The 111,520-nt window shown below is 38.9% G+C and overlaps 1 long non-coding RNA gene across 1 annotated transcript; it reads right to left on the bottom strand.

The window, feature by feature from the left end:
- Positions 1 to 35,584: 35,584 nt before the first annotated feature.
- On the bottom strand, positions 35,585 to 90,519 carry LOC139078159 (uncharacterized). The gene is made up of 3 exons (XR_011530971.1): positions 90,390 to 90,519; positions 81,430 to 81,551; positions 35,585 to 36,635 (listed from the first exon to the last, which is right to left on the bottom strand). It is a non-coding gene; the product is annotated as an uncharacterized lncRNA (long non-coding RNA).
- Between the last annotated feature and the right edge of the window lie 21,001 nt (positions 90,520 to 111,520).

Raw genomic sequence — 111,520 nt, 5'->3', positions numbered from 1 at the left:
ATTTTTATTTTAATGCTTATATATTCATTTTAATAGCTATGAATCATTTTTACTATGCTCTAAAAAAGCGACTAGTCTATCAAAGTTATGGTTGCTTAGATAGCATTACTGAGAAAGGAGCTTAAGTAAGAAGCAATGCTAGTTGTGATCAGTTTAAAGGAAAATATTAAATTACTAATATAAGGGTAAAAAAATGTGCAAAAATTGGGAAAGTGATGTGAAAAATGACTGAAGTTTAATAAGTGGTGTAGCCATGACTGTGTGGGAGATAAAAGGGAAAAACGGGAGATAAATCTAGAAAGAAAAATTGAGACATATCTTGGCTGGGGGTGGAGTACTTTTACATCAGACTGATTTTAGTCTGTTTCCTCCTCAATAGATATACATCACGAGCTCATGGCCAAAAGGGGTAAATGTAACAATCAGTTTTTGCTGATTAATAAATAGCCCCAAAAGGTAGTGTCTTAAAAAACAAACAGACAATTATTATTTCACTCACTCTCGATTCTGAGGGTCAGTAGTTTGGGCAGGGCTCAGCTGGGTGGTTCTTCTGGTCTTGGCTGGGCTGCTCATCTATCTGTGATCAGCTTCTGGGTTGCCGGGGTCGGGGGGGTGGGGCAGAGTGTCTAGGAATGACATGAGTTGGGGAAGCTTGCCTCTACTCTCCATGATATCTTATCTTTGAGCAGGGCAGTGTGGGCTTATTCACATGGTGAATAGAGTTTCAAAGAAGGGGGTGGAAGCGAGTAATGACTCCTAATTTCCAGGCTTAGAATTCACACACTGATGTTTTTGCCACATTTTTTTTTGGCGAAAGCAAGTCACAGGCCAGTGAATATTTAAAGGATGGCAAAACAGCCTTTCTCTCTTTTGTTTTCCTCCCAGCTTTATTGGGGGTATAATTGACAAATAAAACTGTATATATTAAAGTGCACAACGTGATGATTTAATATACGTATAAGTTGTGAAATGATTACACAATCAGGTTAATTAATACATCCGACATCCATCACTTCACATAATTATCTTTTGGGGGCATGGCGATGAGAATGCTTAAGATTTACTTTCCTAGTAAATTTTAAGTATACAGTACAGCATTACTAACTATAGTCACTGTGCTTTACATTAGATCCCCAGAACTTATTCATCTTATAAGTGAAGGCTTGTCCTCTTTGACCAACACCTTTCCATTTCCCCCACTCCCCAGCCTCTCTGTTTCTATGGGTTCAACTTTTGTTTGTTTTAGATTCCACATATAAATGAGATCATAGAGTATCTGTTTTTCTGTCTGGCTTATTTCACTTAGGTTAATAACCTTCAGATTTATCCATGTTGTTGCCAAAGACAAGGATTCCTTCTTTTGCATGGTTGAATAATATTCCATTGTGCATGCATGTGTGTGTGTGTGTGTATATATATATATATACACACACCACATTTTCTTCAACTATTCATCCATTTACAGACATTTATGTTGTTTCCATATCCTGGCTATTGTGAATAATGCTGCAATGAACATGGGAGTTTGGCTATCTCTTTGATATACTGATTTCATTTTCTTAGGATAAATATCCAGAAGGCGAATGGCTGGATTACATTGTAGTCCTATTTTTAATTTTTGAGGAACCTGCATACTGTTTTCCGTAGTGGCTGGACCAATTTACATTCACACCAACAGCATACAAAGGTTGCCTTTTCTCCACATCTTCACCAGCATTTGTTATCTTTTGTCTTTTTGATAAACGCCATCCTAATAAGTATGAGGTGATATCTCATTGTAGTTTGATTTGCATTTCCCTAATGATTAGTGATGTCAAGCACCTTTTCATATATCTATTGGTCTTTTATATGTCCTCTTTGGAAAAATGTCTGTTCAGGTCCTTTGCCCATTTTTTAATCAAGTTTCTTTTTTCATTGAGTTGCATGAGTTCCTTATATATTTTGGATATTAACCCCTTATCAGGTTATGGTTTACAAATATTTTCTCCCATTCTGTAGGTTGCCTTTTCGTTTTGTTGATTGTTTCCTTTGCTGTGCAGAACTTTTTGTTTAATGTTATCCCACTTGTTTATTCTTGCTAGCTTTTACTGCTTGATGGAGAAGCTGCAAAGTCACACTTTAAAGGGTATAGATATAAGGAAGAGTGAAGGATTGGGTTAAAACACAACACACAACAAGTTTTATATTTTAGGATAATTCATTCATTACAAACCGTTAAATGCCAAAAACACTATAAAATTAATTGGGAGGAAGTGAGATTGGAGGCATATTGACCATTGAGAAGGCTAATATAATAGGTCAGGGGAAAATATTGTGGGACTGAACTAGGGCAGTGGGGGTACAAAGGATGTTTGAGGTATTGTAAAAGGAGAGCCCCAGGATTTGCCATGGCAGCATGATAAAGGGGTGTATGGTGTGTTGAAAGGTGAGGATAGAAGTTGAGCTCCTGAGCAAACAGTGGGATGATGATGCCACTAGTCAAGACGAGAATTAGGAGGAAAGTAGACTTGGCGGGGATTGGTCATAGGTGCAAGAGGTGAGATGTTAATGTGTTGTCTATATGTCTGTCTCCAGGAGGAAATTTGACATTTGGATCCAGAGCTCAGTAGGGAAATCAAGAATAGAGATGTAATATCGTTCATATTTTGATAACTTGCATGTGTGGGAGTGGATATGGTGCAGAAAGAGCATGTTTCTTATATCCCCAGCCATGCTTGGCTTTGTGGGCCATAGATGCCAAACTGAGAATTGTGTAGCCAGTAGCCAATAGAAATGCAGTCTACTCAGCACCTTCAACATTCAAGGTCAGGCCATTCCATTTCTTGATGAGCTGATTTTAATATAGGAAATTATAATAAAAGTCAATCAGGAGAAGAGTCCAATGTATTGAAAAAATTTTTTTGAACATCAACTGTGTGTAGTTGAGCTAGGCAGTTTCCCTCAAGAATCCTAACTGTTGCCCTCTGAGTAGGGTACTCTTATCCCACTTTACAGATGGAGTGTTCAAGGTTTAGAGGTTATCAGTGCTTCTGAGAATTTTCCAGGTCATGGAACATGATACTGGTCATCCTGACCACTGGGAGAAATGAAGGAAACTACTATTGTCTTGAGCTAATGGGAACAAGGCCCACCAATCTGACTCTATGGCTGAGGACATCAATTTCTTAGCAAACCTGTAACCAATATGTGGAATGACAGTGTGCCTCAGCCTACTAGTTGGGAAATTATGGGTTAAATAAACTCTCCAGAGTAACAGAGCTAATACGTAGCAAAATTATGATAAGAATTCAGTTCTCTTTGACTCTGAAGTTCAGATTCTTTCCATTACTTCATGCAGTGACTCTGCCTGGGTTTTAGGATTATTAGACTATGGGGATAGGCATCATTTGAAAGATATTCTGATACTGTAGGCTAAGATATATGATGTCTTTTGTTTTTTAATTCCTAAACTTGGTTCAGTATTATGCGATAAGCAATAAAGATGCTTTCCTTTCTTCTATTTTATATAAATATTCTAAAGGGATATTAACTAAGATGACACCATTTTAAGGAAATGAGACATTCATTTTCACTATGCAGTATATGGACTTACAGAGATATCTCATCAGCCAGCTTATATGATGTTTTATTTCTGAAATATACTTTCCATTTCAAAATGTCTGTTAGTTAAATTGTAATAAACAAAGCTTGGCTTAAAGAAATGAAGAGACATATTAACTATTATAAAACCAGAGATTTTTGATAGCTGGGTGACAGATTTGCCTCGTCTCCAGGAATAACTCATATTGACAAGCCTGCCTTAGGTACAGACTGAGTCTGTACTGGGCATAGGAAGGGGATGGCCACCCGTGGGCAACATACTTAGATCTCTGCTCTTAGCACTTACTGCATTCTGTTGTACTCTTACAGACATGTGGAGGACGTGTACTTATTCTGTTCATAGTCACTTTTTTCTTTTCTTAGAGAACAGTCCACAATTCAAGAGAACATAGAAGCATGGAATTAGATACACCTGGAGTAAAAACACAGATTTATTTTTTTGTATTTGTGTGATTTGGAGCAGGTGGCATAACTTCTCTGACTTTCATCTGTAAAATTGGAATAAGAATACCCACCTCATAGAGTTTCTGTGAGAATTAAATAAAGGCAATGGTTACAAAATACTTAACTTAGCTCCTGGCTTATAGATACACTAGTGTGGTAGCAGTGGTGATGTGGTGGTAGAGGTGGTGACAATGGTAGTGGAGGTGATGGGTGTAGTGGAGGTGGTTCTTTGCTGGTGCATGGTAGAGTTAGTAGTGGTCATGATGATGGAAGAGGTGATGACAGTAGTGTTGGAGGCAGTGGTAGAGGTGGAGGTGGAGATAGTGATGGAGAAGCTGGTGGAGGAAGTAGTAGTGGAGGTTGTGGTATTGGTAGTGGAAGTGGAGGTGTTGCTAGAGTTGATGGAGGTTGTAATGGAGATAATGGGGAGGTGGTGATAGTGGTGGTGAAGGTGGTGATAGAGAAGGTGGTCGTCGAGGTAGTAGAGTTGGTTTGGGATAAAATGATGGAGGTGGAGGAGGTGACAAAAGTAGTGGAGTTTGTGGAAGTGGAGGTGGTGGTGGTGAAAGTGGAGGTGGACATATTGGTGGGGGAGGTGAAAGGGGAGGAGGAAGTGGTGGTGGTGGGTAGTTGAGGTAGTAGTGGTAACGGTAGTGGTGGTAGTGGTGGAGATGGAGATGCGGTGGTAGTGAGTGGTATTTGTGGAGATAGAGGGGAGATGGAGGTGGTGATGATAGTGGTGGTGGTTATGGTGGAAATGGAAATGGGGGTGGTAGTAGTGGAGGAGTTAGAGCTGCTGCTGGTAGTAGTAGAGGTTCAAGTGAAGGTGGTGGTGACTGAAGACGGAGGTGGTGGCAGAAGTGGAGGTGATAGTAGGAGAGATAGTGACAATGATGTTGGAGGTGGTGGTGGAAGAGGTGTTAGTGTAGAGAAGGTAGAGGTGGCAAAGCAGTATGGCAATGTCTATAGGGAGCAGGGTAGCTGGAAGGTATCAACTATTGGTTGGATTATTTTGTGCATGTTTGTGAACTCATGCTCATAGGTCATGATAAACTCAAATACCTCTTGTAGCCACTTGTCTGCTTACCTGGCTCCTAAGGCATGAATTCCTGTGGTAAGATGATTAATTAACTGGGTGAATATGGTCCTTCTCTGGACCTTCTATCATTGCTATGGTGTGCCAGCTTTACTGACCCTGTGAAGATGTGGACAACACAGTGTGTCCTGTCATTGTCCTTACCCTGTATATAAACCCACAGGAAAACCAGCCTTATAACTCTGAGTCCTTGCCTCTCAGTTCTCATATTTAGTTTCTCTCGTTTGCTCTTGAAAGTTTTTCTTCCTTGGCTGCGTGAGGCCCTGATTTCTAGGTCAGTGATAAATTCCACCCAGTTAAGCCACATGTATCATTTCCTCCACCACTGTCAAGACAGCATTTCCTGGACTGCGCCAGCCAGCCATGGGCTGCATCGCTGGCATCAGAGAAGCCCACTCCTTTCTGGCACTCCACTTCCTTTGCCAGTTCAGAAGGCCATGGCCCCACAGCGCAGCTCCACAATCTTGCGTTAATCCTGGGGACCTGCCAGGTTTCCCAGCATTTCACACACGCAGTGTCTGTGCTTACCTTATACGTTGGCAGGTTTGCGAATTTCCACCCTATTGATCCATCTTGCATAGCCACAAAACAGACTGAGACCTGTGGTGTCTCTTCAGTGTGTGGGTGACTCTGGAAACATTTCTGGTACCAAATTGTGGGAAGTGTGCCCTGCCAGGACTTAGGACCTTTGGAGAAGTGCCTGCTTTGTCCCAATTAAAAGTATTTTATTGTTCGCAAACTGGCTACTTGCTGAAGCTCTTTTTTCATCAGCCCAACTTTGTTAAGCATTATTGAGCTCACTAATCTTCTCTCTCCGACAGCTCCTGGCCAACGGAATTACGAGTTCAAACTATGGAAACAAAATGTATTTTATTTATTATACTCCAAAGATGTTTTCAATAAAGCAGCAGCGTCTACTTTGCCAAGTGGGCGTTGTGACTTTCCAGAGGTTTGCCTAGCTAGCAGCCCGCCAATGAAAAGACACGCTGTCCTCCAGCCCTCTGGTGCACATCCTTTACCTCGGATGGAGCCCCTCCCTTATCATGTTTGGCCTTCAGAGGAGACAGACCGAAACGTTTTGGATGGAGGCGAGCAGCTCCGTATATTAATAGTGTCTGAGATGGTTTGGCTCTTCCATGCTTTGACTACTTCCATCTTTCCCTTGAGAATAATCATTGCAGCTGATATTCACTGAGCATGCATGACGTGCCAGGCACCAGGCTAAATACTTTACCCAAGTTGTCATATTTAGCACGTAAATCATGGCATGGGGTAGGTACTGGTCTTATTATTCCTGTTTTATAGATGACAAACTAAGGCACAGAGAAGTTAAGTGACTTTCCCAAGGTCACATAGCTGGTGAGTGGTGAATTTGGGATTCCAATGTCCTTAACCATTACTTGAGACTGTCTCCTGTGGTTGGTGACTAAACACGAGAAAACAGGCAAATACAATACTGTTAACTGGAAGTGAAGGTTTGATTATATGAGTGGAGGGACATCTCTTGGCCTTTCAGCCAAGGAAACACATTTTTTGAGCAACAGGGAAAAAAAAAGAGGAGATTCCCTCTGCCTCCAACCTTAAGGAGACTCGTGAAAGATCTTTTTTGGCTCCAATGCCTGTCACTGCCCAGATGCAGGCCTGCAGCCATCCAGATGCCACTCCTCTCTGCTTAGAGGAAGGCCTCTTGGTTGCCTGATTCTGCTATGCTCGTCCTCCCCCTTAAAGATTTAGTCTGTTTCCTTGAGGCTTTCCCCCCTTCTCTCTTCCATGCCTTGTGTGTTTGGACTTGTCCAGTTTGGGGGGGACATCAGAGAAGTCAGTTTCTTGAATCACTTTAAAGATGCCTCTTGGTGAGATCCAAGGGAAAGGATGATTGCTAAAATCCTTAACTCAGGTTGGCTGGCCTTAAATTGTTTATTTGCAAACACAAGCATGTGTCTTCATATCAGGCAGCAATAGCAAGAAGTTTCATGTTGCCATCTCAACCGGGCAAAGGGAAGGGAAAAGAAAGTTCGTGTGGGACAGAGAGGCATTCCTGTACCAAACCTCTTGTTGGATAGATTTGAAACAGAAAATTTCCACTGCTATCCAGGGAATGTATCTGAAATTGATTAGCATTTCTGGCAGCACCTATGACAAACTAGGCAACTGTGTTCAGTTCGGAGACCCTTTAGATCTTGCAACAGGATCCCTGGGAAACATCTCAGAGAACACTGATGCCTTTTAGAGACATTATCAGGCTGCCTGCGATGCTGAAATCACCACTGGTATTCATGGCAGAAAGAGTGCAGCATTGTCATTGGTCCAGATCGCCTTACAGAAGAGCATTATTCCTCCTCCCATAGGCGTCCCCTAGACACTCACACAGGGGAGAACGGCATCATTTGAGCCAGGGAGAGGAACTTTGAAGTTGGGTGACCTCAATAAGCTTGCACGAACCAGGAAAAGGTGGAGCTGTTCTCAAGATAAGAGAGAACATTAAAAGTTTGTGAAAAATCAAGACACAAAGGAGCCACGTGAGAACTAGGTTTTATAATCATTGAAAAATATAGCGTGTCTCTCCAGAAGGAGGCTAGAGAAAATGTGCAGTTGGAAACAGCATCTATCCTGTTTTTTTCCAAAACAGGTGGAAAAAGGAAAAATAAAAAGAAATAAATCTCAAACAGTAGCAGGTTTGAGGCCGCCTGAACTGGATACATGTTTGTGGGATGTGACTCAGGCGGGAAGCTACAGTGGGAAGCAATAATTTGATAGAAATATGGCTGCGTTTCCATAGCTTCAACCCTCACAACAATGTCTATCTTTACTTTCTCTTCCTTGAGAGGCAGGGAAGGGAAGAGGATGGCCCCCATGCTGTTTCTAAGGTCTTAGGACTTTCATGGTCATCTCTCTCATTAGGGAAATGTATGTCTCTGATTGACAAGGACGTTAGAGTGATTTAGCTCCATCTTCTCCACTGCACAGGAACGTTGGTGCTTTGAATGAGAATTATAGAATAACTCAAATTGAAGTCCTAACTTCCTGGCGTTCCCAAATCTGTGCCACCTGGGCAAGAGAGGCAATATAACCGTTTTTCCCTAATGTTCAAATCACACCTCCTAAGTGACACCAGCCTGAGGTCGATGCTATAAGAAAATCAGAACGCACTAGCTTTCTGCTTTATGATTCTCCACGACGTCTAATATCCACCATTGCCTTTCCTAGGACCTTGCCCATAGTAGGTACTCAATACATATCGCTTGTTATGTTAATTAGAGGACACATGATACTTGGTCTCAGAGATTTCTGGTCATGCTTTTGTGATGTTCTTACTACCTAAAAATTCAAAGTGTCCACGAGATTGTGAGATAATATACTGGAAAAGTACATATAACTATAGAGGAAAAAATATCCCTGGAAAAGTTATTTTTAGCTTTTAGGGTTGGAAGAAAAGAGCAATGGGTAAAAGGCTTTACGAAACTTAGATGTGGGACTCAGGTAAAAATCTGTTTCCCCTTCATGTGACTCTGCTAAAAGAAATTCAGGTGAGAAAATGGAGTGTCTCTATATTAGAACAAAGCATTAGAGCACATCTGTCTTCAGTTCTTGCTGAGGGTGAGATTTCATGTTTTGATTGTAAATGTTAGCGGATAAAACTGTGGCCTCTGCCCAGACCCTTGCTACTAAAATGTCAGAGAGGGAAACTTAAAAATATTTGGTGAAAATCAAACTTATTATCACTTAGCGTTCTGACAGGCAGTAATGAAGGGGGAAGGTGATTAGATTTGACAGTCAAAAGGGAAGGGGAAGCTAATGAAGGCCTTTAGGATTATTTTTTCTTTCCCTACAGAGATTAGTGTCATTGGTACTCATTCTTTATGTATGGGAGATTGAGCAAATGACAAAAGTGCATGGAGGGTACAGTCTTAAAAGTGAGATTGGAGTCACCCCATGGAGGCTGACAAGATATGCATTGAGAGAGTTTAGCAAAAATCAAGTGCTTTTGTGTTTACTGTTTTTGTTTATTATCAGAGAGGTTCATTCTCATGGGGGACCCATGAATTTAGATGTTTATTTCCAGTGATTTGCAAATGGTTTTCCAATTTAAATAGAAACTCCAATTGTCAAATTAGAGTTGAACACATTATGGATCCTCTAAAATTCTGAAAAAGCATGTTGAGTAGACTGGTCATAAATATTGCCAACTATTCCAGTAAGAAGCTAAAATGAGCCACTAAATAAGCAGTCACAAGGACCAAAATGTTATCCTTCAGCAAACTCATTGTTAGAAAATTGTATTTAAATCCATGATTTCTTGTTTATTAGCTGTCTTTAGCAGTGTTGTTTTCAAATAGTTTATTCAATTTGCTGTAAGTAGAAATAAACATTTATTCTTTAGAATTATGATGATTATTCAACCTGTATTCCCTTGGCAGTTCCAAATTTAACTATGGTGTTATGGTTTTCCCACTGACCATGAAAATGTCCCAGATAATCTGATATTTTTTCATTCATGCTGTCTAACACATGTGGAAGAGTCTGAATCTCACATCTGGAAGCAACAGGGTAGTAATTTCCCAGACCACACATCTCATCGGGATTATGGGTACCACTCTTAGACTACTTAACTAGGGAGGCAGGAAGGAGGTAAATGTGTAGTGAAGAATCAAGCACAGATGCTAGCTCAGGTGTCAATCTTTATTAAAAAAAATAAAGAATCAAGCAAATTGTGGGGTGAGCTCAAAATTTGTATGAGCCATAGAGCTAAAGAGCTCTTCAATTGTCATGTATTTCCTACTACATAAAGCTGGAGGCTAGCTACATACAGCATGGGAGAACAGCTCCAATTTGAGACTCATTCTCAGATGCCACAGATTCAATGCGTTTAGAAGTGAGTGCACCAATCACTAAGTAATTTAGCAAGTATTTACTGAGCATCCTCTATATGCCAGCCACTGTTCAAGGCATTTGGAGATATAAGAACAATGTAGACAAAGCCCCTTTGTCATGGAGTCTATATTCTGGTTGGGTGAAACGCTCCATAAGTCAATAAACAAACGTAATATGTCATATGGTGATGAGTATAACGAAAAAACTCAATCAGGATAAAGGATTGTGATTGAGGGAACAGCTACTTTAGACAGGATGGTTAGGAAAGACTTTTTCTAACAAAGTGACATTTGAGTTGAGTCCTAATGTAGTGAAGGAGGAAGCCATATGATTCTGTGAGAGAAGGGAGAAAAGGAAGAACCAAAGATATAAGATGGAGATGTTGACATATTCCAGGAACAACAGAGATGCTACTATGGCTGGGCTGGACTAATCAAGGAACAGATGGATAGAGGTTATTATCACTGAGGTCATGGGGTACAGCTCATGCAGGGCCTTGGAACATTCTATAGTAAGTGTCATGGGAAACCACTGGAGTAACTGGATGATTAGAACTGCCATTTACCAAGGAGTAGGCTGCGGGGGGAGGGATCCTGAACTCACTCCTAGATTGGGTGAGTCTGAAGTGTCTGTTACACTTCCAACTGAAGGATTGAAGAGGCAATTTATTATGTAAGTTTGGAATTCAAGGAAGAAGTATGGGCTAGAAATAGATGTTTGTGAGTCAGCAATGTGAAAATAGCAACTAAAACCAAGGCATTGGATGCAATCAAGTACATAATGAAGTAATTAAACAACGGAGAATTTGCTAGTTCTTGATATGAGTTCTGGATTAATCGTGGATTAACCATGAATGGATTGACATAGCTTTATATCGTGGACTCAACAGTCTAAAATGTAGGGATGGTCCGCCCTCATTCCTTGTATAAGGTCCAACTCTCTCATCCCCTTACTATGTCCTTTCTGAGGAAGGAAGGGTAGTAAAGGTGGTTTTCATGTCCCAGATATTGATTGGAGTACTTTTTACTGTGGGGCAGGGTTACTATGCTTTAAAAGGCATGCATTCATAGTTCAATTTCCTGTTCCACGGCCTCTTTTCCAAATGGTTGATTTCGAAAGATGGTCTTACTCTTTGGAGCTGACTAACCATATTTCCAGTTCTTCTATACTCTTTTCCCATGTGGCAGCCTGGCCTATGCAAAGAGACTGATTTAATCTCCAGAAAGGTGTTGTAGGTCAGTCTGGTCATATTTCTTTTTCTAGCTTTCCACCCTAGGTAGTGGAGGCATTCAGCCACCCTAGTCCCACAACTGGTTGGGTAGCTGGCTTGGTGCTTCCTTTGCCAAATCAGTATTTCTGCATATAAAGAAATAGAATAGGAACTCTCACGTAGACCAAGAATCTAGGTCCTTGAATCCATTTTTCACCAGAGAACCCTGCACTGGGTAGCACTTGCTGCAAGCTCGTAATACTATTTTCCCATTTTAGCAATTGTTTATTGTGTGTTTCTCCCTGGGGGTACCTCAGAGGGGAGGAGGGATGAGGGATAGGGTTCAGGGTCCAAAATCTGGACAGAATCCTTTTTTCTTTAAAGTCCCTGCTAGCAAAAGTGTGGTTTCCTGGACGTGATGAAACACCTTAAATTAATATGCATTTTGTGGGTACCTTTGACTTTTCCTCCCTGACTAGACTAGTTGCACCAGGGCAGGGATTGTGTTTTGTTCCCAGATGTATGCCTGGTGACTAACATGATCCTTGGCATATGGGAAGCACTCAATAAGGTTTGTTGAATGAGGAAAGGAAATAGTGCCCCAGGCATTATCTATTTTCTCTGAAAGAGGGCGGTATCATGTTTTCGCAATGAGCCATTCCTTCCTCTTTTTCCCCATAGCAGAATCCACCTCTCCACCAACGATTTTGTTTTCAACTCTCTGGAGGTCACTGGGGTTCTGAACTGGGGGATCGTTTGCTGCTTCACCCTAGAAGCTGGAACAGTTCCATCATGCAGCTTCTCATTTCTTCTTGAAACTCTAGAAATTTTGCAGCAGGCTGTGAGCCAGTGTGGAATTATGGCTCTCTATTTCTCTGCATAAATCACCCGTAGCCTCTAGGGTAGTCACTTCACTGCCCCAGGACCACCTGTGCATTCTGACCCCTATGCACACTTGATCACATACTTCTTCTGGCTGGGAGAATTGGAGGTCTAGCTCCTCTTTGCACACTCAGATTTTACCCCTCCTCTGTGGCCTAACTCCTGTGAACTCCCTAGCATGACTTTCTGGAACACGGAACACGTATGGGGCTTGGAATCTGTATCACTCATTTGGCACTAATTACTTCCTTACATTGTTAGTGTAAGCTAATGCAGATGTTCTCAAACTTTAGCATTTACCAGAATCACCTGAAGGACTTGTCAAAACAGATTGCTGGGCTGTTTCCGCCACCGAGTTTCTGATTCAATAGGTCGGGAGAGGAGCCTAAAAACTGGCATTTTTAACAAGCTCTCAGGTGATGTTGATGACACTGATTCTGGGACAATACTTTGAAAATGACTGGGCTAGTACTTCTTAACCCCGGCAGCACATTAGAACCACCTGGGGCAACTTCTAATCTATGCACTGCCTAGGTCCCAATTTAGTCGGAATCACAGGATGTGGGGCCCAAACATTGGTAGGTGTAGGAGAAACCATCCTTTTCTACTCTTGGAATTACTACAGGTATATAAAATAGGAACCTCTGCCTTCTTGGCAGTATTGGGGACAAACATGTCTCTGAGATGCTGTATTTTAAAATGCCAGTGGATCACACTTCTTTACAATAGTGATTCTCAAAGTGTGGTCCCTGGACTAGCATCTTCAGCATCACCTGGGCTCCACGCCAGACAGATCTACTGAGTCAGAAACTTGGGTTGCAGAGCCCAGCAATCTGCATTTAACAAGATTTCTAGGTGATTCTAACACACCCTTAGTTTTGAGAATCACAGCTCTATTAGATGGGTAGGTGGTTTGACAGTTCAATCAATCATTCTCAACTATAGCTGTGCAGTAGAATCACCTGGGGAGCTTTTAAATATGTCTAGGCCCCAGTCTCAGATATTCTAATTTATTTGTCCCTGGTGGGCATCCATAGTTTTCAAAGCACCACATTTGACTCTATTGTGCAGTCAGAATTGTGCAATGACTGGGACTGCTTCATAACCAGTTAACCTGACCATTTACAGTAGCTGTGGCTCTATTTCCACATGAAAGAATAGACCTTCTGGGTGACCAGATATGTTATAAAATAATATGATGGTCAGTTACTGCTATAGACTGAATGTTTGTGTCCCTCAAAATTCAAAGATTGAAATCCTAACCCCTAACATGGTGGTATTAGGAGGTGGGGCCTTTGGTGGGTGATTGGGACATGAGGGCAGAGCCTTCATGAGTAGGATTAATGCCCTTATAAAAGAGACCCCAGAGAGTTCCTTTGCCTCTTTCACCATGTGAGGTCACAGAGAGATGAGGGCTTCTGTGAATCAGGAAGGGGGCTCTCACCAGACACTGAATCTGCCAGCAGCTTGATCTTGGACTTCCCAGACTCCAGAACTGTGAGAAATAAATTTCTGTTACTTATGATCCACCCAGTCTGTGGTTCTGTTATAACAACCCGAGTGGACTAAGACAGTCACTGTCACCAAGTCCTGTGGAGGACTTAGGGTGAAGGATGTGGGCAGTATGCTATGTGGGAAGTACACCGATAAACACTGAGGATACAAGTAACGTGACAGAGTTCTTAAAGATCTAAAGTGTAGAAAGGGAAAGAGAATGTGGTAGATTAATTGCAAAAATGATCATAATTATTCCCCTCCGTGTATCCACACCCCTTTGCAATGTGCCTCTGCTGCTCCGAACATCAAGAGGTAAAGTTTATTTCCTGATCCTTGTATCTGAGCTGGCCGTGTGCATGGCTTGAATGGATCAAGAGAATGTGGCAGAAGCAGCATTTTGCCAGTCCTCAGACCAGGCCTCCAGAAGCCTTGTGCACAGCTATGTTCTCTCTTGGACTCCCAATGCCATTGTGTTTTCAGCTGGGCTCCTGGACTGCTCAATCTAGACTGCCAGAGAATGAAAGACCACATGGAACAGAGCTGAGACCCAACTGAGGCCACCCAACATCAGCAGCCCTTAACCACTCCAACAGCTGACCTGGGCACATGAGGGTGCTTGGCTGAAAACAAGAGAACCAACCAGCCCAAATTGCTGACTGAGAGAACCATGGGCTAAATAAATGATTATTGTTTGAAGTCACTAAATTTCGAGTAGTTTGTAAAGCACCAAAGCCTGAATGATCCAGATAGTATAAAGTTGATTCAGGTTTTCTTAACCTGAACCAATGAGTATTAACATAAAACGGAGTGGTTTACTAATAACTGCATACAAGGAGAAGAGAGAGTAAGCCCAGTGCCAAAAATTACACAGCATTAACTCCTTTGACATCTTAGCATATCAAAATCAAAGCCTTTTTAAAAATACACATTCAACTGAGATTATTCATAAAAATTATTTCTGTCAGCAAGGAAGGAGAAGCCCCGTGATTTATAGAATGGGGATCTGGGTCACATAGGTGTCAGAAGACTTGTAGCTCTGAGCAGGAGAGAAGAGACTACAGCATTACATGAGCAAGCTTCAGCATTATGTGAAAAGGGCCACTAACCTTTTCGAAGAGGTGGTAATATTTGCTGGGGATGAATGTCAAATGAAAGAGTTTCATCAGTTTGTCCAGTCTGTTAATCTTCTCTTGAACTATGGGACATCCGTCCTTGTGTATCATGCACAGCTGTGTTTTTCATCAATGCGTATGGGACATATTTGCTTTTTTTTTCTGATAGAATCTGTAGCTCTCTTTTGGTTCTCGAAGGGATTGTTGGAGGCCAATCCCTCCCAAGTTAAAAGAATCCATAATTCTGAAAGATTAACAACAAAATTCAAAATGTCTATGCAGAAGGATAAATATGCAGAGTGCAGACAAGTGCTTGAAGGATTTAGAAATGTGAGGACCTCTTTTGGGCCACTGATAGGAAAAGGGCTACCATGTGCCAAATGTTTTATGTGTGTCATTTCTTTTACTCCTCAAAAGTGCTCTAAAGGTAGTTGCTGATATCTTCATTCTACAGATGAGGATACTAAAGCTGAAGAGTGAATCAACAAAGGTACTGTGACTATAAGCAACAGGAAGCCCAACTCCAACTGTCTTAAACGCAAGTGATCAGCTCATATAATTGAAAAGTGGTGAAGTATGTCAAGTTCAGGTATGGTTTGATCTGGCCTTCAGCTCCTTTCCTCTGAGATTCTTTAAACTCAACCTTTCTTCCTGTGTTGGCTTTATCTTCCAGGTGCTTTATCTTATTGTAGCTGCAGCAGCTCCAAGCCTCTGAACTGTACACTACACCATCCTTAAGAAGAAGAAACAATTAATGTGTGAAAGATTTAAACTTTACTAGGTTAGAACAAATTTAGGTCACATGTCCACTTCTGAATCCATCATTATGGCTATAAGAAAGCTATGTGCTAATTCGCTTAGGCTGGGTTATCTCCACAGCTAAAAGACATGATAGCCAGTCCTGGTGGTCTAGTGGTTGAGATTTGGTGCCCTCACCACCATGTCCCAGTTCATATCCTGGTCAGGGGACCATACTACCTATCTGTTGGTTGTCATACTGTGGCGACTGTGTGTTGCTATGATACCGAAAGCTATGCCATCAGTATTTCAAATACCAGCAGAGTCAACCCTGGTGGACAGGTTTCAGTGAGCTTCCAGACCAAGACAGACTAGGAAGAAGGACCTGGTCACCCACTTCTGGAAAAAATGACCATGAAAACCCTGTGAACAGCAGTGAAGCACTGTCTGATATAGTGCTGGAAGGTGAGAGGATGGTGCCGAAAGATCAGGCAGGGTTTACCTCTGCTGTACACGGGGTCACTAGGAGTCAGAATTGACTGGACGACACCGACAAACAAAAGACATGATGGCTACAGACTTATACTGACTGGTTTAAATGATCCCCGGAACAATCATCAAGGCCATTCCTATCCAAAACCCTCAGCTCCCACTCAAATGTCAGAGGGAAGAAACAGAGGCCAGCAATATCCACCTTGAGTAGTAAGTGGCGGAGACAGCATTTGAACCATTTTTTTCTCCAAGTCCAATCCATCTTCTTTCCCTCGGCCTACCCTGTCTTTCTCCAGGAAGTCAGACTTGAACTGGGCCTTCAGGGTTGAGCATCAGGAGGTGATCTTAAAATGTTCACTAACTTGTAAGAGCTTTTGAGATCTGAGAATGAAAAGCACGATTGTGTGTGAACTCTGAAAATTAGTAGTAAGGGCTGTGCCTTCCTCCGTTAGCGGAGTTATTAGAAGACTAGCAGCCATTTGTTCTTCTATCCTGACAATTCAGGGAATTTTCATAGGCAGCGATTTTTGTAAAGGAGGGGTTAAAATGACTTCTTAGACGTTGACGGTCCATCTCTAATAATGTGTGTTAGCAAAAAGAAGACAAAGCTACGATTCATCTGCTAGGTCTTGGTGATGTCATAAACACTTATGACAGCAGTAGAACTTTAAGATTGAATTACCTTCTTTGTACCCACTGAAGGAGCAGGCTTTGCTGTATGTAACACATTGTGTAAGCTAAGCAGTGTTTGGCAGTTTTCACATGGTGCATGACAAGAAGAGAACTTGATCTGTGAACCCAGAAGATCATGAATCTGATATGTGGAAAGTCAATTTAACCCCACAAATTGCTTTGGTTTCTGATACGTAATTCTAAAATTAAATAAATTGATATGTGCTGACATTTCCCTAAGCTAATCTTAAGGCACCGCAGTTTGATTAATCTAATGAGGAGTCCCAAATTGAGCACTTTGCTATGTAACTAATAACGCTATAGTCCAAGATAATAAAATCAGTTAATGATCCAAATCCATTAAAAATTATTGGTTGAAATGCATATAGTAGGGAGGAGATTGAAGCAATTCTGTGTATTTTCTCTTAGCTATGGAACATTTTGTAGGAATATTACCAATGTAGTATTCCAGGAGTAGAAAACATGGACAGTTTTGCAGGAATTCAATTTACAAGGCAAAAATACCAGGTTTGCAAATCAGAAGGGCTATGGATAATAGAGAATGGATAATGCTTCCAAAGCTGGGGAGAAAATGGAGTTAAAAGAACAGATTATTGGGAAATATTCTTAAAATAAATTTTTTAAAATGTCTTTTATATGGTTACTTTTTGAAATTCTCATTTGTAGTTAAGATGGAAGTACATCTTACTTTAAAAGTAAGATGTTTTTTCTCCTTACACGTTTTTTCCAGACAATTCAGGGTGACTAAGAAATTATGAGTCATGTTTTGCCTTAATGCGTATACAGTGGCTGAGAAGGCACCTCCATCATGAAAAAAAGATCAAAATCCTTTTGAGTTATAGTTTTATAAATTTTTAATGAAAAATTTAAAAAAAGACTCATAAACGCCCTTTGGCACGTCTGTGGTTGTTTATAGTAGGGTTGAATGTGAAATTAAACCCCAGTGGGGGACAATCCAAAGAGTCACCGAGGGAACACCCGGATTACTGCTAAAAAAAATGCTGTTAGGTGTTCACTACTGTCAGATGTGCTCAAGATTGAAAAAATTTAAATGCTTCATTAATTTAAATCACATAAACATAAGGAAATCTTATAATAAATAAAAGACATTCCTTCATTGAAGATTGATTTGTTGTGTTTCTTAACACGGGTAGATTACCCAAGGGCTTGATGCAGTCAAAAATAAGAAAGACCCTTTCTTTCATTAATTATCCTTTCTTTTTATGATTTTGCCTGATTACTTCTTATATAATATAAATAAAGTGCATTTAACCCAATCAGACGTGTACTGGGATCTTGTTCCCCTAACAACTTCCAGACATTAAAAGAAAAAAATCATTTCATCAATTCTTACACCACTTTTGAATAGTGATATTCTAATATACTCATTATAGAGATGGGTGAACAGAGCAAATATGCCCCAAATATGAAGACAGTGAAAGGCTTTTTACTCACAGGTTCCTTCAGTGTTCACTTTCACCTCTGCAGGAGTACTACTTGTGGCTTCCTCATATGTGACATCTCCCCTCATGTTTACTTCTTCAAAAATTTTTGCCCAAAGGTAGACTCGTGGCTTGGAATGAATTGAACTGGCTAGCCTAAGCTTGGCTGAACAGTGGTGCCAACCCAAATAGATAAAACCGGTGAGTTTCCCCCAGCCCAGGAGGCCTTATCTAGTGTAAATGGAATGCAGAGGTTACTAACGCTGTACTTTGAAGCTTACTGCCCTGAGGGCACTGATTCAAATCCTGCCTGTACCTACGGGCTAAGTCCTGGAAAAATATTGCCGTAGACTAAGGGCTGTGCAGTCAATTATGTGAAATGAGTTGGTGGTTTGAGTCAAGAACTCAGTTGACCAGAGTCCAACTCACAAAAACCACTAACACAATTTATACCCTTGTTGGCAGTATCTTCAAGAGAGTGACTTAATGCCAAGAGACTGAGTGGTCATCCTCTACTCTGATATTTCTTGTGGAACTCACGTAAGAAAACTTGCTTTGTGGCTGACTCTGAGGTCCCTGCTCAGTAGAAATGAAAATGCTCACTTCCACGATGTCAACTGAGAAGACCTTAATTCAACCGAAGATGCTTTATAAAGAAACTCTGTGGCCCATGGAGATTTGTACCAGTAGACTTTAGACAGGGCTCAGTTTTACACAATTATATAATGCTTTGGTTTTTATAGATTATCAGACATTAGGGGTGGGGTGGGGTTGGGTAAATAAAACTATAGTTTTCCAGATAAGCAGAAATCTCGCATTGAAGCAACAATGAGAAAGAATTAACCTGTATTTTAAAAGGTCATTTTGAATTTTAGAATTGGAAGGATATTTGAAATGAAAAGAAAACAACATTTAATACTCACAACAAGCCTATAAGGGAGTCATTATTTTATTTTACAGAGAAGAGTCTAGATACATCTGACCAACATCACATAGCAAACAGAACCAAGTCTAGAATTCAGTTTTTAAAATGCTCCTATAAAGCATGCTTCCTCCCTCACAATCACCTTCCTTCCCCAATTAAAAATAAAGACAATTTTCACAGACTAAAAAAAACCCCAAATGGTTTCAACAATTAAACCATTTAGATCAGAACTCGTTTGGCCAAGACTTCTTGGGCATCAGCCCAAAGGCATTCTGCCTGTAAAAGGAGACTGTACTGGGCCTGAAACTGGCCACCAGGAGCTTCCAGTTAGGTCCTGAGATCCGACCTCCTTTTACTCCTGGAAGGAGGACAGAGGAAGAAGCTCACATTAAACCATTGTTTCAGGACAAAGACAACAGGTTTCTACAATCTGAAAAACTCTGTCTTGGAGCTAGCCTGGTGGCATAGTGTTTAGGTTCATGGGCTCTGCTTCGGCCGCCCAGGGTTCATGGGTTTAGATCCCAGGTGTGGACCTACACATTGCTCATCAAGCCATGCTGTGGAGGTATCCCACATACAAAATAGAGGAAGACTGGCATAGATGTTAGCTTAGGGACAATCTTCCTCAAGCAAAAAGAGGAAGACTGGCAATAGATGTTGGCTCAGGGCCAGTCTTCCTCACAAAAAACAAAAACAAAAACAAAAACAAACCTCTGTCTTTTCCCCCAGGGCCTGTCCCTTTGAAGGTAGAGGAACCATGGAGGCCTCAAGTAGGCTCACTGGGTGTATGCACATCAGTGACACAGAAACGGCAGTGTCTGTGTGGTAGGCTGGAGTGGGGATGACTTAGAGTGTATACAGTGGAGTCAACTCTGGCACAGAATGGTAACTGCTTGGCTTAAGCCTTTACATCTTTAAAAACTTTTCTTTCTTTCAAATAATAACATCTCATACACACACACACAGGGGATAACTACTTTTGGTTTGTTTCCCTCTCACGTCACCCTCTTCCATTCTAAACTCCTAGTATTTTTCTGTAGCCACTTGACTCCCTAGTACCTTACACCTAAGACAGGAGCAATCTGCGTGCTTCCTTCTTTGTTGTAAATAATCCCATTTTCCCCAGGAAATATAACACATGTATTAACATAATCAGTGGATCCTAATGGGTTAATATGCACCTCTTTCACACTTCGCCTTCTTCCTCCCAGGATTATTGCCTTAATCCAGGGGCATAATTCAAAAGATGACATTAATAAAATAAAGAATCATTTAAAGAGGAACAAGAAGGGTGTATATCAGTCAGAGTCCCAGTGGGAAATAGAAGGCGCACTCGAATGAGCAATAATTTGAGGAAGGTTTATTTACAAAGGGACTGTTTACAAAGGTGGGGTGGAGGATAACCACAAGAGTGGTATAGTGAAGTAACCTGGGGTTAGTATCTGTTACTGGCTCATAACTACCCTTATTCTTGAAGGCATGAGGAGAATGAGCTGCAACCAGAGGCCACAAGGAGTGGGCCATATAGAGGAGGCTGCTCTGACAAGGGCAGTGACCTTCAGCCTATGGGAACAGCCATCCGATGTGACCTTTCAAGGAGGGAGCCAGGAGACTCAATACCTCCCCTCACCCTCCCTCTTGCCCCCATTTTCCTCTGGGGCTCCTCATTGTGGGAACTCAACTGGTGGACAAGGGACTATACGTAGTACATAGTGGGGAAGGACAGAACTTGGACCTGGAGGGACAAACAGAAGATAGCTGGCACTTGGGCACTTGCCAACAGGTAGGAATTCTCACAGAACCCTTCAAATGATGCGGTGTAGGCTCATGTCTATTTTTCTTCTGTCCTGGAAGCTTACCCCAATGTCACAGATATGGAAAGTGAAGTTGTGCCTATAAAACTTGGTGCCATCTTTGAAGTTCTTAATGCACAAAAAGCTATTGACAATTTGTAGCTGACCTGAGCCTCTTTTTTTTTTTCTCTCTCTCTCTCTCTTTTAGCTTCTCCTCATTCCCTGCTGTTCCTTTGAAGAACTGGTTAAATAAAGTAGAAAATGACCCTAAATTAGTTTCGCTAATATAGCCGGTCGTTAAAAACTCCTTTAAGAAAACCGTAGTGAAAAAAGATAGAGGGGGAAAAAAGAAGAAGAAGAAGAAAAAGTTTGTACATAGTACAAAAAGTTAACCAATTGACTTCATTTCTCTCTGTAACAAGCATTTACTGAGCATCTACCATCTGCAAGAAGCTGTTCTAGGGGTTGTATTACGTGTAAAGAATTGGTGGCCAGAGTCCTTGGTCTCAAAGAGCTTATAGTTTGATTATGTGGAGGTGTGTGAGGACAGGCAAGTGGAGACATAATTCAAAGGGGTGAAATGATTGTCATACGGTTTTAACTGCAAAGAGCAGATGAAAATGCTGGAGGGTAAGCAGCAGGGGCTCTGGAGGTTCCATTTCTTCACACTGGGGCCAAGTGAGGGGAGCTTTCTAAAAGGGATGTCTGAGATGAATGTCTCAGGGAAAATAGAATTAATTAGGTGAAGGAGCTTAAGAACATTTAAAGAAGATGAAACACCATATGTGACAGGGAAGAGGTGAGAGAATAGATTATGAAATCAAAGATGGGTAGGGTTAGAATGGAGGCTGTAAAGGATTGGATGGGGGCATGGGACTGTTGACAGATCAGAGTGGGGAGGCAGGTAAGAACCAATTCATCGAGTTTTCTGTGCCATACCTAAGAGCTTAGTTTTTATGATGATGGCAACAGGAAGCCACTAAAGGATCCACAGAGGAAGTGAAGTATACACAGCACCACATTAATAGTTTGCTCCGGCAGCTGTGGAGAGATTAACTGGAACTCAGCAGAGATGAGGACGGCCTGAACTGAGAAGCTCTAGCAAGAGGGATAGAGACGAAGGAAGATAGTTAAGGGATTTTATACAGTTATAATCAATTGGGAATTATTGTCGATTGAATGTCAGAAGACATGGATGATTCCTTCCTATTTTCATCCAATGCAACTGATAGCTGGTGGTGCCACTCACTGAGGTGTGGGAAACAGAAAGTGACACAAGTGTGCCAAGGATATGAGGGCTCAGTTAGACATTTAGGTTTGAGATGCCATCGGGACATCCAGGTGGAGATAGCCAGGTTGTTCGTTGGCTGGGTCTGGAGATGAGACTGGGAATATAGATTGCATAGTGGATTTCGTTTTTCATTGCTACCCCTGAATGGCTGAAAGTTAACAGTATCGTAAACCTCAAGTACATGAGGCATCTTTTGGTGGTGGCAGGATCCAAGCCAAGTGCAATGTTTTGTATTATAATTGTCTTTCACCAAAAATAGAAAGCCTTCCTGTTGCATTTGTAAGAAGTGTAGATGAGGGGCCAGAGAACGTGCTGGAGAAAAATGCAAATTGCATCTTCCTGGCAGTTGGGACCAGGAATGAAAATGAAAATCTAGAATATCATATGACCTTAAAATTTTGAAATTAGGGCAATGTTCTAATGAGCAAAGCACAAATATAAGATGATGAATAATTGGATTTCTTTTGAGCAGGTAAAGAAATAATATAGATAATAATAATCATCAAAGACCAAATATTGAATGTGAGTCAGCACAAACGAGCAGCTGTTACCACAGAGAGCAGAGGGCAGAAAGTGAATTTTGGAATATGTATGAAGGAATGTATGTCATGGCTAAAACCCACATTTAAGTACTAGGTAAAGTTCAGAGAACTTGGCAAGCATCCAAATGTGAAATGCTCTGCTTTAGAAATTATGGGATGCCATAATATACCAACGGTAATATTTGGGGTTGAATTTTGGGTATCACATTATATCAGCTAATAGATGCTGCTGATTCTAGTTACCTGCTTAGTAGCCAGCCTGTGAAATAAACTAATTCTGGAAGTTTTACCAGAGAAGCAGAGCAAATTTTACAGGCTAAAGCTATGTCTCTTTCCACATACTTCCACCATGCATTTTAATTCTAGGTGCCTTCCATTTATGAACTTTACTTGACTCATTTTAATACTTATTTTGAGTTAATGAGTGGTCAATTTGGCATCTAAAATTAAGGATGTATTGGATATAAATCAGCTAATACAAATTCTTACTAAAAAAAAAACCAGTTGCTTTTATTTTGCAAATATCCCTCACATTAACCCAATAGACCAGGCAGGCTTTAAGAGCCATCATAATCTATCACATAAAATGTCTATTATTATTTTGAAAGTCTTTAAAATGTATTTTTAACCTAAAAAGTTGTACTGGGCGCCACTGAAACACTTTATACCGTCTCATCAAAATCTCTATATAGTAAAAACTGTGATTTGCTTTCAGCTTAATGCCAGAAGTTTGTAGACATGCCAACTGGAAAACATTATTCTTTACCAACACCACTATGGGGATGGGGGTGGGGAAACTCTTCAACGCTCTTGGTACTAACTGAACAAAGCACGATGGGAACTTCCCAAGTTCTGTCATAGCTTTTCATGGGTAACCCTATGACTAGGGTTTTCCATATGTGCAAACCAGTTTCAAGAATTATTAGTTATAAAAGAGAAAGAAAAGATTGACGTCACCCTCTAATAATGTTAAATAGTTGGTTTAATGGATTTTCAGCCAGATGTTGGGGCAGTTTATGGACATAATACCTGAAAAATTGTCTGTTGTATACCCATATCCATACTCACATGTTTCACAGAAATGTCTCCATCTCTTCACTCTGTTGAAGCTATGTCCTATCAAATGTTGCCACGCTGAGATTTTAAAACCCATGTGCTACACAGAAATTTCCATGATGATGACACTTCCATATTTCACTTATTTTTAACAATTATTCATTGAAAATGAATGATGTGTTTAGCATTATTTACCATAGCTCTAAGCCTGACTGGCATATATAACTACTGTGGTGATAATGAGTTTAGAGCCAAGAGAATAAAGAGAGTTATGAAAAATTCATGTAAAGATAACATCTTGGTAGAGGAGAAGAAAAATGGCATAAAAGATCATTTAGCTAAGTGATAAGATACAGCATACTCATTTTTTCCTTCCAAGCCTTACCTAATTTCTGGCTTTTAAAATACCAGAAGTTTTAGTGTTTAGACTGCCATTCAAAAGATCTCTAAAACTTATCTTCCTATAAGGACACTGGTTATATCATAGCCCTTCTCTATGCTAAAACACCATCAGTAGTGTATGTGATAATAACGGTGAGTGCTTTTGATTTCTGAAGATGACTGATACTGATTTACATATTTCTATGTAAGCTTCTAAATACAGGCTTTGTGTACCTGCTCGTGATTTTGCAGGGCTTAGCTCTTCTCTTTCCCTACCCTTTCCTCTTTCAAAATTTACCTTGTTCTTTCTCTCAACCTCCCTCTTTCTCTCTCTCTGTCTCCTTCTCCTTTTCTCCCTTTCTCCCTTTTTCTCCTTCTCACTTAGGTATTATTGTCATTTTTTTAATCAGATTTGTTCCAAATCTTTATCCATGCTTAAGAACAAAGCAGATAATGTCCCACTGAAAATGAGCAGGGGAAAACATACATGACTTGATCTTGTATATATTAAATAATGCCAGTTACTTATTGCTGTGGTTTCCTGAATGTGAGGCTTATAGTTAATAATTACAGATTGCAGAGTGGTGGGATGTGGCCAATGCATGCACAGCCTGCTGTGAATCCTGCCATATGGTCTCTGTGGTCCCCCAGCTGGATCTCCCAGATCTAGGCATTTCAGGAGATGCCTGGCTGGCTCATCTAGAGTAACTGATTCAGGTCCAGTCAGGCACCTAATTGGTTGTACACAGAGGGGTATGAAGAGTTACCTAGTTGGGTAACCCCTCGAGGCAAACTCATGAGGATAAACAACAGTCTACAACAACAAGAAGTAACATTCCTATAGCATGATACAATTGGCAAAACACTTTTATTTTGATGATCCTTATCATCGTCTTTTGAGAAGATTATTATTACCGTCTTCATTTTGTAGATGAGTGAGAATGAGCCTCTGAGATACTAGGCAGTCTTACCAAGGTCATTCAACTGCATGACTTCAGCCACTCAACCATCATCTATATTGTCCATGGATTTTTAAGGAAATAAAGACTTGCCCTTAGGTGAAAAAATACTTTTATCAGAATTAAGATCTAAGACTAACCAGTAACATTTAACTAAAAAACAAAGCAACCTTAGCATTTGCCTGGAACATCACTTGACTGAGCTATAAGGAAAGCAACTACACAAAAGCTGTCTCCTTCACGGGCAGTCCAATTCAAGAAGGCATCATTGCTCCCCGACCCCAAGTCTCCCAGAGCACAGGTCTATTTGCTAAATTTTACAGTACTGAGGACAGCATTTCATGAGGTTTTTATAAATGATTTGTCATTCCACATACATTCTACATATGTATATCCTTTAGAGTAACATTAGGCATATGCTGGCAGTCACAGTAGTATTTTTAATATCTTTGGCTTGCATAATTCATTTTCTTTCTACATATGTTCGCATGACATAAAAAATATCCAAGTAGACAGTGAAAAATTAAGCCAGACACTTGGATATTCTTAAATATACAGATGTTTGGAATGATATGTACCTGTGTTGAGCAGGTCTGCATGTAGCTGATGCTTGAAACCTTGTGTTACCACCCGTGGTCCAATTTCAAGTTATAGAATTAGAAAGTTGTTACTTCTCAACTATACTCAAATATTAACTTTATCCTAGAGGTAAAGCAGTGTCAGTTTCCTCATCAACATTCTTATACTCGGTAAAGTAGATAATTTACTTTGAATGAAATATATGTTTTTCCCCAGGAGACTTAATAAGGCTATTTTAATTTAAATTGAAAAAAATCCCAGTATTAAATATCTTTGCATTTCCTGAATTGGTCTTTATAAGCAAAATGTTGCTCATTATTGATATAGACAAAACATTAATGAATGATGGAATTTTTGCTCTCCATTTAAATATCTTATGAATACCTAGACACAAAACATCATTGTTCTGTTTCATAGAGAAACTGCAGGTTTATTTTGTTTGAAAAATGGGGAAATAAACTCCTGTTTCAACCTTCTCTTTGTTGTTCTAGCTGTGTGTCATTGACACTGGCGTGACTTGTCATGGGAAGGTGTAATGAGGCAAGACTGGGATTGTAACAATTATTAACCTGCACATATGCTATGGCAAAGTAAATGTAAGCTAGAGTGACACTTCTAAGTATCTCAGGAAATAGTACTCTCATTTGAACTACTCATTTTATTAATTTGATCTGATAAATATGGGAGAAATTAATAACTTTTAAATATAAAGAGGGACCAAAGAGGGACCACGAGGGTCATTAATTGGGCATTTCACATGGGCTGATAGATTGAACTCCCCCCACTGCTGTCTCTTTGGTGGTAATTTATTTAGCTGGGAAAGCTAGGGTTCGGTGCAGCATCTGGTTTTCAGTGATATCCTGCTGGTCTTATCCAATTTTCCAGCTGGGAGCATGAGGCACAGGGAGGTCGAATGACTTGCCTAAAGGTCACCTGGTAGCTCAACTGGGATTATAACTCAGAATCTTTCTGATTTTCCCATCCTTTGCTCACTGGACCACAAAACTCCCTTGATCCCATCTTCTCAAGCTTGCCTGAGCAGGAAGTAATGTTTAGGCCTAGAAAAAAAAAATCCCAAATTAAATACTGGCCACTGTCATCTTCTTAAAATAATGTGTTAAATTTCCACTGATGTGACTGTAAGGGAATATCTTGTTTTAATTCTAACACCTGAGAACATTTCTATTCATCGGAGTGTTGTGTCTTTCCAGGTAGTCACCTTGAGAAGGTTCATACCTATTGCTCAGATGCTGCTTTTGGTCAAAATGTTTTGAGAATGCCAATGACATGATGCTGGTGGCAGAAGACTACAACTGCTTGGATGTATGATGGGTCTTGCTCATTATACCCAGGCACATGATATTTGACTACTAAGTTCAAAGAAACCGTGGGGAGCTGGCCTGGTGGCGTAGTGGTTAAGTTTACACACTCCACTTTGGTGGCCGGGGGTATGCGCATCTACACATTGCTTATCAAGCCACGCTGTGGCAGCGTCCCACATACAAAAGAGAGGAAGATTGGCATAGATATTAGCTGAGGGACAATCTCCCTCAAGCAAAAAGGGAAAGATTGGCAACAGATGTTAGCTCAGGGCTTCTCTTCCTTGCCCAAAAGGGAAACCACCTGGCTCATGCTACCTTAGAACTTCTAGGCTTACCATCCCTCAGCCTAGAAATCCTTTCCATGATTTCTTATGGCTGGCACCTTTTCATCATTCAGGTCTTAGTGGAAATGCTGCCTTCTCAGAGCGAGGCCTGCTCTAATTTCCTAATGTAATGGCTTTCTTTATCTGATTTCCCCATATTTTTCTTCATTGCATTTATTGCCGTTTAAAATTTTTGTTGATTTTGTTTTCTATTTATTCCCTGTGTTCTTACCCTGAGGACAGGAGTCTAATCTGTCTTGTTCACCAGCATATCCTAGACAATGTTTGATATATAGAAGCAGCTCAATAAACATTTGTTGAAAGAATCAATAGCCGTTCCTTATGAAAGAAGGGCTCTCTATTCCCTTTTTTTATTATCATTCAAGGAGTTTCAAAAGGGACGCCCACGGGGTGGTGAGGGCGAGTGGAGATGACCCTTAGTCAGCCAGCCAGATCAGGTGAATTAACCCCGAAGGTCAACGGGATGACGGATGACAGCTGTCCCTGTCAGATCACCCTCTCATCCATAGCTTCAGCCTTGGAATTGCCCTCAGGCTTGGCTTGTGATTGGCAGAGGACAATCAGTCTTGTTAGATTAATAGTCACACTTCATTTTTTATCTAAATTTGCACTGCCCACTTTCATCTCCCTCCCTATTTACACGATTGATACTTAATGATGTTTGGTCACTTCCAAAAGCCAAATCCATATTTGAAGACTGACTAATGTGAAGAATATTGAAAAGAATATGTGATACCTGAAATGGAGTTCCCCAGGTTTCCGTATCAACTGACATATTATGCTGGAATCTCCCAGGGTGATGAGTTTAAATAAATAAGTCTTGAAAAAATGTTTAAGGTAGTCAAAGTTCTTAAAAATTCAGCCAGATTATTTTCCAGATTTTCTTGATATATACTTATTCATGACTTTTGAGAGGAAATGAAGTAGTATGGTACGCAAATTTCTGTTGCTGATGACTTTATACATAAGCTACTCTGCATTTATAAACTAATGGTCTGGCCATCATTTCATAGATGAGAGACAGAACTACAGAATGACTTTCCCACGCGGGGCTTTTGAGTTATTCTGGCATCCCAGTGGAGCCTAGCTGCAGGTATTCTGGAAGAAGGGCCCAGGCACCTGATTACCTTGTCCTCCTTGTTGTGAGTTCCCTTCAGAGGTCATTTCTGTAGGATCTGGCCATTTTGCTAGCCACCATGTAAAACTCCAGAAAGCCACAGCGTTATGCTTTGTGTGGCTGTGTTGGAGAACTGGATGACAGTGAGCTCAGGCAGTGAGCAGTTGTCCTATCACTTGACAAAAGGGTGCTCTGGGGATATTTTGAGGTCAATGTGATGGGTTGCTTTGCAGGGTAACATGAGGCACCTATGTTACCCTCCTTTAGGACCCTTTGTTGCACTTATAAAACTGTTGCTACATTCTTTCATTCATTCAATATCAACCTCTGGCCATCTTGGCTAAGAGATGTCTGATTTAGAAACATGGACAGGCAGTTGTTATTATCACACCAACTTCTGAACTCCCGGTGACAATGTATAACTACCTGGATGAGTGAAGTCGAGCCTCAAATTCATGTTATTAGTAAAAGGAAGCATTAGCAAACATCTAGAACTAAAATAAACATTGAATGGCCGTTTTCCTTGATATGCATATTTCAGGACAGGCACCTTAAAGGTTCTCAAATTATTTCACATGGTTCCCCAGACAGACTGTACCCCTTTGTTCTCAAAAATGTGGTGAAGAATTCATTGGCTTCTTAAAGGGTCCAGTAATTATCTTGGCTTCCAACAATCATTTTGTTTTTATCATTGGGAAAGAATTAGATTGTACTCATACTTTTTCTGGAAAAGTCAAAAGTCTCTCATTGGTAGGGTTGGTACTGAGAAAACAGGATATGCCATTAAGGCATTTCTTTGTTTTGAGCCAACAGAAATGTGATCTTTTCTTCTTTTTCACAGCTGATATTAAAGGACTCCCAAATTTCCAGGCCCCTAGAGAGTCATAAAATTTGGGTTATTAAACTGATGATGGGAAACCTATCAGGGGGTTGTTTCAAAACAGATGCAAATGACTAGAGTCAGAAACCCAACTCCAAACAATTCAAACAGAACACACTGATGAGTGTAGTTTAGCTGCAAAAAAAGGAAATAGTTTTCTTGAGACTCTTTTTCCAGCGTCATCACTTGAATTTTATACTTTGTAATTTCTTTCTAAGAGATGGGCTCATGTAATCCTTCAATCTTTCCATAAAAATTACTTTTGGAGAAAGAATTGATAACTTCTCATATAGTTGACAACTATCTTTTCCATTCAGATCAATGATTGCCTGGACCAGTTTCTCATTATTGATCATGCTGACATTAGGAGGACTCACAAAATTAAAGAGTTTGTGATCAGAGCTACTGAATGACGCCAAGCTGAACCATCAAATCCATGCACTTGGTCAGCTCCTGACTGATGATATTTTGAAACACATTGTCTGTGTGACATCACGAGAAAATTTTCTTTTTCATTGCTTCTAGGAGTAAACAACCTGATTCTTAGGAGGTGTTTTACACTATCTTTTCCTCTAAAGAATTAAACTCCTTTTTCTTCCCAGGAAGAAATATTTTAGAGTTACTTGATTTATAACAAATAATCAGGGGGTAAGACTGAAAAAAAAAAAGGAAAAGTAAAATTCCTGTTGGTCTGATTGCTCATTCATTCAACAATATTTATGGATTATCTACTATGTGCAATAGTACAATACAGGATGTTATATTACTTAGATGCCAAGTGAGGGATACATATATGATTTGGGGATGTCATTCCTTTTTGAGAGCAGAACTTGCAACATGCATGGCATAGTTATATCTAGGATTTAAAAATGTAATGTGCCACACTTCTAGCCCCAAACTTAGCATCTCATGAAATAGAGTGGCCCCAAATAACAATAATCTCTTCCATGGGGGTGAAAGGTACATATTTTTAAGTGCCAAAAAGACTATTCTAACCGATACTTCTTCTTGCCCCAAATTCCTATGTAGAAAGAGTGCGGGGGAAAATGAATTGACCACACCATTTTATCCAAGTTTATCTCCTATGGAGACAGGAAAAAAAAAATTTCTGGACAGAGGTCCTTTACTTTTTTGATATCTTGAAATGTCAAGAGAGAGAGAGACATCTGAAGGGGGTAGAAAAAGGGGGTGAGTAGGAGAGAAACTCAAACATTAATGGGGAATAGAATTTCTCTTGCACTGGCCACAATACACATGTTTGTTAAAAAGCAAGAGGCGGGGAAGACATGCATGCCTGATGTTGAAGAAAAGCCTGTTTGTGTCTCACACACTGGAGAAATTGTTCAGGAATAGTTCATCCATGTGAAAATATGACCCATGTCATTTTGCCAGGGTTGTTAAGACCCTGAGCTGCTGAGTAAGGCCTGATTGGGTAAATTCAAGATTCTGGGGGTGTACACACTTCCTAGTGCCCAGTTTTTCTAAGATGCAAAAAAAAAAAGTCAGTGGAAATAAGGTTATGCAGTGCCACTTGCGTGGGCGAGACAGGGTCTCCATAGGGTGGGAACCAGCCGGATCTCAGACATGGTCCATTCTTTTAGATTCTTCTCCATTTTCTTAGTGAACAAAATGAGAAATAGAGAGTAAATGCCCAGTACTAGTAGCCAGAAGAAAACAGTGGTTTTTAGAGATGGGGAAGAGGGAAAGGTTACAAACCATTTTTGAAATGAATTTCCCATTCTCTTTTGACTATTGTCATATTCATGTTTCAAAAACTCCTAAAATGTCTGGAGATAAAATTCAGGTCATTTGTTGTGAAAAGAAATGGTTTCATTGAGGAACTTGGAGAACTTGAAAGCTATATTTGAATGAATAAATATTCAAAAGCAGGCAGGAAATAAGAAATAATGGACAAGATCGTTTCCTTTAATATATTGGGAGAATTGTGGGAAGTTTGAGGGCATCCTACATGAAACAAAAGTAACTAATCAGAAGACAAAAGCAAAAATAATTCCTCACCATTTAGCTCTTTTGATTAACTGGGTTAGGGCAAGTAACCAATTCAATCTCAATGTTAATCTTTAAAAAATTGCATTGACAATTCTGATTACGCTGGCTTATTTCCAGTGTCCCAGTTCTCTCTTATTCAAAAGAGTGATAGAGCAATCACGCAATTCATTCAACAAATAGCAAAATCTTATTAATTTATAGTGGACCAGACCTTTAATCTTTCTGGACCTTAGTTGCCTTATCTATAAATTGAAGGATTGAGATTAGTTGATTTTCAAATTTTGTTCTTTGAATTGTATGCTTATTTTCCACTTTTAACATCTCGGTAAAGAGATTTTATAATTTGCATATAGGTCTTGAAACTATCTATATTTCTAGAAAAACAAAATATAAGCCTCATTATGGTCTTTTTTGCAATACCACCTGAATGTGCGAGAGAAAGAAAATCCTTGGGTTTCTCCTCATGAGCAGCTGGGAACTGTGTGTGTGTGTGTGTGTGTGTGTGTTCCGGGGGGTTGGGGTGCGGGGGCAGCCAGCATTCTAATTTAATAAGCACTTGTTTTTTTATCAAAACTTTATTAAACTTTTCTGTGGAGCTTGCATTGAACCTAAGTGGGCCATTCAGCTTTAGTGTGACAGATTTCAAAATTTTCCCCAAATTCAGGGCAGAGAATTTATTTTAAAAGATCTCTCTGAAAGGGATGTATCTTTCTGCCTTTTTGCTTTAAGGGTCTGCCAGCATGTTTCAAGCTCCTTAGATTAAACAGCTTGAGAACTGCTAGTTATAAATGTGGTTTGGAGTTTTTTTCTTTTCAAGAAGGAAGATGTGGTTTTCAAATCAAATTGGCAGGTACTTACAGAACCATGGGCTCTGAGCGAAGGAGTGGAAATATGAGACTCTTGTAAAGATTTCACTGCCATTAAGAAGTTTCTTTTGAGACACTTGTAGCAGGCCACTGACAAAATGTCATAAAATAACTGCCATCCCCACCTTTTATAAGGGCAACCCTTGGATCAGTCAGAGCTGCTGGACTGTAATAAGGAAATGTGTGTTAAAAAAATGAACTAAAGGAAAAGATGACCCTCAGGTTACAGTGGTCTGTGGATGGGGTCAGGGGAAGGAAGGTTCAAATCCTAGTAGGAGAGGGGTCAGACTGATGCTGGATGCGAAAGTTCACAAGTCTGCATTATAAATAATATACGTAGGAAATGAGTGTTTACTCCTCTCTAATGTTAGCAAACTGGAAGGATAAGATGGCTTCCTTTTGACGCTAAAAAGATCTAAATGTGAGATGCTATTTTAAACAATGAACAGCTGTTTCATCTTGAACTAAAAAGAACAAAGAAAACACCCTCAGGTCCACATAGGATATATTGTGGTTTCCCTTGTGTGTGTGTGTGTTTTCTCTCTTCTCTTTTTACTTAGGATAACTGAAATGTCATTGTATCTTGGGATTTTTTTTTTTTTGCCAACCAGCGATGTGAAAAGTTAAAATATTGGAGAATTTCCTTTTCATCATTTGAACAACTTTTCATTGCTTTAATATGAAGTGTTTTCTTTGTTAATCCAACATAAATTAGTGCCTAGAGTGCTAAATTGTATACTTCAGGGAAAAATCATGATGGTCCATGGGTAATATACTTTAGGCAAGACTAAAGCAATAGGATGGCATTATATCATAGTCTGAGAACCTTTCCCTTCTCTGGAGAACAGTTGGAGACATAAAGGGTAGCCTAAGTCATCAATTTAAGAGATTTCAATTATCCAATTAATGCCTGGGAATCCTGGAATCACATCCACAAAAAAGTTCAAGCATTTATGTTTGGACAATTCAGAAAATGAATTTCTGACTTTCAGAGCAAGCTTCTTGGGAATGTAACTCAAAACACCTCTTCGGTTATTATGCAAATATCTATGTCTTTAAAAATGTGCATTAATACATAAAAGCATTGATCTTGTTTTGGATTTGGACTGGAAATTGCTGAGGCTGAATGCATAGGATAAAATTTTACATATACAATGAGTAGCAGATTTATTTACTTCTTAATTCTCCATAGATATTTATATCTGCCCTCTCAATTCTAATCTTTGGGAAAATGAAAAGGCATTACAATAAATTCTATTCTCCCAGATAAGAAACACACATGCACTTAGTTCATTTTACCTAGAAAATTATTCCATGAAGCAAGCAAAAGTTTAATTATTTACGTATCTGTGTCTAAAAGGCTGGCACATAAGATTGCAGTTTTTTCTCTCTCTTTTTTAATTTGCAAGAACTACTTCATTTAGCTCTTTCTGGTTATACAGTTGCAGAAAGTATGTCTGATGTTTTATACTCTTTCTAGCTCTCTTTCTTTTTAACTTATGAGGTATAATTTTAGTTAACTTTTCCTGGGGCTTAATTCCTTCTAATTTTGTTTTTGAAATAAAACATAAATTTCTTTAAATTAAGAACAGGATATTCTATGCCAAAACTGCTATTTCTCTTCCTTCAGATATAGATCTCAAGGATACTAACATCTTGTAAAACTTAAATAAGAAAAAAAAAGGAGGAAGAAAAAAAATCTGTGCAAGATCTTTTCCAATCCAGACTTGGTTATAGAGCACATTAATAAATTGTCCTGTCAACCTCTAGGACATGGGTTCAACTCCAATTGGTTTAATGGCCACAAATGTTTCCTTAGAAGAATTCCGGATTTCTGGATGGAGGAAGGAATGTCAGGGATTCTCAGGGCAGCCTTGAGAACCCCCTCCCCAGAAGGTGGTCCTGGGAGGTAATCACACCCTGCTGATAGGATTTGGCAGTTAAAATAGATGGAGATCAGCCTGTCATTTTGTCTATTTAAATAAGTCACTTGCGATTAAGGATAAGCAGCAAGTTTTCTTTTCTTTCTCTCCCACTTTTGGGTCTTGGCAAGCTCTCATCTATTTCTCTGATGTTTCTCCCCTTCTTGAGGGTTTCTCTCTTTCATTCTCTCTTGTCTTTTATGTGGAAAATGTTCATGTTTCCTCTTTCATCCTTACAGACATGGACTGGGGGACAATTTATCATTTTATTCCATTCAAATTACAAAAATTGATATTCCAATCAAAACTCTTACTCATATCAGAAGTTTTGTGACATCTAGAGAAAGTCTAAACTTAAGACAGAAGTCTCTGCTATTTTTCTCTTTGCTACGAGAGGTCACTATAATCTGTGTTATGTAATTGAGTTCATGGTAATTTCTCCATCTGCTCAGGGACTTGGGTAGGTAAACTTATTTTTCTGCCTTTTGAAAAAATTAATTGATGACTATAATTTTATGCAGTTGTCCATGAGGACTGCATTTCCTTTTAGGAGCTTTCTTGGCTATAAAAGAGCAGGTCTTTATTAAGATCATAGGCTTTTTGGAAAAGTCAATTGGCTGTTAAACAAAAGGGAATCAATAATATATAAGTGTTTGCACCCACCAACTTGAAGGCTGAAATTGTTTGCCAAACGTCATTCTGAAATACTGTTTCCCTTTCTCAGAGGCTGTCATCCCAGGCTCTTCTACCTCTCCACGACCAGCTAAGACTCTTCCTGCTGCCCATGCCATTATGGAGGCAGGCCTTGAGAAGGGGCAACACTTTGCTGAGTGAAAGTGCACCAGACACAAACCCAGCCACCTCTTGGGCCTTCTCTTGTCCCCTCTGCCCATCTTTTTCTCTGATCATTTCTGAAGCATTTGCCTTTGTGCAGATTTCATCTGAATGGTGTCCACCTCAGCTGCGTCACGTGTTTCTTGCTTTCTGCCCTGTGGCAAGAACCTCAGGGCACTGAAAACATAAATTACCTGGAAGTGCCAGTGGGTTGCACCCCATGGCGCAACCCTTAGCCAATGGCAGACAAGAGCTAGTGCCTCCCTAGGGCAGATAATCCTGAAGCTCATTCTACAGGCTCTTCGATGTTTCCCAGGGGAGTTGAGTCCTACTTGGTCAGAGCAGTGATCAATGAGCTGTGTATCAAAATTTCCTAGTCTTCTGCTCTATTCTGGGTATCATTTCCTCAAATATATTACTTGCTCACAAGCTCTTGTCTCAGGATCTGCTTTCTAGGGGAACCCAGCCTAAAACAACACAATGCCACACAAAGGAAAAACCTGAGAGCTTCCATCTAAATATGACTTGCTACCTCATATCATGCTTATTTAGGTATAGTTCTATCTTTCCTAAGAACAAGATTTGCTTTTTAAAGTTGGGGTAGATATGGTCAGCCCCTCTTTCATGGCAAGCTCTCTGCCGGAGCCTGGGGATCCAATGTTGGAAGAGAAGATACCACTCCTAGGAAGGGCTCTGCCCTCTTTGGGTATTTCTTTATAGAGGCACAGCAAATTGTTTTAAAAAATAGCCGAGTGATATTTCTTAAATTCAGATGGAACGACTTTGGTTAAAGATGCTTACACCTGCATTAGTCACAGGATACATAATATAATCTTTTACAGAAAAAATCTGGGTGCTGTGGGAATCATATGGGAAGCCAAGAGGTAAAGAACATTGGGGATCTCCAGGGGATCTTCTGAGTGAGACTGAACAAGAGGAGAAGGGCCTGGGTTGATAGAGAAGAGAGAAAGGCATTTCATGGACGGAGAATGGAGAGAGAGAGAGCGCTCAGGTTCAAGGGCACGAAGAGGTAAGTGTGGCCACACCGAGCAGTTTTTACCTGACTGTGATAGTGCAGAAATTAACACCCTGTGAAAGGTCAATAGGGATTCCACCACACACAAAGCTTGGGGATTAAATAAATTGGAGAAATTTGCATATTACTTCCAGAATTCAGAGGTTCATGGCACATGCTGTATTCAGGATCCCTGAGAAGGACTGCTACCTATAACAAAAACAATAATAAAATAGCCCAAAAAACCAAGTTTGTGAAACTGAGCATTTTCTAAACTTCTGTGACTACGAAATCTTTTGCCACTAGAACACTGTTCAATTATCTTCAGGGGCACTGATGTTCCATAGAGTGGATCTTGGGAAATTTCTGAAGGAAGCAGTGCTGAGATATAAAGCTGATAGGATGGTTGGGGGTGGGGGTGGTTGTGTGGCAGCAAATCTCCTATACTAGGTAGATGTGTTTGGGTTTGATATGTCAAGCAATTAGATGCTACTGTGTCACCCTGGAGAAAGGAAAGATGGTTTCTTGTAACATAATTTAGCACACCAAAATCACACCTCCAACTTCATATTGGTGTTATCATCATGCTTTCAGATTTATCACGTCATTGTTGGAAAGGCAGTGTAACAGAGGGTTTCACAGCCAGACGCCTGTGTTCAAATCCTGACTTCCTTCTTCCTGTGTGACCTTGGTCCACGTCTCCATGCTTCTGTCTCATCACCTATAATAAATACGGACGTGATGACAATGGGATAATGGTGCTTAACTCACAGGGTTGTTGGAAGGATTAGATGAGATACAATAATCAAAGCACTTAGTAGAGTGTCTAATATAAAGCATGTGACCAATAAAACATAACACATTTATTTTTACAGAAACAGTATTGTGTAATGGAAAAGGCACAGACTTGAGGACAGACAGTCTGAAGTTCAAACCCTGTCACTGTCCTTTACTGGGTTATCAAATCCTATGCATTAATGTTATTGCTGTAAAAAAGGAAAGGTTATTGTTGTAAAAAAGTGAGGCTGGCCCAGTGGCATAATGGTTCGGTTCGTGCACTCCATTTCAGTGGCCCAGGGTTTGCGGGTTTGGATCCCAGGCTTGGACCTGGCACCACTCATGGAGCCACATTGTTCCGGCATCCTACATAAAATAGAGGAGATTGGCACAGATGTTAGCTCAGCGACAGTCTTCCTCAAGCAAAAAGAGGACGATTGGCAGCAGATGTTAGCTCAGGGCCAATCTTCCTCACACACACAAAAAGAAAATATTAATACATATCTTACAGGATTATTGTGAGCATTAGAGATCTCAATAAAATATGAAGAACATAGAAGCTGCTCAAGCAGTGGTTGCCAGTATAACTATTGTGATTCTACTGTATTCCTCCATCTCTTATTAGGAGCAATACATTGCTCCAGAAGCTTCCCTACTCTTTTTCTGAAATTGCCTGAATTTCTCCAATGATTCCTGCTAGGCTAAAGGAAACACTTGTGCTGATTATTGGATTATGAAACATTACTAAACATTTGCTAAATAAATGGATGTATAAATTAATATCCCTCTAACTGAGGATTTCACACAGTGGGACACTGGTAGAAAATATAAGACAGCAAAGCTTATTAGCACAAGAAATCATGGTCTGTGCAGTTAAAATGAACATGGGTCCATTTTATCCTTGTTGTATAGACAGAGAAGCTAAAATGTAAGAAAGCTAAGAGTCATGTTTATGCATTTTGTTCTTACAGACTAGGTTTAGACCTAAACCCACTGTTTCTCACGTTGCTAGTTTCTTTTTCTTTTAAAGATTTTATTTTTTCCTTTTTCTCCCCAAAGCCCCCCAGTACGTAGTTGTATATTCTTCGTTGTGGGCCCTTCTAGTTGTGGCATGTGGGACGCTGCCTCAGCGTGAGTTTGATGAGCAGCGCCATGTCCGCGCCCAGGATTCAAACCAACGAAACACTGGGCCGCCTGCAGCGGAGCGCGCGAACTTAACCACTCGGCCACGGGGCCAGCCCCTCATGTTGCTAGTTTTTAATAAACAGATAGGATGGGAATACGATAATAAACCTTTCTCCTTGGTATCTGTATCATCTCCTAAGGATTTTGTCAAGAGTATATTTAAATTTTGATTTTTAATAAAACATTTTATCCTAAAACATTTCTCACTGGAACTCTTAAATTTACAAAAGGAGGACTGTTTTTTCCCATTTCAATTTCAAACCACAAAGAGAATTCCCAGCTTCTCCTTTATTTTTCTCCTTTTCTTTTGAATTGATGCCTGATCAGGTTTTAATTCAGATCAGTCCTGGAAAGATTGTTTTGCCAGATGACATGTAACTTGTGATCCTGTTGCCGGTTATATGCTCTTTCACGTGAAAACTTGTATGGGGAATGTTTTTTAAAAAACGCAAGATTTATATTGTGGTCCACACCATCTGAAGTGTGCTACATAAGGCACATAAGATCATGTGATAACTCAATATCTTTCCTAAAGGGGTATCCTCCCATGGGATAAATATGTTATAAATAAAAAGGACCCGGAGACATATGATAATTTTGTTGCATTGAAGAACATTTCTCTAAAAGGCCAAGGATGAACTAGCCAAATGCAGAAGCAAACACATTCTTGTTTCAAATCTGGCCATGAATATGTCCTTAGGTTTAAATATCCTTTGTGAATGTACTGAAATTTGGAATTCTTATAGCCCTAAAGGGACTGAAAGTAATTCCTCCTGTTTGTGAATTCTTTTTGAGTTTATGAAGCCTTTTCATACACTTCATCCTTAATGAGGAGCCAGGTAAATTACCTCTGCATTTCAGGACATATGGTATTTAGCTAAAAACATCCAGTGCAATGACAAAAACAGTCAACACAAGTGTTTTATAAACCTCGGTGGTGCCTAATTCCCCGCTTTCACAGTTTTTCCTCGATGCTTACCCCCACCCCACCATCCCACAAACAGAGCAAATGGCACTCTAGATAGACAGAATCAGCTTTGACGAGAGAGATTTAAGGTTGCAAAGTGACATATAGTGGGTTTAGGGCAGAGCCCATTCCTTGCTGTTTTCCTCGCTGGGTATAGACTAATTTCCAAAAATTACTGGATTAGGATACGGAATGATTTCTCGAACAAGATTTTGGTGTCTTTTAATTTACTATATGTAATGGGCACATGAAAGAAGAAATTCTGGAATTCATAAATGTGAAGTCAACATTTTTCTTTAAACACATACACGTATATACACACTCGCATAAGCAGCAAGAAAGGGAAAGAAAACAACCTGACAATTTCATATGATGAAGAACGGATTAAAGTTCACCAATCTGGGATGTTATTATACTTGGGAATTTTCAAAGACAAGAGCCACAGTCTCTGGAGACCGAAATTGGAGCATCTTATTGATCTTCAATGTAACTCTTAGCACATTTATATTCTAAAATAAGAAAAATCTGTCTACAGCAAGGAATGAGATCCCTAAATAGGTTATTTTACATGTGCAAAACTTGATTTTTAACCCAAATTTCACAAAGTATTGTAACAGGCGGTTTTACTGTTCTCCAGCTTAATGGGAGCCACGTGGACAAAATCCCTTTGAAAATGTGTATCTTGTTTGATATTTACCTAAAATATTATATAAGTTAGAGCTCTTTGACAAATATATTGAATCATATTGTCCTGACTGATTTGTTGGGAGAAAAATAAAAGTGGAAGAGATTGGTTTTGGGAGGGAAAGACTGGTATTCAGTGACAGAATTGGCCTCTAATCTGGCAGAAAAACAACATAATTAAAATTTGAGAAGGCACTTTAGGTCTTACAGTAATCAGCAATCAAAAGAAAGAAGAGTTTCTAAAAATAGGGACGGATAATTAACAATCTAAAAATAGACTTGGCCAGCCATATGGAAGTCATTACGGTCTAGAGGTTAAAGGGGCTGAGGAGAATAAAAAACCAAATCAAATATTATTGCATATTAAACGCATTACCTATAAACATAGTTCGTAATGCTTTACAGAGTTCGGCTTCATCTAAGACCATTTGATACAAGAAAAATATAGAAGCACAAATTATCATTTCCTAATTGATCAAGAGTTTTTCTCAGGAAGGTGCTTTTGGCTCTAATCCAAAAGCCTCCTTTTGGGTTAAGATACGCATGTCATGCTATTGGTGTGAGAGCGATTCTGTCTTTCACAAGGGGAAATATGGTGATTTTTAGATAGCTTCTATTTAGAATAAGCAGTCGTACTTCCAATATAAATAGAATAGCCCTAAGGCAAATAATTAGACAAAACAAGAGACTGTCAACAGAGGTGTACCTACTTGATGGATTTAGTAAGCGCTAAAGGGTTCTAAATTTTTTTTAGATTAAAGCTGTCAGTGTGTGTAATTTCCTCTGTTTTTATTGTTATTATGGGAAGATGCAGGAAATGTTATTACCAGGGAATTACTGTCAGGGTTGTAGAGTTTCTAGGCTTTTTATGCGTTTGACATCTTCTATGCTGCGTGTTAACACCATTGCCTGGAAGGCTATGGGAGCAATCTTAAATTTGCTTACTTTGGTTTTGAACTTTTGGCTTAAAAAAAAGGTGGATTGTAGAGGAGTGATTGGATTGACTTCAATAGAAAGCAGCTCCTAAAGTGGAAAGAACACAGGTGTGTGAGGCTGCGACCCAAACTGGAAATTAGGCTCCGTCTTATATCATGTGTATGATCTTTGCCAAGAAATTTATGTCTGAGCTTCATGTGTCTTACATGCAAAATAAGAGTAATAGTTTCTTGGCATTTATGTTGGGGATTGTAAGTATCTTATGCAGAAACACAGGTGAAATCTTTAGGCACACAGGGCCTTGGTGCGTAACAGTGGCTTAATAGATGATAATAGCTATTAATATTGTCCATCAATTTTATCTAGTCACAGTTAAGATATTCTTAGGTTGTTGACAAGACAGAAATGGCAAAATTCACCAAAATAGCTTGAAGCTTCATGGATAAGGAATTATGTTCTTTCTAATTTGCAGCCCTGCCATTCAAATTTCAGGAATCTTTCTTGCTTTTCCCTATTGGAGTTAAATGATTTTTGCTTTCTTAAATATGGTCATTCAGTCAAGATCTATTTTTTCATTCTTTTAATATCAGAGTACCCTTTATGCCCACCAAAGAATTCTCACTGTTTGATTTTATTTTCCATCTTTGTACGCATATGATTGCTTCTGATTAGTAAATAAAATAAATGATAAAGCCTAAAGAATTGTGAAAATGGATACAGAAATGAGTCTTCATAAAAGATCTTGCATATTTCTTTTTAAGTATTTTTCTCCTAGCTAACTTACCTTTTCTGTTGCTATTGTCCATAGGATCTTTCCATTCAATTCCTAAGTGGTTACTATTTCTGAATATGAAAGTATTGATTTCCATAAAATGACTCTACCTTACTCAATTACCTTTTTAGTTGAATCTTTGAGTTTCATCTGTTTTTTAGTCAAATCGTCTGAAAATTTGATGATCCTCCCCTTTTTTTCAATTTTATGTTGCTAATTTTTTTCTTGTCTAATTATGTTGGCTAGTACCTCCAGTAGAATGTTAAACACTAGTGGTGATAATGGACATCATTGTATTTTTCCTGACATTTCTAGTGATTCTCTGTTAAGTATGATTCTAGCTTCTGTACTGAGATAATATATTTTATTAGGTTAGAAAAGTGTCCATCTATTGCTATTTTATTGAATGTGTTTATCAGAAGGGATTTTGAATTTTGATAAATTTTCAGTGTTTTTAATTTTTATAACTATTAATATGATGAATTATATTAATTAAAAATTTATTAAAATTAGTGACTTCTTTTTAAAAACCTGAACTTGGTGTATAACCATATATATTCACTCACACTGTTTGATTTTTGAAAAAGTTTGTCTGTGTTTGAAGATCTGTACCAAATCATTTTCGATGACATTCTTATTATGTTGTAACAAAGTCCTTTTTTTAACTCTATTTTATGAACAGGAACAAAAAATAGATTTTTTACTATAGAAAATATATGTAGCTTATTAAAATATATTATTGCTCTTTTGTATTTTTGTCTTTTTATGTTGTTTTTTAATATCAGTAATACATTTATGATATTCAAAAAGAAAAAAATTAAAGATGTGCAGTGAAAGTCTTATACCATCTTCTCACCCATCTCCTCAGCTCTCACTCTTCACCTTTTCACAGGTAACCATTGCTTTTAGTTTTTGCATGTCTTTCCAGAGTGTCCCTGCATGTACAGATAAATACAAATAAAATTCTTATCTTTCTCTCTGCTGTTTATACAATAAATAGAATAGTACACACATTTTCTGCACTTTGCTTTTTCATTAGCGATAAATCTTAAAGCTTGTTATATCTCAATAGATAAATATTTTTCATTCTTTTTTATAGTAGCATTTTATTTCATTATATCATATATTATAATTTTTAACATTCTCCTATTATGGACATTTAGAATGCTTCCAATATTTTCCAATTACAATTTTGAAATGAATAGCTTCCAAAAATTCAAAATCTATACTGATAAAGCTGATAAACAAGCATTTTTTGCCTTTCAAGAGGGATTGTAAATTGGTGCAATCCTTCTGGAGAGACATTTGGCAATGGTTATAAAAATTGCAAATGCCTGTTCCCCTTACCCAACAAATCCACTTCTGGGAAATGATTCTCTTTTTCACTTAGGTTTCAATGGTGCTTGTTTTAAAAATAGAGAAGACATTCCTGATTTAAAAGGTTTTGCACCCTATTTACAAGGTGATCTGTTTTGAAGGCTTTAAAGAATAGGCTAGGTGCTTATTAGGAGATCTATGTAGTTATCTGCCAATCTTCTGAGACCACTTCAAGCATCATGTTTTGAGATTTTATTCATGTGCTGTCATCAGAAATATATTTGTGTCTTAGACTAAATCATTTCAAACCTTGCAATTTCAAGTGCTTTCTCTCAGATTCATACTCAGATTATTTCCGTATACTTCTCCCTGACACCACCTCACTTCTTTATCTCACTCTGATTTCTTTTCCCTTGGTAGAAAAGGCCATCCATTCCACTGGCAGAAAATTATCTGGCCTTTTTGTGTTTCTTTCCTCTACTCCTTTCCCAAATGATCCCCAGTGCTTTGAAAGCTGAATAGATATTTTTCTCTCTTTGGAGTTCCCTTCCTTCATCCCTCTTCTTTCTGTATTTTTTAAATGTTATTTGTACTGATTTATAACTTGTTTTCATATTACACAGTAACACTCAAATAGAATAGGAGGGTTATCATGAAAAGAAACTACCTCTACCTCTGTAAGTAACTTCTCTTCTAGTTCTATTTCCCAGAGGCAATCTCTTTTAACATTTCTGCTCAAATATTCCTAGTGGTTACCTCCATAATTTTAAAAATGTAGTCGTACCTCTATTTCTTGCATTGTGAGCTTTAGTCTCTCCATTCCTTTTCTTATATTAAAAATAAGGGTATAGCTCCTATATGTCATCCCACTCTCCCCAACCCACTTCTTTCTGATTTTGATAGTTATTTAATCCTTTATTTAATTCCTTTGACTACCTACATATATCTTTAATTTATATACTTAAACTTTTTCTTTTTTCTATCATTACGAATATTTCTTTGATTCTCTCTATGTCAGAAATGCTACTTTTTTCCCTTACTCTTTCTACCACCTCATTCCACCACTTCTACTTCCTGTCTCCTGAGAGATAATTGTCAAATTTGATAACATTTATATTCTAATCTGTAACTATAATCAGATTTTCTTTGCTTTTTATGTATGCTGAATTGCACAGGTGAAAACAAATAACGCATAATTATAATGTAATTCTTGTGCACTATAGAGCCAAGTAGTGGGTTATAATTACAATTGCTCCTCTACCCATTGCTTCATTTGGTATTGCTATTTGGAGAATGTTTCTAGTGCCAAGAGGTAATACAGTCCCTCCTTTTTATGCTAATTTGGGTACTCCAACCTATGCCACTTCATGAAAACATTTTAGTTTGCTTTCATATTTAGACCAATACTTTCTTGCTCTTTGTCTGTAGTTATTGCTTGCCTTTATTTTCTCATCAAGAGAATTACATGCCCTATCACCCAGCCTTTTTGAAGACTAAAATTAAAACCTGCCTTTTCCATGGAATGTGCTCAGTGTGACACCGAGGCCATCTATCTCTGTACGAGGTAAATTTCTCCATGGTTAGTATCATAAACTTGTATATTGATTATGATTAACTGTAGATATTTTTACTAGGACATATCACTAGTTTTTCAGAATTATATTTTACATTTCCTCAGGTAAGTCACTGTATGATAATGCTCTTGAGTAACTTTGTTTTTCCACCTCTTGTGCTACCTATTCTTTCTTCCACTCTAATGCTTACAACAGTTCAGAGCTTCCTATGGATGGCAATTTACATTTGTTGATAACGCAGATTCTAAATGAGACCTACATCTTAGATTGTTCTGTAGTCATTTTCTATGTACAAGGAAATGGCCTACTAAGAGTAGGTTCAAGGATTCCACATGTATTTTCTGGGTTAATCTCAGATATCTCCCCCACTAACTGTATAATCTTGCTTATGTCCTTTAACATCTCTTGGACTCCTTTTTCTTGTATGTATCTTTCTGGTATTTATTCCTTTCCATTCCTAATACCACCTTAGCTCAAGTTCTTCTTTCCTGCTTAGGCTCAGGGTTAGGTCAGCTCCTAACTGACCACCTGTTTTCAGAAGTCCCACCCAGACCCACTCTGGCACAACATTTCCTGGCTCTAAGATTTTCAATGACTCTTTATGACCTAGCAACTAGACTTCAAACTCCTTACTGTAGCACTTAAATTCCTCCATGATCTAAACACGTTTCCAAATTTCCCTAGTGAGTAATAAGCCTAAACTTATCTCTCAATAATAATAGTTTTAAGTTCTTTAAATACACATTGCCTCTTCCCCTCACCAACCTTGCTTATTCTAATCTCTCTTCTTGGAATGCCCATTTCCAATCTCTGTCTGAGGAAGTTCTCCTATTTTCAAAGGCTTTTTCAAATTTAATTACCTCCAATATTTCTCTTGATGCCTCAAAGCTGAAATTGCATCTCCTTTCCCATGCCTTCTTCTAGCACTTTCTTAAGATCAGTTCTTAACTTTTAAGAATCTCTTGCATTGCATACATCTCTGTGTGTTGTGCTCCAAAATAGATGTGTCTTCCTTGAGAAAAGGGGTATCCTGTGTGTATTTTATGTCCCTCAGTGAACACATCATTGTAGGAACTCCAGAAATATGTTGACTATAAGACTATATAAGAATCCATAAAATGAAATTGGTCATTCTCACCCATGCTAACCTCACAGGGGCATGAGCCTGTCTTATTCAGAGGAAGAGTTTGCACAAATATATGGACGTATTCTAAGATGCAATTTGGTTTTATTTTTTCTTGAGCAGATGAGTGACTATGCACATAATATACAGGATATATTTGAAAAAAGAAATAGATGGAGCTGAAGCTTAATTGAACTTCCCAGTTTTTAGTGGAACATGATGTGGGATGTTTCATTTTTGCCTTGGGAAATTAAGACAAATGAAAGGGCTGACTAAAAAAAAAAAGTCAAAATATATTTTATAGCCATATATAAATTCAAACATGAAAGCATTTAGTCATTCATATTACAGGCTGAAAAGTCTTCCTGGCCTGGCATTAGAAGAAGAAATTGTATGTCTTAATTATCTGTGGGCCTTATTAAAATTGCAAGCTTGTTCCTCTCTGCTATGTCTACCGAGAACCACTTCTCACAGCTCAATAAATAATACTGGCATAATCATCAAGAGATGGGCACTTAGAAGTTTCAGGAGAAAACATCCTATGGGAGGGGGTATTTATATATGGGAATGGAATTTTCCCTTACCTGCCAACTTGGCTTGGCTATATGAGCAGATAGCATTTCACTTCTTTCAGGAAGTTAGGAAGTTCAAAAGTTGGCATGGCAGTTAGAAACTTGCATTAATTCAAATGTGACCAGGAATATCAGTAATGATTTTATACAATGTCAAGTTGTATTGGAATGTAAGGGGGACACTAAGGTGGCTCAATAAGCAGTCTTGTGGTGTAGGGGTGATAGGAATGGGTGAATAGTTTCCTCAGAGTCTCAATTTCAGATTAGTACTGATTTAAGGTGAGCATATCAGATGAGGATCATCCATTTCTTATTTTGTAGATAATGGAATGAAGATGGGAGGACATTAAGTCTCTCCCTGTGCTATTGTATCACCCTATTTCCACTTTACATTTGTGAAAAGCAGGCTTTGTGTACCCGATACCCCCTAACCTTGAATAACAGAAGGATTCTATTGGTGAAAACTTCATTAAATATTTTTCTCTTCCCAATAACTTTGTAAAACAAACAAACAAATGGTTCTGCCCTTTCTTTTAATCTCAGGGATGGTGAGAAGGAGATGGCACCATTAAGCATTGTGTGGTCGATGTCTTTTAGAAGCTACTACAAAATCAGTTGCCTTCAACTGAGTAAACACAGGACCCCTCCCCCAGAGGGTCTATGGGTCGAATTCAGGGGGTCTGTGAATTGGGATAGGGAAAAATTACATTTTTATTCTCACTAAGTTCTGTCCAAAATAGATCATTTCTTTCAGTAATGAATGTGAGCAACAAACCACGGTACCGGGATATATACTTTTTCACGTTTCATGACAGTTGTTACAATATCTTAAAGTCTCATATGTGTTCCTCACTACTTTGAAATGCAGTAGCTAATTTAAATTTAATAGTCATATTAATTTATTAAAAAAACTGTTTTACTATATCACTAATCTGTTTTTTTAAAATTGTAATCATAGAATTGGTTTTGTTGGTATTCTTATGTATTTTATCTCATGCTTTTAAAAACATTATTTTGAGAAGAGACTGCAGGCCTCCCCAGACTGCCAAAAAACTCAGGACACAAAACGAGTGAACCCCTGTGCTAAATAATACCTTCAAGTGTTTAGGTTTTATTCAAAATTAATTTTCATTTCTTTCCAGCCATGTAGCTTAGAAACTAGTTTTAACAATGTTTTCTTCATAATTCAAGCTACTACTCTCACTAATGTTGGTTTTTGAAGGCAGCCTCATTAGGAAGAAATTAAGCTCAAGTTTCTTGTAGAAATTTTTATCGCCACTTCTAAAATGATTAGAATGTTGTATTGTCCAGTGGAAAGTCATTATTTTTTAAAGAATAAATTTAATATGTTATCAAAATGGACTTTAAAATGGGATTCAAAGGCTTCTAATTTACTACTGGAGTTATTCCAATGCTTCATCAATTATTGAGACAAGAACTGAGGAAGCAAAGAGGTCAAACAACACTACTCTTAAATCTGGAAGAAATCGTGCAAAAACATACACATTTTTTTTCACTTTATCTCCAAGTAGATTAAGTAATTTGTGATTATTGGAGAATTATGCATAAATTACCCATATATGGCAAAGCTCCTTAAAATTACATGCTGTTGTTTGGACATAGAATGTTTCTTTTCTTTATTTAAAACTAAATGAGGGGCCCAGCCTGGTGGTGTAGCAGTTAAAGTTCGTGGACTTAGCTTCGACCACAGGGAGTTCACAGGTTCGGATCCTGGACACGGACCTACATGCCACTCGTCAGGACACTCTGTGGCGGCTTCCCACATAAAATGGAGGAAGACGGGCACAGATGTTAGCTCAGTGACAATCTTCCTCGAGCAAAAAGAGGAAGATTGGCAACAGATGTTAGTTCAGGGCCAAACTTCCTCACACACACACACACACACACACACACACACAACTAAATGAGACTGAGGAATGGTTGCTAAAGGAAATTAGGATTTAATCTTAGCAAATAATACCTAGGATGCTATGAATTCAACATGTGAAATGATTTAAAATTTAAGAATAATCTCTCAAATATCAATTCTGCATTAGGCTGAATTTTTAACAACTTGTGTAGTTTTATCTATACTTGTCTAGAGATCAAATGTCAGGGCCTGGGAAATAGAGGCCAGATGGCACGAGCCAAATTGAAATGTGCAAATCAAGCAACACTTCACACGCTACTCACTTTTTACTTCCATTTTGAATGCAGGTTGGGGGGGTCTTATAAAATTTTCCTAAGGCAATCCTCTGGAAAGACAAGGTGTAGTTGTCAGGGTTTGGTTCTTTACAAGTAAACTTAAGTGCTATTTTTCTTCTGAAGTCACTGCTGATGGTCTAAATATGTGGTAGCTGTGACACAGTAGCGGCAAAGTGATCACACATCATTACATAGTGCACACGTGATTATTTATGCCTTCTCAACCACAGTGTAAGTTACTAGCAATTACTTTTCCTTCTCCCCAATGTAATTACACTGTAATCTACTGGGACATGTAATTGCATGGACGGCTTCTGCACTGAATTATGCAGCTCTCAGGGACGACGTGAGACCCTGGGAGCCTTTTACCAGCTAGCAGCTGGGCGGTCTCTTTGTGTAAACCTGGTGGCCTGAATATAAGGGCTATGCTGGAGGGAGATTTGAAACCCAGTTGTGATGTGGGGTCACCAAGTAAACTGCCTAAGGGTTGGAGAGCTTGCTTGTTTGGTACCCAACCTCATCAAATGGCCCCTCAATTTCCCATCCTCAGATTATGAAATGTCTGTAGGAGAAAAGGAAGCTCCTGTGAAAGCAAAATTTTTATTCATGGAGAATTTCTTTAGGATTTAGGAATCTTTTAATCACCATTGTCAGACTCCATATACCTAATAAAAGCATGATGCTTTAAAATTTGCACAGCTTTATAGTAATGTGTGTGCTCAAAAAAAAAAAAGATAAATTACTTTAGCATGACAAAATACAAAATAAATATTACGTGTCTCGTCCAAGAGAAAGAGGAAATAAAGGCTTGCTTTCTTTTTCTTTTCTTTCCTTTTTGTTTTACCAGACACAAATGTAAAAGCAACACGTTAAGTAAATAATCTAAGGATGTGGTAATTTACCACTATTTCTAGTGTGTTCATCTAGGAAGGAGCAATTTTTAATTGTTCAGCTGTTTATTTATCTGGGTGACTTCTAAAACAGGCTCTCAGAGGCCAGAGTTTATCCAAATTGGAGTCAGGAAGATTCCCAAAGAGGCAGGTGTAGAGCCTGGATGATCTGATCCTGTGGGAAGGACACAAGGACTATATGGGCAAGAATTGTTTTCTCCTTGTCTTACTGGCTGATCCCCTCATAAGAAAGTTGAAATTTTCCTTGGCTTTACCCCTTGGCTTGATGATCTGTCCAAGTTCATGTGCAATGTGTGCAAATGCATGTTGCGTGTTTCTTGTGGGTGCATGTATTTCTCTTCATGCCAGAATTCTTGTAAAATGAATCTTTTGGAACAAGAACGTCTTCAACTAGGTAAAAGCTTTGTGGGAGAAGTCTGGACTAAAGCAACAATGTTGGATTGAATCCTGTGGGCCAAAAGGCAAAATCCTTGCTTGATTGGCCTCCAACGTGAAATTTCAAGTGTGTAGTTACATCGTTCATGACTAGACCTTCCAAATAGATGTGAATTTGGGGGCTATTTTTCTTGAAGTGTTTTGAATAAAAGGAGTGTTTGAAGAATTTATGAAAAGAAGCCTTCTTGCCCCAAAGAAGGCTATTTTGAAAACTTGTCTCTTGAATGGATCTTTCCCCTCCAGCTTTATTGAGATAAATTGACATAGAACATTTTGTAAGTTTAACATGTACAACATGATAATTTGATACACAAATATATTGCTAAATGATTACCACAATAAGGTTAGTTAACACATAATTACCATTTGTTTTTGTTCTCATGGTGATAACGTTTAAGATCTACTCTCTTAGCAACTTTCAAGTATACAACACAGTGTTGTTAATTATAGTCACCTCAGAACTTATTCATCTCTAAACTGGAAGTTCGTACCCTATGACCAACATCTACCTATTTCCCCACTCCCCAGTCCCTGGCAACCACCAGTCTACTCTCTCTTTCTGTGAGCTCGCTTTTTAACAATCCACATATAAGAAAGATCATGCTGTATTTGTCTTTCTCTGTCTGACTTAATTCACCTAGCATAATGCCGTCAAGGTTCATCGACCTTGTTGCAAATGGCAGGATTTCCTTCTTTTTTATTGGTAATTAATATCTCTATCCATCTTCCACATTTTCTTTATCCATTGAACCAGTCTTTATTCAGCAAATGGGGCACTTTTTTTCTGTTTTACTTACGTACATTAATATTTTTCTAATCTATTCATCTGTCTTCTAGTATAGTTTTATCATTTATTTCTTTGGAAACGAACATACATACATATGTAGACGGATGAATGGGTAGATAGACATACAAATACAGTGAAATTCCTTTATTGGTTTTCACTATTGAACACTGATAGGAGCAAACTTTCTAAACAGTCTACTTCAAAATATTCTCTTAAATAACTGAACATTCAGTGTATATCCTAGTTTTTAGATACTTTGATGGTTAGCCATCACAAATAGTTCTAACCCTGTGATTGACATTACCTTATAAGCCTTTAATATTGTGTAATGGTTTCCTTAACCCTGGAGTCACTCGCTAATGAGACATGTGTTTTTGATGATTGTGAACTTGATTAGTTTCACTTTAGGCTATCATTCATCATAGTCACACACATTTGCGGCATACAGGCTGTATAGTTACATTTTTTGCCTGTGGAAATGTTGCATTGTCTACCTTCGACCCAGATGCTAAGCTTTCCTTAGGTTGTCATGGATTTTTGACTTCGTGAAATATTTTGAGATTTCGGTCACTTTGTTTGATGTCGCCACCAAATTCAGGCACCTCCCGTGACATAAATGAGAGATTCAGATGAATCTGCTTGTGGTTTTGTGTGGTATATAAAGGTCAGTGTTCAAAGGGCAGCCTCCCACCATGGAGAATGCAAGTATGCTTTTATTAGGACAAGAGGCGAAGCTCTCCCTGACTGTGGATACCATTAAGGACTGAGCTAAACTGAGGTTATTTTTTCCCCTAAAATCATACTATTCAGCAATTGTATCACTATTATAATTTGTAGAATTTACTAAATTGTCAACATAAAAAAGTGTTTTAAATATTTTCCTGTTAACTGATGCCAAAACTCATAGCGTCACACCTCTTATGCAACAATAATCAACTTATTTGCTTGCCCATCACGGTCTCATTCCTAATTTTATTAAAGTCTTTCAACTATAGGAACTGGAATTCAGTATACATTATATCCTCTTTCTAAATCTGAGGGAGTTTTCCCTCCTTCTTCTGCTAGAGTTGGACTTCATGTTACTTTCCAAGAGCCTTAATTCATGTCTCTAATTTGGTTAAATTAGCCCAAACCAAAGTGACAGGAAAGCAAAGTTGAAGGCATCCCAAACAGTTGACAAAAGGCAGGGCATGTTGTGGTTAAACTGTCTAGTGGGAGGAAGTATGGCCTTATAGAGAAGAACCCATTGCCTAGGTCTCTGCTGTCCATTATGAGAGCCACTAGCCACCCATGGCTATCAGACACTCAAGATGTGGTGAGTCCAAATTGAGATGTGCACTATGTGTCAAATACACATCTATTTTGAAGATTTAATATGAAAGCAAGAATATAAATTACCTTATTCATAATTTTTAAAACCTTACTCATTGGAATGATAATATCTTGGACATATTGGCTAAATAAGCTACAATATTAAAAACAATTTCACCTTTCTCATGTTACTTTTTTTTTTTAATATGGCTACTGGAAATTTTTAAATCACATGCGTTGCTCACATTATATTTCCATTGGACAGTGCTCGTCTAGAGGTTAAATAAATGGCTTTATTGGAAGTCCTTGATTCTCTTGCCAGCACAGTTTGGCTCTGGATGAGACATGTAATCATAAAAGCTCTCAGTTTCTTCATCTGCAAAATGGGGATAATAACTCTTCCCACTTACCGATGTCATAGAGAAGTAACTATAAGGATTAATGAGCCAGAGCTTGTAAAATGCTGAGTTCTTTGGATCTTCTAGAGAGAAACTAACTTTTCTTTTAATTTCCCTGGGGACTAGACTATGTGAATAAACAAATAGTATGCATGGGAAAACACCCACACACTCACATGGCTTTGGCCCATTTTTTCCTTTGGTGGATTTATAGTGGCTACAAACAACAGGGGAAGAAAAAAAGAATCAAACACTAAAAAATGCCAAATACACCACTGTCAGGCTTGGCTAAGCTTTGTATGGATATATATCTATAAATCTAACTATATATATATAACTATATATATAGTTATAGTTATAACTATACAACTCTAAAAATATCCATATAGGGCTGATAATTGTTGAACGTGTGGGGACATGGGGCATGGTGGTTCGTTATGTGTTTTTTTTCTTGTTGTTGTATATCTGAAATTTTCATAATAAAAATGTTTTAAATAAATAACTTATGATCATTTTGCCCTATCTCATCCCCTTTTTTATTTTCTTTAAGCTGTATGTGAGTTGTATGCTAATGGTCTCCTTCATAATAAATCCTACACATGTACACATTCTGCCAAATGAATATTTTTGCCCTGAGCTCAAGGTTAGGTCAAGCCTTTCTTTTCCCCATAATTTCAGAGCAAAAGGATCCCAAAACTGGGATGAGTAAATGATCCAGGATGAGTAAATGAAAAACTCATCCTAATTCCTGCTCCTTAATTTTTTAATGTTTAATAGTTAATGATTTAATTCTCTTGATGTCTCCTTCTCCCAATGGAATTCAAAGCTTTTTCCCCCTCCCCCAATTTCAGGACTAATAATGTGGCTATGAGGCATGCTTGTTTTTAAGCGCCATGGAGCTTTATGTTGCCAAGATGGACACAGATTCTTCCTGAAACACAGGAAGCACAGAGTATTTTCATCCTCTGAAGAAGCAGCCTCCTGACCCGCTGGAGCCAGCGCAGTCATGCTGAGTGGTCTACGCTTTCCTGTTCCTTTGCTTTGTACAACGGGGAAGTCTTGTTTGATGTCTAAATATGAGGATGCTGTAACTCTGGCATGCCAAAGCCTGAATTTATATCCGTAATTGTCACATCCTTTATTGAGAGCTACATACTTGCACCATTGTGATAGGCTTTTTTGGGAATAAATCGATGTCAGCAATTATATTTATGCATCCATTTCAGGTGCATAGCTGAAATATCCTTCAAAGAATGACAGCATATCAGTCAAGGGTTGGAGGAAGATATGGTGAGTGAGTGCGTGTGTGTTTGATGTGAAACTAGAATAATAGCTTGAAATCATATAGTCAGGTGGTGATAATCATAAACCCTTGCTTAGAGCGCTAAAAAACTCAAGAGACAGTCTCATGTGTCCATTTTCTTTCAGAAGGCAAGTAACTATTACTCCCATTTTACAAATGAAAACTCTAAAGCCTGGAGAAATTACATAACTTGATTAAACCACACAGATTATTGGGGGTAGGAGTTGGGAAAGAATACTGAATTTATCTCAGTGAGAAAGTATTAGTCGTTTAAGGAGGTTAAGGAGAGCAGTAATTTTAAATGAAGAGTGGTAACTATTGATGGAACCATCCTTGCCTAACCTTTTAAATGAATGAGAGTGTCTTAGAGAAATTAAAATTGAACAACTGTTTCACTGAATAGGAAAAACATTGGGGCTTAAGCAATCCCCCACAGGTACTTTGGAGCTGTGGCAGCCTGGGGGCCCAAGGTATGAGCAGGGGTGCTTGAAGAACGAACCATGGGTACCAGCCTAGTGGAGCAATGTGAAGGAGAGCTGAGTTTGGCCATGGTAGCTGTACCTGGGGCAGCAGACTTGGGCCAAAGTTAATGTCAGGGGAAACCACAGTGCCCATGAAGCACAATGACATCAAGGACCCCAGACTGCCACATTAGATGAGCAGCAGAGAAGCTGGGGTGAACAGACACATATGAGGACATGTGACATCCTACCTCATTGAATGAGCCCTTGGCAGGAGGCTAGAGGAGGGGCCTAAGAATATCTATGATAACCAACAATTGTGTCTGTAGTGAATGAAGCAGCCAGGATATATACAAGGCTGGAGAGTAGCAAAGAGAGCAGAAAAACCTCCATATACTTGTAGAGGAAGGATTCTTCAGGGTTCCGGGGATGGATTTTACAGAAAAAAGTGTCTCAGCTCATTTTCCACTGAGAGCAGAATCTGAGACAAGGATTGGGCACAACTTGGTTGATTTTCTAGCAGGTCCCAGGAAGCGTTAGTGAGGGCAGGCAAGACAGGGAAGACGGAAAGCCTCTGTAAGGGTGTCTTGTCAAGGGTTCCCCTGTGGGCAGTGGGGCTTGGTTCCACCAGGACTTCCTGAGAAACAAACATAATGCCTTCCAAAATTGTCCACTTGAAAGACAGGAAACTAGAGCTCTTATCCATTGGCTTCTGTCCGCATCGGCAGAGAGTTTCCTCCAGGGACTGTGTATGCTCATAGGAGCCAGAACAGGGAAGTCCTTGGGGCAGGGAACTAAAAGGCGCCTGCTGGCATGCTTGAAGTGGGACCATGCGGAGTGAGGTAGGTCTGAACTTACTTGGAAGTCTCCAATGCAAATTCAACTGCCATTGGTGGTGAGCCAAGAGGTGGAGTCATGAATTATCAGAGATATTTGCTACAGAAGGTGGTGGATACTATGACTCTTTAGGTTGATAAAAGAATGAAAAGCCAAACAGACAAAAAGAAGAACATTTACAAAGCCTCAATGATATAAAAGAGCAAGATTGATTTTAGAAATTTAAGAAAGTCTGTGATGTTGGAGCACAGAAGATGAAGTGGCAACTCAAGATGAAGTTGAATATAGTAAGCAGAAGACAAATCATGATGAGCCAAGTCACTCTATGGAGTTTTATCTTTCTAGAGCCCAGAGGTCAATATAGTCCAAAGTAGAGTATCTTAATTAAAGACTTTTGATCTTAAAAAGGAGAGAAATTGAACTTGACAACTATTTAATATATGGCTGGATTACAACACCCAAATTCAGTCTGCGTAACACAGAATCAGTCGCCATGCATGATCTGGGAGGAAGCTTGTGGAAAGGATGAGAACCCCATAGAGCAGTGTGGTGGACACTGGCACCCTCTCTTGTTTGTTCTCTTAGCCTACTGCAATGTGTTGTTACTTAAGTGTGCCTAGTTACATGGAATCATGGATTAAATTATTGGGTTTTCATTGAACTTCTTACAAAATGGACAAGTGTATTAAAAATAATTCCTGAAAGGAAGCACCACTTTCAAGATAATATGAGTTAAGCAATGATAAGAAAACAGCAACACTAGCAGCATTGACTTTTATCCTAGTCTTGCTTCATCAATCCTATCATGAGATTGTAAACAATAAAATAATTAAGTATGGTGAGAAGCAGGTCCAAAAAAAAAAAAGCAAACCCAGAAAAATAGAAGTGATCAAGAAGGCAGTTTGAAGTATGGACTTAAAGTCACTGTTACTAGAAACATAGCTCTGGTTATACCTAAGGACGCTGTCTCTTGAGATGCTTGATATTCATCGTGTGAAACTATTTTAGAAAGCAAGCTGTTTTGAAATAGCTTACTATTTCATATTTCCTTTCATTTTTCTATTTCTTAACTTATTTTTTTTTACCATACATATGATGTATTAGTACAGTAGTATATAATTTATAAACAAATACATATACATAAGTATAGATATCCATACACACTTATACACACACATAAATATCCATGTGTTCTTGATACATGCTAAGGCCTCACCCCCATCAGACTCTGAGACAAGGACCAGGGCAGGTAGTTTTCTTGGGAGGTGATTTTAGGAAGAACACATGAGAAAGTGAGGAAGTAAAACAGGGAAGAGAGAAATGTCAATAAAGAGTGTGGCCATGGTGGGCAGCTAGCTCAGTCCTGTTGGGGACCCCAAGAACACACCCAAGAGTTGCTCAGTGAGAGCTAGGACTGTTGGGCTCCTTTTCACTGACTCACATCCCTCATTTCTTGAAATTTACCCATGGAGGCCTTTAATCACAGTCTTTTCCAAGCTGCCCCTACATGCAGCTGTTCAAGATCCCTCTGTCCGAGGATAGATGGACTCGAGGAAAGCCCTCAGGCAGTGAGCAGAGGACACAGTGTCTGTTGTAGGAAGTTGTGTCATCCTGCTGGGTACGATCTCTCAAGTCATGGGTGAAAACAGAGCTGGGCTGGGTGGATGTGAGGCAGGGCATCCATAGCATGAGTTATAATCTCCATCAAAAATATTTGAAGATCAATGTTTTAGGTGAAGGGTATACTGTGAAAGAGACATATGATAGACAGAGGTGTTCAGAATTGGAGTGTAGAAAGATCTCTTAGACAGTAATGTGATGATGGGTGTTTTGGAGGAATAGGAGATAGCAGACAGAAAGATCAGTTAGAAAAATGTGATAATCCAAGTGAACAGTGGAGATGGATCAGAGGGGTAAAATCTAGAGGTACATATGGGTCAAGGTATAAAGGTCTTGGTGGCTGATTTGAAGTCGGAGGGTGAAACAATAAACCATAGGATGATCCTCTGATTTTGACTTGGGTTACTTGGTTGATAATGGAAGGAAGAATGAAAAGGAGAGGAGGTAGGACTGTATAGTGGGCTCAGTCTGAACAGGTTTAGTGTGACATGTCAGAGGGATAGCTAAGAATAGATGACTATTAAAAAGTTAGAAGGATCTGGAATCTGAGCGAGAAGTCCCACAATTTTAGAATGAAGGATCTGTTTTTTTATGACTTAAGATCATTTTCAAATCTAATAATTTAAAATCCTAACTCTAAATCACCATTGCCTTTCATTATAGACTCAGTCAGTCTAGGAGCTAGGCCTAGAAAAAGCACCCATCAGGATGATTATTATCATTTCTCAAATGCAAATATTTTCTCTGAATATTTCACCATATTTAAAGGATGTTTCAACCTGCTGAATTGAAAGATAGCAGCTTCAGCTACAGCGTATCAAAGATAAGTGTATTTCCTTCCAAATATTGGTGCCTGATACAAATGAAAAATATTTACCCTTGTTTAATTTTGTTCATGGGGCCACAAATAGGTGATTTAACTTTTCTGCTAATCTTGATAGTACTATAAGCAGTATAAATCCTTTTCATACTTTAATATGTGTAAAAATCAAGTGGGGATCTTATTAAAATTCAGGCTCTGATTCAGTGGATCTGGAGTGGTTCCTAATATTCGGCATTTCTAACAAGCTCCCAGGTGATGCTGATGCTCCTAGTCCATAGGTTTACAGGATATAAAAGAGACAAAATGAGGGCCGGCCCGGTGGCGCAGCGGTTAAGTTCGCACGTTCCGCTTCTCGGTGGCCCGGGGTTCGCTGGCCCGGATCCCGGGTGCGGACGTGGCACTGCTTGGCAGCCATGCTGTGGTAGGCGTCCCACGTATAAACTAGAGGAAGATGGGCACGGATATTAGCTCAGAGCCAGGCTTCCTCAGCAAAAAGAGGAGGACTGGCAGTAGTTAGCTCAGGGCTAATCTTCCTCAAAAAAAAAAAAAAAAAAGAGACAAAATGAGATCTTCATGCGGTCAGAGTTTGTTTGGATAAAAGCCCAATTGCCTGGTTTCAGGCAATTTATTTTCCTGAATCTATTTTCTCTTGCTATAGAATGAGGCGATCACCACCAGCTGCCGTAGACCTTACTGAGTAAAAGTTTGGGCCACGTGCACCTGGAAGATCAGAGAGAAATTTACAGGAAACGGAGAGGAGAAAGTGGATACATGAATGTATGGAATCGAGTGATAAAAGAAAAGTTGGGAATTACAAGAGAGAAGTAGCAACAGATGGGTGACGCATTGAAGAAAATGAGCAAAGTGTGGAATTTTTAATTTATTTCAATTTGGAAAATACTTATAAGTTTTGTTTCCTGTGAGTATGAAGGAGAAAAGTAAAAGGATGGAAGAATCAGGGAGCAAGAGAATAACAACTGCCCAAGGAAGGCAATTCCTGATATTCTGTCTATGGATTTCCTGAAGGCTGTTTTTAGCAAACATTAACATATATAAGATTCACCTGCCCCGTCTGTTAAAATGCAGCCTCCTTGGCCTTATCTTTAGTGATTCTAAATGCAGCTCACTGGGGTGGCCCAGGGTCTATGCACTTTAAATAAGCTCCTTAAATACGTGTTAATTTGGGACCATAGTATGAGGAGCACTGCTAAGAAGTCAGGTGAAAGGGAAGACCTTGCGGAAGAAGTGAAAGCCAAGATGCAGCAAAATCTGTGAAAAAAACCGCTTTGAGAAGTACACGTTTATAGGTGCTTCCAGAAAAGGAGCTAGGCACCATTATTGGATTTAACCCAAAAAGGCATTCCTACGGAAGTTTAGGGCAGTGTCTCTCAAATTTACTATGCACCCAGATCACCTGGTGGTCTTACTAAAATGAGGATTCTGACTCAGAAAGTCTAGGGTGGGGCCTGAGAGTCTGCATTTCTCACAAGCTCTGAGGTAATATTGATGTCGCTGGCCTTTGGGCCACACTGTGGGTAGCAGGGATTTAGAGGATGGGGTGAAAAAAGGTTATTAAGCTCTAGAAGTCTGGCTATTTAAAATTTACTTCGAGAAAATAAAGTAATGATGGCTGGAATTTGCACTCATAACATTCAACAGACAATGATATGGGATGTTTGTTTGTTGATTTACTATGGAATTTTTGCCAAGAATGACAAGAGTCAGGGCTAAAGAGTGACTCGGTGATTAAAGTCAGTGCAGATGGTTCTGGAGTGTAGACAGGGCAACATGTGTGTAGCCAAGGCTGGGCAAGGGAAGGTGCAGGGGGTTAATTATTGACAGCTGAGCAGAGTTATTGTAAAGACACTGGACAAACACATCTTCCATGCCTTCTCCTCTAGTAATCCCTATTTCTGGTTTAGCTGCCACAGATCAATAAAACGTGGTCACGATGGGGCAAGAGGCAAACATATGTCCCCAATGACTCTTAGCTGACATGGAGAGGAAGGGGTCCCAGAGGTCTGTGGAGTCATAAGAGAGTGAGCAGTTAATTAGGAACTAAGTACCTGAGAGGACCAATGGAAACGTCATTCAATTTCTTGCTTAGCAAAGGAGGAGCCAATGGAAAGAGTTGGTTTACACTAAGTACCTTAAGAGATAGCCGGCAAAGAAATGAAAGCGAGAGAATTCGGTTTTCTTTCTTGATGGATTGGTCCTTTGTGAGATGCTAACCAAATAAATACTCAGAGGGGATGTAGGGGGAATGTAGAGATGATAGAGAGGGAAGGATGGTGTATTAGCAAGAACAATGAGAGCCACTGATAAAGACAACCAATAAACAAAACTGAAGAGGGGCTGGCCCAGTGGCGCAGTGGTTAAGTTCTCACGTTCCGCTTCAGTGGCCCAGAGTTCGCCTGTTCGGATCCTGGGTGCAGACATGGCACTGCTTGGCAAGCCATGCTGTGGTAGGCATCCCACATATAAAGTAGAGGAAGATGGGCATGGATGTTAGCTCAGGGCCAGTCTTCCTCAGCAAAAGGAGGAGGACTGCTAGCAGATGTTAGCTCAGGGCTAATCTTCCTCAAAAAAAAAAAAAAACAAAACAACTTAAAACACTGAAGAAAAAAATAGAGGGGAGCAAAGTCAACACTAAATAAAGAATTTAAGTACCTTAATTCTGCTGATGGTATCAACAGTGTTTGCATATGTCAAAACTCATCAAAGTGTATACATTAAATAAGTACAGTTTTTATGTGTATCAGTTTCCCCTCAATAAAGCTTTAAAATAAAAGAATTAAAGAACCAAAGCAAAAACTGGGGTTATGGTGTCCAAGTGACACCTGGATCCGCAAAAATGGCGAAACAGTAGGGAAATGCGCTTCGGTTAGCTACATGCTGGAAGACATCTGAGAAAAGGTGAGAAGACTGTTTTGTCAAGAAGTTCATTAAGATTGTCAAAGTAGAAATAAAAAATTTAGGACAGGAACAGAAGATTTCCCCATTTACATCCAAGTAACCACAGCAAACTATTTCATACAAAGTATGAGAAGTCGATGTGGGCTTGCTACTCAAAATATTTGAAAGAAAAGTTGAAGATCTCTCCCTATTAGGAACGTAAATAGTTATGACCATTATGTCCCTGGGCAGGGTGTGAGAATCTTTAGTTTGTTCTCTGATGGATTTCTTTCAAATCCTAGTTCTGTATCCAGGAATATGCTTCTGTGAAAATATAAACAGCTGAAGCTCCCCAAGCAAATTGCCCCCTTCCAAATATGCATATTGGTGTGAAAGTGCTTCCTCATCCACGCTGAACTCTTATAAATGGTGGATACCAGAAACCAAATGTTATGAATTGGATCCTAACTGGCACAGCTTTAGACAAGAACTTTTAAATCAATATTTCAACCTAATAAGTATAGAAAGTTAGTTTTAAAAAACACAAGTAGAAAGGAGAGTCTCTTCAATAAACGGTGTTGGGAAAACTGGACAGCCACATGGAAAAGAATGAAAGTACACCATTACCTTACACCATGCACAAAAATCAACTCAAAATGGATTTAAGACTTGAATGTAAAACCCAAAACCATGAAACTTCTAGAAGAAAACATAGGCAGTATGCTCTTCGACATCAGTCTGAGCAACATATTTTCAAGTCCCATGTCTGACCCGGCAAGGGAAACAAAAGAAAAAATGAACAAATGAGACTACATCAAACTAAAAAGCTTCTGCACAGCAAAGGAAACCATCAACAAAACGATAGGACAACCTAACAATTGGGAGAAGATATTTGCAAATCATATATCAGATAAGGGGTTAATATCCAAAATATACAAAGAACTCATTACAGCTCAACAACAAAAAAAACAATCCAATTTAAAAATGGGCAAAGGATCTGAACAGAGATTTCTCCAAAGAAGATACATGGATGGCCAGCAGGCATATGAAAAGATGCTCAACATCATTAGCTATCAGGGAAATGCAAATCAAAACTACAATGAGGTATCACCTCACTCTGGTCAGAATGGCTATAATTAACAAGACAGGAAACAACAAGTGTTGAAGAGGATGTGGAGAGAAGGGAACCCTCATACACTGCTGGTGGGAGTGCAAACTGGTGCAGCCACTATGGAAAGCAGTATGGAGTATCCTCAGAAAATTAAGAATAGATCTACCATATGATCCAGCTATCCCACTGCTGGGTATTTATCCAAAGAACTTGAAAATGCAAAGGCATAAAGATACATGCACCCCTATGTTCATTGCAGTGTTATTCACGATAGCCAAGACTTGGAACCAACCTAGGTGCCCATCAAGGGATGAATGGATAAAGAAGATGTGGTACTTATACACAATGGAATACTACTCAGCCATAACAAATTACGAAAACGCCCATTTGTGACAACATGGATGGACCTTGAGGGTATTTTGCTGAGTGAAATAAGTCAGAGGGAGAAAGTCAAATACCCTATGATCTCACTCATAAGTAGAAGACAAAAACAACGACAAACAAACACATAGCATTGGAGATTGGATTGGTGGTTACCATAGGGGAAGAGGGGAGGGCAAAAGGGGTGATTAGGCTCACATGTGAGGGGATGGACTATAATTAGTTTTTGCGTGGTGAACATGATGTAATCTACACAGAATTAGAAATATATTATGATGTACATCTGAAAGCTATATAATGTTATAATCCAATGTTACTGCAATTAAAAAAATAAATAAAGTGCACATTGGAAAAAATAAAATAAAGTAAAAAACACACAGTAAACATAAAAATGTTTTTTAAATAGTGAAAATTTATAATGATGTCTTTCTAACAGAAATTTGAAAATACTTTTTGTCCACATTTCAATAGACAAACAATCATTCATTTTATGTGTGCAGGATAACAAAATTCTGTCTTATTCTTTTTCTGGAAACTGTGATTTCCTTTCAGTGTGACAGTTATCACTAATTTCTCAGTATCATGTATTTTGCTCGAATACTTATAGAACTATGTTTTTTAATTTAGACAGAACAATGATGTGAAAATTTTACATTTTTATTTATTTATTTATATATATAATTCTGCAGAAGCATGAAGTGTGTTTAAATGATCCTAAGGTTGCGATGTTTGAAAAAACTGTTTAAGCCTTTTGTAAAATTAACTTGAATTGCTCTTATAGAACATTTCCTCAGATTAATAAATTTTTTCAAAATGTGCCACGTATCTGAATTATAAATCTCTCTTAATTTTACTCTCCTAATTTCTCATTTTGGTCTGTTGAAGTCAACATCGATGTGAAATAAATAGCGTATATACTCTAACAAGTTAAGAGGAAAGGGTGATCTGTTTTGTCGTTCTTGCCTCCTATGAATTCATTAAATACCTTCTTGAGGGGAATTACCGTGCTAGGTACATCGCACAGTAAGTTAATCATTTAGGGCCTGATCAGATCCTATTATCTGCTGGTAGAAATCTGTTCTGAAGTGTGGAAACAGGATGGGTCTGAAAACTGCTGCCCTAAACGGTGGGATCTAAGCAGTGTTTACCACCGCTGCTTGGTGCTTTGGGCCCGTTGATTCATTCATTAAACACTGCAGTCTCCTTGAATCAGCACTGGCTCTTACATATGAAACAGTTCTGTGATGAGTTCATTCTTTAATGAGACTGATATACAAACAAATAATTAGACTTACAAATGTTATACCTTGGGAGCTATAATAAGTTATCTATAAGATGCGGGGAAAAGTCCAAGAAACCTAACTCCATCTGGCAGAAGACTTCTCAAAGGGGATGTCATTTGAGCTGAGTCTTAAAGGGTAAATAGGAAATTTGTCAGGCAGAGAAGGGAGAGAAAACACTCTATGTAAAGGGACAGAAGTATAATGCCAGGTCATTGTCAAGGTTTGAAGGGAAGCCAGTGTGGGTGCAGCATAAGGATGGGAGAGGGAAAGCAATGAAATCGAAGGCTGTATGATAACTAGGGCTTGGATTACAGAAGACATTATATACTAGGTACATAGTTGAGAGTTCTGAGTTGCAAACAACAGAATTCAAATTCAGTGTCACGGAAACCCAGGGACGATAGACTTTCAAAAAGGTGCGAGTGGAAAAGTATGACAAATGATGCTGAGAAAGTAAAACGAAGGATTGAAATTGAACCACTGGATTTGTCAGTTACTAAAACTCTACTACTATAGTAAGAGAATATCCTGCAGGACAGTGATTTTCAAAGTGTAGTCCACAGATCAGTAGCATCAATATCGTCTAGAAATGTATTAGAAATGCAGAATCTGGAGCCTGACTCAAATTTACTCAATCAGAAACTCAGGATGAGACCCCTCAACCTGCATTTTAGAAGCCCTCCAGGGGATTCTGATGCAAGCTAAAGTTTGAGATTCACTGCTGGAGTGTGGCTAGGAAAGAAGGAGTGTGGTTTCAAAGAAGGGAGGGCAAAAAACAGTAAACAGCACTTTTGAGAAGTCTGTCAGAAAAAAAGAAGGAAAAGGAAAAAATGACAGTTTTGAGGAGGAGCTGGGGTTAGGGAAACAGAATAACCCATCATATATTTCATTTATTGAGAGCTTTTAATTTTCCTAATGGTATTTTTTTTAAATTCACCAAATTTTTAACTTTTTAAACAGCAAATCTTTTGAACTTGGGGGGTTATTTTCCATTGAAAACCTATTCATATATACTCCCATGGTTTTTATTACTTTGGCTTTTTTTCTTTCTTCCATTTTACATTTTTAAAAATACATCTGGAGTCTTTTTTTTTTTTTTTTAAAGGTTGGCCACTTGAGCTAAGAACTGTTGCCAATCTTTTTTTTTTTTCTGCTTTATCTCCGCAAACCTCCCCCATACATAGTTGTATATCTTAGTTGCAGGTCCTTCTAGTTGTGGCACGTGGGACGCCGCCTCAACTGCAAAGAAAGGCGGTTCTTGGACTGAGGTGTCCAGAGAGGGCATCAATTCTTTACCTTCCCTTGGCAGTAGCTTTCCTGAGTAATTCCAATAGTTTTTCCAACTTGAAGTAATTAACACTCATGAACAGAGCAACATTTTGGAGCAACTGGCTTGCAATTGCTTCTCACAATTAGGTCTTGGAAAATGGGCACAATTTGAACATGGTTCTGTTTTTTAAAAATCTGTGAAATTAAAATTGGGATTTGAGTTCTATCTAAGTTGATAGTCCAATGAGCGGCACAGTGCTTATCTCTTAATGGATGTTTGTTACACCTGTGTTCACCATGGATGGGTGCCAATATTCACTGTACAATGTGTGCATGCTGTATTTTATTTAAAGTTATATTTTTTATTCTTTGCTAAAGATCAGCTTTCTCTTTAGTTTCCTTCAAAAATTATGTTCCATGGGGGAAAATTACCTGCTATGGGAAGTCATTGGATTTTCAGGTTGGCTAACACCTTCAAATATTTCTCAGGTGTAAGTGTTAAGAACTTAAACACATTTGGCCCAATATATTATTTTTTCCTTGAGTACTTTTAAACGAAATATATTTTCAAGGAAAAATTAGTTCATCTGTTTTCTGATTTCTTTACATAAAACTAATAAAGTGCTGTTTTAAAGAACTATTTAATGGCTGTGAAATCCTTTGAGAATTTTTTTATGAGGGAGTTAAAAAGACCTTTGAATCAAAGATTGACAGTAAATAAAGCATAAATATGAAGGCCTGTAGTGTGGATCTTGGGAACCAAAGTATTGTTAACATCTAAACATGAGGCAGGGACGTGGGGGAGGAGTTGGGAAAACCCCTTTATCCAGCTTCCTGAGAACGCCTAAGCATTGTTTCATCTTTGTGTAAGGTATCGACAGTAGATATTTCAAAACAGAGCTCTGCCCAGTCACAACATTAAGTTTCTTTTCTTATCTTTAGTTTTCAAAGAAAGCATTTCTTCCTTTTCTCCACCTTTTTTTGGAGGAATTCCACAATAGGATCTTCTGGGAAGCCACCCCTTCCACCCCACACCTCCTGGGCCTCCCATCCCAAACCCTAAGCCACCGCCAGAAGACAGACATAAAAGGGTCAGGTCAGGTAGCAGAAAGTAGCCAAAAGGGGAAATCCCAAAACCGTAAGTTCACATTATTATTGAGGAAGAGGATGAAAAAGCAGAGAGATATCTTAGGTTTCTAAAGTACTATAAGTTTCCAAAGTGCTTGCCCATAAGCTTTCTTAATAAAGTGTCTCTAATAATGACTAGGAATATGTGGTTCAAATGGTAGAGTGCTTCAATGGGACTTGGAAGAATGTTCTAGTACCTGGCCTATCACTGCATAGTGTTCCATTTGGCAAACAGTATAATCAGCTATAAGGTCTAAGATAATCACAATACTAAATCAAATTGAAAATCTGTTGTACCTACATCAACGGAGCACTGTTATATCTCTCTATCCTCTTTGTAAGTATATTAGAAATTTATGCCATTATTACGGTGGTGTTGTGTTGAAAAGCATTAAATTAATGCATCAGGGACTTATACAGCCCACTCTACATAAAATCATCTTATCATTTCTGAACCACAATCAAAATTTTATCCATATTAAGAAATACTTCATGGATTACGAATACCTTTCTAAACTGGCAATCTACTGATTTATAACCAAATTATATATCATATCTTAGACATTTACACTTCCCATATTATACTGATAGAATTCCTGATGGGTACTGTGATTTTCTTTTGGCAAATGAAAGTATATTTTTCACTTGTTATATTGAAATCTCTTCCCAAGAGAACTGTCAACTCTCTCAGGCTTGCTGAGTGTCTGTGACATGTGAATAGTTCGATATGAAGTATGGTCATTTCCCTATTTGAAGGTTACCTTGCAAATAAAACTATTTAGTTGAAAAGGGCCATTGAAAATACACATAAGTCTATTCTTAATGCTAGGAAAACACCAAACAGCAAAAGGATATGACCCACATAATAGAGCCAATGTCATGAGTTCAGTATTTAAAGTACTATTCCTGATATATTACACTTCCAGGAAGTGTTTGGTGGACTGATACATTTCGCTTTACGGCTTTTTTTTGTGAGTATGCATAAAAGTCATTCTTTTTTAATAAAAAGTTTCCAATGATGTGAACTCGATCAAAGAGGGAGAAAGTCATGGGTTGAGTTACAGCTTTCACTTTATAGAAGTTGTGACATTTGCATGAAGTCAGGGCCAATTACCAGCTACCTAGTTCTCCCTGCAGAAGCATATCCACCCTTCTGCAATTAGTCAAATCCAAACTTGAAATATTTAAACAACCTTGATGCCAGAATCCTTTGTTGCCATTGGTAAACACAGGTGTTATAGAGTTATCTTTCAGTAATGATAGGCCTTTTGGTAACAGAAATAAACTAAGTAGACTATAAGTTGGCATTTTTAAATTAAAACATCCAGTTTGGGGTATTTGAAAGCTACACATCTTCTGACAATCATTTCTTCTGGTGAGCGTTTCTTGCACTTTCTTTTATAGGACAGGAGAAGCCTTCATGGTTGTAGAAGACCTGATCCCTTCTTCAAAGTCTCCAAATTCAGTTCAAGTATAAATTAAGGATTCTACTTCAAATTAAGTTGCAGGATTTGGATATTTATAACATTATGATTTTTCCGTTTCCCTTCTAAATTTGTATCATTCCAACTTGTCAGTTTAGGGACTTTACATGAATTTCAAAAATGCTGTCATAGCTTAGAATAATCTTGACTTCCTTTTACAAAATTAAATTTTGTCTCAGGCACGATCACTTTATCAGCCTGAACTGTACTGCAAATCATCTTCTGGAAGGAAGAATTGACCTTTGGAAAATAGTCAGGTGATTTGGTGAAAAGTCTGGTCCCTAACGTAGGTGAATCAAATGGGGTAACGCTATTTTTTTTTTTTTTTGAAAGAAATAGATGAGTTTATGTTTTTCCATGGCTCACAAATTGGGATACTTGACAATTTAATTCAGATTGATTAGGAACTTAATCAATGTTCAAGCCAAAAAACAAAGTGCCTTTTATTCTAAGTGAATTGGGAATGAATGAATAAATGAGTTCGATGAATATTGATTGAGTACCTAATATGTGACAGGCACACTTCTAGATGTTGAGTAACAGTTCTGAACAGAAATCATTGCATTCCCAGTGTATGCATCCTAGAAGGAGAGGAAGAGGGAAAAAAATAATAAAGTAAATAAAAAAGATTAAGAGTAGGTCAGGAGAAAGATAAAGTAGGGAGGAGAAGAAGTCACGTTGGAAGAGGGTTGCAATTTTTGGATACTGCGGTCAAAGAAGGTCACTCTGAAAAGATGCTATTTGAGTGAAGGCATGAAGGGAGTGAGGGAGGGGCCATGTAGACATCTGGAGGATAAACATTCCACGCAGAGGCAACTGGTACATGGCAGGGACTGTTGGTGGAGCTCCTACTGGCTGGGCAGAGTGAACGAAGGTGAGAATATGAGGTAAGGAGGGAGCAGATCATGTAGGGCCTCATAGGTCAACAAAAAGTCTGACTTTTAATCTGTGGGAATCAGGAAGCCATTGGAAGATTTTTAATAGCCAAGCGTCTTAATCTCATTTGTGTTTTAAAAAGATCACTCTGGCTGCTCTGTTGAGAATGGATTAGAGGCAAACAAGGGCAAATGAAGACCAGTTACAGGGTTATTACAATAGTTCTGGTAGAGATGATGGTAGATTAGACTAGTGAGAGGTATTGGTCAGGACCCCAACAGGAAATAGGTAGCATGCATAAATTTTCACAATTCAAAGAGAGAATTTTGTTTGTTTTACAAAGGGATTAATTATGAAGTGTGGTGGTATATATGGGAACCAAAAGGGATGGTATAGTAACCCAGGGTAAGTAACCCTTACTATGCCTAGGCCAAAAAGGGTAAGGGAAGAAAAGAGTTCCAGAAGCTGACAGAAGGAGAAAATTTTATAGAGAAGGTCCTCTTGAGCTGACCTCACAGAGTAAGCCAGAGCAGTAGACATCATGACTTCACTCTCCTCCATCCATCCAATTTCCTGTCAAAACTCTCCATTGGCTAACCTTAATCAAGGGCCAGAGGGCAAGGGGACCATTGATGTCCTTACAAGGCCAGCTTCCTAGGGCAGAAAGCAGGCAGATGTGGAGAGTCAAATAGAAGTTGTCTACCACAATCTACGCTTCTTTCCTTCAGCTTTTTCTCTTTTCTTTCTTCTGGATGAAAAGTTTGTGTCTTCAACCTAGGGAATGTATGAAATCTCATCAGGTGCCACATCCCTGTGGATGTTGTGTATGCAGCAGTCCTCCTGCTTACCATCTATAATAATAAGCACTACTCATATTATTCATATAAAGTGGTAGGGAAATAGAAGAGAGAAAAAATTAAAGGCATAAAACATAACAACTACAGCCTTTGCTTTTGTATTTGATCATGAGCCCAAATTGGTAATCATGATTGCCTTCTACAGATCATTGCATTTTTCCCTTTCCCTTGGCCAGCACCACATAGTCAATGTTCTTTACTTGGTGAGATGACACCAAACTTCATTCATGCAAGATCTGAGCCCTCAATGGTGTTATCTTTTTTGGGTTGCCAAAGTTTTCCATTAGTCAAGGACTTTTGGTCAAAGAAGTACTCGTAGGTACCCCACGAAATGCATAGGTTCCTAAAACAATCCTCTTGCCCCCTTTAGGAAGCAGTAACTCATTTTCCCCTAGGTGATCAGGATCAATCACCTTGGCTAGTACAGGGGCTCCCTTCTCTGACTATTGGCTCAATGGTACAAGGAACCAAAAAGACCAGGATAAAGTCTTGGTTTCCAAGTCATTGAATCCATGATCTTTTTCCCTGGTGGAAGCGTTCCTCTATTGGACACCAAGACCTCCAAACATAGTGAACCTTAGGTTGTGGGGATGAGAATAAAAAATTCTCACAAGTGGATTATTGGTGTAATAGTAGGGCATTCCACCACTTGTTTCCTGGATGTATACAATTAGGATAAGTTAAAAAAAAAAACCCAATATATATGGCCATGTATTTAAGTCATATACTCTTCTATCAAGCCAACTCCTTCTGGAGTTGGTCATGTGGTGATTCCATGAGTGTAAACTTTGCTGTAAAATGAATCTGCTGGTTGGAAGCAATGTTGTACAGGATACCATGTCAATGGATAAGACATTCTGTAAGTCCACAAATGATTGTGCTTGTAGAAGCATGGTGGGTAGAAGTACTCTAATTTGCTCAGGAATATGGTGAATATTTTGGTTTACTCTTTTATCTTTATTGGTAAGGAAATTCAGTAGAATTTGTAATTTCAAGATTCTTAGCCTCATCCATATTTACCCAGATATCCCCATATTGTACCTCAGGGTTCCAATGCTTCTCCTCTATTGCCCTTATAGCGTAAGAGACCTGGTTGAGTTGAACACTTAAAAGGCACTGCAATTGTGCAGCTCTTATAACCCTCAACCATATTACTTTGTGACTCACAGGAGAGAAAAGATTCTTTCAAGTATGTCATAAAGGTCTTTTGATTTCCCAAGTTTCCTTAATTTTACGCATATAGTTTATAATTTTTATCTTCCTCATGTTTATTCTCTAGGGCCATAATAAGAAGAAAAGTTTCTTTGCAATCTTTGTAATCACTAATGTTGGCACAATGACAAAGTACTACAGTCACTCGATGTCCCGATGCCTTTAAGTGCAGTAACCACGCCACCGCTAGCTCTGGTCTCTCCAGTCCCATTTCCTCCTTTGACATATGTGCAACCCAATTGCAGAGTCTCACTTTGGAGATCAGTTTCTTGAATTACTTTTGGTAGCAATTGCTATCACTCCGGTTCTTAATCAGGACCAAGTGCCATATTCAAATTAGGATAATTTAAGGAAGGTTTATTTTCAAAGCGACTATGGACAAAAGTATAGGCGGAGTATAGGGGAACTATAAGGGATAGTGTGATGACCTGTTGTTTCTACCAGAGGAATTTTTATCACCCCTCAGCCAGAGGAGATTGGAGTGACAGTTACTAGAACCCAGAAGGAGAAAGTTGCATCAGGTAGGCTTCCTTGAGAGGAATAGGAACCTTCGATAGAGACACGCCAGCCTGAGGGGATTGCATTATGGGAGCTTGGAATATAACTCCCCTCAACTCACTCTCTTCATTCTCTCCAGCTCTTGTCAAGGCTTTCCATGGTTGACACTTACTGGAAGATAGGAGGCAAGGGAGCCGATTTAGGGAGCAGAGTGAGAAAGGGCAGAGAGGAGCAAATGGAAGAAATCTGGGTATGTGGCAGTGATAGAAGTGATGAGAGCTGTTTGGATTCTCTTAATTTGAAGGTAGAGGAGATAGAATTTGCTGACAGATTAAATATGAGGTACGAGAGAAACAGAGAGATCAAGGACGACTGCAGTTAAATATTTTTTTAATCTGAATAACTGGAAATGTGGAATTGACATTTACTGAGATGGACAAGAATGTGAGAGGGGAAAGTTTGGTTGGGATAAAATACAGACACTTAATTTTTGGATATGTTCAAGTCTGATACCTTTGGAGAAGTTTGGTAGAATGTTGGATGCATGAGCCTAGAGTTCTGGGGAGAGATCCAGGCTTAGAAATACTTAAAGCTATGAATCTTGATGAGATCACCAAGAAAGTGAATATAATAAAGAAAAGTCCTAAGGACTTAGCCCAAGAACTGCAATGATTAGAGCTTAGGAAGACTAAGAGGAGCCAGAAAACCTGACAGGAGGGACAGTGGGGTAGGAGAAAACCAAGCGAACTTGATGTCCTGGAAGTTAAGTGTAGGTGTTTCAAAAAAGAGAGTAATCAAATCTGCTGACTGAATTAGCTGAGAATTAACTGTCGTATTTAGGAAACTTTAGGTCCATTTAGTAGACTAGTTGGGACAAAAGCTTGAGTAGAGTGGGTTCAGGAGAGAATGGAATAAGAAAAATTGTACAGTGGGCATATAGATACCTCTTTCTAGTAGGTTTAGTGTAAAGGGAAGAAAGCAAATGAGGTGTTTTCTGGAGGGCTAAATGAGATTAACAGAAAGTTTTGTTTTGTAATGATGGGAGATATTAAGAGTTTGATTATATGGTGATAAGAATGATCCATAGAAGAGGAACAATTGATGATGCTGCAAAATAGGGGTGAACTGCTGGAGCTATATCCTCTGGTAGGTGAGAATGGAAGAGTTGGCTTTAAATAGGTTCATGGCAGTTTAGTGTAGCCCCGGGAGAGAAGAGAGACTATATGGCTCATTGGAAGGTAGGAGAGAAGACATGGTGGTAAGAGCTTGTGGGGTCTAATCTGATTGCTTCTGTATTCTCTGTGAAGTAGGAACAAGGTTTTCAGCTAACAGAAGATGGAGGAGGAAGTGATGGATGTTTGAGGAGAGAGGAAAAGGGATCAAACAGCCTTCCAAAGAGTGGGAGAATGAATGGACTAGGGAAATACAGTGTGTTTGCTGGACAGCCTTGAGGCACCTCATAAGGTTACTCATCACTAAAGTAAGAACAGGCAACACAGGTGTGTGCTTTTCTCCAGCCACGTTCAGTTGTGTAGGTGCAGGCATGCGAGCGGACCAATAATTGGATTTAACGAAGATTACGCTTTAGCCAGCAAGTTTGAAGAAGTCTAAAGATCAGATGTCATCTTATGGTTAAACTTGAGTGACAAGAAGCCAATTCACTTTGTTTCTAATACTATTCCCAAAGGTAATTATTAAACCATAAGCTTCAATGTGGAATATAGTCACTCTTTTCAAGGTTAACTTTAATATAATATCAGGCATTTCAAGCCACTTAAATTCAATTAACATTTTCATATGCTAATACCATTAAGAAACCAGAAGAACATGTCTAGACACATTTTATCATCTAATGATAATAAAGGAAAATTAATTAATTTTCTCAAATGCTACTTTGATTCTGTGTCTGCTATAGGGTGATCTTTAGTTATCATTCCCCATCAAGTTAGGGAAGGATTATGCTTAGGAAAAGTGAGATAATTCTACCCATTCTGATTTTAGATCATTAGGTTTGTATGTTGACTTCTATTTTTAGAAATGAGATGTCAGCCTTACATTATGTAAGTGGAATGGATGAATGGATTTCTGTCCTTCAGTGTGGTTTCAAGGACACTCAGTTCTTCCCTTACTTAAAAATTCTCTTCCTTAAAGACAATACAGGTGCCTGAATTTTCTGCCGTTATTCTGTACTTAGGATTGAGGCATAACCCTTTGGAGGATACTTAAGATGTCATCTATTATTCATGAGGGATAATACAAAACTCAGTGGTCCCCCTCGTCATTTTTGCTTGGTTTATTTTATCATATTAACTCAAAAGAAAGTGGAACCTTGAGTCTATGGCACACATTTCAGGTCAGTTTCGATCAAAGGTAGGTTAAGAATGAGCTTGTCTCGGCAGTAGGCCATGTCTTGATCCATTCCCCATGACCCTGAGGGCATGGTTACCTGGGTTATGTCTCTCAAACAATGAAAAGGGTATATCTAAAGGATGCTTGAAGATAAACTGAAGATTAATCCCACTGGTTTTATAATATTTCTAAAAGCTGGCTCTGGGTTCCAGCATCTGATCTAAAATTGTTAGTTTTCTGAAAGATGTTTTTCTTCCCCATCAGAATAGCTAATAATATAACATTTATTTATTGCTTACTGTGTTGTTGGCAGTATCTTAAAGCTGGTGTACATATATTGGTTTCTTTTCTTTTCGTTTTTTTTGTGAGGAAGATTGGCCCTGAGCTAACATCTGTTGCAGATCTTCTTCTTTTTGCCTGAGGAAGACTGTTTCTGAGCTAACATCTGTGCCAATCTTCCTCTACTTTATGTTGGATGCCACCACAGCATGGCTTGATGAGCAGTGCTAGGTCTCCCTGCCTTGGATCTGAACCTGTGAACCCCAGGCCCACCAAACACAGAGTGCACAAACTTAACCACTATGCCACCAGCCAGCCTCTGTATTGGTTTCTTTAAATCTAAGAACACCATTTTTTTTTTTTTTTTTTTGAGGAAGACTAGCCCTGAGCTAACATCTGCTGCCAATCCTTCTCTTTTTGCTGAGGAAGACTGGCCCTGGGCTAACATCCGTGCCCATCTTCCTCTACTTTTATATATGTGGGATGCCTGCCACAGCATGGCTTGCCAAGCGGGGCCATGTCTGCACCCAGGATCCGATCTGGTGAACCCTGGGCTGCCGAAGCGGAACCTGTGAACTTAACCACAGCGCCACCAGGCCGGCCCCCTAAACCTAAGAATACCATTTGTAGTTATTGTTTTACAGATGAGGAAACTGAAGTTTAGAAGGTTTAAATAACTTGATCGAAGTTATAAAATTAGTGGATGTTCTAGGTGAGAATTTGGAAGAAATCTACCTGACTCCTTATGATAAAAAATCCTTGAGAGCAGCCATTCTCCTTGTACCCATTAAAGTGCCTTGTGCACAGTTTGCCACTGATTAATGTTTGTTCATTTCGGTGAAGGGGACTTCCCTTCATTAGGCTGTGACATATCCCATAAATGCAAAGTGGAACATTAAGATACTTTACACGGATAATGAACCCCGCATTAATTAAAACCAACCTAAAATCCCATTACATTTTCTTTTAGTTAGTCTGATAGTTGAGGCCAAAATCCTGTCTGACTCGAAATAGCACATGCCTTCATGGCTTTCACATGCATATGTTCTAGTTGTATGGTTCCTGATAAACTCAAAGGTATATTTTTTATTGCGATCATTTAAGAAGTTTTGCCTGGTAAATCCCCCAAACTTCATATGCTCTGACGCATCCATGTGAAAATCAGGGCCATCCTAAGCAATATGAGCTATCTGGCCACATTCTGATAACTCTATTTTCCACTGTAACTAATTCCAATTTACTTGCCAACAACTTCAGACATCAGCTGAACACTTGCTGGAGGGGAAAAGAAGATTCGGGGTGGAGATGTATTTTAAAGGATATTTAATCAGATTAGTTTTTGTAATTGGGAGCTAAGAAGCATTACTCTGGGGATATGCCTATGCTGCAGAAAAAGTGACTCAGTACAAGTTTTGTAAAGGACTCTCCTTTCTATGTCCATTCAATTCAAAGGTTTCTGGGTCAAATCTATGGAAGGAAATTCATGCAGGAAAGAGGGTGGAGATGGAAAAAAAAAGTTCATACTTAAGTCACAGGCTATGGATAAGAAGGAATTTGAATATTAATGCATGACCTTGAGAATTAAATTCTCTATCCAGCAACCTTAAGAGCTGGCAGCTGGTGAGAGGCTGATAAGGAATGTTGGGTGGGGGGGTGGGTCCTGGGAGGAACCAGTTCCCAGGGAAGGCTCTCATCCCTGGCTGGCATTAGAAAGAATTACAAAGCGTGATTCAGAATCTAATTTTGTCAGCTGGTGATTGGCTCCCACAAGGCTCTGGCCTCACAATGTGTTCTATTAAGTAATGGGAATTGGGCTGTGCTCTTGTTCTCTGCTCCGTGCCTCCCACCCCGTTTTCCTTCAGTGCTTCCCATGTCTCCATCGTAAACTTAGGTGTACTTGCTTACATCTACACTCCCAAAGGCATTTTCAAACGTCCTCACAATGCACAGATGTTAGACACCGAGAAGGATGCCAACACCACATTGATTTGTTTTCAATAATTTAAAGTTTTTGACTCTTGGGCTGCATTGAGAATAACAACATCACCTCGTCAGGATGGGCAAAGCCCACATGGGAAAAGGGACGGTTTAAAATTCAACCCTTCCATTTCCTAACCCTTATTTGGTGGCTTTGTGCAGCGAAGGCTTTTATCATGGGGCAAGAGTAAACCTCCATGCAGAAATACCAAATAAACACACTGTGTGAGAAATCATTTGGTTTACAGTGACTTCACAGAGGGGGAACTGAATGAAAATGAACTCTCCAACTCGCTTTTTTGTAGCTGAATGTTCAGATATCTGTTGAAGCATCTATTTATCCTTCACAGTATGATTTATATCATCAGTGATGAAACTCATGTTAAAGGCAATAATTTGCACATCTACAAAAAAGTGGCCTTATGTGTCGAGAGGACATGCAATATGGGTTTTATTATCCTCTTATGTAACCTGACAGGAGTTGGTTTTTCATGGAATTATGTAAAAGGACCATTTTTCCTCCATTTTAATTTGAGAACTTTGTTATTCTCCCTGGTTTTCAGAACACACAAAAATATAGTTGATGAGTGAGGATGATGTGTTCATTGGACAAAACATTTTAAGCTCAATAAACATTTCTAAGAATATTTTTTTCTCCAAATTACATCACAGGATCCGTTCTTTCTCTCTGAAACAACTTCCACATACGAAAATTTGAAGACCCCCAAAAGAGTTGAGCAATCTTACTTCTGTGCTGTCCTTTCTTATCTTCAAGTTATGCCTGTTTCAGATAGAAAAAGCCAGCCTCTCGTTAAAGAAAAAGTCCTGCATAGGATACCAGAAGAACTAGACTCTATTTTTGTGCTGGCATGAACTAGCCATAGCAATTTGAATAAGTCACTTTCTGGACCAATTTTCTCATTTGTGAGGATGAGGGAATTGGCTAGTTCAGAAGGCAAACACTCTTGGCTGGCAGGCAACTTCCAGATGTGTTTTCTATGGCAAGCAGAGAGTTTTTCAAAATCTATACTTGAATTCCTTTAGATAGACATGCATTACCACAGTTTACCAGAGTCCTCACCAATCCTTGTTATCCTGTTTGTATGTATGTATGTGTGTATGTACCTGTGTATCAGTTAGTTTTGTCATGTAACAAACAACCCCAATACATAATGGCTTAAAAGCACAACATTATTTAGCTCAGCATTCTAGGGTCAGAAATTTCATGGGCTTATTTGGGCAGTTAGTTCTGCTGGTTTTGCCTGGGCTCATTTACTCATCAGTGGTCAACTGCCATTTAGCAAGGTGGCTCTGTTCTGGGGTTGGCTGGCTGTCACCTGGGACAATACATATTTCTAAGCCAATTCATCCTCCAGCAGGCTAACTTGAACTTTTTCCCATGGCAGCCTCTGGATTTTATGGGCACAAGAACGGAAGCTGTAAGGCCTCTTGTGCCCTAGGCTTGGAACTTGTACAATATCACTTCTGTTGTATTCTATTATCCAAAGCAAGCAACAGAGACCAACTCAGATCCAAACAGTGGGGAAATACGTGCCATCTCTTGAAGGGAGGGGTTGCAAAGTATTTTGGTTATTTTTGCCATCTAGTACAACCTGCCTACAATGCATTCAATCTTGCAAACTTGGACTGCATGGCCTTGAATTCATTTCCAGACTAAAAGCAAAGCGAATAACAACCAAAACAAACAAAATGGACACTCCTACTTCTACAGTGTATGGAAGTACTAGGAGCATATTCATAGTGTTCAACAAATTGTTCAAAGTAAAAGTTACTGTAGGACAGTATTGGCAAGTCCATATCCCATTGAACCACAAGTCCCCAGATGGTTGGGGATTTCTGTCCTTGGTGACCAGACATTTGTGCCACAAACTGCTGGCAGCATCTGAACTTGAGTTATGTGCTCGTCATATGGAGCCGCAGTCCACTGCTGGTCAGCCTCGGGGATGGGAATACTGACTGAGACAATGAAAGCCTCCAATTGTGTCCCTGTCTGTCCCCGAAGAGAAAACACAATCTGAATCACTCTAGAGGTTTGGAACTCAGTTTCCAGAAGTCTCTGCTTTGACTTTTTCCCAGAATGCTATTAGTTTAAAATGATGATTTGGAGAAATTTCTTTCTGATTGGAGAGCTGACTATCTTTCACGCACAGTATGGTATGAGGGAAAGACTGTCCAATTCTAAAATGCAAATATAGTGAACCCTATTTGATAAAGCACAGACTTGACATGCTATGGGCTTACTCATAACCTCTCTGTATGAACGTAAAGTTACAAAGATAGATAGATAATATAACATATGTTCATTAATTGAGCAGGTGCTAAGTTCAAAGTATTGTCCTAGATGCTATAATGACTGGAGATACACATAAGAAAATCTTCCTTCTCTCAAAGTGACAGAAGTCAGTCTGAAAGAAGCTGTTCAAACTGTGTGTCCCTATGAAAACATTTCTGTTGACATGACTCAGGAAACCTGACAACAGTTCTTCTCCTGTCCCAAGCATTTTAACTGAATCTAATAAATAGAGAAATGCTTTATTTCATCGCTTAACTTTGAATGGAAGATGGAAGATCTACAGATAGATCTTAGCTTACTGTTTTCCTTTTGTGAGGTGATAAGGCAAGACACGTGAGGAAAGAGACCTCAGTGGTAGGTAATATTTAGTTAAGAATGCTGAGTTTCTGATTTGAAGTGAGGCTTGCCCGTTCTTTTCATGGAAAGGAGCTTTGAATCCACACCTCCTCAATAGTTGCGTTAGCAGGAAGGGAGAGAGTCAATTTCGCCCCTCCGGATGATTGAGCCCATGAGGACACTGAGGAAAGAGCTGATGCTCTGTGACAGATAATTTCAGGAAAAATAAGCAACTTAATAGAGAAAAATAGATTAAGGACATTGGAAACAGCAGACGAAAGAGTGAATCCAAGTGGCCCACAAATGGTTGAAAAGATGATCACACTTATCAGTGGGCAAAACGATGCAAATTAAAGTGCAAGATATTACTGTATATCTCTTATACTGCCAATAATTAAAAATAACCTTATTGCTGAATATAGGTAGTCATATCTCTGGAGGTGAGGTCTTGGAAATTGTGTTTTAACAAAATTTTCAGGTGATTAAGATGCACGTGAACCTTTGAGCATCACTGCTCTTGTATAGACGTAAATTGTTGTAGGCGTTTTGGAAAGCAAGTTGGCAAAACCTAATAAAATTAAAAATACATTTACACAGCACTCCTAATTCTAAAGGTCTTTGCCGTAGAAAGAAACACTAGGACATAAAGATATATGGGCAAGGATATTTATTGCAGCTTTGTCATAAAGGCAAAAACCCAAAAAAAGATAAAGTCATAACAGAATATTGAATAAATATATCCAATATTAGGAAAAAGACTTACAATATGAATTAGTTGTACATTAGGAGAGCTTTCAACATTTTTTCCACGGAAGAAAGCAAGTTGTATAGAAGTCTGTCATATGATCCAATTTTAAGCATTAATAAAAATTATAACTTTGTGATAAGTAAACAGAAGAGAGAGAAGGGAAAAGGCAAAGAGAACAGAAAAAGGAAACTACTCAGAAGACCGCCTGATGTCAAAACAAAAACAAATAAAATAACAACAGGAAAAACATTTAGGACAAATTGGTGCCTTGCCCAAAGTCCTGCACTTATTAAGCGACAAAGCCTGAATGGAAAGACTAATTCTGATTCCCAACTCATCCCTATTTCCATGATTCCTTGTTATGTCTCGTTCAGACGTTAAGTCCTAGAGGAGGGTGTTCAACTCTGACCCAATTTTGTACTCGTCCATAGCATCTGTACATAATAGACACTCAGTAGACATTGGTTTAAAGAGTGGAGAAAGGAATATGCAAAGGAAGCATATTTCAAAAGGGCAGGCCAGCAATATTGTGTTTACTTAGAGAATCTTCCAAAAGTTCCATTTGGTTGCTTCAATCAAATTCAAGCAACTTTGCTTGACGTTAGAAATGCTCAAAAGCTAAGTCCAACTTACCAGCCCATGCTTCCTCTAGTCCAGCAGTTCCTGGTCTCACCAAAACCTTTTTTTTCCCAGCAACCCCTGGATGCTTTCACTGGGAACTCCTCCCTCTTCCCCTCTTTGCTCTACCCTATCCATCTTTCAAGGCCTGCTTTCTTTTCCACCTCTTCCATAAAATTTTATCTGAACAGTTCTTAGTTATATTTCCGTGGATTTCTGTTGTCTTTTCACCTCCATTATCGGCCATAGGGTCAGAAACTATAAGCCACTATAGTCAAGACTACCCACCTCATAAGACTTTTCTTGATACTTTGCATATAGGAGGAATTTGATAAATATCTGTCCATGATTCAAGTTTTTGTTCTATGTAAATAGGAATATTTGCCACTTGTCAATGTCAGCCTTCACATTGCTTGTTTTGATAGTGTCTGAAGCCCAGATGTCCTGAATGGGATTAATTACAATCCCTCCATGATCCCATATCTCCTTCTATGTTTTCTGTCCCAGTTATTGATACCACTGTTAATTCAACTGTCCAAACCAAAAACCTCCCATATTGGATCCCTTATTATTTTTACCTCCTGCATTTAATTGGTTGCTAAGTTTGGTTTTTCCACTGCCACTTAATGTATTCCTTTTCATCCCTTTTCACTGCCAGTGTCCTGGTTCATGTCCTTGGGCTCCCAGTTACTATTGCAGCAGCTTCCTGACTGGTACCTCCAGGTTCTTACTCTCCAAAGCCCCCTTCAGAGGGTCACCAGAATGAACCTTGGCAAGTGTCATTTCCCTTTTCAAAAAACCATTGAGAATTAACAATAATTGCCATTGTACGCCATTTTAAGTTCTCTCTCATTGGTTCTCCTCTTCACTTTTCCGTCTCACCTTTCCCATCACTTCCACAGTGTTATGAGCTTATACACATTCTCACCTTTTCTTGTGTTCTCCGCCAACTTGAAAAGCCTGTCCTCTTCTCTACTAATCTAAACTCTGTAGCCCCTGTCATTTAGGAAATATTATAACATGTTAGATATTATTATTATTATTGTTAAAGGCTGAGTTCAAATGATTATTCTCTCTGTGATGTTTGTCTTGATTTATGGGTGTTTCCTCTACACTATACTTTTTAAGAAATCTTCCTTACAAAACTTTAAGGTTTTATATTGTAATTAGCTCTTTACATACCCTTCTCTTCTTGCGTGATTGTGAGGTCCTTGAGAAGGAAGACTGAGACAAACTCCTCTGCAGTTCTCACAGCCTCTAGTCCACACGTGGTGCATAGTAATTGCTTCTTAATTGTTTGATGAATGCATGAAAGAATGAATGGTTTCTCTCATCTAATTGTAGTGAGGAATTGTTTATATTAAATGCTTCACATTGTCCCATTTATTTGCTTCAGCTAGCAATTGCAAGCATGTGTTTATTTTCAATACATGATTTAATTTTTTAATTTATATTTTTATTGGGGCAATGTGTATTCACAGATGAAAAACAATTTTTTAATGGTAATAAAGAAAAACACCAGTTCCCCACTCCTTAGTCATTTTGCCATTTTCAACTCTTTTAACTGTTCCTTCTGTGTTTTAGGTATATATTCCTAAATAATACGTGTATACTGAAATTTATTAGCTTATGGATTATAGACATTACCTATTTATTTGTAATTGTGCTTGCTAGATTAATATTTGGCTCTGTCCAGTGGAGAAGACCATGACCTGAGACCACATACAACAGAGTTTGTCCACACGGAGCCAGTTGTTTCTCAAAGGGATTGAGCCTGTGACTTGCCCTGTGTTAGCCCCTGACTCTATCACCCAACTGATTTCTTAGCTTAACTGAGATGATCCTTGGCTTAAGTCTTGGGGTGTCTGTAGTGTCCACTAGTGCTAGTTTCTCACACCAAACTTCCATTTGATGCCTGTGTTAAAACATAGACCTAGAATTAACTTTCTATATTTTTAGTTATTAAATGCAACAATCGTGCATTAAAACCTTGGCAAACAATATATATAGTCATCTTCCATGTACCTCCATGCATTCGCTTATATGGACTTTTGGAAAATGGCAATGCCATCTCTAGTTTGGAAATACACAGGAATGCAAATGATGTGGAAATAACATCTGTAGAACACAGTTCTTCCTCTGAAATTTCTCAGGAAAGTGTGGTAGAAGTATAAATATTAGGCAAAATTAAATATAAATTTCAGAGCAATTCAGTACATCTCCAAGAGAAGACTTGTGAAAGTTAGTTTTTGTTTATCTTTCGTCAACCAGATACAACTTCATGCCTCAAGGGGAAATGGTGTCAAACATAAGCTGTGTTTGTCCTAGACATGTTCATTTTGTCAGAAGAGGTCAATCAAAGGCTATGAGATGTCCAAAAGATTTTCTCCTTCTATGCTGGCCAAGAATGTACAACAAAGATAGAGATAAGGTAAAGAAAGCAAAAGCAGGTGTGGTCTAATCCTAGATGGTCTGTGCTTAGGAAGAATGAAACAAGCTTTAATTGTTAAAATACAGAGCCAGGTGATGCTTCATATCACTGTGTGGTCAGATTATTAACAGTGGTGTTGTCATCAGCAACATCATTATTGTGTCTGAGCCATGTGTGTGCAGGCTTCTTAGTGACTCAGAGGGGTATCATCAGTGTGGGCCAGGGAGGAACTGGCAAAGACAAAGACTGAATCCAGTAGACGAAGGGCCAAAGAAAGTTGACTTTTGAGTCAACATTAATCTCTACAGGATCTAAACTGGGGAATGCCCAGAATGTCTCCATGGCCAAAGCAAAGCAAATAGAATTTTGCTGAAAGTGAAATCTTTACTAAATAAGTGGGCTTCTATGCAAATTTTAAATGAAGAAAAACAAATGCAATGAAACAAAATAGTGTCCCATCTCCCAACATACTTTCAGAAGTCAATCTTTGGGTGAAGTGCTTTCTGGCCTTCTTTACCAGGTACGGTGTTGCAGGGTGATGGTTTTCATCATTGGCATATCTTTGTCTATTACCTTCTTTGTGGGCTGTTGAACTGAATAGAGGCAGACATTACTCAGAATGAGGACGGAGACTGTGTGTTTTCTAGTAACAAAGCTTTATTTTAAATATCTAATTTGTCTCCCATTTTTGTGTGTGTGTAATGATGCAATAAAAAATCTTAGAATGTTAATTAGCAGACTATATCTCTTACAGATCTAGAAAGAGATTCAAATTCCTCCAGACTTGAACGTACCTTACAAAAGAATGGGTTGCAAACAATGGACTTGCTTTTCAGATTTCTAAAACTGTCATGGAAAGTTCATTTCTTTCAGAACAAGAGTATTTAAACAACTCCAAATCATTGTTTTCTATTGAAAAATTCACGTTTCATGAAAGATACCATTTTGTATGTGTCTGTAAGTTGACTGCATAGAGAAAAGAGCTCATGACTAGCTTTATCATTAAATTAGTATTTTACTTTTTGATATTTTTCTTTTTATATTACATATCTATATAAGATGACCTTCTGTATTTAGCAAGAACAAAATAATTCAGTTAATTTTGAATACTACTTCCCACATATTTAAGTAGAAAAGAATGAAGTGCTTTACTGGAAAATAAGAAACAATTCCTCTTACTTGCACCCGGAGTCTTACATGAATCATAGAAAAAAATATTAATTTGACTCATATATAAGGATTTCCTCTGTATTCAATGAGAAATGACTTATTTCTATACTTTTTCAGTCTTGTCATCATATCAAGTATGATGGTTTATTTTTCCCTAATTTTTTCTCTAAATGAAGTTTTAAAAATTGATCCTGATGTCCAACGTGATGTAATATTGAGTGATGAGTTATAAAGCAAGAGACCAGAGCTGGGACTCCAGCTTGACCATGGATTTGCTGCAAGGTTTTAGGTCTAATGGAGTAGTCTCTTTAGGTGTCAGTATCTGTACCTAGAAGAATCTACAGGGCATTGAATACAGGGGCATCTAAGGCTCCCCTTGGCTTGTGCATTAGGTGAAAATGTTCGGTCACACTTGGCATGCGTTTTACCTTGGCTGTCAGAAATTTGCCCTGGACCCACCTCAGCAGAGCGTTATGTAAGGGAAGACTCTATATTAGATTCTCTTTCCCCAGGGCCGAAGTGTTTTCAGATTCACTCGTAGCTGGGAATGAAGAGTTCACTCCCAGAAGCATATGTTTTCTATTTGGAAAACAGGTCTGTGAAGGCCATTCTGATCAGGCTTGTGCACCTTCCTTTGAACTTGGCGACTTGGTAAACAAAGCAATACCTCCAACTATTCCAACACCAGCATGAGCTGCCATCCTTGATAAGTTAGTGTATGACTCTCTCTTTCCTTTTTGCTTTTACTGGAAGTGACATATAGTATTTCTGCATCAAATTAAATCTGCCCGCACGGAGCTCTTTTACACAGAAAATGCGAGAACATGGGTTGTTGGCAGACGTAAGGTAAATATAGAACCTCTGATGGTGTTTGGGTGCTATGAAGCTTAATCACTGCCACAGACCAACAATGACTACATGGTTCACAAGTGGTAAGGCTGTGATAAAGTTGTGCAATTCCTCCAAAAGTTGTGGTATTTAAATTTAAACTAATCACCTGCTGCCAGTTTTACCCGTGTCTACATATCTGTCTAATTGTGCTAACTTGGAAGGATTGTTTTACTTCTTTCCATTCCCCTTTTTGGGTACTGTGGAAAGGACTGGCTCATTAGTCTGGGCGCAGCAAGAAATGACGACAGTCAGTCTTGAGTCTGAAATGTGTTCTGGGGTCTGGAAAAACGGGGTTTGAAAGAATTCTGAACTCAGTTGAGTACATTCAGCAGTTTAAGTGAAACTCTATTAACCTGAATCTCATGAATTGGCAGAACATGAACTTGAAGACAAGTTCATTCTCTATGGGGTACCAGACTTATTACCCCTGGCAATGAAAATACGATTGGTTGTATTTTGTTCATAACTCAGTAAACAATGTTATGATATTACACGTTGAAGCATAACTTGATTTTGGATTTACAGTTTCCAGTCCATATGAGTTGCCTTCAAGACTTCTTAGTTTACATTTCCTGTTTGCTGAAGTGTGACATTCATTCAACAGGGAATTAATGACGGCCTACTATGTGCCAGGCACTTTGCTAGATGTTGGGGATATAAATATAACTTAAAACTGACTGAAATTCTTGGAGTTATAGACTTTAGATGTTACTTATGATCTGTTGGTTTTCAGGTAATAATTAACCTCTGAGGTTCTTGTTGGGGACATGCTAATGACTTCACTATTATATTCAGAGAGAGAACTATGAGTTCTTGGCATACATAGGTCCATCCCACAGTTTGAGAATTGGGTGAGGTCCCCTGGAATGTTCTAGGAATACGGTGTTGACATTTGCTAATGAATCGAACGTTCAATTCTTTTCATAAGTGTCAAGGGCGTTTGTTTCAAAGTCTTTTTACCTGTGAGTTAGGAGAAGGGAATTTGAGGGGTAAACAAAGAAAAAAACAAAAACCAACTGAGGCTAGCCCAGTGGTGTAGTGGTTATATTCATGTGTTCTGCTTCTGCAGCTCGGGTTTCACTGGTTAAGATCCTGGGTACGGACCTACACACCACTCATCAAGCCATGCTGTGGCGGCACCCCACAGGCAAAATAGAGGAAGATTGGCAGCAAATGTTAGCTCAGGGCCAATCTTCCTCACCAAAAAAAAAGCAATCAACAAATTGTCTTGCTCATGGTCATGCAGTTGTTTCTGAAAGGTAAAGGGAAGGTCTAGATGGAATCATGCAGAGTTTGCAGTCCATAGGAGGTTCTTGGATTCTTTTTGTAGGTGATCAGGAGACCACGAATACCATGCTTTACAGAAAGCAAGGCCAAATTCTTATAAACTTAAGGAATTCACTTATAAACACAGTTTCAATTTTTTCTTGTGTTTTGATAAGTTGAATACTTACATATATCTATTCACTTCACCTCAATCTAAAAATTTATTGGCATGAAGTTGTTTATTATACCATCTTACTATTTTCTTAATATCTTAGGATCTTTAATGATATTCTGTTTTTCCTTACTGAAATTAATTATCTGTGTCTTTTCTTTCCCTCCCTCTCTCCCTCTATCCTTTTCTGGTGCTTGCTCTTGCTATCTCTGTGGATCAGTCCTGCCAGGGGGTTATTTTATTACTCTTTTTTAAAGAGTCACCATTTGGCTTTGTAGTTCCATTGTTTTAATTAAATTCTGGTTTTATCCTTGTTATTTCCTTCTTTCTATTTTCTTTGCACTCACTATGTTTCTGTTTTTCTACCTTCTTGATACAGACACATAATATTAACTTTCAGCCATTCTTCTTTTCTGGTATATGCACTTAAGGCTTTAAATTTCCCTTTAAGCACAATTTTAGTTACATCCTACAAGTTTTAATATGTAATATTTTTATTATAATTCAGTTCAAAATATTGTCTGATTTTCATTGTTTCATCTTTGACCCATGAGTTACTTAGAGATATATTGCTTTATTTCAAAATAGAGACTTTCTAGTTATCTTTTTGTTATGATTTCCAGCTTAATGCCACTGTGATTAGAATATATCCTTTATATTAATTCAATTCTTTGAAATTGGGTGAGATTTTCTAGATGACCCACCATATGTCATTTTGTAAATGTTCTGTAAACATTTGAGAAAGATGTGACTTTTGTAGTTTTGGGGTGAATGGGGTCAGGCTTACTAATCACGTTGTATAAGTCTGCTCGTTCGTTACTCTCTGATTTTTTGGTCTGCCTGTTAACCTAGAGTTTTTATCATAAACTTCTGTCATTTTCATCAAATGCTATTTATATATCTATCAAAATGTTATATCTTTCTCCTTTATCCTATTGATGTATTAAATTATATACCTTAATTTTTTTAATGTTAAATAAACTTTCCATTACTAGTCTTGATGAATTATCTTTTTTTTTTAATGTGTCTCTGGATTTGTTCACTAGAATTTTGTGTGTCTTGAATTTGTGGCTTGGTATCTTTTGTCACTTTGGAAAATCTCTAGCTATAATCTTTCAAATGTTATTCTGTCACATTTCTCTCTCCTTTCCTTCTGGGATTTTAAATTCTTGTATGTTAGAAACTTTCAGTATTGCTCATATAATTTTTACATTCTTTTCTGTACTTTTCATTAATTTCTCTTTTCAAGTTTCAATATGTATATTTCTTCCTGATCTATGTTCTATTTTATTAATTCCCTCTTCTACTTTTCATAATGTTATTAAAATAATTCATTATGTTCTCTATATCTGTTATCGTATCTTTTCAGTTCCATAGTTTGTACTTTATAGTAAAAATAAATTTCTATTCTATTCCAAAATTACTATTCTTGTCTTTTAAAAAAATTTCCTTAAATATACTACTCATAGTTATTTTCATTTCTGTTATCTTCACATTCAAGATATTCCGTGGGTCTCTTTCTATTATCTGTATTTCTTATTGTTTAGTCATTGGTTTTGGCCATCTCATCTTTGGCATGCCTCTTCATTTTTTGCTGAATACAAGACACTGTATTTGATAATTTCTAGAGGCATTTTGGAGCCTAGTTGATTTTTATCTTTCTTTATAGAGGGTTTAGAGGTTTTCTTTTTCTTTCTGGTAGACAGCTTAGAGTCACTAACAATCTCCTATCACTTTAATCCAGCAGGAGATTGAGATGATTTGAAACTAGCTTCAGTCTCCATGAGGTCTGAGCCACTTCTAGTTCAACTTTCTTCCTTTGGTGTGATCTTTGAGGTACCAACCAAAGGACCAGGGCGTTTACAATGATCTTCCTTGTCTTGTAACCTACTCCAGTTTTTGTCTTCTGAGCAATAAAAATCTAGTAAAATCTCTGATCAGCTTTTCAGCTTCAATTCTTCCACTTTCAAAATGGACAAAAGCCTTGAGGGGAAAGGTGGAAACCAAATGCCTGGATCATGTCTCTAGACTTTGCTCCTTTTTCCTTTTTTTTGGATTTTATCCCCTTCATATCTTCACTGCCTCAACAGCTCTTCAATGCCTTTAAGTAGATGCATAACTGCTTTCCCCAGCTCTTCTTGCTCTTTTCAAGGAAGTGGAGATGAGCCAAAACTACTTAATCCATTGTTGTCTGGAGCTAAACCCAAAACTAAAACCTTGATTCAATGTACCTATTTTCTTTTACTCACGGTTTTCTCTATTTTAGGAAATGTACTCAATTCCTCAAGACTGAAATATAGGAATCATCCTTGATTTATCACTTCCTCATATATTTCATATCCAATCCATGAGTATATGCTGTCAATTCTCCTTCCAGAATGTCTTTTGAAATTCTCTGACTTCATTGCTACCACCAAATCCAAGCCATCTTTCTCTCTCTTCTATTTCATTGAAATAACCTTTATCTTGGTGTCCTTACTTCCATTCCGGTCCTACCACTATTCATTTTTCACAGAGAAGCAAGAGTTATCTTCCAGTAAATGACCTCCTTAACATAACCTTAGAGTGGCTTAAATTTAGAATAAAATCCACTCCTTAGCATAGCTGCCAAGGTCTTCTACGATCTGGCCTCTGACTATTGTCCAACCTCATCTCATACCTATTTCCTCCTGTAAGCTACGTCAGCTACAATGGCCTTTTACATTTTCTTAAACACAATTTCTTTACACATAATTTCTTTCTTTACAATTTCTTAAACACACAAAGTTATTGCTCTCCCTTTCCCCTCCCACAGGCCATCACAGGGTCTCTGCACAAGCTATTTCCCCACCACTCTTTGTGAGCTGTGTCCTTTTTATCCTTCATGTTGTCACTTAAATATCACATTAGTGGGGTTGCCCGTATTATGTGATATAGATATCACACCATAAAAATGTAGAAGAAAGGTAAATAAAAGTGAGAAAATGAGTAGGGAATGATTTGGGGGAACAGAAATTGTATCACAAATTGAACATAAGCCTAGGGCTGATGCCAAGCTCTGGGAGGCAGCCAGTGTTGAGCAATAATGGAAAACATGCTTGGAGAGGTGGAGCATATCCATGTTATGAAGAAACGTGGGAGGCGGGCAGAAGAATTTAAACTTGACGTATAGTAAAAGCAAAAGAGGAGAAGGAGAAGAGTGATATGATGAAAGCATGGGTTAAAGAAGATTAGGCTGACAGTAGTGTGTGGGGTGGCCTAGAGGTTAGGAGGAATCAATAAGGTCAGCTTCGAGGCTACTCTTGTAATCCAGGTGTGAGGTGACGAGGGGCTGGAGGAGGGTGAGAGCAGTCAGGATGGAGAGGGTGTGGATTTCACAGGACAATTTGGCAGGACTTGATGACTGATGAGCTATAAGGAATTAAGAGGACAAAGGAGTCAGAGATGCCCCCAAGACTTTTGTGCCTGGAAGTCCGAGAGGTAGGGAAATGAGAGGGAGAGATAATAAATTCATTATATTTACACGTTGATTTGGAGGTAACAACAAATCATATGATAGAAGAATTGTCTCAGAAGAAGTGGAAAATGAGGATGCTTGTCTTCAAAGCAGAGGAGAAACCTAGATGTGTGGTCACAGACCCCAGTATCTCAGAAGCTAAGAGATGCCTCTCGGAGAGCCCCACTTTCCTCAAAGAGTCAGCAGCCAGACAGCCTGAAACCACAGTGTCTGGTCTTAGAAAGCGGGTCATAAGGCCAAGCAATCTCACGGTGCTTGTCTGTTTCTAGACTTCCTTTTTCTGTGAGAAGATAGCAGAGACTTTGCTGACCATGACAGAGATAAGGGGAGGTCATTGTTTGGAATCCTCTTGCTACGGTTTTCTAACATATTGGGCTGATAAAACCCTAAATGTGTTTTTGCCCCAAGTACTTCTCTTATTTTTTAAACCCATACATATTTTGGAGTCAATTTAATCCATATGTTTCTGATTAATTTATGCTTAGCTCATCAAAATGTTGTTTTAAGAAGAAAAGCTTATAAAAAAAACAGAGTCATGCTTCACCAGCCACTGATGAAATCAACTCCAGAAGACTGTAGCTTAGTCAGAAAATCAGATGGGCTAAGGGTCCAATGGGTTCCAAAATTTGGAAATTCATTACTATGACCCCAGTGAAACTGAGTATGTTCAACACTTGGGGGGAAAAAAATCTTAGTTTTTTGTTTCTGTACATGTGTTTGTTTTTGATTTCTGAATGTATTGATTTGTATTTGGATTAACTATGGTCTTTTTTTTACTTAATTGTTCAGCCAGCTTTCTGGTTGCTGTTCATACAGTGAAGTGGGAAGAGTCTGGAAAATGGTATAAAATGATGAGTCTATTTTCATGGTGAGTATATGTGATTGTGTTTTTGTCAGTTGAAAGACATCTCTGTACTACAAGCCATGAGAAGTTTAATAGAAAATCTATATATTTCATCTACTTGGATCTTAAACGGGGAATTGCGTGTGTCTCTGTCACTGCATTCAAGGATTAGAAACAAAATAGTTTTAAAACTAATACATTGTTTGAGGTTATCTATACCTCAGAAAAATCCTAAACGATAATAAATATCGACTATATTCTGGAGTTAGAATTTAGATAATTTTTTTTCTAGTACCAGAACATTTGCATAGAAGTCATAAATAAACTTCAACAAAATACAATCTTGTCTACTTTATTTGAACGTCTCTATAACATCACTAGTAATTCAAAATTAACTCTATCTCTCTGCCTTTCCTTCTCTGTCCTCTTGGAAGATATAGTTTTGCCTGCTTGCTCCCTCAATGCTGGTTTTAGCCTTATCTTTCTCCTCATTTAACTCCTCAGATACTCCTTAGGGTATCTCAGCAACCCCAAGCCTTGATGGTCATCCTTGAACTAAAAACAGTCAACTTTATATTCAGAGTTCAGTTCATTCCCTCGTGTTGTAGACTGGTGTATCCAAAGACTTCCATTTAAATGTCCAATGGAATAAAAAGATGGACATACCCCAAACAGAACTCAATTTCATTTCTCAATTTTCTTTCTCCTCCCCTCCTTGTCCTGTAATCCCTATTCTGGTTTATGGTACCACCATCTACCTTGTGACCCAAATCAAGCACATAGGTGTCAGCCAAGATTCTTCCCTCTTGTTCACTGTCAACATCTAATCAGGCACAAAACTTCCGGCTGTACCTCTTAAATACTTTTCACATTTTTCCTCTTTTCTCCATCTCCACTGCCACAGCCAGGAGGCAAGAGTCTCCCAATTAGTGTAATTTTTTCTAATTTTGCTTCTCTCTAATAAAATCTTCTCAGTGTTGCCACAGCCACCATTCCAAATTTTAAAATATGGTCATTTTACTCAGGTGCTTAAAACCTTTAGTATTCCCTGTTTTCTCCTTGATGAAATCCAAACCATTGTGCATTGTTTCTAAGACACAACATGATCTACCCCACTTTAACCCTGAAAGCTTATTTCCTTTCACTGTCACCCTCTCATGCCAAATTCAGCCATACTGGATTTCAAGTTCAAGTTGTTCAAACTCATCAGTTTTTCTTTTAGCCCTTTGCTCTTCCCCATAATGTCCCTTTTGCTTGGAATATTCATCTTCTACGCTCTTTTACTGGATCACTCTTATTTGTCTTTTAGGTGTGGGTTAAATATAACTTCCAAAAAGCCCTCTCTTACCTCCCCTATCCCCACATTCTGTAGGAACCTCTGTTCTTTTCCTATCATAATATTCAGAATACTTGATTCATTTACATTGCTTGTTTAATCTCAAACTGCACAAGAATACGAACTCCATGAAGGTAAGTTTCTTGTCATCCTTAGTTAACACTGAATCCCCAACTTCTAGCACAGCCAACACTCAACACATAATTGGTTTTCAATAAATATTTGTTGAACATATGAGTAAAAAGCTTTTTCATACCTCTGCACTTTCACACATTATTTCTTCTGTCTTGAATGCCTTTCTTTGTCCTGTTTTATTGGTGAATTCCTACCTTTGCTTTGACTATTCATTGGCATCCCGCAGAACTAGTTTCTGCAATCCACACTCTGGGAAATGCTGATGTAGTCCAACTCGATGCTTTGACACAACAGGAAACTGAAGCCTAGAGAAATAAAGTGACTTTCTGCAAGTCAGACAGCTGGCTATCACGGGGAACCAGAATGCAAGTGAATTCCCCAACATACCACACTCTTCTAGCCAATGACAACTCGGTCCATTTGTAGAATACAAGTCTTGTCATTTTTTTTTAATGATATCAAATTGTTTCTTCATTTATTATTTGCTAATGAAGACGCGTTTTGTTAGTCCATTTCTGGTTCATCCAAAAACAAAAGAAAACTTGGATAGTAACGGATGAGTACTCATACGCCATTGATAATGGGAGAATGAGAACATTAACAAAAGGATGAAGTGGGTTGCACTGTCTGAGTAAGTTTTTCCACAGTAATAAAATGAGCAGTGCAGCACATCATCAGTTTGGAGACTCTCTTTGGGAATTTGGTGTTTATTTTAACCAACACTTTTTAAAAAATATGTTGATCCTCCCTAAAGATGTAAAATTTCACCATTTGTTAAATCTTCTTGGCTGAGTTGAGGATTGTAGCATCCACATTCTCACATGCAAAATATTTCCTAATCACAGCAAACGTTTCACATCTGCTCTGGGTAACTGGCTAAACCCCAAGAAATAGAGGCATTCTTAGAGGATCTTTGTTGATCCCCAGCCAGTCTCCTTGACATTGGAGAAGAACTGCAGTGAAAGGGACTCCTCCTCCACCCTCTTTCTTCTCCCCAAGTATTTCTTCTTCTGGTTACTTGATGACACCCTCTGCATGGAAAGCACACCCCTCTATGCTAATATTCAGGAATTGGGCCAGAGTTCCAGTTGTGTTTTTACTTCTGACTACTCTTTCCACACCCATTGGAAAGCCAAGAACAGATCTGTGTGACTTCCAACTGCTTCTTGGCTACCCTAGTCTCACTTTTACCACATGGAAATTCTTCATCCATTATAATCAAACTTAGCTCCAACACTTAATAAACACTCAAGTGGTGATTTACAAAGATCCAACTAATAGCATATTCATTTTCTTGTTCTGCTCTTATTTATTGGTGGTGTTTTCTATAGTAGCCTCAACTTCATAGTCTCATTCTGTTGTGTTTTTGGCTAACCTATCAGAGCAAATGAGAAGCGACTCTTGTCTTTCTCTGGAGTGAAGAGGAATGGAGTTGTCCCAAAGATTATTCACAGTGGAAATGATTTTGTGTGCTTTCATTATGATCCAATTTCCTTTATTTGTTGGAAGCTGAAATTTAACTAGTGATGAATGTCACAGCTTGTGGACCATTTTCATTACTATCACCTGGTTTCCAGGCATAACTTTAAGTGGTGAAGTGAGAACGTGACTGATAAAGTCTTAGATGGAGGTGAAGCACTGGCATAGAAAGGAAGATTTTAAAACAGAATATATTTGGTGGCAAGTGGCAGAAAATAGATTGGCTGAGAACATAACTTAGAATAAAGTCAAAAAGAAGATATGTTGGCTTAGAATTGAAAATATCAGGGGTACTTTGGCTTCAGGTAGTGCTGGATCCAAGGACTGACACAATGCTATTAGTGTTAGGTCTCTCACTAGTACTCTGTTTTCTTTTGAGGTGGCTCCATTCTCAAATGGAGACTCTCCCTCCATGGTACCAAAATGACTTCCAGCACCTCCATGTGTGCATTTTATCTCTTCAGTAACTTCAGTAGAAAACAGAGTACTTTTTAGAGGTTTTCCCAGCAAAAGTGGTGAAATTAGCTTTGTACTGACTTGAGTCACATTCTTGACCTGAACCAATAATAGTGGCTATGTGTGGATGATGCTGATTGGCCAGACCTAGGTTATATGCCTTCTCCAAGTCACGTGGAATAAAAAGAAGGTTGAGATGGTTTCACATAGGGTTACAGAATCTTGTTCCCATAATAAAGGGGGAAATTTACTTGGCAGAATAAGGTAACTCATCCCCACTCAAGTCTCATATCTAGCTTTACTGAGACATATGCTCAAATCTAAAAAAATGAACAAACCCCACAGGAAAAGGAAAGGAATACGAATATCTTGAGGGAAAAACTTAAAGTCCTTTAATATGACTGTTGTTGTGGAGGACAAACTTGATAGTTTAATGATGATACCATGACAGACCCTTGGTAGGACATACTTACCAGAAGCTATTCATTGCTTGAAAATGAGATGACTGTGCTTACAGGTGGGTTTTTGGGGAGTAGAGTCATGTCTGTGGACAGATATATAGTCTGGCATCACCTGTGAAGACAAAGCAGAATAATGACCTCTCTATTTCAAAAAAAAAAACAAACCACCTTTATTTCCTCTATTTATTTTTAGTTGTGCATAAGGCACACCTGGGGATTTCCAAGGGGATATGGTAAGAGCCAAGTGACTATTAATGTGTTTCCTGAGACTATGTGGAAGTAAGACCATCGCCTGCCTCTGCCCAGGACATCAGGAAATTGCATCCCTTTCCCCTCATTAGGGAAGAAAGAGTTGGGGGGAGGGACGGATTCTAGTAGTGAGGTAGCTTGGGAGAGAGAGAGGCTAGTCACAGTGTTTCACCTCGTCTCCACCCTCTAGTCTGTGTGTAAGTGGGCAATGTGGATAAATGGATTGAAAGTAAGCCCGTGATGGGCCTCAGGAGGTCACTGTCATGCTGAGCATGGGAATGTGACTCGAGGTCAGGCTGGTGGGTCTACAATGGCTGCCCCACTCTGTGCTCAATGGATGAACTAATGCTGTGACTATGAGTCCTGTGATTTCAGCTGCAATTGGAAATGCAACCTTTTCTCTGCTCTCTTGTGCTCTTCCAGACTCCCTGCTCCAGCAGCTTTGGGCATTTTCTTTTTTTTTTTTTTGCCATCTTTGTACTCAATGGCAGACTCACTCCCAGGCAGCTGGAAGACATTTCTTTCCTTGAAAAATAACTCTGTTGGACATGACTAAATTTGTTAGAGTCTGTAATGGAAGAAGTGTCCCCCAGTGCTCTCAAGGCTGTGAAGGGACTAAGGGAAGCATGGGCCCACGTGTGCTGAAATGCAATCTGTCATTATGGGAAACTTTCATTATAGAAGGAACTCTGCATATAGACAGCACTTTAGCACCAGAGGCTGCGTGAAGATGATGATGCTCCTTCCTCCACTGTGTCCTCGGGTGGAATGAGGAATCACTGGACCTCCGCCAACACGCCTTCTCTTTTCCTTTGCTCCTTCCTTGGGTTGGGCCCAGGCTTGTCTCTAACTGCTGCCTTTGTTCCACTTCTTCTCTCTCATCTGCCCTCGGGCCTCTGTGTCTGGAACAAGTTCTCCCTTGCAGTCTGCCAATCCAACTGGCTCCTTTGCTGACCTGTCCTCAATACTTTATCTTTGAAGAGGTTCAACTCCATCTCTCCTCTAAGATCAGGGTTTGGAAGGAGAGGGAGGTTCAGAGCATGCTTCAAATTAGGAGAAAATGAAAATAACTACTTCTTCAGCTTTGGAGACACCTCTGCACTATTTTACTCTGTTTTTTAAGTGAGCTGTTTCTTTTAAATGAATAACAAAATTGTCATTCTGTACTTAACAAATAATGACAATACACATAGAAATAATAACAACTTCTGTAACAGTTTCCAATTAATTTTACATCCTTATCTCTTTTAATCCTCAAATGAGTATTTTCATTTAATAGATAAGGAAACAGATTCAGAATACTTGTCTTGCCAAAGACACACAGCTGGTAAGTGGTCCTTCCACATAAAACAGACTCTTCTGATTATTAGCAAGAAGCAGGAGAGAATGACTAATAAAAGGGCAGTTTCTTTAGCTAAAGAAAGTCTGTGAATTTGCTTGAATGGGAAGCTAGAAAGATGCATAAAAAGATGATTTTATCTTTTAAAAAGACACCAGAGTTTGAGTTCCTGGATTCCTTGCCTGCCATTTCGTATTCTATATTCTCTACCCGGATTCTGAGTATGAATAACAACTCTCATCTGCTCCCCAGAACAGAACCAGCCTGCTACTCCATCCATCCTGCTTTCAGTGGCTCCTGGTTTTACTTATGACCCGCTCATCCACATGTCAACCACCTAACTCATTCTCAATTATTTTAGGTACACAAACTGATTCCTGATTGAGCCAGCAGATAGCTAAAATTGCTTATACAGGAATATCTCATTTTATTGTGCTTTGCTTTAATGTTCTTTGCAGATATTGAGTTTTTTACAAATTGAAGGTTTGTGGCACCCCCGCATCAAGCAAATCTATTGACACCATTTTCCCAACAGCATTTGCTCATTTTGTGACTCTGTGTTACACTTTGGTAATTCTCTCAATATTTCAAACTTTTTCATTGTTATTATATTTGTTATGGTGATCTGTGATCAGTGATCTTTGATGTTACTATTGTAATTGTTTTGGGGTGCCACAAATCATCCCCCGTATAAGACAGTGAATTCGATCGATAAATGTGTATGTTCTGACTATTCCACCTGCTGTTCTTCCATCTCTCCCCCTCTCTTCAGGCCCCCATATTGCCTGAGATACAACAATATTGAAATAAGGTCAAAATAACCCTACAATGGCCTCTAAGTGTTCAAGTGAATGGAAGAGTTGCATGTTTCTCACTTTAAGTTAAAAGCTAGAAATGATTTAGGTTAGTGAGGAAGGCATGTCAAAGCTGAAATAGATCAAAAACTAAGCTGCTTGACCAAGCAGTTAGCCAAGTTGTGAATGCAAAGGAAAAAGCTCTGGAAAGAAATTAAAAGTACTACTCCAGTGAACACATGAATGATAAGAAAGCAAAACAGCTTCATTGCTGATATGGAGAAAATTTTAGTGGTCTGGATAGAAGATCAAACCAGCCACAACATTCCCTTAAGCCAAAGCCTAATCCAGAGCAAAGCCCTAACTCTCTCCAATTCTGTGAGGGCTGAGAGAGGTGAGGAAGCTGCAAGAGAAAAGTTTGAAATCAGCAGAGGTCAGTTCATGAGGTTTAAGGAAAGAAGCCGTCTCCACAACACAAAAGTGCTGGGTGAAGCAGCAAGTGCTGATGGAGAATCTGGAGCAAGTTCTCCAGAAGATCTAGCTAAGATCATGAATGAAGGGGCTACACTAAACAACAGATTTTCAATGTAGGTGGTACAGCCTTATATTGGAAGAAGATGCCTTCTAGGACTCTCATTGCTAGAGAGGAGAAGTCAATGTCCGACTTCAAAGCTTCGAAGGACAGGCTGACTCCCTTGTTAGGGGCTAATGCAGCTGGTGACTTTAAGTTGAAGCCAGTGCTCATTTACCATTCTGAAAATGCTAGGGCCCTTGAGAATTGTGCTAAATCTACTCTGCCAGTGCTCTAAAATGGAACAACAAAGCCTGGATGACAGCACATCTGTTACAACATGGTTTACTGAATATTTTAAGCCCACTATTGAGACCTACTGCTCAGAGGAAAAGATTCCTTTCAAAATATCACTGCTTGTTGACAATGCACTTGGTCACCCAAGAGCTCTCAGAAGAGATGTACAATAATTAATGTTATTTTCATGCCTGCTAATACAACACCTATTCTCCAGCCCATGGATCAATGAATAATTTTGACTTTCAAGTCATATTATTTAAGAAACACATTTCATGAGGCTATACCTGCCACAGATAGTGATTCCTCTGATGGATCTGGTCAAAGTAAATTGAGAACTTTCTGGAACTGATTCACCATAGTAGATGCCATTAAGGGCACTTGTGATTAATGGGAAGAGATCAAAATGTCAACATTAACAAGCGTTTGGAAGGAGTTGATTCCAACCCTCATGTATGGCTTTGAGGGGTTCAAGACCAGAGGAGGAAGTAACTGCAGATTAGGTGGAAATAGTAAGAGAACTAGAATTAGAAGTGGAGCCTGCAGATGTGACTCAAGTTTTCCAGTCTCATGGTAGAACTTTAACAAATGAAGTGTTGCTTCCTATGGATGAACAAAGAAAGTGGTTTCTTGAGATGGCATCTACTCCTGGTGAAGATGCTGTGAAGATTGTTGAAATGACAGCAAAGCATTTAGAATATGACATCAACTTATTTGATAAAGCAGCAGTAGGGTTTGAGAGGACTGACTCCAATCTTGAAAGAAGTTCCACTCAGGGTAAAATGCTGTCAAACAGCATCACATGCTGCAGAGAAATGGTTAGTGAAGGGAAGGGTCAATCCATGCAGTAAACTTTATTGTTATTTTATTTTAAGAAATTGCTACAGCCACCACAACCTTCAGCAACTACCACCCTGATCAGTCAGCAGCCGTCAACATTGAGGCAAGACCCACCACCAGCAGAAAGATTCTGACTTGCTGAAGGCTCAGATGATGGTTAGGACATTTTAGCAATAAAGTTTTTTTAATTAAGGTATGTACATTTTTTTTTTTTTACATATAACGCTATTTCACACTTAATAGACTACAGTATAGTGTACACATAACTTTAAATGCACTGGAAAACCAAAATATTCTTGTGACTCACTTTATTGAGGTATTCATTTTACCGCAGCTGTCTGGAAGCAAATCCGTATTCTCCGAGGCATGCCTGTATATCTGCTGTCTACATGGGCATCAATATTGTCTTTCAGTGTTTGCTTATTTTGTCATTCAATTCTAGGGCTGTCAACTAAGGAATTTATTCCTATTTTCATTCTATATCAGTCCTCATGGCAGGAAATGGTATTCAATAACACTGTGGGGGCTTGGGCTTTTGAAACTTCCAATTGGAAATTTGTTTTCTTATGCAATAGACAAGTAATTTCTATTTGACTTTAAGTAAACATTTTATTTCCCTTACCCTCTTAACTTGTTCCATCTAGAGATACAGGGAGAAATGTGAGTCATGACATCTATAAGAAACATTTTACATGTGTTATGTAAAATTCACCAGCTGAGGAGAAAAAGTCACTGAAACTTTACAGAATTCACTATGTTTTCCCCCAAGTATAAAGGATAATTATGTGCTTACTGATTTTCCAAATTTGAAGGTAAATGGAGCTTCATGGTTTGCCCAATACTTGAGGACAAGCAAATAATTGTCAACTAAGATTGAGGGCTTAGTTCAGTAAATAGACACAGGGAAGTGAATTGCTTGGTCTTGGCAATGTTTATGGATCTACACGGAATCCATGGCACAGTCCCACCAGAACCGACATAATTAAATCCTTTGCTTATGTTATTCACAGTTTTTCCGAGCCTTTGCCAAGAATACAAATTGAGACAACTACTGGTAGATCAAAATGGTTATTTGAAGAGACCCAGAGGTAGACGTGTTTTAGGGATAGAGACCAATTATGTAATGTGGTTTGACTGGATGTGAAAGAAAGCATGTCTACACCTCAACGTAAAGGGCAATGATCAGGAATAGTTTATTCTTTGCTTCTACTGATGTGGGCAAAATATGAGTTATTTATGAAATGGAGCAAAGGAATACATAAGCTAAACATCAAGCAGTAAAGAAAAGAGAATTCCATAGTGCAGAGATTATCCTTAATGAAATATGCAGAAGAAATACCATGGTTTGGCTTATTTAAAACTTGTCTGGACAAAAGATGAGGAATAACATAAGGAACACTGTTTCTTTGGTGATGAGGAAAGAGCAATGTGGTTCCATGTTGTCCATAATCAAGTGTTTGGAAAACGAGGCAAAAAAAAAAAAAAAAAATGTTCACTACTTCAGATGCATAGGGAATGGGCTAAGTTTTGAGAAGCTGATGTTATGGGATCAGAGACACCCATTGAAACTTGGGTAAGTGGAACAATGTCAAGAATGACTTGAGCATCATGGGAGTTATCCTCACTCCACTAAATAAAATTGGCCTTCCAGCAATCCCACTTTGGGGTATGTATCCAAGAAAATGAAACCGTTATCTCGAAGAGCATCTATACTCCTATGTTCATTGCAATGTTATTCACTGTAACCAAGGGATGGAAACAATCTAAATGTTTGGATAAAGAAGATGTGATGTATATACACAATGGAATGCTATTCAGCCTTCAAAAAGAAAGAAATCATATTATTTGTGACAACATGGATGATCCTGGAGGGCATTATGCTAAGTGAACTAAGTCAGACAGAGAAAGGCAAATACTGTATGATATCACTTATACGTGGAATCTAAAACAGCAGAAGTCAGAGAAACAGAGAGTAGAGTGGTGGTTACCAGGGCCTGGGGGTGGGGAAAATAGAGAAAAGTTTATAAAGGGGTACAGATTTTCAGCTTTAAAGTGAATAAGGTTTGAGAATCTGCTATACAACATGTGGACTATAGTTAATAACACTGTATTGTATAACAATCTCTGCTAAGAGAGTAGAAATTAAATGTTCTCACAAAAAAAAGGGGGGGTAAATAAGTGAGGTGCCAGATGTGTTAACTCAATGGGAGGAATCCTTTCACAATGCATACATGTATAAAATCATCACCTTGTACACTTTAAATATCTTACAATTTTATTTGTCAATTACACTTCACTAAAGCTGGGGGAAAAAGCTTTTCTCTATCTATGCATAAGCCAGTTGGACCTGGGAGAGGATGAAGGCAGTCATTCCATTTTATGTCAGAAAAGTATGTTGATTCAAAAGATGAAAGAAAGCGGGGCTGGCCCCATGGCCGAGTGGTTGAGTTTGTGCGCTCTGCTGCAGGCAACCCAGTGTTTTGTCAGTTCGAATCCTGGACGCGGACATGGCACTGCTCATCAGGCCACGCTGAGGTGGCATCCCACATGCCGCAACTAGAAGGACCCACAACTAAGAATATACAACTATGTACCGGGGGACTTCGGGGAGAAAAAGGAAAAAAACCAAAATCTTTAAAAAAAAAAGATGAAAGAAAGAAAGAAAACAAGAGCAACTGGCTATTATTTTGTCTTTTAATGCTTGCACTCTCATCTCCAGAAGTCTTATTTTGATTTTGATTTGTTCCTTCTTGCTCAGGACTGTGACTCTTTATGTAGTAACAGGTATGGGGAACAAAGGTATTAGCAAAATATCCCTACAGGCTCCCCTGAAAATCATGCTACTTTGTTTATGTAAATACATGCGTGAATGAATGAATGAATGAATGTTAAATTTCCAAGGAAAAGAAACACTACATTCATTCCGGTATTCTCTGACAATACTCAGTTTTCCCATAGGAAAAACAGAGATCCTCATTATAGAAATCCTCCACCCAGGCTCCGGCTACTAGATCATCAGAGTTCAGTTTCCCCCCTTAGCATCAGTGTGTTAGCCTGGAGCTGGCAACCTCATCTTTGTCCTTCTGTTGCCATGAAACCCACACTGGAGTTGACCTGAGCAGCCCTCGCCCAGTTGGTAGCAGGGCCAGTAAGGGTCCAGGGTGGGAAATTTACCTACCTCCTCTCCCCTCCACTGATGCAAGTGAGATCTGAACTACGGCCTAGAGAAACATTCTTAGGACACTTTGGTAATTACCATTTAGTTCCAAGGTACAGATAGACATATCTTGAAAGGGACTGTCAGCAGGTTCCCTTGAATTGCAGGGGGATACCAAGATGCTTCCAAACACATAGTTTTAAAGAGATATAAAGCAACTTCAAGACATTTATCATCTTTCTGAAATGTGCGATGCTCCTAATTTGCTGGGAGGGAACATAACCTCATATTCCCTTTTGCATACTGATGGCTTTGTTTGCTTCAATGTGACCTGGATGTTTTCCTGTAATCCTAAAGGCACCGTCTTGTTACAGGCGATTGTGCATCCGTCTCCTCTAGTGGGCAAATGCTATGATTTGGTGAGGAGACAATCCATCCTCTGACCTTCCATTTAAGTTGTGTGCAGTGTCTTGGAAACTTCCAGGTCTATAGATTCTAAGCAGCAGTGGGAAGTAGTAAAGAGTGTGTACCATGAAGTCAGACTGGATAGTTCAAATCCTGGTTCTGCCACTTCCCTGCTACGCCACATGGATATGTCCTTTAATCTTTCTGTGTCTTAATGTTCTGTGTGTGAAATAAGGAAAAGATCAGTATGTTTCTGGCAAAGGCGCTTTGAGGCCTACAGGTGCAGCCCTAGTATGTCTATGAACTCCTCCAGCTGTGGAAGCCCAGGAGTATGCATGGAGCTTGTCTAGGATATTCCTGGAACAACGGTAGGGAAACACTCTTTAGCCATTTCACTGAAATATGTCCTTTATTGTCCCAGTGTTTCCTATGGCCAGTTCCATACTGGCCTCCTAGATAAAGCCAGGTGGTTCTACTGACTGTTCATGGATGTAGCTCAGCCAGTTGAGCTAGAGAGCTCACAAATAGCTGGTAAAGGTTCCTCTGTTGTCATACATACTATCCTTATTGATGGACAGACGGTTTCAGCAATTCCAAATGTCCTGATCCTTTTCCAACACTTACTTAAAACTAGATCCAGAGTGATGAAGCAAAGAAGCAAGAGATGCTGCAATTATAGTTAAAGATTTTTATTTAAAAAGCATGGGATATAGATGTCCTAATAACAAAACAGTCATTCATTCTGGAATATGCCAGGGGCACCTCTTCTAAGTACAATCTACCCGCACAAGTAAGTATAAACAGAGGAAGCTTTTGAGCAAGCATCTGCCAAAATTATCATCTATCATCTTTGCAACAATGTGTATGCTAATTCTAAATGTCTTTGAAATATGTATTCACCACTCTTTCTTCCCGTTAACTTGTTAACTAGGGCACTTTAGCTCATGAATCATATCACTTATTTTTGGAATTGGAAAAGAGAAAGTCATGTTATTTGAAATATAATTTATATCAAGCAATGTAAAGTAATTTCTATTCAAAACTAAAGTAAATAGCATTTGCCAATACTCTAGGTTTAGAAGACCATTGGGCTTCTTCGTAAATGTTTATCACCTCATATAATCAATTACCATTTATCAGGTACGTTTTCCAGCTGTTATTTCCTAAAATCCTAAAAGATCATGGGATGTAAACTTGGAAATCATTTAGTTCTACCTCCACGTGATGATTAAATTTCAAACCCAATACTTTTTTGGTTGACTGATTGACATACTTTCTGCTCCTCTTTAAAAATAAACAGGTTTTTTTGTTCAAGCTCCTTTAAATCATCTTCCTATATTTACTAAAAGCAGTGATGATGTCAAAGGTCACTGTTTTGGGCAGATGCCTGTGGATATCAGATTCCTAGCGAGACCAAATTACAGCTTTGGGGGCCCAAATTCCTTGGGAGCGACCACATTCATTTCCAGTTTCTTCAGCCCCATGAGCTCAAACAAAAATCTTCTTCCGAAGGCATTTCTTTTTGCTTGTAGTCATCTTGAGTAATCCTTATTATAGCAGGCCATTTTCCATGCTTCCTTTTCTTCTAGCCTGACCCTGCCTTGTGGTTTGGGAATACTCTATGTTGCACAGTGAATCTTTTCATATTCTTTGGAAGACTGGTAGATCTCTACAGAATTCGAGGAATTGGGCAGGGTGGCTATTTCAAAGGCAAATAACCATTGCAAATATCACTTCTTCAAGGTTGAAAAAGTGTTCTCTTATTCAGATGGTGGTGCGTACCTGAGAAAGTACTGTCTGTGCTTCTGTTAAAGGAAACCTTGGGCTCAGAAATCCTTCAGATCTGACTTTAAAGCTGAGTTTCTCCATTTGCTAGCTGCCTGATCTTGGACAAATTATTTTGCCCTTTTGATTCAGTTTTCACCTTTGTGAAATGGGGACCATGGTACCTAGCTCAAAGGTTGGTGTGAGATTCCACAGAGGGGATATAAAATATTTAGTGTTCTTGCTAAGTCTGACTCAGAGTAGGCCTTCTACGTCCTCAATGCATTCAGCATGGGCTCATTTTAGAAGTCTCAAGAAATCTAAGTGTGAATTCTATGATATTTGCCTTGCTGGGACACAAAATGAAAAACAGAAAAGGCTCCTTCTCACCCTATGGGTGGGGTATCCATTCTCTATATTCTGATTCTTTTTAATAAGAAAAGGGCGTCTTGAGTGTGGTGGGAAAGGCAAACCCACATGGCAGAAAGTCACAGAACACAAGATACACTTTATTACATGGGGTGTTTCTGTACCACAGATGTGCACACAGATGTGGTCATCAACAGAGATAACTAGTTTACAAGCCCTCCCTGGAAACTCCTCACAGTTCTTAGTAGAGAAGTGATTCTCAGCCAAGCTCTGCACTGAAGCTCAGCCCATGATTAAAGCATTTCCAACTGTTTCACATTGAAAAAAATTAGAAAGGAGAAATGACCAGCAGTGCATTTCCAGCCAAGGAGTGAGACCAAGCGTCGCCTAAGAGGCTAAAAGACTATTAAAACAAGTATCTATTGTGGCCTTTTCTTTCTGTGTGTTTGTCTGTCTGTCTGTCTGTTTTTCCCTCCTTCCTTCTCTCCCTCTCTCCATCCTCATTTCTTTCTTTCTTCTTCCTTCCTTCTCTCATTTCCTCTTTCTTTCATTTCCCTTCCTTCTCCCTTCTTCCTCTCCCTTTTCCTTCTCCTTTTTCCTCAATGGGAAAATATCACTGTATGTCAGGAAACACTGTGCAACACCTGTTCATTCCTGAACATGTTAATAAGGAGAGGGTACATTCATTCAAGTTCTGAACTATGAGACTACTTTATTAATTTTTTGGTGCGATATGTGATGGAGTTGTTACTATAAATGTCTAAGGCAGAAGTTTAGCATAATAAATATAGACTATGTCTAGGAACCAGAAAAAAACCTGGTTCAACCTTGATATCTACTTGTCTCAATTATATGGCCTCCACAAATAGGGTAGTTTTGAGGATTAAATGAAAGAAATATATGAAAATAATATAACCGTAATGCATTGTAGAACTGTGGCTTGACTTAGGTCCTCTTCTCCAGAAGCAGAGCCTGAGAAAGGGATTTAGGTGCACATGATTTATTGGAGTATGGCTCTCAGGAGAAAGGAGGATGAAGGAAACAGATGAGGTAGGGGAAGGTGCCAAACCAGGATGTGGTCTCTACTGGACTCTGGCTTTAGCCTGATCCAGTGGAGAGCTCCAGAGTGTGAATTACACCAGGGAGCTGTTCCTACTTTGACATGACTAGTTGGTCTTTTGCATTCTTCATGTCAGCCAGTCATTGGCAGTGGGCTGTTACTGGGGTGGGAGTGGGATGTGAACTCCTGGCAAATGGCTGCCATTTTTCCAAGAGGAATTATCTGGAAAAGGGAGCAACAGTAAACCATTAGTAGCCAACACTTGAAGCAGATGATGGGCAGGTATATTGGTCTGGTAAAAGGCATTGGCTGGGGCACCAAGAGTATCCACTATAGGGCTCAATAAATGCTGCTAAAACTAGTATAATTCTTGGTTATCATATCCCCAGCTCTAGTCCTCTGCTGGGGAGGGTTGATGTACTCCTATTACAGTGGTTTATGGCCTTCTCTAAATATAAGAAAGTTGATTGATTATTGTTTTTAAATGACTATATTATTCCCTATAGCTAGGTTCTTCCATCCACCCAGACTCAATTTTTGTCAGTTGCTTGTTTGATGAGGCATTGATGGGCATAAAAGCCATTCAATGCAGCCTATTGAAGGTTTCCTTAGCTGGGAACAGGTAGGAGTCTATTCATACAAAATGACTCAGAGGGCTAATGGGATCATAGACAAACCTAGGCTTTTTTAAAATCCAAAAGCATTGCCTGCAGATTAAAGAAGTGCAAAATAAATTGCTAATGAGAGTTGAGCAAAAATAGGTATTAGAGAAGAACAACTAACTAGAATTAAATCCATTTTAGTTTCTCCAAACAGTGGGTCTATACAGAGGTTTATGATTTAAATATTTTGGTGAAAATTTCTTGGAGCACCTAGTTGACATTTTCCAAAATCCCACCTCGGTGCTCGTGCATGGTGAGGGTGGGGATGCACAGAAGACATTGTCCAGGTTTAGTTTTTAACTGCAAGCCTTGCCATGTAAAAGCATAAAAGAAGATACAGAAGAACAATGACAACAGCAGTAAAAACCTTAATTCAAACTATACCCCCGGCTACTTCATCTAGCCCTACTGGTTTTTGCAGGCCCAGGAGTGAATTCTTCCCATCAGCGCTCTTCCTTTGGGCTGCTCTTGACGGCACTTCTTTCTGTATGATGTTGCCTTTGCTCACATAAAATCCTAGTTTCTTTACCTGGAAGAACACTAAGGTTTGAAAAGCATTTTTGTGGACATCCTTATTCTCTCTCTAATCAAATACTAGTTTCTTTTGTTCCTTAAAATGGTGAGTTAATCTTTTTCCTCTTTCTGATAGAATTATAAGATTGTATTTATTTCCCTCTGAACAAAACAGATACCTATAATGGAGCTTTTCTATTTATCACTCTTCCCTTTTAATTCTATTAAACAAGGAAATATAAATGAACCCTCTATCTACATTGTTTATTTTTTATGTCTTACAATCTGGACATCTATAAGGGAGATATAGGAAATTCATGAGCTTTATAGAAAATGAAAATGGTCCTCTGGTTAATTAACACCTAATGTTAGAATATGTGTATCATCCTGATAATTTCAAATATGCCTCCTTCCTACATAAAACAACCCATTTTCCTTTGTCTTCTGAAAGCTAGAATGATAGTTGACCCTTGCAATTGTTAAAAGATTGTCTTAAAAATGGCCTAATTTGGTTTGCTGCAAAGTTCAATTCATGGAATAAGTAAATTACATTGTCCTGCGATTCAGAATTCTATCTTGGCAAAATGACCATTGTCTTCTGAACACTAGGCAATAGCAATGCTATCTCTTTTTGTTGTTATTCCAGAACAACCAGAGGCATTCCTTAACTATCTCTGGCTTGTTCCCCTTACATAAGTGAAATGAGTTAATGAAAAAGTAATGTTCAAAAAATCAAAATGATGACAAAGCCAAGAGCATGAAATGACTAAGGCTTTGTTGCTTGTGGCTTGAGGGGGTGGCAGGCACCACCCTCTGAGGTGTCCGAGTGGGTCACCCAACAGACTTGCCAAGGACTGTGAGGGAAAAAGTAAGTTGGACAACTCTCCTCTTGGGACAAGGCCCAGAGTTCCATTGTTTGTAGTGATAAAAATATGGGTGGGGATTAGTGTGTATAATTGAAAGGAAAAGAAAGACAAGGAATGGATTGGCGTGGAACAGAGGTAGAGAAGAGGGTGTTTTCAATGTGATGACTCCCAACTTCCACTCTAATTCATACTTCTGAACTTTATAAAGATCCAGGACCCATTTTTCTATTGTATAGTCCTAATAGATGCCCGCATACTAATGGAAAACTGAAATGTTTGAATAATACTTACATTTTTCTTCTTTGAAACAAAATATATACATACAAACAAATAAGTCACAAGTCATCTCAGTGGCTGATTTCGCCTTAAAAACTTGAACTTTTTTTCTTCTTTTTTCTTTTGAGTGTTATGCTGAGATATTGGTGGGAAATATGTTCCTAAGTCAGGTCACAGGTCTAGCTAGTTTTAGTTCTTTCCTTCAGCATTTCAAACTATGTGGTGCTAAAAATAGAACCATTTTTCAGGTAAGAAAACTTCCCCCAGCATAGTGAAGGTTATGCTACTTGCGCTCAGAGGAGCAGAGCTCTGACTCTGGGTAATGCTGGTTAAGAAATGACACTTGTGAGCGTTGATCCAAGCATTATAATAGGCCCCTAGCCTGCAGCTGGCCTCAGTCTTGCCCCCTCCGATCTTTTCTTCACCCCATAGCCAGCAGGATCTATCAGCAACGTGAATCTAGTTGTTTATCTCCCCTGCTTAAAACCCTTGGATATTGTCGTGGGATAAATTGTGTGCTTCCCCTCCTCATATTCATACTAGTCCCGGGTACCTCAGAACGTGATCCTATTAGGAAATAAGATCATTGAAGATGTAATGAGGTTACTAGGGTGTGCCCTAACTCAATCTGATGACTGTCCTTATAAAAAGGGCTTATTTGGACACACAGATGCATACAGTGAGAATGCCATGTGAATGTGAAGATCGTCCTCTACAAGACAAGGAGAGGGGCCTACGACAGATTGTTCCCTTGTGGTCCTTAGAAAGAACTGACCGTGCTGATGCCTTGATTTCAGACTTCTAGCCTCCCGAACTGTGGGGCAATAAACTTCTGTTGTTTAGGTGCCCAGTTTCTGCATAGGCAGCCTTAGCAAACTAATACAGATAGCTTTTGGTTATTCTTAGGATAAAGTTTAATATCCTATAAGTGGAAACAGAGGAGTAGAATATAATACCAAAAAGCAAATGCAACTCAAGCTAACCATAGTTAGATTTTTGGAATTGTAAATAGGCTTGGCAAAAATCATCGAGTAATTATCATAATCTTTCATGCCAGGCATTGCTGTGGGTGCTGGGTATTTAGTTATGAATTAAATTGTCAAAGATCCTGTTCTCAGGGAGCTTACAATGAGGCAGGCAACTATTTGCACAAATAATTAATTATAATTGTAATAAGAGTGAAGGGTTTTAATGGAATATCCTAAAGAATAGAATGCTAGAGTAACCAACCCTTTTCTTGGAGGAATCAGGAAAATCAGGGAGCTTCTTTGAAGTAGTCATGTTTAAGCTTCTATCTGAAGGAGAAGTGGAAGCTAGTTAACGGAAGGAGGTTCTAGGAGAAGTGGCTTCGAAGTGGAGGGGACAGTTGTTATGAAGATTCCAAGGCCAGAGGTGTTATGGCATTTTCCAGAACCAACAAGAACTAAGCAAAGGTGGAGCAGGAAAGACTAGGTAGAAAGTGGTACTGGATGGGGCAGGAGAAGTAGACAAGAGCCAGGTCCCAAAGGCAGTGACACGATCAGGGTGGCATTGTTAAAATCTCCCTCAGGCTGCAGTGAGAAGAAGAGGTCCAAGGGACCTGCTTGGGAGGCTATAGTAAGAGGTGAGGATGGACCAGGAAGTGAACAGAAGTGGATGGATTTAAGAAATAATCTGCTGATGGGATCCAATGGCTGAGGTCCAATAATTAAATGAATGTCGTGGAGGCAGGAGACAGGGAGGCATGTGTCAGGGTTGACTGCTAGTTTTCCAGCTTGCCCACTGAGTAGAAGGTGGTATTATTCACTGAGATAGGAAGCACTAGATGAGGACCAATTTTTTTTTCTCCTAGGGGAAGTGAGGGGCAGAAGATGAAGTTTAGTGTCTAAACATTGCATTTGAAGCAATTGTGAGATGTTTGGTGTCCTGCAGGCCATCAGTTTCATTGCTCAGGAGATCTGAGCCACTGGTGATATAAATTGGTAAGTTATTGGGATATAAATGGTAACTGAAGCCACAGGAACAGATGTGTTCACCCAGCAAGAGAGGGTAGCATGAGAAGAAGAGAGGTCTTAGCATAATCACGGGACCTAACATTTAAAGTTTGGGTGGAGGAAGATGAGCCAGCAAGAGTGATAAGGTGTGGCGGGAGAGAAAGGAGGACACTCAGAAAGATGTGTTACCATGGAGCTTCAGGAAGGAAGCTGTGGCTGATAGTGTTTAAACTAGTGGCTAAGAAGTCAAGCAGTACAATTTCTGATAAAAAGTCTAAGCATTTAGCCACATTGGTGCTTAGCGAGAGCTCTTGCAAGGGCTTGAGTGGAGAAACAAACAGAAGGTGTAGTGGGTGTCGTCGGTGTCATGCCCATATCCCTTTGTCAGTCACTTCTATATTCCAAAGGATGCTTTGTGTGAGGTAGGTACGTAGGTAGGTAGTTAATTAGTTGACTGGAGAACACTCTTAGCTTAAGCACAGAGCAAACCAAAATGACAGAGTTAATGCCCCCAGAAATAGCCCTCAAATAATGACAGACAGAGATTTGATAACTGAATATACTAGTCCTTTAACTTTCAGATGAGATATCTCTAAAGAATGTTCTATGCTGTCATTCAGAGCGCCCCAAGGGGGTCTGAGCTCTAGTTGCCCACAGTGGTAACTGGTTAGATAATATCCCCTCATGAACTTTCTGCCCTTCTGTCACTCCTCTACTCCCCTATTGCTGTTTCTGGGATCACACCCTCGAAACCCCATCTCAGAGGCTGCTTCTGGAATACCCAACAACAAGAGAAGGTGAGGAGATGGAGGAGTAAATGTAAACTTCATAAGAGTAGGTTAAGAGCAGGTAGCAAGAGGAGAAACAGAGTCAAAGATGGTTTATCATCATTGTGAAAGAGTCCTGAGCTTGTCTGAGTGCTGGTGGAAAGGACATAGGCGAGAGAGAGCTTATAGGCATCCACGACAAATACTTTTTTTCCTGATGCTGTTGGTTAAAATATGAAAGAAATAGAAAAGAAGAAAACAAAAGGAAAGAAAAATATGATGAGGTTTGCATTATAAAACATAGGAGACCTCATTGTAGGTGTGACTAAAGCACGGAACTTTCCTCTTCAAAAGAATCAAACAAGCTCTGATGATCATGGAGTTCTGTGTGTTTAGGAATTCCCAGCATCTCTAGAATCCACTTAACCATTCCATGACACATTTTTCCCTCCAGATGTGAACACTAAGAGTCAGTTTTCAGTTGAATACTCTTGTATTATTTTCTCAGCAATTATTTTAAGGAATGCATTTGAATAAAATGCACTTTTGGCATCATTTTTAAGAATGGATGATGATTTATGCTTTTCTTGCAGGGACAAGATGGCTCTGGGCATGAGTCATGGCTGTACGCTGGGAAGATTCCGATGGGAACCTTGCTCTTGCTGGTTGATCCATACCTTACATGGACTTGAGGCCGTGCATGGCTTTTATTAACATGTGCATTTTGCTTGTTAAGGCTCGAGCTTCATCTTTTCCTTCCCAACTCAAGCCCTGTTTGTATTTCACACGCACCTGATTTGGAATCTGTGCTTGGGACTCAGAGTGGCTTGGGAACAGTAATTTGGAACATCTCTGATTATTTGTCAGCTAAAATGGGATGATGTGTTCTCAGCTGCAGCTGGGAAATGGGCTATTTCTCTGCAGGGGAGCAGATTCAAATGGCAGACAAAGTTCCAATTCTTTCAGCATCTCTATCTCCATGGGGCAGGTTTGGTGCAAAGCAATCTGTCCGTAGGCCAAGGAAGCTACAAACCACAGCACAGATCTGTGCTTTGCTCAAGTGCGGGTAAGACTTGTTTCACATACAGCCTTCAGATGTGATTTTCCTAGTGAAAAGTCCCTGTGCCAGAGCAGATGTTCCTTGGAAAGAACACCGATGTCTTTCGGGAGCCAAGGTGAATGAACTATAAGAGTGATTCCTGAAGTTTTCCAGGTTAAAGCCATTTCTGTCATTGTCCTTGGCATGCTTCTCAAAATGTGTTCTATAGCCTTACTTCGCAGACTTTAATGTTCATACAGATCTCCTGAGGGCTTTGCTAAACTTCAGACTCTGTTTCAGAAATTCTGAGGTGGGGGCTTGAGATTCTGAATTTCTGATGTGCTCCAAGGGGCTGCTGATGTGGATCCACGTTGATTCCCGAATCCTATTTTGAATATCTTTGGGACACAAAAAGTTGGTCTTGCAAGGTGCTGTCTGATATAGATTCTCTGGTCCAATCAGTTCAAGAAAAAAATACTTGTATTTTTACCTTCCTCTTGAAAACTCTGCAAATTAAAGACTGAGAAAATCTGCTCTGAGGAAGTCTGATACAAAACTAACAGACCATAGAACCTAATAGAACTAATAGTAAAATGAACAGAACATAGAATTTTAGGATGCTATCACCTAATCTAGGGAATTTGATTTTTGTGAAATGAAAAGATGGTCTGAGGTGTGGTCTCTATTCAAATATTTGTTCAGGAACTTGGGCAGATTGAAGGGGGATTTTAGAAAATGTTTGACCTTCTTTGTAGTGACCTTTATAACTCTTCTCAGGTGAGTGTTAAGTGGTTCTCCAATCGAGAGAGGCTGTAACTCAGGCTCTCAATGTCCCCAGTAGAAGAGTAAACTGTCTACTTAGAGTTTTCTTATGAAAAATGTACAGTGCTCTCTTCAATCGACTTTAAAAATTGTTAGGGCTTACCTGCTACCATGCTCTTGTCGAAATGCCAACTGAGAAAAGTGATATACAGGCATGCGCTGCATAATGACATTTCAGTCAACAATGGACCACATATATGATGGTGGTCCCATAAGATTAGTACCATAGAGCCCAGATGTGGAGTAGGCTGTGCCACCTAGGTTTGTGTAAGTACACTGTATGATGTTTGCACAATAATGAAATCACCTAATGATACGTTTCTCAGAACACGTCCTGGTCATTAAGTGGCATATGACAGTTCAAGAAAGCTAGACTGGGGAGTTTAAATACCCTTAACCATCCTGAATTGTTTGCAAATTTCAGTGTGTCTATGTATCAATCCTCTAACAAGTTCCCATGAAGATTCCTGGGCCTCTGCTCCAGAAATGATCATCCTTTAGATCGCGAGTATATTCTAAAAATCTTCATTTTAATCAGCATTCCCAGGGTTTTTTGATGCAGGTGCTCTGAGGACCACATTTTGAGATCAAATTCTGTTTCCTTGAAGTTAGAACACCAGTAGCCTGGCCAAAAACAAGCTTCCCCGTTTGGCTCGCTGAACATTCACCTTGGTGAGTCATGTTTCAGTATTCTGCCCTGGAGTTTTATGGAGGGTATATATGGCTGCGTGGGAAACTGTTAGCATTTTCTCTAAAACTGTTATTGAAGATACTGTCATTATGTCAGAACGTCAGAAAATTCTGCAAAAGGAGTATAGCCTTGCTCCTGCAGTTTGAGCTGCAACCGCACTGGAACAGGGCATTTCTAGACTTGTTTTACTGTAAAAGCAAATGAAAATTTTGCCGTTTAATAAGACGTGTATTTGTACTAATATAAACATGCAACTTATGTGAATTTTACCCAAAATTGTGAAATTGATGCTCTAAGTCATCTGTGGCTCTAGGTATACCCTCGGCATAGCTCCACACTCCGGGGGTATTTTACTCCAAAGCTTGAGAATCATCATTTTATCTTGTTTAGGGTCCTAGAAATAAAGAATAAATAAATAAATGGGTAAAGAGGGTCAAAAGGTACAAATTTCCAGTTGTAAGA

Source organism: Equus przewalskii, chromosome 21 (assembly GCF_037783145.1).
Source record: "Equus przewalskii isolate Varuska chromosome 21, EquPr2, whole genome shotgun sequence".
Taxonomy (NCBI): Eukaryota; Metazoa; Chordata; class Mammalia; order Perissodactyla; family Equidae; genus Equus; species Equus przewalskii.
This window is presented reverse-complemented; position numbering and strand designations above follow the sequence as displayed.